At 40.8% G+C, this 144,179-nt stretch overlaps 1 protein-coding gene across 1 annotated transcript; it reads right to left on the reverse strand.

The window, feature by feature from the left end:
• Window positions 1-59,338: 59,338 nt before the first annotated feature.
• LOC132831048 (G protein-activated inward rectifier potassium channel 1-like) lies at window positions 59,339-116,898 on the reverse strand. The gene is made up of 3 exons (XM_060849100.1): window positions 116,233-116,898; window positions 95,237-95,453; window positions 59,339-59,943 (listed from the first exon to the last, which is right to left on the reverse strand). The coding sequence occupies exons 1-3, from the start codon at window positions 116,896-116,898 to the stop codon at window positions 59,339-59,341; spliced, it is 1,488 nt and encodes a 495-aa protein (XP_060705083.1).
• Between the last annotated feature and the right edge of the window lie 27,281 nt (window positions 116,899-144,179).

A 144,179-nucleotide genomic window follows, 5' to 3' on the forward strand; every position in this document is an offset into this window, starting at 1 on the left:
TGAGTGGCACAGTGGCTCAGTGGTTAGCACTGCTGCCTCACAGTAGCCTGAACCTGGGCTTGATTTCAGTCTTGGGCGACTGTCCGTGTGGAGTTTGCACACTCTCCCCATGTCTGCATGGGTTTCCTCCCACAGTCCAAAGATGTGCAGGTCAGGTGAATTAGTCATGTTAAATTACCTATAGTGTTAGGTGCATTAGTCAGGGGTAAATATAGGGTGGGGGAATGGGTTTGGGTGTGTTACTCTTCGGATGATCATTGTTGGGCTGATTCCATACTGTAGGGAATCCATTCTGTAGGCTTAGGTGAATATGTTTCAGTAACTCACTGCCACATTAAAAAGCAAACCAGAAGAAAGATAAAACGTATGATTTATCAAGCCACATTTAATTCTGGTAGCATCATTAGTTAGGATCACAACATTTAGCAGCTCACTAGGCCGTCAAATGTGTCATGCCCTATACAGGCATAAAAATTCCATAAATTTTAAAATTATGTTTTAAAATGGGCACAAATATTTTTTGAGATGCAAAGTATCGTGCGATTTTTGCAAATTCAGTTCCTAGACACCTAGCTAAATGTACTACCACTTTTGAAAATGGCAAATCTCTTATTAAGGATGGATGATCAACAAATAGGACTCTGATATACCAGCTGATGCATCTGTGTCAGCCTCCTGGCTGCTAAAACACAGATTACTAACTTGCTCAAATAGCAAGGGAGGGTGGGCGCATTGGCCAAATAAAACTCTGAAATCATAAAAACCCACAGACCAGACAGAGTGCAAATACAGCAGCCAGGTGCTAATGACGTTAACACGGTGTAAGATGCAGCAGTTATCCTGGACAGATGTGCCCCCAACAACTAATCCACCAAACAAAGGAGGATCCATACAGAAAAACAACAGATCCTGCTACACAAAGAAACAAACAGTAACATGCCATCTAAATGACTAAATCTGTTTCAACCTGTCAAATGTATCTCCCTGATTGGCCAGAACTATAGAAAGTTCCAGAAAACCATCTAAAAGGTAGAGCTAATCTACAAGAGACTCAGGAAGTACTGTAACCTTAAGGGGCCAAATAGGATTAGAGATTGTATGTTTAATATTAAAGATTATGGTAATTTTGTTCTTAATAAAGTGGGACTGTTTTGCATTTGTATCGTCTTGTGTTCATATTGATTTGATCACTTTGGTATTGTGGGACACTTGGGCCAATTCATTCATAACATTCTGGTTGGAAGTGGGTCTGGATGGGTTGATCTTCAGAGGGTCGGTGTGGACTTGTTGGGTCAAAGGGCCTGTTTCAACACTGTAGGGGATCTAGTGGATCTAATGGAGATGTTGAAATTGTTTTAAGGAGAGACAAGTCAACACATCTTTCTACTTTCTAGAAGACATTGGAACTTAGAAGTGCTGGATGAATAGGTAATTTATCTTCTTAACCTTTTAATGTATTAAAATGGCTCCTTATTCCAAACCTAATGACCTTGACTGTCTCAAACACTCAGGGTGTGAAAAGCCACAGCACATAATGTTTAATGGCTGAACACACCACCTTAGTTGGAAAAGGCCTTTGGATTTGCAGCAGGTAATATGTAGCATTGTGGAAGGTAAGGGAATCTATCTTTGTTACCTTATTGTTGTTCTGAAGAAAAAAACTCATGACAGACACCGTCTAGAACACCATCTAAAAGGCATTACCTCCTTAGCAAAGCAACTAAACATCAAAATGAACAGCTATAACTCAACAGTGAGAATAAGACTTTCATCCCCAACATGTTCAGCTTCACATTCACCTGATTTCCAAAATCCTGGCATTTCAAATACAATTTGCCTCTCAGCTGACTAAGAACACTCCATTTCTACAAGACCTTCCTCCAGTAATCCATTAATTCCTCTAAGAAATGCCAAGCCCATTCTAAAACAGAACAACATAATCCTACATTTTAACCATATTGTTTTCTTTTTTACCTGAACCTAATTTTTGTGAGTGCTAATTTGCATGAGGCATCACAATTTAAATCTCTAGAGCAAGTTCAAGATAATAAATAGTCTTTTTTCTTATTTTGAGATTGCAAAAAGCTTTCTTCTAGAATAATTTAATTTAGGCCAACTACTCTGTGTTAATACGTACATGCATCTCAAATATAAAAACTGATCTGATCAAAGACAATCATAAAAATGCAAGTGCCATACATAGCAAATGCCATGGTCATATGCCCTGGAGTTTCTTCCCTGAACTCCTTCACCTCTTTCCCTCTCTTTCATCCTTCAAGATATTCATTAAAACGACATTTTGGACAATTTTTTTTCAAAACCTCTTATGTAGCTCAAATTTAGCTTGGTAATACTTCTATGACTTATGCTGTATATTTTACACTGTCAAATTTATTATATTATGTCCATAGATGCAATTTGCTGCAATTACAGACAGATGGATAGATAGGGTGACACCTTTCTTATACTTAGCTGAACGTGTTCTGCGGTTTCTATTTAAAACGTTCCAATATTTGGACAAAAAAGATACGTTTTAACAAACAGTTCCTAGATACAAGAAAATGCTATTAAGTTTTACCTCTGTTTATCTTCAATCAACGTCAAAGTTTTTCACATAAGCCATGTCCTCCACTCGATCAATATCAATTTTTTGATTTAGTTTCAGTTAAACTAAATGTTTACTTTTTAAATCAGATTATAAAATAACATGGATATTATATCAGTTCTGGTCATTAAGCTAAATTTATGTTTTGTAACATTCGCTCGCATATTTAAAGATAACATCACGCTGATAACATGGTTGTGGCGTCAGCCAAAATAATTGAAAGAATAATCACAGCTTCACAGACAATCACCCATACTGTTTTAATCTATCTTGTAGTCTCTTTGATGCTGGCTCACCACTTGGGCCCATCTGTCAACTGGCACAAATATTGACATTGGCCTTTTACAACACGTGTAAACAACAGCTGGACAATGTTACTTGCTGTGTAAAGGAGATTATGTTCTCTCAAAGTTGAAGTCTGATGGAAAATGCTGATGATATCCTGTTACGATCATTGTGAGCAGAGTAGGAAGAATACAGGAGTGCGGAGTGGATTAGATGTGTGTGTATCACAGATCTCCATACTGGATAGAATAGACAAGACCAATTACGAGCCTATTAAATATAATTTTAGTTTAACTTGCTCAGCAGAATGTCCATGAGATCAGAGGAATGCCAGTTGAAAGCCTAATTATATAAAGTACTATTTTCAAATAAATGCATAATGGGCAGAATGTGAAGCTAACATTGCACTCGATAATAGTCATGATTTGGAGATGCCGGTGTTGGACTGGGGTGTACAAAGTTAAAAATCACACAACACCAGGTTATAGTCCAACAGGTTTAATTGGAAGCACACTCGCTTTCGCCTGATGAAGGAGCGTTGCTCCGAAAGCTAGTGTGCTTCCAATTAAACCTGTTGGACTATTAACTGGTGTTGTGTGATTTTTAACATTGCACTTGATGGTTGAGTAAGGTTAAACTGGACAATCGTTATATTAAAACACAGAGATTTAATGCTCAGTTAAAACTCCAATAGAATATTTCTCAGGGTCTTCCAATTGATATTTGGTGCGAGCAATTGAATCAGATGAAAGTCTCATTACTGTATCCAAATTGTATATAAGGTAATCACATTTTGACTGCCCACTGACCAAACACCCACCTTGAACACTACACTCAGTAAAACCTGGTTAGTCAACAGAATTGATCTCTCAGTGTAAGATACAATTACTGAAAAATGAGACATGCTGTTGCAGCTGTTCGTTTGGTTGTCTTCAGATGCAAAAATGCCAAATTTTAAAATTGAGTGACAATTTACACAGCATCAGAAAGGGGTACTAATTGGTTGCCAAGTCAGCTTTGATTGGCCAAGGCACTGCCATACAGAATTCAGCAATGAACTATTGTCTCTTCACTCACTTTTGTTTAATTATGAAAAGCACATTGCAAGCCTGACTGATAGTATCCATCAGTATGTCTGGGCTGTATCTAGTACTTTCAAGTACTCAGCAAAACCCAATTTCTGCATTATCAAGAGACTTTAAGTTAAAGTAATTAGCATTACTACAGTTATCCGTATGGCAACAGGAGGAACTGGAGTGTTTTTCTGAACCCGAGAAGAATAATGTCAGTGTCAGTCCATTTCCTCTTGAAAGAGACCAAAATAATCAAACACTGTAATCATCTCACTTTCTTCCTGACATGTACCTCGTCTTTGTGTTTAATATTTTACATGAGACATCACGTTTTAAATCTCTACAGCAAGTTCATGTTGCTTTTGCCAAAGGATAACAGGTCTCAGCGTCATAATAAATGTAATTTCTGACAAGTGTAAGTGAACTATGTTGTGAACTAATCTAGAGTTAGAGGGTTGCCATGGGGAACCCTCCAGGATGTGGTAGGAATGTTATAATCAGGTCTGGCCTTGCATTTTCAAGGTGCAAACTTTAAATTGGATGGTTTTTCAAACGACCACGATCATGGAACATTCACTCATTTCCCATTTCAATTTCTATCAGAATATAGCCAGTCCATTGCTTTTCGATGTATTTTCCTTCTCTATCATTTTGAAATGCCACAGCATATATCGTATATGTTGGTACTGAATCATATTATAAGGAATTTTTATATTCTACAATGATATCAAATAAATAGTAATTTATTGTAGATTTAATAAATTATATATAGCTACCTATCTTTAGCAGCTTTACAATACATAATTTCAGTGCAGACTGACTTAAGTGGTTTAGTATGGATCCCAACTGTGTGCTTAATTGCAAAGTTAATACAGCATACATAATACTGTTAAGGAAACATAGCCCAACTGATATATTATCACAGTGTGATTTATAGGTAAGGTTTGATTTATAATTCAACTCTGAAATTTATACATATAATCGTATTGGTGATAATGCAGTGCCAATGTGAATTGAATTTCTCAAAGGTACAAAGCTAACACTTGTGCAACAGCACAAGGTGAGGATCCTTTCCGTTGCATAATGGCAACAGTAACACCAGTGAAATGGAAAACTGCATCCACACTGAACAATAGTATATCAACATAACAGTTTATTCCACATCATTTAGTTTTCAGTATCCTCTTCCAATAATGTAGAGCTCTGGGAGGGTCAATTGGATAGCTCCTGAAAATTGGCACAAGTATCATATTGAGCTGAAAATGTGTTGCTGGAAAAGCGCAGCAGGTCAGGCAGCATCCAAGGAGCAGGAGACAAGTATCATATTGTATGATTAGTCTGCTCCTGTCTTTCTGCAATGCAGCCTGTTCATTTGGATGATGCCAGCAGCCAGTACAATTCAATGGTAGACATCATCAAGGGTCCAATTGTGGTCCAACCAGCACCACATACAGCTGATCTGCATTGCTGAAGGCCAGCCTGCACCCTCCGAAATGAAGAGTGTATTGTGACTGGACCAGGTGCTGGCAATCATGCAGGAAGTCAATCTGACTTGGGAAACATTGAAGAATGGCCCCACTGTGAGTGGACTTTGAGGTATTTGGATGCACAAATGTGAGCTTTGATAGAGACTAGAAGGATCTCCAGATACATCTTTAGCAATAAGTATTTTTTTGAAAATAAGGAATGGATCCTTAATGAAATTTTTAAACTTTCTTCAAGAAGAGTGAGAGCTTTTATCTGTAGAAGTCCATGCCAGGATTCAAGCCCTGAAGATCTGGATAAAGTGATGTAAGAACTTCAATGATGTTGTATACGTGACAAAGGTCAGTGTGTATATTATAAAGTAGTATACAGAAACATAGAAAATAGGACCATTACTAGGACAATCAGCATTGCTTCGCCATTGTCATGGCTGATGATTCAACTCAGTATTCTATTCCTGCTTTCTCCGCACACTCTGATTCCCTTAGCCCTAAAACCTATATCTAACTTCTTCTTGAAAATATTCATTGTTTTGGTCTTTATTACTTTCTGTGGCATCAAATTCCACAGGCTCAATACTTTGGTTGAAGAAATTTCTCCTCATCTCAGTCCATGCTCAGTCTGTGACCCCAGGTTGTGGACACTCTGGTCAAAGGGAACATTCTTCTTGTACTCACCCTGTCTGGTCCTGTTTGAATTTTATTAGTTTCTATGGGATATCCCCATTTTTCTAAACTTTGATTACTATAGTCTTAAATGCAATGTGCAATCTATTCTCTCTTCATACATCAATTCTGCCATTCCAGGCATCAGTCTGGTAAACCTTTGTTGCACTCCCTCCATAGCTAGAACATCCATTCTTATATAAAGAGATGAAAACTGTACACTGTAATCGAGATGTGGTTTCACTAAATCTCAGTTCAATCCAGAAAACCATCACCAGTCCTGTACTCAAATCCTCTCGCTATGAAGGGCACCATCTCCATGCCTAATTGCAATGACTGGTGCATAAGACATGAAACAAAAAAAGCAAAGAACTGCTGATGCTGGAAATCAGAAACAAAAATAGAAAGTGCTGGAGAAACTCAGCAGGTCTGGCAGTATCAGTGGAGAGGAAGCAGAGTTAACATTTCAGTTCTAGTCACCCTTCTTTCGAACAGTGGCATATAACATACCCAGGTTTTGATGCACCTCCCTTTTCCCAATTTATTGACATTCAGATAATAATCTGCCTTCTAAGTTTTACTGCCGAAGTGGATTACCTCTCATTTAATCCACGTTATATTTCATCTGCCATGCATTTGCCCACTCACTCAACTTGTCCAAATCACACCGAAGCATCTCTGTATCCTCCTCACCGTTCACCCTCCACACAGCTTTGTGTCATTTGAGCACTTGAAGGAATTAGCTTTAGCTCCCTCATCTAAATCATTAATATGTACTGTATTGTGAATTCCTGTGTATTCCTGTTGAATCCACTCTCTGGCTGCTATTCAGAAAAAGACCCATTTATTCCTATTCTTTCTTTCTTGTCTGTCAACCAGTTCACTATCCATGTCAGTATGCTACTCCCAATCCCCTACCAAAGGTGTCCTGTCACTGCAATGAGTAGTCCCAAAACTGCTCCATTTGTTGCATCCTCATCACTTGCTTATCTATAATCTCCATTAATTCCAACTCATAACTTTGTCTGCTGCACCAAACCCTCACATATTAACACTCAAGCAAGTCTCACACCTACATTTTGTATCTTGCCCACATATTTAATCATTCAGTCACATCATCCAAACAGGTACCACCATATACATCAATAGATGACACTCCTGTAGATAAAATGGTACATCACTGGCAGTCACGGAATCTACTGGAGAGGGATAAGTGCATCTGCAAGCCTTAACAAACTCAGTTGCTCATCATAGGTAGAAAACAGACCCAGGCACTAAGAACCATCACCAGGCACTATGGTCAATATCACATACAAGGTCAGGAAATCTGCATTCTATGGCCAGTCTTGTAAATTTCAGGCCCCATTCGAACATAGAACAGAAAGCATGACAGTGCAGTACAGGCCCTTCGACCCTCGATGTTGCGCTGCTCTGTGAAATCAATCTGAAGCCCATCTACCCTATACTATTCCATTCTCGTCCATCTGTCTATCCAATGACCATTTAAATGCCTGTAAAGTTGGTGAATCTACTACTGTTGCAGGAAGGACATTCCATGCCCCGACTACTTTCTGAGTAAAGAAACTACCTCTGACATCTGTCCTATATCTATCACCCCTCAATTTAAAGCTATGCCCACTCATGCTATCCATCATCATCCTCGGAAAAAGGCTCCCATTGTCCACCCTATCGAACCCTCCGATTATCTTATATGTCTCAATTACGTCACCTCTCAACTTTCTTCTCTCCAACAAATACAACCTCAAGTCCCTCAAGCTTTCCTCATAAGGCCTTCTCTCCATGCCAGGCAACATCTTAGTAAATCTCCTCTGAACCCTTTCCAAAGTTTCCACATCCCTCCTATAATGCGGTGACCAGAACTACACGCAATCCTCTCAGTGCGGCTGCACCAGAGTTTTTGAACCAGTTACAGCAGCAACATGACACCATGGTTCCAAAACTCAATCCCTCTACTAATAAAAGCTAACACACCATATGTCTTCTTAACAGTCCTATCAACCTGGCTGGCAACTTTGAGGGGTCTGTGTACATGGACACCGAAATCTCTCTGCTCATCTACACTACCAAGAATCTTAACATTCTCCCAGTACTCTGCATTCCTGTTACTCCTTCCAAAGTGAATCACCTCACACTTTTCTGCGTTAAACTCCATTTGCCACCTCTCAGCCCAGGTCTGCAGCTTATTTATATCCCTCTGTAACCTACAACATCCTTCAGCACTATTCACAAATGCATCAACCTTAGTCCACAAGTTTACTGACCCATTCTTCTATGTCCTCAACCTGTTTGTTTAAAAAAATGATAAACAGCAGTGGCCCTTTCAGTACACCACTAGTAACTGGACTCCAGGCTGAACATTTCCCATCAACCACTACCCTCTGTCTTCTTTCAGGTTGCCAATTTCTGATCCAAACCGCTAAATCACCCTCAATCCCTTGCCTCCGTATTTTGCGCAGTAACTTATTGTGGGAAACCCTAACAGACGCCTACTGAAATCCATATACATCACATCAACTGTTTTACCCTCATCCACCTGTTGGTCACTATCTCAAAGAACTCAATAAGGTTTGTGAGGCACAACTGACCCTTCACAAAAGTGGGTTGACTATCCCTAATCAATTTATTTCTATCGATATGATTATAAATCCTTTCTCTTATAACCTTTCCTAACACTTTACCCACAACTGAAGTAAGGCTCACTGGTCTATAATTACCAGGGTTGTCTCTACTCCCTTTCTTGAACAAGGGGACAATATTTGCTTTCTTCTAGCCTTTTGGTACTATTCCTGTAGACAATGACAACATAAAGATCAAAGCCAAAAACTAGACATTCTCCTCCCTGGCTTCCCAGAGAATCCTTGGATAAATTCCGTCCGGTCCAGGAATTTATCTATTTTCACACTTTCCAAAATTTCTAACACCTCCTCCTTGTGAACCTCAATCCAATCTAGTCTACTAGCCTGTTTCTCAGTATTCTCCTCGACATATTGTCCTTTTCCAGTGTGAATACTGACAAAAAAAATTCATTTGGCGCTTCCCCATCTCCTGTGACTCCACGCACAACTTCCCACTACTGTCTTTGATTAGCCCTTATTTTATTCTAGTTGTTCTTTTATTTCTGATATGCCTATAAAAAGCTTTAGGGCTTTCCCTGATCCTATCCACCAACACCTTCTCATGTCCCATCCTCACTTGTCTTAGCTCTCTCATTAGGTCTTTCCTGGCGACCTTGTAACTCACATTCACCCTAACTAAGCCTGCACATCTCATCCTAATATAAGCCTTCTTCTTCCTCTTGTCCAGAGATTCAACTTCCTTAGTAAACCACACTGTGCTTGACAACTTTCTCCCTGTCTGACAGGTACATACTTATCAAGGTCACACAGTAGCTGTTCCTTGAATAAGCTCCACATTTTAATTGTACCCATCTCCTGCAGTTTTCTTTCCCATTCTATGCATCCTAAATCTTGTCTAATCACATCATAATTACCTTTACCCCAGCTGTAGATCTTGCCCTCCAATGTATATCTATTCCTTTCCATCACAAATGTAAACATATCTGAATTATGGTCACTATCATGAAAATGCTCACCTACCTCCAAATCTAACACCTGGCCAGGTTCATTACCCAGTACCAAATCTAATGTGATCTCACCCCTCATTGGCCTGTCTACATACTGTGTCAGAAAATCCTCCTGCACACAATGGAAAAAAACTGACCCATCTAAAGTCTTGAACTATAGTGTTCCCAGTCAATATCTGGGAAGTTGAAGTCCCCCATAACAACTATCCTGTCACTCTGGCTCCTATCGAGAATCACCTTTGTTATCCTTTCCTCTGCATCGCTGGAAATAGTCAGAGGCCGATAGAAAACTCCCAGCAGGGTGACCTCTCCTTTCCACTTTCTAATCTCAGTCCATATTACCGCAGCAGATGAGTCCTCAAGCGTCCTTTCTGCAGCCGTAATACTGTCCTTGGCTAACAACACCCCCACTTCTTTTATCACCTTCTTTGTTCTTACTGAAACATCTAAATCACAGAACCTGCAACTGTCCCTGCTCTACCCATGTCTCTGAAATGGCCATATCATTGAAATCCCAGGTACCGACCCATGCTGCAAGTTCACCCACCTTATTCCGGATGCTCCTGGCATTGAAAACAAAGCACACTTTAAACTAATGTTTGCTTGCCGATGCTCTCTTGCGACACTGAAGCCTTATTTTGGACCTCCTTACTCTCAACCTCCTGTATACTCGAATTACAATTTAGGTTCCCATCCCCCTGCTGAATTAGTTTAAACCCACCCAAAGAGCATTTGCAAATTTCCTGTTACAACACAAGACAAACTCTCCTGCTTAATTTAAAACCCAGCAACACAGAAAACATTTATCCCATGCAGTAATCTGTGAAAATTCGAGAGGCCAAGAATTATTTAATGTAAAAATTAACAAACTTATTTCGTAAAATATAAGAGAGAATAATTAACTAACAACTATTTACAACTCTGTCCTCTAACCTATCATTTACCTTCCCCTTCCATAATACTTGTCCAATAAAGCTCCCATTTACGATTTCCAAAAACAAACTTCTTATCTCAAAACCAGGCAGCTTTTGATTCTTTTATTTGGATCTTCCTGTGTTGTCTTTTCTTCTGCTTAGGGATTCTACTTCACAAGTTACTGATCGATAAGGGTACCTTTCAGAGAGCTATTTTTCAGGTAGTCTTTTTACATGCTGGTAGCTGGGCAGTTCTCCTCTCAGCTATTCAATTTCCCCTGGTCTTATACCTCCAAAGCATTGGATAATATCATTGGCTTTTAAGATTGTCAATATACTAAATTCAAACTGGATTGGAGTTAGATATTTTTTAAATGTATAATTTAAACTGATTGGCCTAATTCAAATATGTTTGTCATTTCCAGGCAACCAGCTACCCAAGCTACCCTAGCAGCTGGAGCACCTGTTACATTGTATCTTACTGAGAACACTTGGTACTGTCTGGTAGCTCTATTAACTTTTAACTCACTTAGGTGCAGTACACCCACATCTTCAGAACATTCCCGCCAGGATGTTGGTAACCCTCTGGTTCAGGTGAAGACCATCCTGTTTGTAGCAGTCCCACCTACTCCAGAAAGAGCCCCAATTTTCCAGGAAGCTAAAACCCTCCGTCCTGCACTACCTCTTTAGCCACATGTTCAACTTCTCTCTCTCCCTATTCCTAACCTCACTAGCACGTGGCACAGGTAACAAACCAGAGATAACAACTCTGTTGTTTAGCACTTAGCTACCACCCCAGCTCCCTGAATTTCTGACTTAAATTCCCATCTCACTTCTTACCTATGTCATTGGTGCCTATGCGGACCACAACTTGGGGCTGCTCCTCCACCCCCTTAAGGATCCCGAAAACACAATCAGAGACATCACGAACTCTGGCACCTGGGAAGCAACACACCAACCATGCATCTGTCCCTCACAAGGACACTACTGGTGATCCTTACTGCCTGCATTCTGCAGGAGGAACATTCAACTGCCCTAAACTCCGTTCCCATTATTCTAAATTCCCAAAGAACCTACTGAAAACTAAGACAGAAAAAGAGATGATTCACTTTATCAATCTGCTGCACAGAACCATATTTTTTTTTGTTAGAGGAGGAAGATGTGTGGGAGACACTACCTGAGTAGTGTTTTGGTTAAAGGAATGGTTCAAATATAAAGCCTCAGTTACCCACCAGTCCCGTGACCACTCCTGCTCAGTGTGGGTTCTGCCTATACACGAGGTAAGTTTTGAAACTTGAGTACTACCTTCCCAATGGGTCTCTGGTCCACGCTGTGTTCTCCCTATGTTCTAAGATAGGTAGGAAATTATGTTGTGAAGAGGACATAGAAAAGTTATGAAATATATAGATAGGTTAATTCTGTGGGCAAAGATCCACCAAATGAAAATGGAGTGTAATGTGAGGAAAAGAGAAATGTCCACTTTGGTTAAATAATAAAGGATAAATAGTAAACAAAATATTTTATCTAACTGGTGAGATATTGCTGAGCTCAACTAGGTATCCTATACATGAATTTGTAAAAGGCTAGTGTGCAGGCACAGCTAGTGATTAGAAAAGTTAAAATTGTTTTATCATTTAATGGAAGGGGAATTAAATATTAATACAGAGATGTTATTCTTCAGTTGCACTGAGCGTTGGTGAGATAATCTTGAGTATTGTGCACAGCACTGTTTACCTTATTAAGAAAGGATGTGATTGCATTCAAAACAGATCAGAGAAGGTTTCCTACATTGAAATTTGCGTTGTTTTATGAGGAAGGTTGGACAGGCTCAGCTTGTGTCTGCTGGAGAGTAAGAAGTGACTTGATGAACACATATCTATTCCTGAGGGATCTTGACAGCATAAAGGTAAAAAGGATTTTCCTCTTGTGTGAGAGCCTTGTACAAGGGGGTCACTGTTTAAAATCAAGATGAGAGACTTTTTTCACACAGAGTGTCATGAGTCTTTGGAATGACCTGATAATATAATGGAAGTATAGTCTTTGAGTAGTTTGAGGTGGAGGTGAATAGATTCTAAGTACATGAAGGGTGGAAATCTCTGTAGGGATAAATGGGATTAGGAAATTGGGATTGCTATCAAATTAGCCATGGTCCTGCTGAATGGTGAAGCCAATTTAAGAGACTGAATGACCTACCCCTGCTCCTTTCTCTTATCATTGTATTTATTTTGTGGAAGTGTTTATTATTCATACAAGATCCTTTAACATGTTGCATTTCTGAATTTGATTTGAACAATATTGGGCTTGTCCATTTCTTTCTGTATTGGTATGCATTTCTGAAAATTGCAAGGAACTCTAATTAGCTTTTTAAAATTCTTCAAGAACAGATGGCTACCCAACTTAGAAATACTTTTTCTGTCAATCTGTTTAAACGTGTTACTGCACATATCTGGAGGAGCTGGTACCTAAACCCAGGTCTCCTGGTTCAAAGGTAGGCACACTGCCACTGCACTGCAAGAGCCACCAACACACATCAACATATTTAGTACTTAACACCTATCTCTTCCAAATTGTCACAGTGATGGTGTGGCCAATATCATTAACTCACACCTTGGTCCCTGCCTCAGACACTTGGTCTTCATTTGAAGGCTTCACTCATTCCAACACCTCTCACCTCCTATAAAATCCCAGATAAGCCTGACTTCAAATTTCTAACTGAGATATTCACTTTCCTTTCTTCTCTTGACCTGTGATTTTAATCTCTATCTCAATTGCTCCTCACTCTCTCTTTGAAATCAATGTCTTTTCTGCAAAAAAAACACTGATTACTGAATTAGCTGTCTGCTCATCATGATCCGACAATTTTTCAAATTCATGGTTTATTTATACTGAGCTATAACTGTCTAAACATGATTGAAAATTGTCCATATTTATTTTAGGTAGGACTGTAGATAAAGGACATATTCATTCAGTCAATCCAGGTTGGGTTTTCAACCAGCTGAGAGGAGAAAGATATTGTCTTAACCTATTGACGAGGAATCACAGGGCATAAGTCCAAGACATTCTTGTCATCACAAGCAACAGCTTAATGATCATAAAATAAGAACAAGCATTTGTAAATGTACAGCAATGTCAGATTCTTCCAAAAGAGTGATATGATGCAAAGGATAATGAGCAATAATACATCTGGAGAGAAGGAAAGAAAGAAATGTTCTAACATAAATGAGTCTGGGGACTCTAAATGGCAGAAGAAGTGGCAGTGATGATGATTATCCTAAACCCAGAGAAACCTGATCAGTTGCATTTCAATGCCTTATACTAAGATATTTCCTCTGGACTGTGAAGAGATGATGAGCTGAGTTGTACCTGAAAGAACTGCTAAACTCAATCTTCATTCTTGATGACTACCAATAACAACATCTTAGCTTATTGTGCAGAAATCATAGAACAGTTCAGTAGCAAATGCAGGAATATCTACTCCTGCTCCTTTCTCTTATCATTGTATTCATTTGTGGAAGTGTTTATTATTCATGCAAGATCCTTTAACAATTGCACAAGGTGTGAGTTAATAATATTGGCCACACCATCACTGTGACAGTTTGGAGGAGACAGGTGTTAAGTACTAAATAGTGTGACATGTTTTGCTGGCTCTTATGGTGCAGTGGTAGTGTTCCTACTTTTCAGCTAGGATTACTATCTGAATGGTGATAGATTGGGAAAAGGAGAGTTGCAAGGAGACCTAGGTATCCTTGCAGAACAGTCACTTTAAGTAAGCATGCAGGTGTAGCAGGTAATGAAGGCAGCAAATGGCATGTTGGCCTTTAGAGCAAGAGAATTCAACTATAGAATTGGGGATGGTTTTCTGCAATTGTCCTGACCCTTGGTAAAATCAGACCTCGAGTGAAAACAAATTTTCTGGCTATGGAGGGATCACAATGATAGTTCACCAGATTGAATCTTGGGATGGCATGAGTGGTGTACGAAGAGAGACTGTATTGGTTAAGATTATATCCACTGGAGTTTAGAAGAACGGGGGGGGGTGGATTTCATAGATAAAAACAATGACTGCAGATGCTAGAAACCAGATTTTGGATTAGAGGTGCTGGAAGAGCACAGCAGTTCAGGCAGCATCCGAACTTGCCTGAACTGCTGTGCTTTTCCAGCACCTCTAATCCAGAATGGGATTTCACAGATGCCTATAAAATTGTAACAGAACTAGATTGGGAAATCTCTTCAGACAAAGAACAAAGAATAAAGAACAGTACAGCACAGAAACAGGCCCTTCACCTCAGCAAGACAATACTGACACACGGCACCTTTCTAAATTAAAAACCTTTTGTCTCGATGGGGTCCGTATTGCTTTATTTCCTGCCTATTCATGCACTTGACAAGATGACTCTTAAATGTTGCTATTGTATCCACCTCCATTACCTCCTTTTACAGCACAATCCAAGCAGTTACCATGTTCTGTGTAAAAACAATTGCCTCCCACGTCGCCTTCAAACATTCTCCCTTTTCCTTTAAACCTATGTCCCCTAGGAAACAAACATTTCTGCCCTAGAAAAAGACTCCAACTCTCCATGACTCTCATAATTTTGTAAACTTCTTTTGGGTCACCTCACATCCTCTGTTATTCTAGTGAAAACAAAACAAGTTTGTTTAATCTCTCTGCGTAGCTAGTAAGGCTCCAAACCAGACAACTTCCTATTCCAAGTCTCCATATCCTTCTGGAAGTGTAGTGACCAGAACTGTACACAATATTCTGAACATGGTCTAGTTGAAGTTCTAAACACCTGCAACATGAATTGCCAATTATTATACACTATGCTCTGGCTGAACGTGCCAGATGCCTTTTTGACTACGTTATCCAATTGTGTTATGACTTTCAGGGAATTGTGGTCGAGATCCCTCTGAATGTTGATGCTTCTGAGGGATCTGCCATTTACTGTATACCTCTCTCCTGCATTAGACTTTGCAAAATGCATGACCTCGCTTTTGTCTGAATTAAACTCCATCTGTCACTTCTCTGTCCAAGTTCTATAGGCTGCTTTGTCTACTGGCAATCCTCAGTATCCACAGCTCCCCAAACTTTCTATCGTCTGCAAACCTACCAATCTAACTGCCTACAGTTTCTTCCAAATCATTTATATATATTACAAACAACAGTAGTCCCAGCACTGATCCCTGTGGAACACCAGTGGTTACAGATCTCTAGTCAGAAAAACACCATTCCACCACTACTGTCTATCTTCTATGATCAAGCCAGTTCATATCCATCTTACCAGCTCATTGTGGATCTCATGTGACTTCACCTTCTACCACGAGGGCAACCCTGTCAAAGGGCTTGCTAAAATCGAAGTTGACAACATCTACTGCCCTGTCCTCACCAATCATTTTTGTCACTTCCTCACAAAACTCAATCAAGTTCGTGAGACATGACTACCTCCCACAAAACCATGTTGCCTATCAATAATAAATCCATATTTTTTCCAAATGTGAGTAAATCATGTCCCTGTGAATCTTCTCCAATAATTTTCCTACAACTGATATAAGGCTCACTGGCCTGTAATTTCCCAGACTATCCTTTTTGCCCTTCTTAAATAAAGAAACATTACTGCCTCTTCTCCATTTATTTGGGACCTGACTAAAGAGAATACAAAGATTTTGTACAAGACCCCTGCAATTTTCTCCCTCATTTCCCTTAGTATTCTGGGACAGTTTCCATCATGAATCCTCATGTTTTCAAAACACCCAACACCTCCTCTTTATTAATATCGATATGCCCTAGAATACCAACATATCTCCCTCTCAACTCACCATTCACCATGTCCTTCTCTTTTGTGAATACTGATGCAAAGTATTTGTTAAGGACCTCACCCACGTCCTGTGGCTCCACACATAAATTCCCTCCTTTGTCTTAATGGACCTACCTTTACCTAGCTACCCTCTTGCTCCTGATTGATGTGTAAAACACCTTGCGATTTTCCTTAATCTTGTTTGTCCAGATCATTTCATTGCTCCTGTTAGCCCTCTTGGCTCCTTGTTTAAGTTCTTTCCTGCTTTCTTAAACTTTCCCAGGGCTGTGTCTGCCTTCAGTTCTCTAAACCCTACCTATACCACCTTTTTCTTTTTGACAAAGAGAGTGGTGAGCCTATGGAGTTCTCTACTGCCACAAGTGGTTGAGGGCAAATCATTAAATGTTTTCAAGAAGGAGCAGATGGAGCTTATAGTGCTAAGGGTGCTAAGAATGGGGATTGAGTTGGATGATTAGCCATAATCACATTGAATGGGTAATTGTCCTACTCTGGTTCCATTTTCTGAGTTTCTAGGTATCTAATAAGGACTGAGCTGAGCTGAAATGTTACTTGTTCTGTTGCTTTCATGATGGTACAATTGTAATATACAAGTGGACTATCAATATGCAACTTCCATCATTTGACGTTAATACCTGAGAATTTCAAAGAATATAAGTTATTTTAAACTAAAATTGGTAGTTGTGATCACTTGACAAGCCCAGTCAACCCACATGGAATGCATGAAACCAGCTGCACTGGAATTAACATTCTAATCAAGAGGTACTCAGTCAGGAATCAAGAAATTTGCATCTCTTGTTTGACTCACACTGTCATAATACATTCAGATATTGAAAAAGGAAAGGTTACCCACTTAGAATGAATCAAGCACACAGGGGTTGCATGGTGGCTCAGTGATTAGCACTGCAACCTTACAGCGCTCGGGACCTGGGTTCGATTCCAGCCTTGGGTGACTGTCTGTTTGAGCGTTCACCCTGTGTCTGCGTGGGTTCGCTCTGGTTTCCACCCACACTCTAAAGATATGCAGGTTAGGTGAACTGGACATGCTAAATTGCCCATAGTGTTCAGGAATGTATAGGTCAGGTGTAAATGTAGGGGAATGGGTCTGGGTGAGTTACTCTTTGGAGGGTCAATGTGGACTTGTTGGGCTGAAGGGCCTGTTTCCACACTGTAGGGATTCTAATTATCATTTTCAAAAGGACTATATGACAAGCAATAATTTTTGAGCAAAAAGACGAAAGAATGGGATGGACTGATCAAAACAAGGATACTGAAAGCTCTTCAATTTCTCTTTCAACTTCAGAAACTACCTCATGATAAGAAACTTAGAACAATTACAACCATTCACAACATCCACCACATTAACTGCAAGCTTTGTCATTCTGAGGAAACAAGAAGGAAAAAGTGAGGACTGCAGATTCTGGAGATCAGAGTCGAGAGTGTGGTGCTGGAAAAGCACAACAGGTCAGGCAGCATCCGAGGAGCAGGAGAATCGACATTTCTGGCATAAGCCCTTCATCAGGAATGTAGGGCTGATGAAGGGCTTGTGCCCGAAACATCGATTCTCCTGCTCTTCAGATGCTGCCTGACCTGCTGTGCATTTCCAGCCCCACACTCTCGACTCTGAGAAAACAAGAAGACAGCTGAACAATTGGGATCAGGTTTCACACTTTCACCTCATGGAATATAAAACTTCATCCTCCTCATCTGAAAATTCTCAGTTCAATCCTAATGGAAAGCAGCAAGCAAAAATAATACCAGCAACAGAAGGACCAAGTAATTTCTGATGAAAACCCATTAACACCTTTGTAGTTAGAGATGAGAATCAAACAAAATAATGTCATCAAGGTATTAAAGCCAGCTTATAGCATCACTTTTCAAGTCAGTAAGAATTTAATTTCAAAAAAGCAATTGAGTTGTTTAATGGATACAAGAAGCATTTCAAACTTTAGCAAGTGAATAATAATTGTGTTCTGTTAAATGAAACAACAGGAAGGTGCATGAGAAGTGAAGATTTCCTGTCTACTTCAAATCATTGGGAAAGATAAACAGACAGAAATTCTTCAAGCTAGACTCTTTCTGAAGGCTCTTTCAGTTATCTAGAATTACCTCTCGATTGCTCTCAATGTTATATCCTCTACATTAGGGAGAGAGGACGCCAATTTGTGGAACACTTCAGGCCACATGCACTAAACAACCCCACCACCCTGTGGCCGACCACTTCAACTCCCCCTCCCACTCCGCCAAGGATATGCAAGACTTGGGCAACCTCCACCACCAAATCCCAGCCACCCAACGACTGGAGGAAGAATGCCTGATCTTCCACCTTGGGATCGCCCCTCCCCCATCTTATCGCAGATCCAACCCTCCTACTTGACTCTGCCTTCTTGAACTGCCCTATCTGTCCATCCTCCTTCCCACTTCTCCGCTCCACCGTCAGCTATGACCTATCACCATCACAACTTACCTTCATCTACTTATCGCCTTCCCAGCTACCTTCCCTTCACCTCAACCACACCCCAACCCCATTTACGTCTCAACCCCCTTCCCCACCTCCCCCCCACCTTCCTGATGAGGAACTTATGTTCGAATCATCAAATCTCCTGCTCCTTGGATGCTGCCTGACCAGCTGTGCCTTTCCAGCACCACACTTTTTCACTGCAGTTACCTTTTACCTTCCTGTCTGTACTGGACATGCCTGCTGCCCTTCTCCTGAAGCATACAAAACTCTTAAAGCATATTAAAGCAAAGATCCTCAGACAGCACCTTCCAAAACCTTGACCACTTCCATCTGGAAGGGCAAGAGCAGCACAACCTGCAACTTCCCTGCCAAGTACTTATCATCCTGACTTGGAAATGTATCACCATTCCTTCACTCTTTTTGAGTCAAAATCTTGGAATTCCCTCCTAAGGGCATTGTGGGTCTTCCTGCATGGACTATAGTGATTTAAGAAGACAGCTCATCAAGGGCACTAGCGACAGGCAATAAATGTCGTAGAGTCATGGAGACATAGAGATGTACAGCACGGAAACAGACCCTTCGGTACAACTCATCCATGCTTGAGCATATATCCCAACACAATCTAGTTCCACTTGCCAGCACCTGGCCCTTATCCTTCCAAACCCTTCCTATTCATATACCCATCCAGATATCTTTTAAATGTTGCGATTGTATGAGCCTCCACCTCTTCCTCTGGCAGCTCATTCCATAGGTGTACCACCCTCTGAGTGAAAAAGTTGCCTCAGGTCCCTTTTATAATCTTTCTCCTCTCACCCTAAACCTATCCTTCAAGTTCTGGACTCCCCCACCCCAGGAAAAAGACTTTATCTATTTATCCTATCCATGCCCCTCATGATTTTATAAACCTCAATAAGGTCACTCCTCAGCCTCCGACGCTCCAAGGCAAACAGCTCCAGCCTGTTCAACCCCTCCCTATAGCTCAGTGTCCCAAAAGTGAATAGAAAATTATCTATGTATTTGATGCTACATTTTCTATTTTTTCTTGGGTTTAATAGGTAATAAAACCCAACTGTGTTTCACACAAGAAAATCTCGAAGTTGGCCCTCCCTCATTGTGGGAGAAAGTGAGGACTGCAAATGCTGGAGATCAGAGCTGAAAATGTGTTGCTGGAAAAGCGCAGCAGGTCAGGCAGCATCCAAGGAGCAGGAGAATCGATGTTTCTGGCATGAGCCCTTCTTCAGGAATGAGGAAAGTGTGATCAGCAGGCTTAGATAAAAGGTAGGGAGGAGGACTTGGGGGAGGGGTGTTGGAAATGCGATAGGTGGAAGGAGGTCAAGGTGAGGGTGATAAGCCGGAGTGAAGGTGGGGGCAGAGAGGTCAGGAAGAAGATTGCAGGTTAGGAAGGCGGTGCTGAGTTCGAGGGATTTGACTGAGACAAGGTGGGGGGAGGGGAAGTGAGGAAATTGGAGAAATCTAAGTTCATCCCTTGTGGTTGGAGGGTTCCTAGGCGGAAGATGAGGCGTTCTTCCTCCAGCCGTCGTGATGGAGGAGTCCTTGGACTTGTCCTTGGTGGAATGGGAGGGGGAGTAGAAGTGTTGAGCCATGGAGCGGTTGGGTTGGTTGGTTCGGGTGTCCCAGAGGTGTTCCCTGAAACGTTCCGCAAGTAGGCAGCCTGTCTCCTCAATATAAAGGAAGCCAATCGGGTGCAGCGGGTGCAGTAAATGATGTGTGTGGAGGTGCAGGTAAATTTGTGGCGGATATGGAAGGATCCCTTGGGGCCTTGGAGGGAAGTAAGGGTGAGGTGTGGGCGCAAGTGTTGCATTTCCTGCGGTTGCAGGGGAAGGTGCCGGGAGTGGAGGTTGGGTTGGTGGGGGGTGTGGACCTGACGAGGGAGTCACGGAGGGATTGTGACCCGGTGAAATGAGATTTAACTCAACTGTGAAAGCTGCATGCAGAGAAAAGAAATAAAATAAATTTGTTGTGACCAGCCATTGAGTCACACAGCACGGAAAACAGACCTTTTCGTCCAATTCATCCCTGCTGACCAAGTTTCCCAAACTAAGCTAGTTCCATCTGCCTGTGTTTGGCTCATATCCCTCAAAATCTTTCCTATTCCTGTACATGCCCAAATGCCTTTTAAATGTTGTAACTGTACCTACATCTGCCACTTCCTCTAGAAGTTCTTTCCACATGTCAACCACTCTATGTGAAAAAAGTTGCCCCTCAGATCCCTTTTAAATTTTTCTCCTCTCAACTTTAAAGTATGCCCCTAATTTTGAACTCCCCCACCCTAGGGAAATGCCCTTTGCCATTCACCTTATCTATGCCCCTCCTGATTTTTAAAATCTCTATAAGGCAATCCTCACATTCTCATGCTCCAGTGAAAAGACCATATGAGCTAGGAACAGAAATTAGGCCATTCACCCATCGAGCCTGCTCCACCATTCAATCATGGCTGATAAGTTTCTCAACCCTATTCTCCTGCTTTCTCCCCGTAACCCTTGATCCCTTTGACAATCAAGAACCTATCTATCTCAGTCTTAAACATACTCAATGATCTGGACTCCACAGCCTTCTGTGTAATGAATTCCATAGATTCGCCACTCTCTGGCTGAAGTTGTTTCTCCTTATCTCTGCTCTGAAAGGTCTTCCCTTTAATCTAAGGCTATGCCCTTGGGTCCTAGTCTCTCTGACCAATGGAAACATCTTCCCAACATCCCCTATGTCCAGACCATTCAGTATTCTGTATGTTTCAAGTAGATCTCCCTTATCCTTCTAAACTCCATCAAGTATAAACCTCAAATGTTCCTCATATGTTTAGCTTTTCATTCCTGAGACCATTCTTGTGAACCTCTTCTGAACATGCTCCAGGGCCAGTAGATTAGATTAGATTACTTACAGTGTGGAAACAGGCCCTTCGGCCCAACAAGTCCACACCGACCCGCCGAAGCGCAACCCACCCATACCCCTACATTTACCCCTTACCTAACACTACGGGCAATTTAGCATGGCCAATTCACCTGACCCGCACATCTTTGGACTGTGGGAGGAAACCGGAGCACCCGGAGGAAACCCACGCAGACACGGGGAGAACGTGCAAACTCCACACAGTCAGTCGCCTGAGTCGGGAATTGAACCCGGGTCTCAGACGCTGTGAGGCAGCAGTGCTAACCACTGTGCCACCGTGCCACCCGCCATCCTTCCTGAGACATGGGGCCCAAAATTGCACACAATACTCCAAATGTGGCCTGACCAGGGCCTTATAGAGCCCCAGAAGTACATCCCTGTTTTTACAATCAAGTCCTCTCAAATTAAATGCCATCGTCTTATTTGCCTTCCTAACTATTGACTCAATCTGCAAGTTTACTTTGAGAGAATCCTGGACTAACGATCCCAAGACTCTTTGCACTTCAGACTTCTGAATTTTTTCCTCATTTAGGAAATACCCCATGCCTTGATTCTTTCTACCAAAGTGCAGGACCTCACATTTTCCCACGTTGTACTCCATCTGCCACTTCTTTACCTACTCTCCAAAAGTGTCCCAGCCTATACAGTTTCTCCTCATAACTCCAACCCTCCAGTACAACTAACAGCCTTGTAAATATTTTCTGCACCCTCTCCAATTTAATAATATTCTTCCTATAGCAGGGCGAAATGAACTGTATACAGTGGCCTCACCAACCTCCTGTACATCCGCAACATGACGTCCCAACTCCTAACTTCAATGGTCTGAGAAAGAAGGCAATCATGGCAAACGCCTCTTTACCACCCTGTCTTCCTGTGATACAACTTTCAGAGAATTATGGACCTTAACGCCTCCATCTCTCTGTTCAACAACACTCCTCAGGGCCCTATAATTAACTGCATAAGCCCTGTTCTTATTCATTTTACCAAAATGCAGTATCACACATTTATCCAAATTAAATTCCATCTGCCATTCCTTGGTCCATTGGTTCAATTGATCAAGATCCCATTGTGATTTTAAATCATCATCCTCACTATCCACTACACCACCAATTTTGGTGTAATGCACAAATTTACTAACCCTACTTCCTAAATTCTTATCCAACTCATTTACAGAAATGACAAACAACAAGAGGAGGTTATGAAGAAAGGGAAACCAATCATTCCTCCTCCTGTGGTCATGATAACAGCACCTTTAATAAAAATGGTTGCATTTTATGCTCTGACTCAATTTAAGATTAATGGAACTGAGCATGTGGACAAAGTGACCAGAATTCCTCTGCAGGTCCTGAATGCTACTTCTGTCATTAATGAGGTTCACAACCATATTTTGATTTTCCCGCTGTCTGGCAATTAATTCATTTCAGGCAGGACATATGCTGTTCTGTGGAACTGGCAGTTTAGCCAGCTCAGTGGTGCCACTGAGAGTGGTGGGCTCTGCTGGAACTGCACCTCGAAGAAAGGCAGCTAAGGTCATCCTACCAATCAGCTAAGTAGAGTCCTGAGGCTCAAAGTCAAGATGTATCCCAAAACGTGTGGTGGTGAGGTAGGAGGGGTAATGTGTTGAGGGCAGGAGTTGATGGCCAGCCATGGAGCAGAACTGGTTGGGGTTGCTCTCTCCTTAGGCCATACCTGCTGAGTTTCATTGATAGTCCTCATGTCCTCTTTACTGCCCTTTCCCTGTAACAATTGATTCCCCTACTAACCAAGGATCTATCCATCTCAGCCCTAAATCTAGGGAGCACTCTGCCCCTGCAGCAAGGAGTTCCAAAAAAAGCTGTTAAAATCCAGCCCAGTGATTTTCCCACTAGATAAATACGTAATATCAAAATTATTGAAGGAGGATAATGCATCTGACCACCACATGGAAAGAGGATGTACAACAAGAAGAGCCACTTACAAAAATGCCAATAAAAATGTTGGATTAGATCCACGCTGACTATTATTTCTACAGATGTCAATGGAAACAGAAATGGGGTGAGGTGCAAAATAGGTTGCTGCTCTGTAGTCTATTTGATATGACCACATAAAGTCAGGTCTCCATTTAGTTTGTTCAACTAACACAGAACATTCAAATATACATGGTTTATTATGATGTTCTCACACGTTTTGCCTGAATTTTGTCATCAAGAAGTTAAAATATGGTGTTAAGTGGAATTAAGGTAGCTGGAAGTAAATCAGCTTAATGTGGCCCGCCGTTTATTTATGGAGCTGTTATTTTAAATGTACTTTTATGCATAAGTTGTGCATCAAAATTGAAATGGCTGTAAATAAAATCTGACACTTTGTGTTTGATCAGGTTTCTTGAGACTCTGTAAATGTAACCTTCAGGCAACAGAAAGTAATGAGTTTACCACCAATCTTTAATCACAGAAGTGTCAGGGTTGTTAACATTGGTCACACGTTGGAGAAAGGAGCCCATCAGAGAACCCTATTTATTTTGTTCACAGGCCCTGGGGTTTGAAATCAAACTGTGAAGCACTCAATCTAGTTCAGTTGCATGAAAATCCTTCTATTTTGCCAAACTAGTCTTCAGTGTTTCAGTGGAAATGATTTTAAAATGTTGTGCCATGGATTTCAATATGATATAAAATGTGTCAAATTAGTAGTGATAATTCATCAAAGTGATCCTTGTGATTTACTGCTAGAATGGTTGCGATAGACAGCTATAAAAAGGATGTGGTTCTTTCAGGAATTACAATTATGAGAAAAATTGAGCATGGGATACATTTAATGGAAAACCTGTGATTATAATAGACAAAAAGCTATAAAGCCCAACATTGATTCCTCTCTGACAATGACAGCAACATTTGTTTACTAGTCTGCAAAAATGGCAATCTCTTACAATCTCCTCTCCTATCGATGTAAAAGAAGCAATCAGATTTTTAAAGTTTTCCCATGGTGAGATGTTGGAACACCCTAAGAAAACAGGAACCGTTTATATAAGTTATACAAATCATACAAGTTCAATCATAAAGGGAAATACGTGAAGACTTGAATAAATTTACAGCTGTTAATGTGTTCTCAGCATCATTGATGCTTTGGATTGTGGAAATAAGAAATCTTTATTCATAACAAGGAATAGCCTGCTCGCTGTTTCTCAGTTTGGGTTCTGCTAGGGCAATTTAGCCCGACATCATTACTGCCTTGGTCCAAACATGTTTTAAACACCTGAACTCCAGAGGTGGGTGGGGGGTGACAGTCTTTCACACGAAAGCAACATTCAACTCTGTATGACTTCATGGAGCCTGAGCAAAACACGAAACTATACAAATCTGGGAAACTCGGTTGGTGTCAACATCAGCACAAATGAAAATGTTTGTGCTTACTGAAGATCAATCATCTCAGTCCCAGGACAATGCTGGAGAGATTCCTCAGAGTAGTGTCCTAGGTCCAATCATCTTTAACTGCTTCATAAGTGACTTTCCGTCCATCATAATCAGGAGTGGGGATGTGATTGCTTAATGTTCAGCATCATTCACGACACACTAAAGCAGTCCTTGTCCATATGCACCAAGACCAAGACACCATCCAGGCTTGGTCTAATAAGTGACAAATAACATTTGGGCCATACATTGCCAGGCACTGATTATCTCCAACCATCCAAAATGGAACCATCGCCTCTTGATGTTCAATTACATTATTGTCACTGAATCACCCACAATCAATATCCTGGGGATAATCATTGATCAAAAACAGAACTGGATGAGCCATGTAAATACAACAGCAGGTCAGAAGTTAGGGATTCTGTGGTGAGTAACTCACGATCTGTCACCTCAATTTCTATCTTCCACTTACAAGATACAACTTTGTTAAGATTAACTACAATTGCCTTAGAATGAAAGGATCAGATGGGGTGGAATTTTTAACATGCATCCAGGAGAGCTTTTTGTGCCAGTTTGTAGTTAGCCCTATTAGACATGGGCAAATGCAAGACTAGGGAATGAAGCTGGAGAAGTGGTTGAAGTTTTAGTAGATGAGCATATTTGGGGATCATAATTCTGGAAGTTTCAAAGTCACCATGGAAGGGATAAGGATAGTGCAGAAGTTAAGTGTCTAAATTGGGGGATGCTGATTTCAATATCATTCGACAGGATCTGACAAACATAGACTGGAGCAACTACTTGCAGGTAAGTCTACATTTGGAAAACGGCAGTGAGAATTCAGGGCCAGAATGATCCTCTTAAGGGCAAAGGCAATAAGCCAAGGGAACCCTGAATGTCAAGAAATATCAAGGAACTGATAAAGGAAAAGAAGGAAGCATGTGTCAGGTATAGCACATTAAAAAGAGGGGAGGCCTTTCAAGTGTAGGAGGTTGTTTAAAAAGGAAATTAGAAGGCCGAAGAAGCCTTCTAATAAAGGGACAAATAAATAAGGGGAACCACAAGCTTTTTACAAGTCCAGTAAGAGTAAGAGAATTACCAAGAAAAGAATGGGTCAATTAGAGACAAAAGGGGAAACTGTGCATTGAACCACTGGATGTGGTTGAGATCTTAAATAAATATTTGTTACCCAAATTCACAGAGAAATAGAGACATTGTAGCCAGGGATTTCAGTTGAGATAATGAGGTTCTAGAATAATATGAGAGGTAGTAGATGTTAAAGTGGGCATACCGATACATACATCCCAGGAAGCTATTGGAGGCCAGGGAGTAGATTATTGGGTCCCTGGCAGATGGACTTAATACTTCCCTTCTTTATTCAAGAAGTGCAGCAGGGATTGGCCAGTTAATTACAGACCAATCAGGCTGACGCTCTCTGACTGATTAAATTATGCTTTTTGGAAAGATGACTAAATGTATTGATGAGGATAGTGTAATTGATGTGTTTACAAGGACTTCAGTGAGACCTTTGACAAGGGCCCTTATGGGAGGCTGGTCCAAAATGTAAGAGCCCATGGGATCCAACCTGGATCCAAAATTGATTGCAAATAGGAGGTAAAGGTTGATGGCAGCAGATCAGTTTAGTAATTGGAAGCCTATAACTGGCGGCATAGCATGGGGATTGGTGCTTGGACCCTTGCTGTTTGTTAGTACGTTAATGACTTGAATGTGAATATAAAAGGTATAATTATTAAGTTTTCAGATGACTACGGTCTGATATTGGTCAGCTGGTAAATTAAGGGGAATGAATTTAATTCTGATAAATGCAAGGTGATGCATTTCGGGAGGTCTAACCAGGGAAGGGTATACTTAATGAATGGTAGGCTATAGGTAATACTGAGGAAAAATGAGACCTTGGAATTCTGACCCCTGAGCACAGGTAGTCAGATGGTGAAGAAAGTAGATTAGAATATAACAGCAAGGAAATCTTGTTACAACTTTGGGTAACATTGGTTAGGTCACAGATGGAATGCTTGTCAAACTCCTGATTGCCACACTATTGGAAAAATTGATTTCTTTGGAGACAGTGCAGAGGAGATTCATCAAGATGAAAAGTCTCAGTTACGAGGAGAGACTGAATAGGCTACGTTTGTTTCCCTTGGGGCAGAGGAGGCTGCGAGGGCAATCTGACAGAGGTGTAGAAAATTATGAGGGGCATTGACAGAGTACATTGTGATAATCCTTTTGCCATGGCAGATCTGTCCAAGACCACAGGGCACAAGTTTAAAGTGAAGAGTAAGTGGTTTAGATCCAAGGAAAAATATTTTCACCCAGAGGGTGGTAGAATGTTATGTTTTGCCTGAAAGTGTGGTGGAGGTAGGTACTCTCACAACATTTAAGAAGAATCCGGTGAACACTTAAAATGCCAAGGCATAGTAGGCTATGGACCAAGTGCAGATAAATAAGATTAACTTAGTTTGGTATTTGTGGTTGGCATAGGCATGATGGGCAGAAGGGCCTGTTTCCAAACTGTATGACTCTATGACTATGATCCTAGGTCAAGACTATGATGGAATACTCTCCATTTGCCTGGATGGATGGCCCGAAACGTCGATTCTCCTGCTCCTCGGATGCTGCCTGGCCTGCTGCGCTTTTCCAGCACCACACTTTTCACCGCAGATCCAACAATACTTAAGAAGCTTGACACCATCCAAGACAAAGTGTCTTGCTTGACTGACCCACCCTCTCAACCCCCACCTTCAACATTCACTCCCTTCACCATTGGCACATGGTGGCAGCTGTGTGTACCACCTAAGAGATGCAGTGCAATAACTCACCAATGTTCTTCCAGCAGGACCATCCAAACCTGTGGCCTTTACCACTGAGAAGAACACATGCAGAGGATGCACATGAATATCACCAACTGCACATTTCCCTCTAGGTTATACACAATCCTGACTTAGGACTATCTTTGTCATTCTTCAGCGTCATTGAATCAAAATCTTGGAACTCCCTTTTTAACAGCAGAATGGTTTTCCCTACACTAAGAATTGACCAATTTCAGAAGGTAGGTAAAAACAATGACTGCACATGCTGGAAACCAGAGCCTAGATTAGAGTGGTGCTGGAAAAACACAGGAGCTCAGGCAGCATCTGAGGAGCAGGAAAATTGATGTTTCGGACAAAAGCCCTTCATCATGAATAGAGGCAGAGTGCCTGCAGGGTGGAGAGATAAAAGATTTAAGAAGGTAACTCACCTACCAGTGCAATTAAGCATGGACAATATATGCTGACCAAGCCAGCAATACCATGCCTCATGAATATATTTTAAATATTTTCTGGATTCCAGCTTAAGTTCATGAACAGAGAAGGTTGAGACAGAGTGGAAGATTCTCCACCCAAAACAGCAGAAGCCAATCCTATGTAATCCATCTTTACAATGCATTGAGAGCATCAGCACAAATTTGACATACTTAGAACAAAGTCTCCAAGCATTTGAAATGATTTAGAGAGGAAATTCAACAAACGCAAGCAGTTAGCAAAAAGATTGATAAAGAGAATGATACAATGAATTTGAATTGGATCAGGCCAGTACTCAGAAAGTGTGAGCTGCATAAAATCTGGCAGCTGGAATGCCTCATCAATAGTCCATGCATGCACTGGCAGTTTTTTTTCAACAAATAATGGATAAAACTACACAGCTCCAGGATAGGCAGTATGCTTTGGCAGAGCTCAGCTTAAGCTTGTGAAGGAGTTCAAACAGATCAAAGTTTTGATGAGACTTTCAACAATCCAAAGACTTAAAGAGAATGCTGATCTAAAAGCTCTGCTTGGGTCATTCACTCAATGTAGTCAAATCCTGGAGACTAGAAAAGAACATCAGAGGTCCACAAACTCCCTGCAGAGTCTCACACAATTGACACATAAAAGGGATGCCTTGATATTAGAGGACAAATCTTTCTCAAAGGAATGTTCCATGCTCCAAGCTCAGTGCAAACTCTTGGCAGAGGGAAGTATTCATATCCAACATCTAAAAATAACTAAGTGGAGGAACTGAACAAAAATCTTCCTTTTGATTCACAGAACATTATTAAAAAGATGTGAATCTTTGCTGAGAATTGAGATAACCTGAAGGAAGAGAACGATCTTGTCAAAAAACTTTGAAACATGTGAAAAGTCAGCCGCTGGCCATCCAGACTGCAGAACACAGTATGATACAGGGCCTGTGTGTCAGAACTATATTCCCTCAGACATGGGGATACACTTGTACCTCACAGTTAAGTTCCAGCATTATCCTTTACGAGTGAAAAAAAGCTATCTCATAGCATACATTCACTGTTCTAACTTAGGACAAAGGAGTCCAGATCTTCTCTAAATCCCAGTAAACTGAGAATACAGCTGGAGACTAATGCCTCAACGACTTGTTGGAGGGTGGGGGCCAGGGGTGGGGGTTAATGGCAAAATGGGGTACCATAAAATAACTTGGAAAACAATGATCTTGGCAAGTTAATCAGGCCTACTCCAAGAATATCTGTTAAGTGTGCACAAAAGGAGCTGTGTCACAGTGATGTCAGATCATAGGGGACTGGAACTGTGTCTCTGAAGCTGTAGAAGCATGTTCTCTCTCATCATGTCTTATAAATGATTATATTAATAAGGATTATTAAAATTCACTCATGAGAGTATGGATGACATCTTTCTACACTTCTTAATTTCTATTTTCTTTAAAAATCTCCTCAAAATCCAACTTTTTCACAAGGTTTTTGGTCACCTTCTAATGTGGAACATAGAGCAAAGAACAGTACAGGACAATCCAGGCCCTTCAGCCCTTAATGTTGTGCCAATGTTTTATCTACTCTAAGATCAAAGTGGCCTAATAACTTTCAATTTGCTATCATCCATGTGCCTATCCAAGAGTCGCTTAAATGTCCCTAATGTATCTGACTCTATCATCACCACTGCTAGTGTGTTCCACGTACACACCACTCTCTGTGTGAAGAACTTACCTCTAACATCTCCCTTAAACATTCATCCAATCACCTTAAAATTATACCCCCTTGTGACAGCCATTTCTGCCCTGGGGAAAAGTCTCTGATTATTCACTCTGTCTATGCCTCTCATCATCTTGTACACCTCTATCAAGTCTCATCCTTCTTCGCTCCAAAGAGAAAAGCCCTAGCTCTCTCAACCTTTCTTCAAAAGCCATGCCCTCCAGTCCAGACAGCACCCTAGTAAATCTCCTCTGCACCCTCTCTAAAGCTTCCACATCCTTCTTATAAAGAGGAAACCAGAATTGAACACAATATTCAGATTATGGTCTAACCAGGGCTCTTTAGAGCTGCAGCATAATCTCACAGTTTTTAACCTCAATCCCCCTGCTAATGAAAGCCAAAACACCAAGTGCCAAGAATGAAGAGCTTACGTTTGAAACGTCAACTGTCCAGCTCCTCGGATGCCGCCTGACCTGCTGTATTTTTCCAGGGCCACACTTTTTGATTCTAATCTCCAGCATCTGTAGTCCTCAATTTCTCCTATCAACCTGGGTGGCAACCTTGAGGATATATGGACACAGACCCCAAGATCCCTCTGTTCCTCCACACTGCCAAGAATCCTGCCTTTAACTCTGTATTCAGCATTCAAATTTGACTTTACAAACTGAATCACTTCACACTTTTCTAGATTGAACTCCATTACCACTTATCAGCCCAGCTATGCATCCTGTCAATGTCCTGTTGCAACCTACAACAGCTCTCCACACAAACCACCACTCTACCATACTTCATTTCATCAGCAAACTTACTACCCCACCCTTCCACTTTCTCATCCAAATCATTTATAAATATCACAAAGCTCAGACATCCCAGGACTGATCCCTGCAGAACACCACTGGCCACTGAGCTCCAGGCTGAATACTGTTCATTAGATTAGATTAGATTAGATTACTTACAGTGTGGAAACAAGTCCACACTAACCTGCCGAAGAGCAACCCACCCATACCCCTACATTTACCCCTTACCTAACCCTGCGGGCCATTTAGCATGGCCAATTCACCTGACCCGCACATCTTTGGACTGTGGGAGGAAATCGGAGCACCCGGAGGAAACCCACGCAGACACGGGGAGAACGTGCAAACTCCACACAGTCAGTCGCCTGATGCGGGAATTGAACCTGGGTCTCTGGCGCTGTGAGGCAGCAGTGCTAACCACTGTTCCACCGTGCTGCCCACCATCTACTACCACCTTCTGTTTTCGCTGGGCAAGTCAATCTGTATCCAGACAGCCAAATCTCCCTATATCCCATGCCTCCTTACTTTCTGAATGCGCCTATAATGGGGAACCTTATTCAACACCTTGCTGAAATCCATATAGACCACATTCACTACTCTACTCTCACCAATGTGTTTTGTCCCATCCTCAAAGAATTCAATAAGGCTTGTGAGACATGACCTGCTCCTCACAAAGGCATGCTGACTATATCTAATCAAATTTTGATTTTCCAAGTAATCATAAATCCTGTCATAAGTTTTCTATAAAGAGTCATAGAATCATAGAATGATGCAGCTTGGAAACAGACCCTTTGGTTCAACTCAACTATGATGTTCAGTCATTGCAATTTGACCTGGTCCCATTGCCAGCACTTGGCCCATAAACCTGTAATCCCTTCCTTATCATATACCCATTCAGATGTCTTTTAAATGTTCTAATTGTACCCATCTCCACCACTTCCTCGGGCAGCTCATTCCATATATGCGTCACCCTCTTCCACGAAATCATTACCCCTCAGGTACGTTTTAATTCTTTCCCCTCTCACCTGTAGCCTCGACTTTTAGACTCCCCACTCTCGGAAAAAGACCTTGGCTATTCACCTTATCAATACCCTTTATGATTTTATAAACCTCTGCAATATCACCCTGCAATCTCTTAAGCTCCAGGGAAAAAAACATCCAGCTTGTTCATGCCTGTCCCTGCAACTCAAGCCCTCCAGTGCTGTAAACATCCTTGAAATTTTTTTTCTGCACTCTTTCACATTTAACAATGTCAGAAATCATGCAACATCAGGTTCTGATCCAAAGGGATTTATTTGAAATCACAAGCTTTTGGAGCACTGCTCTTTCATCAGGTGAAGTTGTGTGGTGTCATGTGACTTCTGACCTTGTCCTCTCCAGTCCAACACCAGCACCTCCACATCACATTTAACAACATCATTCTTATAGAAGAGAGACCAGAATTGTATACAGTATTCTAAACTGAAAATGTGTTGCTGGAAAAGCGCAGCAGGTCAGGCAGCATCCAAGGAACAGGAAATTCATCGTTTCGGGCTTATGCCCGAAACGTCGAATTTCCTGTTCCTTGGATGCTGCCTGACCTGCTGCGCTTTTCCAGCAACACATTTTCAGCTCTGATCTCCAGCACCTGCAGACCTCACTTTCTCCTCTACAGTATTCTAAAGGTGGCCTCAACAATGCCCTGTACAGCTGCAACAGGAGATGTAATAAAAGAATTATAATAGTTTATTTACTGAATGCGGTCATTTTGCATACATTTGTTTGTCAATGTCTTGAAAAGAATTGGGATTACTACACTTCACAAGTTGGAACAGAGATGGTAATTCATTGTAGTTCACTTGATCACCGAGAGGTCTTTGTAACTTTCAAAAATAAAAATGAGAGTTTTAACTAAAACAACACATGAGTCACAAAATGTACAGTTATTTCAGAAGTGATCTCAAAAACATGTGTGTGACTAAATGACATTATATACCAGATCATAAAAAGTAAACATGCACTTTTTCCATTAAGGTCCTGCCACAAATCAATAATGATGACTTTACCTTTCTTTGTGATAAGTGGCAACAATGCAGTTAGTAGGTCTGTTGGGCATAATTCAAAACAACAAAGCTCAATTTTCCAGTATGTACATGTTTTTTCATTATTGTTTGTTTTCCCCATTACAACAAATTGCTATCTAGCTTTGAGATGCTAGAGAGCAACAGTTCTAATAAATGTGTTTAATGTGAGCTTATAATTAATTCAAGTAACATTACATCGAAACAAATTTGGGCATGAGTCCTTACTGATATCACAACCATACAATGCTTTATAAATAAGAAACTGCTCTTTTAAACTTTCTAGTTTATTCGTTATTATTAGTTTTGGTGAAACATGAGGGAAAATCAAGTCATTGAGATAGTGATCATTACTTGTTGGAGGGATGGAAATATCTTTTTCTAAATGTTTGAATGACTGGCTTTCTACAAAGTCCTGTCATCAGTTCTTGTAAAATTGCAGGTCATTTTTTACTTGTCCAGTCTATTTGTTGCATTACAACATGAAAGATCCTTGCTGTGAGCATCAATACCATTGAAGATCATGCTTTTCTGAGGAGCAAAGCTAATTCTGCCAATTCTTCTCCCCCATTGAGACAGAAACAATCTTGGGTGATTTGTTTGAAACACAAGATGGAAGTCAATTGAATGCCACAAAAAGAGATGAAACACCAATGTAATGTTATTGGTAAGGATAGTAGATTGTTTAAAACATAAAGTATGACACACCTAAATCCATTGGTTACATGATTCACACAATTAAACTGTTTAGAAATGTTTAAGCTTTCACATTTTTTATATTAATTATTTAATTTCCGGCAGAGTCCAACAAAGCATCCTAATGAAGGCTATTCTGTTCCAGAGGCCCCAGACCATATGTTGCTGTTTCGTCTGTAAAATCAATTTAATTGAGATAGAATCTCTTTTATGTTATGTGGTTCTAAATTTCACAAATCCTCAAGCGTGTCATATGGTCCTTTCTGAAAATTTCTTTTGAGAAGTATTTCTAAATGAATTTACAAATAACAAGTTTTTAAGTGCATATAAAGCACTGGTCTGTTCATAAGATAGGCTATCTTTGTTGTATTTCTGTTAAAATGTGTCAAATGAGAATGCTTTGTCTCTCGACTTAGTTTCTAGTATTCTCTCTACGCATCATTTTCACAAATATTGAATTATATTTTGTATATGAGTTACATTTTCCCAATAAATTCCAAAGTATAAAGTCAATTATATTTTATTGTTTGACTCAAACATTAACTGTGTTTCCTCCTCCAGAGATGCTGCTTGACCTGCTAAATTTCTCTAGCACTTTCGATTTTTATTCCATAAATCTAACTCAATGTATCAGGGTAGTGATTAAACCTTTCACCCTCAAGATTGAAATATTGGAAAATGACCATTCAGCTTGAATATACCAATTACTAGAGTTACAGCAAACCTCATTGAGCAAGTATTTTATAATTCTACTTCAATACTGCACTTAACATATACATAAATGAAGTAAAACTGTAATAAGTTACAAGTAAACTCATTGGAGTATATTCACTTATCTTCCTTAAAACATATCTTGCACTGAGTCTATTAGGTTTCTTGTGAATTATTTGCCATCTGTACATGTATTCAATGCAAACTCAGGCATCTCTTGATATATGTCATCAGCCTCCAATAATTTTCCAGCCCTAATTTCTCACTCAAATCCAGTCAAGCACATGGTTTTGGTAAAATTATTCAAATATCTATTCATTTTGATAAAAAGACCATCTGTTTTCCATTCCAAGCATTATAAAAACATGGCATAGCTTGGTATTTGATATACTGCCAAATTCCCCTTTAACTTGGAACCAGGGCTTCAAAAGTGAGCTCTACAACTAGAATTATCTTGTACTATTTTCCTATTCTTCAAATTGTACTAGTAAAGAAACCTGGCTAACCATCAATATGTCCCTCATATCCCTCCTCTTCCCAGACAAGTAGAGATGCAGAATCCACTATAGCTCATTTCTCTTCTCCTTGGCATTGCTGAAAATACTCCAGGCATTAAACAAAGCAAAAATGAAATTAGTCTGGATTTCAAAGAAAAAAACACAAATATGATGGGTCAAAAAACATCCTTCTGAGCATTCAGCAACTTGTTGATTGTCATTTACTCATTATTAAGGTGCGAGAAATTACAAATAACCCTATTACAACTGATTACACACATTATATCCTTTGTTAAATTAGATTAGATTAGATTCCCTACAGTATGAAAACAGGGCATTTGGCCCAACAAATCCACATCAACCCTCCGAAGAGTAACCCACCCAGACCTACCCCACATGTACCCCTGACTAATACACCTAACATTATGGCAATTTAGCATGGCCAATTCATCTAACCCACACATCTTTGGACTTTGGGAGGAAACCGGAGAATGCAAACACGGGGAGAATGTGCAAACTCTACACAGACAGTTGCCCTAGGTGGGAATCGAACCCGAGAGTGCCTGGCGCTGTAAGGCAGTTATGCAGTTTGCAGTACAAAATCCATTAAAATTAAGAGATAGAAAGAGGTGCCCATTTGTGGATGGGTGAAGGAAAACTTTGAACCAACCAAGTAAAACATACTTGGAACTGTTGCTTCTCCAATGAATCAACGGGATCAGACAAGAAAGAGTCACTGAGGTAAAGAGACAAACTAAACTGAGAACATCTTAAAACCTCCATCAATTCTAAAACAGGGCATCAGCAAAATAGCTCAGATTACAATAAAAAGGTTAACTTCCTGGGAGTAGTCATAGAGTCATAGAGATGTACAGTCTCCTACGAGGAAAAATAAGCAAATTGGAGGAAATTATTCTGCAGCTGTCCTAGAAATATGTATTGGAGGCTGCAGTATACTGGTATTTTTAAGGATCAAGCCACTTGGGAATGAAATCTGTCCCTTTCATTGGTTAACAACCTGCAATCAGGATGGAAGCAGTTGGTGGGACTTGAATAAGTAATTCCTTGGCAATTTGAAGGCAAATAATCAGGAACACTGATAAAATAATTGAGCCTAGACACACCAACATTTCTTCTTTTTGTTGTTCTAGATGTGTGGAACACCTTAGCCACTATCCCAGCCATACAAGTCGAGTTGTCACATTCATTGTGTTGCTTTCCTTAACACAGAAATATCAAGTTCACACTGGATCAGCAAATCCTGCCAGTTCAATTTGCTTAGAAACCTCAAACAGTTTTCCTTTTGAACAGACAAACTGATAATTTGCAGTTACAGAGTACAGTACACATTCTGAGCCTAAGGCACTGCTGATTAGACTCCTCTTGCCTGCTGTTAGTTTGGTATCATCCTGCTGCTTGGCTCATTATCATACCCAACTCTTACAGCAGTAACTAATGTTTTCAAGATAAAATTTGATGCATCAGAAATGAAAATAAAAAGGTAAAATCAGCATTGTCCTATCAGGCTACTTTCTTATTACAGAGAGACAACTGGGGGCAGTTTAACCTGAAAGTCACCATGGCTCAGATGAGAGGAAAGGTTAAGTCCTTCATCATGATCTCAGTTGGTAACCAGAACTGAATCCATGCTGTTGGTCCCATTCTATTTCACAAACCAGCCAACTGAGCTAATTGATATCTTTGTCACATCAATGCAATCACACACATGGACTAGAGCTGATGTCAGTTTTTAACCACATTTTTGTATATTCCTGAAAGTGTAAGACAAAAATGTACCTTTTAACTCAGGTCCACAGTCTGGAATAGAACTGACAAAATGATTTTCTGCTGAGAGGGTGAGAATCAGTTACCTTTGGCTTCTGTAGTTCCTCTCTCTTTGAAGCTTCCCTTGTACCCAACAAGTTGCAATATTCTAGGGGTTCTGTTGTGAAATGGGTAAACCCTCCTGCTTAATTTAAACCAGCAACACAGATTTATCCCATGCAGTAATCTGTGAAAATCCGAGAGGCCAAGAATTATTTAAAGTAAAAATTAACAATTGGTCAGAGTATTGAGTACAGGAGTTGGGAGGTCATAGTGCTGCTGTACAGGACATTCGTTCGGCCACTGTTGGAATATTGCATGCAATTCTGATCTCCTTCTTACCAGAAGGATGTTGTGAAACTTGAAAGGGTTCAGAAAAGGTTTACAAGGATGTTGCCGGGGTTGGAGGATTGGAGCTATAGGAAGAGGCTGAATAGGCTGGACCTGTTTTCCCTGAAGCATCAAAGGCTGAGGGGTGACCTCATAGAGGTTTATAAAATCATGAGGGGCATGGATAGGTTGAATAGACAGTCTTTTCCCTGTGAGGGGGAAGTCCAGAACTAAAGGGCATAGGTTTGAGGGGAAAGATTTAAAAGGGACCTAAGTGGCAACACTTCCATGCAGAGGGCGGTGCCTGTATGGAATGAACTGCCAGAGGAAGTGGTGGAGGCTGGTACAGTTACAACATTTAAAAGCCATCTGAATGTGTATATGAATATGAAGGGTTTAGAGAGATATGGGCTGGGTGTGGCAGGTAGCACAGTGGTTAGCACTGCTGCCCCACAGCACCAGGGACCCATGTTTGATTCCAGCCTTGGGCGACTGTCTGTGTGGAGTTTGCACATTCTCCCTGTATCTGTGTAGGTTTCCTCCCACAGTCCAAAGATGTGCAGGTCAGGTGAATTGGCCATGTTAAATTGCCCATAGTGTTAGGTGCATTAGCCAGAGGGAAATGAGTCTGGGTGGGTTACTCTTCGGAGGGTCGGTGTGAAATTAATGGGCAGAACTGCCTGTTTCCACATTGTAGGGAATCTAATCTAATCTAAATGGGACTACATTAGGTTGGGATATCTGGTCGGCATGGACTAGTTAAACCGAAGGGTCTGTTTCTATGCTGTACATTTCTATAACTTTATTTCTTAAAGTATAATAGAGAATAATTAACTATTTCCTTTCGTGATGTTGATCTTCGAAAAATAACCAACTGGCAGTTCATTCCCATTCTCATCTTCCTGTAGGAGTGCAGCTTCAATTCCTATGTTACTAACATCAATGGAAAATTTAAAAGATTTTGAAAAGTTTGGTGTAGCTCAAACTATTAACTCAAAGTGAACTGAGTAGCTTCATTTGGGGCATCTCTAATGGCAAACAATACGAATGGGATACCTTTATCCCAGTCATTCCGGTAATCCTGACAGTGTGCTCTCAACATGGTCTTCAAGGTCTGATGCCACCTTTCTAAAACTTCCTTGGATTCAGGATGGAACACACTGGTATTAAAGTGCTGTATACCTAAACTATCCATAACCTCCTTAAACAGCCTAGCAGTAAAATTTGACCCTTGGTCAGACTGAATCTCTCTGGGTAGCTCATATCATGTGAAGAATGCTACTAACTCCTCTACCACCTTTTTTGCCTTGATACTCCATAATGGAATTGCCTCCAGAAATCTGGTAGACACATACATTATGACTAACAAGTACTGTTTCCCACATTTAGTTCTTGGGGACCTGTACAATTAATTATAACCCACCTGAAAGGTTCTTCAAATGCAGGAATTGGCAACAAAGGGGCTGGTTTTATTACCGCCTGTTCCTGTGACTTACCTACCATTTGGCATGTATGACATGTACCGCAAAAGTTAACCACATCCTTGTGCATTCCAGGCCAATAAAAATGTTTTTGTACCTTAGCTTGAGTCTTCATAATCCTAGGTGACCTCCTACAGGTAGTTCATTGGTTACCCATAAAACCTCCTATCAGCAACATAATCTGGCACACTTTGGCCCATTTCTCCTCTGCACTAACCTGCTGTGGTCTCTATTTCAGTCTTAGGATTCTGTCTTTCAGATAATAGCCATTCCAGAATATTTTCTGCCTCATTTTCGGAGTATGCTTCCACATATATATCTTTTAACATGTCTTGCTGTTGCAAGTCTCTTAGTCTTTCAGGACTAAACACTTCTGTCTGACCATCTGCCTGTTCAGGTTTTTCCTGTATCATTACATCAAACAGGGTATCTACTAACTGAACCTCAACTCCTTCATCTTGTTCTTTACTTTTTGCATAGTGCTGTGACTTATGATAGTGGGATCTAGTTACCACACAGTCTGGGAAAATACCAGGATATTTCTGTTTTAACTCCTCAGTTAAAACTTAGGCTTCTCCACAACAAGGGGTGTCACTCTCACCTTGAATTTTGCCAAATCATTCCCAAGAACAAACTGAATTTCTGGAACTGACACTCTATCAATCACTCCCACTGTAACTTCCCCAGGCTTGAGTTGGCACTCTAACCTGTTCTTACATAGGGAAATTTTACATTTTTGTCCATCTATCCCACAAATTACTACACTTTCAGGTAACAGATCAGAAAGAGTACATATTCGCTCAATCCTTATTGTTGTTGTGGTTCTGTTCGCCGAGCTGGGAGTTTTTGTTGCAACAAAAACTCCCAGCTCGGAGAACAGAACCACAACAACGAGCACCCGAGCTACAAATCTTCTCACAAATTTTGAACAATCCTTACTATCAGCGACTGGTTAGATCCTGTATCTCTCAAAATTATAACTTCTTGTCCTTCTCCCTCTGTTCTTTCTGAGTAAACTTTACCCACAGAGGCAAATTCTTTGTAGAGATCAGGTACTAACTCCATACCCAACCCCTGCCTAGGCTGTGCACTCTCCTGCAGCTCCTTGGGTTCTTTTTGGGGTTTCCTTTACTACCTCCGCTAATGTCACTGGCTTAGCTTCTTTTACCACATCTTTTCCCACAATGCCTTTCTTTAACGATCAGCACTGAGCCGTTACGTGTCCCACCTTCTGGCCGTGAAAACACCTTTTCCCAGTGCCTTTCTGAAACCACTGGCACCGCAATTTTCTGTGTCCCACTCCATTACAGTGAAAACACCTGAGGCTTTTCACCTCCTGTCCACCCTCTTGGGCTTCTTTTTTTATCCCATGGTAAATTCTTACCAGTGCTCTCTACTCTTGGTTTAATAGTGTAGGATCTCCATTTCTCCCAACTTCTATCTCTCACAGGACAAAATTCAGGCTGGAAGCTTGCCTTATTCACCAACATGTACTCATCTGCTAATTCTGCTGCCCTTCTCATTACCTGATCTTTCTGTTCCTCCATGTGAATTCTTGCCATCTCTGGAAGTGAGTTTTTAAACACCTCCAGCAGAATGCTCTCTTGTGGAGCCTCAAAGCTCCTATCTATTTTCAAAGCACACACCCATCGATCAAAATGACTACATTTAATTCTTTTGAACTCAACGTAAGTCTGACCTGGTTCCTTCTTTGTGTTTCTGAACCACAATCTATAGCTTCCGATACCAATTCAGAAGCACTTAAAAATTGCCTATTTAACCTTTCATAATCTTTTGACACCTCATCTGACAGCGCGGCAAATATCTCACTAGCTTTGCCTACTACCCATAAATCCTCGGACAACTCCATCTGCCTAGCCAATTTTTCAAATGAAATAAAGAAGGCTTTAACCTCTTTTTCATCAAAATGTGGCAGGGTTTTGACATATTTGTATATGTCACTACCTTCTTTTTTAATCTCCATCCTGTTAACTTGGCTTTGCTGACAAAGTCACAACTTCTCATATTCAAATTCTCTCTCTTTTTGTCTCTCCCTTTTATTCTCTCTCTTTACTCAGCTAAGAACCCCCCCTCTCTTTTTTCCTCTCTCTCTTTCTCTTTCTCTCTCCCTCTCTCTTTCCTCTCTCTTTTTGTTTATCTCCTAACTCCATTTTCCTCAATTGTAATTTAATTTTAAAAACACCACAGTAGAAAGAAAGGACAACGGAGAACTACAAACCTGCGTATACAGAAAACCGACAAACACTGACCAAATACTTAACTACACCCGCAACCATCCCAACACACACAAATGAAGCTGTATCAGAACACTATTCCAATGAGCCACCATACACTGCAGCACAGATGAACTTCGAAAAACAGAGGAGAACCACCTATACGATGTATTCAAGAGGAATGGATACTCAAAAAATACAGTGCACAGATTCCTCAAGAACAAACCACAACAAGCAGACCAAACATAGCCAGAAACCCTAACCACCTTACCATACATCAAAGAAGTTTCAGAAATGACAGCCAGACTACTGAGATCCCTCGGAATCCTAGTAGCACACAAACCCACCAACACTCTCAAACAGAAACTAACAAACTTAAAAGACCCAGTACAACCCATAAACAAAACCAACGTCATCTACAAAATTCCATGCAAGGACTGCCACAAACACTACGTAGGACAAGCAGGAAGAAATTTAGCCACCAGGATACACAAACACCAGCTAGCCACAAAAAGACATGACCCTCTCTCCCTCGTAGCCCTACACATGGATGAAAAAACCACCATTTCAACTGGGACAACACATCTATCCTGGGACAGGCTAAGCAAAGACATGCCAGAGAATTCCTAGAGGCCTGGCACTCCAACCACAATGCCATAAACAAACACATAGATCTAGATGCCATCTATCAACCCCTTAGAAAATGATATCACCACAAACCCCAGGAACCTCATCCAGGAAAAAGATATAAATAGAAAGCAGGAGAGAACAGCTTCGCTTCACTTGGAGGTCGCCACTGATGATGTTACCTAGCCAGGTAATGAAACGTCTGGATATCAAACCTACAGCTTAGCGAGCAAACCTACCTCTTCCACCCCCCCTTAATTTAATTGTAATATTTCTACCTCTATTGCACTTGTCTGTTTCTCTGACATACCTAAATGTTTTAGTAATTCCCTTACAATTTCAGGTCTACTTTTGTCCTTGATTAAAACCAAACTTAACTTTTTTGGTAATTCTAAAAGTATGGCCTTTTTTTTCCTTCTAAACCTTCTTGGCAAGTTTGAGAATGATCTTCAAATCCCAGAACCTCTTTAGCTATTTTAAGAGCCATTTCTCTCACTTATAATTTAATAAACCACAAGTAACCAAAATTAAACAAATTGTCTCACCTACATTTTATTTAAAGATCTAAGACACTAACCCGCGAGTGCTTAAATCTGCTGAGATTTTTCATACCTTCAAATCTATTAAAATCTTTCTAAGCCAGTTCAAATCCCAAATTCAAGACCCAAACTGTTCAAATGGTAGACAGAAGCCCACCCAAACCATTCGAATCCCAGATGAGCCCCAAAACTGTTAAGACACGGGTAAAATCTCCTGCTTAATTTAAAACCAGCAACACAGGAAAGATTTTCCTCGTGCAGTAATCTGTGAAAATCTGAGAGGCCAAGAACTATTTAAAGTATAAAATTAACAACTTTATTTCTTAAAATATAACAGCGAATAATGAACTAACAACTGTTTACAACTCCTTCCTCTGACCTATCTTTTACTCACCCTTCTATAATTCAAGTCCAATAAAACCCCATGATTAGGATTTACTGAAAGATTCAAATTTCGATACCAGGCAGCTGTTGAATCTTCTCTTTGCAGATTTTCACTCCAGGTTAGTGTCAATGTTTTTCTCTGTGCAAAGTCCTTCCCTAGACAGGTATCTCTCAGACATTTCTGACTAGCAGTCTACCTCTGTTGGTCTTGAGGCAGTTCTCCACCCAACTGTTCAATTTTTCCTGGTCTTACACCCCTCCAAAGCATTGGATTATGTCATTGGCTTTTAAGATTGTCAATATACTAAATTCAAACCTGATTGGAGTTTGGTATTTTTTGAGAGTATAATTTAAACTGATTAGCCTGATTCAACTCTGTTTTTGTCTCCAGCAACCAGCTATACCAACTGCTGGACCACATGTTACAAAGCAGGTTGCTGAGAACACTTGGTGTTGTCAGGTATTTGTGCTAGCTTTTAAGTTTCTTTAAAGTGCAGTACACCCCCATCTTCACAACAGTTCACTCCAGGGAATCTTTAAATAGTCAATGAATCCCATTCTTAGTTACAATGTCAGTTAGGCTTGGCTTGTAGACTTTACTTTAATAAAATACATGTCTTTCCCAAAAGATCAATATGTCTATAATTAATTCAAGTTTCTGCTGTGTTGTCATGAGGCCGCATTTCATCATCAATGCCCCTAAAGGCTGTCCCATTGTAAGCAATCAATGTTGCTGTTGTAAGTTCTATTGACCTCCAACAATCCAGGTAGATATATTTCAGAATTCTGATACACTTGTTTGCGTGTCAGTTGTGGATTTAAGCATGTCATAGCTAATTGTCTTTGAGTGCATAACATTTAGTGAAAAAAGCCTCCATCTGTCTGATTTGGGCCACACATTGGACATGATTCTCCTCGGCCTGGAGGTGACCAGTAAGATAATAAGACGTGCAAATAATTTGCATGATGAGTCTTTGGATACTCATCCCCTTCTTGCCACCTCAGCAATTAAATATTGAGCAAGAAACTTCACTGGTGACTTTCTTGACTTATTCATCAACAGCCATTTACAGAGTTCAACTCACCGCTAGCCTAATTAGTTGCTTTTTCAGCAGGTGAGAGAAGTGATTGGCATTCCGACCCGGAGACCCAAGGTACTTTGCCTGCTACCCCGAGGGCTGCCTCCATCTGTACCAGTTTGGAGGTAAGGAGGCAACACTGGTTGTATTGATAGAACCAGATTCTTTGCATAGGTAAGCTTGTTTTCTTTTGTATCATGACTTGCAAAAGTCTTGGAATGCAGGATAGCTTCACAATGTGCTCAACAAACTGCACTTTTCATACAGCTTGCTTGCGTTCTGTATTCTGTCGCCTGTGTCAATACTGGTAAATGCCGTGCAGATGATGTCTGGCTACAACAGTTGCATATTTAGAGCCAGCTGTTAGCAATGTGTCAATGTCATAATCTTGTTTTTTTCTCCAACAGCTCTACTTAGAAAGTTTTAAAGCTATAACCAGCTCCAATGTCTGCTCGGACAACTCACAACTCCTATTGATCAACTGATCATTTGATTCTATAGCTGTTGCCTCAAAAGCATTACTTGAGGATGGTGAATTTGAAAGTTCATTTTTATACGAAGCTGATCCTTCAGCATTTCGTATAGCTTTGTGGGATCTCTCTGGTTTTCTTAAGATAGAGCTGCAAATCTGTGTAGCCTCTTATTTTCAAGGTGTAGTGTTATTTTTACCACTTGCATTTTCAATCTGCAATGATTAAATCTAAAAAGTCCATAGCTCCCACCTTTTGTTTAAAAAGCCTGATTCCGATCGGAGATTTGTGGATTTCCCATTCATGTTCAGGAATTTAATATTCACTTTCTTGATGTTTTCTCTCCTTTGTGAATGCTATCAATGTGTAGAGGATATATAATAGCAAACCTATTAGGTTACTCCATGTGAGAGTTTAACAGTTCAGCTGCTGTGATTTTTACTTGTTTAAATTATTCCACATGCTGCTATTGGCTATAGGTCAAGTTTTATCGTTTCACATGTTTTTTCTTGTTGTAAGATTGGCACAGCAGGTTACCTGTGACCCTGCAGCCACAGTTCACTTCTGAACTGAATGAATTACTGAGCTGGCCTCCTTACCAATCAAGTATTCACAGTCCAGCCAGCACATTTATATGGTGTCTTGGTGTAAGTGTAACTTTTGCACTGCTTCAAATCTTGCCTAAGGCTTTTTCCTGTGATTTTCAAGGTTGTATTGATGCATAGTTTTTTAAAGAAAAATCATCACATCATTGTTTTGTATTCTTGCGTTGTTTTCCTTAACATCGAATTGCTATTCAAATACAGGATTGGCAGCTAGAATTTGTTCAATTTCCTTAAAAATCACAAATAGGTTTGCTTAGCCAGCAGTTTGCAAACACAAGTAACTGTTCATTGTTAGGCTATCAAGCTACTGCTTAAACTTTTCATGGCTGCTGGTCATGTGGTGATTGTCTCATTAGCTTTGTATGCTTTTCAAACAGGAACACAGCAGAATAGTCAGAGGATTTTTTTTTAAGTATCATAAGTGATTTTACATTGTTTTGGGTCATAAATACTCCAAAAATGCAAAATCTGATTTGGTCAGTTCGACAGATGATGAGTTCAGCAAACATAATTTCAAATATTTACACATCTATGCACAAACTTGGATAATCACAGCAATATTTTGCATCCAGAGCCAACATTATATCCATACCTCAAAATCCTGGATTAGGTATGAACATTCCTTATACGTGGGTCAGAGTAGAATTTAATCTTGATGCATCACATTTAATACTGGCAGTTGGTCTCTGGATGAAAAGCTGGTTAGTCTCTTGTACTTCCTAATACTGGAGGCCATTAAGATGTTGAAAACCTTTTATCTTTAGCAGACTAAAAACTACATTGCTTTCTGCACTTGGATCTGAATGACAAAGCATTGAACTTATTATAAGAGCGTGTTGTATGTTCAAATGTCTCAGGCATGCTAGTTACAGAGAGGAGAAAACAACATAATCTAAACTGTGGTACTTCTACCACTACGCCTACCCTTCCTCCAGCAACAGCAAAAGAGGAGCTCTTGCTCAAAGCCACAGCTCTAAATGCTTATTTATGGTGGAGTTCAGCTACTGAGGTATTTTGGAAAACTGTAAAACTTTGACAAGTCAGTTTGCGTAAACAGGTGACAAGCAACAGGCAGAGAAAGAGAGAAAGAAGACATGATGGGATAACTAAACTAAAAGAAGTTAGAAATAGTCCATTTGAAGGAGAATTATTTGACTCAAAGTATCAAACCTGTTTCTCTTTCAATAGATGTGGCCAGACCTACTATATAATAGGCTATGTAATTTGATTAAAATTAGTGCTGGAGACTTGAGGTAGGCTAAACGACAGTGTAAGAGCAGGAAAGGTACTAGGACTGAACTTAGTGATATTCAGTCTTCCACATCAATGTTTGGCCAGTTGTTACAGTGTGGCTAGGATACCTGAAGAGTGAAGATTTTTAAATTCTTCAAGAAAGCTCACAGAGGATTCATTTGTTCTTATTCATGACCACAGGCACATCCCAATACTTTTCAGTCCAAGCAATGTTATAACTTTTGGAGTCAGTGATTTTAGCTTGAATTTTTTTAAATGACAAACGAAATAAAGTTACAACTTTAAAGTAAACAAATTAAAGCGACTAAAGAAAATGATGGCCTGGTGGCTCAGTGGTTAACACTTCTGCCTCATAATGCTAGGAACCCGGGTTTGATTCCAGACTCTGGTGACTGTCGGTGTGAGTTTCCTCCCATAGTCGAAGGATGTGGAAGTTAGGTGAATTAGCCATGCTAAATTGACCATAGTGGTCAGGGTTGTGTAGATAGGGTGCATTAGTCAGGAGTAAATATAGGGGAATGGGTCTGGGTGGGTTATTCTTTGGATAGTTGGTGTGGATTTGTTGGGCCGAAGGACCGGTTTCCAAACTGAAGAGATTCTATGAAATTAAACTTACAGTCGCGACTTTGTGTATGTCATATTAGAATCTCTTTGAAAGAGTAGTTTCACCATGGTGGAACCCAGAAGTTAGACTGTAAATTTACTTTGGGCATATTCGACATTTATCTGTTCTTCCAGACTATGTGGGTGTTACTGGCTAGGCCAGCAGTTTGTGTTCATTTCTAATTGCTGTTGCGAAGGTGGTGTTGAGTCACCACTAACTGCTGCAGTATAAGCAAGCCCAAAGCGCTGTTAAGAAAGGAGTTTCAGCATTTTTGTCCCACGATAGTGAAGGTACTGCAACAAAACAGGATGGTATGCATGTTGGAGGGATACTTGTGCGTGGTGGTGTTCCCATGAATCATAGAATCATAGAGTCATAGAGATGTACAGTACAGAAACAGACCCTTCGGTCCAATTCATTCATGCCAACCAGATATTCCAACCCATTCTAGTCCTCCCTGCCTGCACTGGTCCATATCCCTCCAAACCCTTCCTATACATATGCCTATCCACATATCTTTTAAATGTTGCAATTGTACTAGCCTCCACCACTTCCTCTGGCAGCCCATTCCACATACGCATCATGCTCTGCGTGAAAAAGTTGCCCCTTAGGTCTCTTTTATATCGTTCCCCTCTCACCCTAAACATATGCCCTTTAGTTCTGGACAACCCCATCCCCAGGAAAGGACCTTGAGTATTTACCCTATCCATGCCCCTCATGATTTTATAAACCTCTATCAGGTCACCCCTCAGCCTCCAACAGTCCAGGGAAAACAGCCCTCGCCTATTCAACCTCTCCCTATATCTCAAATCCTCTAATCCTGGCAACATCCTTGTAAATCCTTTCTGAACCCTTTCAATTTTCACAACACACTTCCGATAGGAAGGAGACTAGAATTGCACACAATATTCCAAGAGTGGCTTAACCAATGTCCTGTACAGCCACAACATGACCTCCAAACTCTTGTACTCAATACTCTGACCAATAAAGGAAAGCATACCAAACATCTTCTTCACTATCCTATCTACCTGCAACTCTACTTTCAAGGAGTTATAAACCTGCACTCCAAGGTCTCTTTGTTCAGCAACATTCCCTAGGACCTTACCATTAAGTGTATAAGTCCTGCTGAGATTTGTTTTCCCAAAATGCAGCACTTCACATTTATCTAAATTAAACTCCATCTGTCACTCCTCAGCCCATTGGCCCATCTGATCAAAATCCCGTTGTAATCCAAGGAAACTTTCCTTGCTGTCCTCTACTTTTTGGTGTAATCTGCAAACTTACTAACTATACCCCTTATGCTCACATCTAAATCATTTAAATAAATGACAAAAAGTAGTGGACCCAGCACCGATCCTTGTGGCACTCCACTGGTCACAGGCCTTCAGTCTGAAAAACAACACTCCACCACCACCCTCTGTCTTCTACCTTCAAGCCAGTTCGTCCTGTATTCTATGACATCTAACCTTACTGACCAGTCTCCGATGGGGAACTTTGTCGAATGCCTTACTGAAGTCCATATAGATCACATCTACCACTCTGCCCTCAATAATCCTCTTTGTTACTTCTTCAAAGAACTCATCAAGTTTGTGAGACATGATTTCTTATGCGCAAGCCATGTTGGCTATCCCTAATCAGTCCTTGCCTTTCCGAATTCATGTACATTCTGTTCCTCAGGATTCCCTCCAACAACTTGCCCACCACTAAGGTCGGGATCACTGGTTTATAGTTCCCTTGTTTATCTTTACCACCTCCCTTAAATGGTGACACCACGCTAACCAACCTCCAGTCTTCTGGCACCTCACCTGTGACTATCGATGATACAAATATTTCAGCAAGCGGTCCAATAATCACTTCTCTAGCTTCCCACAGAGTTCTAGGGTACGCCTGATCAGGTCCTGTGGATTTATCCACTTTTACGTGTTTCAAGACATCCTCCTCTGTCATATGGACATTTTTGTAGCTGTCACCATCTATTTCACGACATTCTATATCTTCCATGTCCTTTTCCACAGTAAACAGAGATACAAAATACTTGTTTAGTATCTCCCTCATCTCCTGCAGCTCCACACAAAGGCCGCCTTGTTAACCTTTAAGGGGCCTTAATCTCTCTAGTTACCCTTTTGTCCTTAATGTATTTGTAAAATTGCTTTGAATTCTCCTTAACTCTATTTGCCAAAGCTATCTCATGTCCCGTTTTTGCCCTCCTGATTTCCTGCAGTGTACTGCTACTGCTTTTATACTCTTCTAAGGATTCACTCGATCTATCCGATCTATACCTGCCATATGCTTCCTTATTTTTCTTAACCAAATCCTCAATTTCTCTAGTCATCCAGCATTCCCTTTACCTATCAGCCTTTCCTTTCACCCTAACAAGAAAATACTTTCTCTGGACTCTCGTTATCTCATTTCTGAAGGCTTCCCATTTTCCAGCCGTCCCTTTACCTATGAACATCTGCTTCCAATCAGCTTTCAAAAGTTCTTGCCTAATGCAGTCAAAATTGGCCTTTCTCCAATTTAGAACTTCAACTTTTAGAACTGGTCTGTCCTTTTCCATCACTATTTTTAAGCTAATAGAATTATGGTCACTAGCCCCAAAATGTTCTTCCACTGAGACCTCAGTCACTTACCCTGCCTTATTTCCCAAGAGTAAGGACATCCACATAGTGAATCAAAAAATGTTCTTGTACATGCTTAACAAAATCTTCTCCATCTAAACTCTTAATACTATGGCAGTCCCAGTTTATGTTTGGAAAGTTAAAATCCCTGACCATAGCCACTCTATTATTCTTACAAATGACTGAGATCTCCTTACAAATTTGTTTCTCAATTTCCCGCTGACTATTTGGGGGTCTATAATACAATCCCAATCCCTTTCTTATTTCTCAATTCCACCGAAATAATTTCCCTGGATGTATTTCTGGGAAATTCGTCCCTCAGTACAGCTGTAATGCTATCCCTTATCAAAAATGCCACTCCCCCTCCTCTCTTGCCTCCTTTTCTGACCTTCCTGTAGCATTTGTATTCTGGAACATGAAGCTGCCAGTCCTGCCCATCCCTGAGCCACGTTTCTGTAATTGCTATGGTATCCCAGTCTCATGTCCCTAACCATGCCCTAAGTTCATCTGCCTTCCCTGTTTGGCCTCCTGCATTGAAATAATTGCAGTTTAATTTATCAGTCCTATCTTGTTCTCTGCTTTGTTCCTGCCTGCTCTGTCTGTTTGACTCACTTCTGTTCTCAACTGTACCCGTCTCAGATTGATCTCTTTCTTCACTATCTCCCTGTGTCCTACTCCCCCACCTTACTAGTTTAAATCCTCCCGCGCATCTCCAGCAAATCTCCCTGCCAGTATATTAGTCCCCTTCTAATTCATGTGCAATTCACCCTTCTTATACAGGTCACTTCTACCCCAGAACAGATTCCAGTGATCCAAAAATGTGAATCCTTCTCCCATACACCAGCTCCTCAGCCATGCATTCATCTGCTCTATCCTCCTATTCCTACCCTCACTAGTTCGTAGCACTGGGAGTAATCCAGGTATTACTGCCCTCGAGGACCTCCTTTTTAAAATTCCTGCCTAACTTTCTATATTCTCTTTTCAGAATCTCATCCTTTTCCCTTCCTATCATTGGTTTCAATGTGTACAATGACCTCCTGTTGGGCCCTCTCCCACTTGAGAACATTCTGCACCCTCTCTGAGACAGTCTTGATCCTGGCACCAGGGAGGCAATACAACATTCTGAATTTTTGCTGCTGGCCACTGAAACGTGTGTCTATGGCTTGGACTAGAGCGCCCCCTAACACAATCGATCTCTTAGAACCTGATGCCCCCTTTATTGCATTATAGCCAGTCTTGATACCAAAAACTTGGCTGTTCATGCTACATTCCCTTACATTTTCCAAAACAGCATACTTGTTGGAAATGGGGATAGCCACAGAAGACTCCTGCACTACCTACCTACCTCTATTACCTTTCCTGAAGTTAACCCATCTATGTGACAGTATCTGCAACTTTTTTCTCTTCCTATAGCTGCCATCTATCATATTCCCTTGCTCTTGTAAATTATTCATTGTCTTTAACTGTCACTCCAATCAATCCATTCGATCTGATAGAATTCGCAACCAATGGCATTTATTGCATATATAATCCTCAGTAACATGTAAACTCTCCCTATACTCCCACATCAAACATGAAGAGCATATCACTCTACTAAGGGCCATTTTTGCTTCTTCCAATCTGCAGACTCAGAAAATAACACCATCCTATTCCTCTACAAAACACTGCTCCAGGCTAATGTAATACTTGTGGCTTATATTTTTAAGTTTAATCAAGAGACGTTTCTCAATAAAACATATAATCAAGAAAGAACCCACTCTACTCACTACTGCAAACTTACAGTAAGGCCACACTTAAAACTATTCACTTATCTGTTTCTGTGCTTTGACCTCTCCCAAACAGGTTCCTCCAAGATCAGTTGTGAATTTCACTGTTAATTTTCCTAGATGCACTCCAATGTCCAGTGATACATTAATTCAACAGCAAAGGCAGTAACTGTGCAGGTTCACTGCTGTGTCAATTAGCAGTGTGGGTTTCTTTCTCTCTCCCGCTCTCTCCCACACAGACCATGTGCTGTCTTTGTCTGTTACTCTCCCTTTTAAAAGTGCCATTGTTTTGACTCTTTTTTTCTCTAAATCCCAAAACAATATAATAGCATATAAAACAGTAATTACTGTTTCTGGAATTCAAGGAAATCACTTCCAGCACCTAAAATACCTCAAAAAAGAAGTAGCCTGTTACAGCCAGCGATTATTCCCAACCTCCATCTTGGATTACCCAGAATCCTCAGCCTTCTACTATTATTCTTCTAACACATATACAAACACACAAGTTAGGAGCAGAAATAGGCCTTTCAACCCTTTAAGCTTACTCTACCATTTAGTAAGATCATGACTGATCTAATTTTAAACTCAAAAACATGTTTTACCTGGCCCTCAGTGATACTTCACCCCTTTGCTTACCAAGAATCCATCTAGCTGTGCCTTAAAAATATCAGAAGAATCTACTTGCCCATTTTTTCAGAAAGACAGTTCCACAGGCTCGTGGTCCTTTGAAAAAAGGGAATTCTTCTCACCTTTGTCTTCAAGAGGTGAATCCTTATTTCCATCCACCCTAGTCAAGACTTCACAAGATCTTTTTTGTTCTAATTGAGTCGTCTCTTACTCTTGTAAACTCCACCAGATACAAATATAGCCTGTCCACCTTTCATCATAAGACAACCTACCCATTCCAGGTATTAGTCTTGTAAACCTTCTCTGAACTGCATTTACATCCTTCTTTAAGTAAAGAGACCAGGTGTACCAGGTACTGCAAATACTCTGTATACTGAAATATAACCTACCTACTTTTGTAAGGAAAACAAAAAAGTGCTGGGGAGATTCACGAGATGTAGAAAAACAGATTTAACACTTTGATCCCAATATAATTCCTCCTTAGGTCTAACAGAGTTGGAAAATGATGTTTACTCATGCTGTTGTCAAAAGGGGGAGGAGGAATAAGTGAAACAGATGATGAAAGTGCCCAGAGCAAAAGACAAAGGGACATTGTAAAGTAAAAGAGATACTGAGATGTAAAATAGGTCTAAATATTAGTTATAAAAAGGAGAACATGAATCTACTCTGGGTCTCCTTAATTCTGTATTCAACTTATTCATAATAAACAATAACATTCCATTCACTCTCCTAATTATTTACTGTATCCTGCATTTTGTTATTCAAGTGCAAAGATACCCAGTTCCCTCTGCAACTCAGAGCTCTGCAATCTCTCACTATTTGGGTAATATGCTTCTGTTTTATTCTTCTTCCCAATTAGACAATTTCACATTTCTCACATTATACTCTATTTAGAACATCCAATCTATATATCTTTGTAGCCTTCTTGTATCATCTTCACAACTTACCTCCCCACTTACCTTTGTGTCATCAGAAAATCTGTCAAACATACCTTTGGTCTTTTCATCCAACCAATTTACATAAATTTAAAAAGTTAACTCCCCAGTAGTGTTGTATCCATTAGACCACCAGACCATAACATATGGGAGCAGAATTAAGAAATTTGGCCAACGGAATCTGCTCCACCATTCAAACATGGCTGATGTGTTTCTCAGGAGAAAGTGAGGACTGCAGAAGCTGGAGATCAGAGCTGAAAAATGTGTTGCTGGAAAAGCGCAGCAGATCAGGCAGCATCCAAGGAGCAGGAGAATTGACGTTTTGAGCATAAGCCTTTCTTCAGGAATGAGGAGGGTGTGCCAAGCAGGCTAAGTGCCTTCTTGACCTGCAATCTTCTTCCCGACCTCTCCGCCCCCAACCCCTCTCTGGCCTATTACCCTCACCTTGCCCCTCCCCCAAGTCCCTCCTCCCTACCTTTTATCTTAGCCTGCTAGGCACACTTTCCTCATTCCTGAAGAAGGGCTTATGCCCGAAACGCGATTCTCCTGCTCCTTGGATGCTGCCTGGTCTGCGCTGCTTTTCTGACATGTTTCTCAACCACATTCTCTTGCCTTCTTCCCATAACTCTTGATCCCCTTACCAATGAAGAACCTGTCTATCTCTGTCTATCATCCCAATATGCTACCACTTGTAGTGTAAGCCTATATTTTTTACAATAATCTTTGGTGTGACATCTTATCAACTACCTTCAGAAAATCAAAGTACAGTATATTCACCAGTTCCCTGTCCTGCACATCACATACTATAACTTCAAAGAACACCAATAAATTCATTAAACATGATTCCCCTTTCACAGAATCATGTTGACTCTGCCCGATTGCGTTAAACGTTTTGAAATGGCCTGTATTAACAATCTCTTCCAACATTTTCATACTAAAGATGGGGGATTAAGCTACTTGAACTTAAGTTTCCTGTTTTCATTTTGAATAAAGAAATTACATTTGCTACTTGATGATCTAATTGAATCTTTCCCAAATGTAGGCAACTTGGAAAATTAGATCCAAGACATAAAGTATGCCATGAGACACTTCTTAAAGACCATAGCATGAAGTCTATCAGGGTGTGGGCACTTATCAGTACACAGCTCTGTCAGTTGGCTTAGTACCACTTTCCGGTGATTGTAAATTACAAATTTATTTGGATTCTTCTTGCTTCCATTTGCTGAAAATTACGGCTATTTCTAGGATGTTCTTTGTATGCTCTATAGTGTAGACTGAAATGGCTGGTCAGTTTATTCACCACCTCCTTATTTTTCATTCCACAGACTCACTTTCCATAGGATCAATGCTCCCCAGTGTTAACTCTTTACTTTTAAAATGCCTATAGAAACCTTTCATATTTCAAGCTAGCTTTCTCTCATACTCTAAATATTTTCCTTCTTCAATAATCCTTTATGCTTTAATTTTTTTTCAATTTTCTTGCCTCCCTTTTATTTTTTCTCAGCTTTCTCTTCAAGTTTGATATTTTAACCTTTTTAATTAACTGCAGATAGTGGGTCCTCCCTTTGAATTCTTCTTTCTCATTGGAATGTTTCTATTATGTTATTCTGAAATAACCCCAAGTGGCCTTTTCAATTTAATTTACTCTGCCTTCATACTCTCATAACTGCCCACATTTAAGTGTAAAATACTAGCCTTGGACCGATTCCATTGTCACAAAAACTGAACATTATAATCACTGGATCCAAGGATGCCTTCACTATAAAATCAGTAAATAACTGCTGCACAATTCTGGACAGAAGAACCTGGCCTCTAGTTCCTCTCCAGAACGTGCTGTTCTAAGAAACTATCCTGAAAATATTCTATGAGTGCCTCTTCAAGGCTACCTTTACCTATCTGACTTTTCCAGTCTATATGTGGATTAAACACCCACCAGAATTATTGCTGTACCTTTCTGATAAGCTTTCTCGTTATCAGAACCACTGTCCTATCAAGTGGTTACTTTCAGGGGGTTTACACATAACTCCAATAAGGGAATTTTACTTTCATAATTTCTCTTCTCAATAAAAACCACATCGACTTTCTGGTTTCCTGAACTTAGCTCAACTCTGTCTGTTGTGCTAATACCATGATCAAGTAACAGAGTCATGGCCGTGCCTTCACCTAGCTCCCTGTCGTATTTTTTTTGGATATTCCCCTATTGACATCCTCATTGTTATCCCTTGTAGCAGAAACCATGTTGCATTATGACTCAGGGTTAATATGTCAGTATGATTTTAAGAGTCAAGCTTGTGATACTATCATTGCATCATACCATATGACCTGGAAGCTCAAAGATCTTATATTCCATCTTACCTTAGATCACTTGAAGCATCACACTCTACTGGTAGCATACTTTTCAGTTGTAAACTAAAAGCGTAGTATTAGCTCAGATACTTTCTTGCCAAAAGAACAGAACGCTTGTAAATAATAGTTTGTTGCAATAAAATTCTGTTGAATTCTTGAATGATACACTATCCAAGGCCAGTTTCTAATATTATGGAAATTATGTAAGCATTGCTATATCAAGTCAAGCACACTGTTGGAGGCAAACTCACTTCTCCCTCGTCCTTAACAAAGCTGGCACCCACAATACTTTTCTTGGCTACCCTAGCTACAAATCACTTTTCGATCCCATCTCAGCACTGGCATCTTAGATTGGAGTTATCAGAAGGTATGGTGTGAGGAGGGGCTGTGTAGAATATGAGGAAGAGGACTAGTCGAAACATTCCATCACTTCTGTGGTTTCAGCCCTGCCAATGACCATGGCCTCAGTTGTGGCTTCATTAATGATAACTAGCATCATCTCCATCATGGGAGTGTCAGCATAGTACCATGCGCATTCCCTAGTTGGTTTGTTGCTGTTGACTATGATTGTGTTACACGTTGTTCTGGAAGGGATAAAAGAATGTACATATAGAAGTGTGCAATGTGTTTGGGTAATGTTCTGGCCTCATTGAATGTTTGGCATTGTGCATTACCAAAGTGATCTGGATGCCAGGCAGCTTTGGTGAGGAAGTGGCTCTGAATATTAAACTTTAGTCAGACGTAATAGAGAATGTGAAGGGAGGATTTGTAAGTATTATATATTAACTGATTTTGATCAATCATGCGACACCATTAAGTATCTTTTTGCATCTCGTCTATCTACTTTGGAACTGCATTTCATTCATTGATAATGGTGTTTATGATTTTCAATGCTATCTAATGTTTGATTGGAGTAGTTCCTGAACCCCTTTCAAAGGTGAGCATTTGTTTTCTGAATCTCCTAACACTCACCACAAATGAGTGCATGTTAATTAGGAATCATACTCCCTGCACCTCTCAGCTACCTTATCACTAAGGAACTGAATATACAGAGCGGTGAAACCGAGAGGAGAGAGAGAGAGAGAGAGAGAGAGAGGGGCTGTAATAAGAGACACATCAGTAAGTGTAGAGAAAGAGACAAAAGAAGCAGACAGTGGAGAAATCATAAATTATGCAATGCAAGCAATTTCAGAGTAGAACTTTGTGATTATCTTGTTTCTACTCATCTTGGAAACAATTTGTTATTTACTAGTCATGATTTGAAGATGCCGGTATTAGACTGGGGTGAGCAAAGTTAAAAATCATACAACATCAGGTTATAGTTCAACAGGTTTAATTGGAAGCACACTAGCTTTCAGAGCGCCGCTCCTTCATCAGGTGGTTGTGGAGGACACAATTGTAAGACACAGAATTTATAGCAAATGTTTACAGTGTGCTGTAACTGAAATTATACATTGAAATATGCCTTGATTGTTTGTTGAGTTTTTCATCTGTTCGAATACCATGATAGTTTCACTTCTTTCATGTGTAAATCACAATTTTTTTAAAAAAATTACACAAAGACCCACAAGCACACATATACATATACATTTGTGGGGTGAATTTGGACTTGCAGAGTTACATTGTACTTTGCTCAAAAACTGCATCAATTCATGTAAGACTCTGTTAACTCACTTTTTGATTAGAATCAGTCTAAACATTATGGTACAGACAGAGAACACAGGGGGCTAACACCTTCAACATATTGTCTAGCTATCACCAATTGTTACAGTTAACCTGAGAATGCAACTTTTAAAAAAATGTTCTGTGATTTACACATGAAAGAAGCGAAACTATCATGTTATTCGAACAGATGAAAGACTCAACAAGCAATCAAGATATTTTTCAATGTATAATTTCGGTTACATCACACTGTAAACATTTACTATAAATTCTGTGTCTTACAATTGTGTCTTCCACAACCACCTGATGAAGGAGCGGTGCTCCGAAAGCTAGCGCTTCCAATTAAACCTGTTGGACTAAAACCTGGTGTCTGATTTTTAACTTTGTTATTTACTAGTTGTGTCAAAAAATTCAGTGGTCTACCCTGAAGGAGACTGTCTTCTCCCCACAGTCTAAAGTACACCTCAAATTGAAGTTGACTCAGGAATGGGCAGAATCTTCCAGTTGGAATCTAACCAGGGTTTTGCAAAATTCAGAGTAATCTTGATGTCAATATTTATCGATGCTCATTTACATCAAGAACTCCATGTAACATGTCAATAGGACAGTTAGATGGTTGGAGTTGCTGGACACCAGATGAGACTTAAGTATTGTGCTTTTCAGAGATCAAAATGCAAGAGTTACAATCATCTGCACTGAAAAAATAGAAGCAATATACATTCAATCTCAAATGAATAGATTCCTTATCTTGTAGCCTAAATAAACAGCTGGATTCCTAGCATAGAATGTACTGTTTCACTAAAATTAGATTTTTAATGTCAGGAAAAAAATACAAACTTATTTTCTTCCAATTTTCTTTCCCTCCTTTGCTGCAGCATTGGTTTACCGTTTTAGGTGCTGACTTGCATTACAACTTGTAGGCAGCCATCCTGTATGACAAGATAAATACTGGTCAGCTCTTTGTTTACTAGGTGCAAGCTGACACCATCATCGACCATTCACATCTGTAGAATGGGACAACACAAAAGGAGGGCAATTCTTTCCATTGCATTAGTAGCAGCTCTTTGAAAAACCTACCCAATGATGCCTGCTCTTTCCACATGGACCACAAATTCCCTTCCATCTCCCTTTCAACAGGCATTACTGAATCTCCTTCTGGGCACTGCTAACCTGATCAGAAGAACTTATTCCTTAAAAAAATATTTTCCTGCATTGCCTGCCACTAGTTTCACTTCAAATCTGAATCCTCAAGTTACTCTTCATTTAGCCACTGGGAACTATTCATCCCCATTCACACAAAACCCTTTCTGATTTTAAAATTGTTCCTCAACTTTGTCTGCTCTGCTATTTTTTAGTGTTCTTATGAAATTTCAAGGCCTTCACACTTGGTTCCCTCTGAATAATTCTCCTGATCTTGACATCCATCCAGAAGCTGTGAACACAGAAATGGCCATGATCGTCATGGCTTACACTGATAGTTAGGGCCTAACCAGCACTTTGTAGAAGTTCGGAATAACATTCAAGGATGTTCGTTTAGTTCAGCATTTGCCAAGGTTTTATTAGACTATAGAATAGAACTGAGTTGCTTCTTTACCAATTCACTTCTGATAATAAATAGTTAGGATCAGAAGATGGAGTTTGTTATTGGAGGCTGAATGCCACTGTGACATTGATTTTAAACCATAACATTGGGCACTTCTTTTCATTCTATTTTGGACTAGAACAAGCACATTACTGTAAAAATGTGGCCTACATACTACAAGGGATGAAGTTCAGGTGGAAAATCCATAAGGTCAGGCTCCACAACTTATGCCTTTTCGGTTTCTGACCAAGAAGACAGCCTGGCTTTCAAGTTGAACTAGGATGACCCGGAAACATGCCACAGGAACAGATATGTCAAGTTGGAAGAGTGGAGTGTAAATCTCATCCATGACCTGAGCATGAGAGTGTTCAATCCCAAAGAAGAGAGTCAGACCTCTTAACCTACACATCTTTGTATGGGAGACATCTGATTGGATGGGGCATTTTGCAGAGCAGGGAATAAGGGTGGGATACTGTGTTTCTCCTGCCTCATGATCAGTCCTGTAAAGAAAAGTCATATCAGACTGGAAGAGTTCATCCGTTTCTCTCCGCAGATTGCCAGACCTGCTGAGTTTCTCTAGCAATTTACATTTGCATTTCTGTAAAGGCAAATTAGATTCTTGCCAAAATTGTTCCCATGTCCCTGTGGCTATCCAGCTTCCTGAGACCTCAGCAACTTGGCCAATCATTTCTAATCCCCCAAAGCAGTTTACATCAGAAGCTGCAAACCTCACTAAAGTAGTTAACTAACCAACCTGTCTCCCAGGAGTGGATAGGCTGCAAACACAAACATACTTTGCCCTGCCTATGTTAAACCCACAACTGTGCATGTTATAGCACATTCAGTAAGGTTTCATTTTTAATTTTTAATGCCTGACAAGACTCCAACCTATCTATTTTGGTGGTTAAAATTTACTAGTTGGAGTCAATGCATAGAACTGGTTGATTTCTCTCTTCTTTATCCCAGGAATGCTAAAATAAATGTTAAGTTTAGATTAGAACCCTGCTAATGGACTAATTCAAGAAAGATCACAGGTTGACTGTAGCTGGTAGATCTCAAGTCAATCATAACTGACTGATAGTAGAAAGTTAATTTATCAATTGAACTACACCATGGGATCCAGGAAATTATCTTTACTCAGGCCTTTTAAAAGTTGATTTGCTGTTAAATTATTTCAGTTGAGTTTGTCTGGGCTTTTCTAGAAATACAAGAGATGCCTTTTTGGTGTTGGCTTTGACTTAATTGAGCCATCTTATCTCTCAAATTAGTAACTAAGCAACTAAAATATTGTAGTCACCCAGTCATGCAAACCATAGCCAACATCAACAGAAAATGTATACCTAAATAGCCCAATACACTCAAAGCGATGGCCTTAAGTCTCAGGTTTTTACAGATATTTGAAAAGTAACATGCTGTATTTGATATTGTCTCTTTCTAAGTGAAGCGACCAGAATTCATTTTCCTCAGTTTGGCAGGTAAATTGTCCTCCATTCGTATTCCTGTGAGTTGCAGGCCATGTTCCCTCTGTGGAAGGTCTCCTGTTGATTGAGTGATGGATTCTGAATTGACTTTGAAACTCTTCAGCGGGAGTCTTTCTTCGGCAGTGAAATTGCTGGGGTTAGAGCTTAACCTCTGCAGTTTTAGAGGCAGATCACCAGTACTGCAAGTTTTCTCTCCTATGTCAGCAGTCATCCTCATAACTTTCCTCTGCACTTCCTCTTTGCCGGTGCTCATTTTCTGAAGTTTGGCCGGTAATTTGTTGCCCTTCTCCTCTAGGGTATCGATGCAGTCCAAGGAGAAAATTCTCTCCCTTCTGTTCTTGCTGTTGCTGATACAAGGTGTGGGACAAAGTGATGTCAGCGACAGCTTCTCATCTTGTTCCTTTACACTATAGGGAGATGTGGGAACCTCAAATGTGGAGTGGAATTGGGAATAATCCACACGGAAAAATCCTTCTTCTAGTGACATGACTGGAAGAAATCTATGACCCCAAAGAACTTCATCTTCTGTGTATGAGGTCCTCGCTTGACATGTCATTCCTGCAAAGCAGAATAAAAAAAAGCTTTCTAAATAGGTGGAGTTTATGAAATTATCTCATTATTTCAATTAGAATGATTAGATAGAAGTGCTAGTACAAAACATGCTTGCATATTATTAACGTCAGGATAATTGATATAGTTAGAACATAGAACATAGAATATTACAGCGCAGGACAGGCCCTTCAGCCCTCGATGTTGCGCTGCCCTGTCATACTAATCTAAAGCCAATCTCACCTACACTTTTCCATGTGCATCTATTTGCCTGTCCAATGACAACTTAAATGCATTTAAACTTGGCGAATCTACTACCGTTGCAGGCAAAGCATTCCATACCCTTACTACTCTCTGAGTTGAACATAAATGAGTGGAAGTGCCTAATTATTGCTTCCTTTAAAAGAGCAAGTTTTCTGATAAACATAAAAGATTTAATATATGGTGAGGAACAGTCAAATGATCAGGTGAGGAGCAACCAAATAACTCTCCTCTTTCCACACTTCCTGTTTCTTGCAATAGGTTTTCCTGTTTGAAAATTATACACTTGTCAATTCAAAGGGTCTTTAACTGCAGAACTGAACCAAGAAAGAGGTTTGTTTTATTAATTCTTAAACCAATCTAAGAAAAATAGTAAAATATGTACCAACTTTGTAGAGTCATAGAATCATTACAATTCAGGAGGTGGCCATTCAGTCCATCACATCTGCACTGGGTCTCTGAATGAGCAATTCATTTAATTGAATCATGGCAATGTTACAGTGCAGGAGGTAGTCATTCAGTCCATCATGTCTGTACCTGCTCATTAAACTGCGCATCATTGCCTCATGCCAACCTCCTGCTTTCTCTCCCTGTATCCTTGCACATTATCTTTATCCAAATATCATCCAGTGGCCTCTTAAATGCCTCATTCATTCACTCTGAGAGTCATTTTCTCACTTTCTTCCCATAATCCTGTATATCTAATTGTATATCTCAATTGAACCTGCCTCGACCCCATATCCAAGCAATACAGACCTTAACTACTCGCTTTGTGAAAATGTTTTTCTCATATGTATTCATTTGCACATTATTTGAAGTTTGTTACATCTCATTTTCAATGCTATTATAAGTGAGAACAGTTGCTTCCTATCTACCCGGCCCAAATTTCTTATGATTTAGAAATCTTCTCATAGCTTTCTCTCTCAGGAAAAGAGTCCCATCTTTTCCAATCTATGCAAGTAGCTGATTTTTAAATCACTGGAATCATTCTTATAAACCTCTTCTGCACCTTCTTCATATGTTTTCATATCTTTCCTGAAAGGGTGACACCTAAAAATGTACAGAGTACTCCAGCTCAGGTCTAACGATTGTTTTACACGATTTCAGCATAAACTCTTTGGTGTTGGAACTTATGTTGCCATGAATAAAACTTAGAATATTGTATTCAATAATAACTGATATTTCCACCTGTCCTACCACCTTCAATGACATGTACATATGCATCATGTTCTCTCTGCTCCTACGTAACCTTTATTATGAACTTTCTCTCCATGCTGTTTCTATACAACATGTATCTCTTCACACTTCTTTGCAGTTAACTTCATTTACCACTTATCTTCCCACTCCACAAGCTTGCCAATGTCCTAATTACATTCTACAAAGTTCTCTTCACAGTCAAGATCATTTCCAAGCTTTATGTACAAACTTTGAAATAGCCCCCAGTAAGCTAATGTCTAGGTCATTTACAGATATCTGGAAAAGTAAGGTTCCCAATTGTGACGATGCTGCTCCTTTAACAAGGTTATGCTGTCATAAAGTCATAGAGTCAAAGAGACGTACAGCACAGAAACAGACTTTTCTGTCCTACTCATCCTTGCCGACCAGATATCCCAACTTAATCTAGTTGCACTTGCCACACCCAGTCCAAATACCTTCATCCCTCTGCATGAAAAAGTTGCCCCTTACGTCTGTTTTATATCCTTCCCCTCTCACCCTAAACCTATGCCCTGTTGTTCTGGAGTACCCCACCCCAGGGAAATGACATTGTCTATTTATCCTATTCATGTCCCTCATGATTTTATAAACCTCTATAAAGTCTCCCCTCAGACTCCGATGCTCCAGGGAAAACAGGCCCTATTTAACCTCTCCCTATAGCTCAAATCCTCTAACCGTTTCAAGTTTCACAACATCTTTCTGATAGGGAGGAAACTACACACAATATTCCAAACGTGGCCTAAACAATGTCCTGTACAGACACAATATGACCACCCAACTCCTGTACTCAATACTCTGACCAATAAAGGAAAGCATACCAAACGCCTTCTTCACTATCCTATCTACCCATGACTCTACTTTCAAGAAGCTATGAACCAACACTCCAAGGTCTCTTTGTTCAGCATCAGTCCCTAGGACCTTACCATTAAGTGTATAAGTCCTGCTAAGATTTGCTTTCCCAAAATGCAGCACCTCGCATTTATCTAAATTAAACTCCAACTGCCACTCCTCAGCCCATTGGCATCTTGGTTTATTTTCCAGAGAGGTTGTAAAAGACACAGACTCCGAAAAGTCTAACTTGAAGGGTTTTAAGGCCAGTTGATTATAACTAACAGATACTGCCTCTGGCAATAGAGGCTTTCACGTTTTTGAAAATAAACACTTGTACAATGAGAGGGGAGTGGCCAGTTCTCGCAGCTCAGCACTTCCTTGGTTTGGTTTGGACTTTAGCAGTAGCGTTGAAAAAGCTGCTGGTCCGAAGTCTGGTAGTCTCTCTCTCTGACTTCTCTCCTGTAAGACCCTGTGTTTGATTTTACCTTTAGTGCCAAGAGTGTTATGGGGATTGTTGCAGATATTTGGAACAGCATCATTAAGCTAGGATGATCTGTTGAGTTTGTGTTTCATTCATTAACTTATAAATACATTTTGTCTTGTTTAAAACTAGTGGTTTGACCAGTTGCATCTCTCCTGGAATATCCATGTTACATCTGCTTAAAGCAACTAGCAAAGTTAGGGTCCAGGCCACTTTCTTCAAATGTTTTGTGGGGTCTGGCCTAATCCATAACGCGATATAGACCCCAAGGGAACTCCACTACAAACCTTTCTTCAGTCTCAAAAATACATTTTAATCTTTACCCTCTTTTCTATCACTCAACCCTTTTTTATATCCATGTTACCACTGTCCCTTTGATTCCAGGAGTTCTAACTTTGCTTACAAATCTGCTGTGTGGAACTGTGTCAAAAATGTTTTGGATGCATGTACACAGTGCAGCACTAACCTCATCAAAACTCTTTGTATCCTTCTCATAAACTCCAGAAAGTTAGTTAAACACAAATTAAGTTAGTTTTCTTGAAACACAGCTATTGAGTTGAGCTGTTTATAAATCTTGGTCTACTGCACATGGAGAGAGAAAGAGTCATACAATAGAAGACCAGGCCCCAAAGGTTTGAACCATTGAGCGGAGATAGCCAGGGAGTAAGACTCTCTCTTTCTCTCAGGTTTTAAGCTGCTTGTTCAGTGCTGCTTGGGGAAATGTGTTTTCAACATAAAGAAGGATCTACTTGTTATATGACCATTGTCTCTTTGGCTGACTAGTAATTCAGATGTGATCAGTTATTCTAATTGCACTGTGATTAGCTCATGACCCTCTTTTTTGCCAGGGTCCACTGTTTAAGTGATTAGGTTTGAAGTTTGGTCTCCAAGCAACTGAACACCTGGACATTGTGTTCACATGGTTCATCTATTTGTCTCTGGGTTTGTCATTTTTGATGCTTTTCTGCAGACATCTCCACCTCAATAGGGATATAATGTTAAAATTTCAGTAATGCAAATCAGGTAATCATTTTAGCTGTGAGGTCATGTCATATTAGTCTGTATTTAAAAATTCTGTTTTCAAAAGTTCAATTTATGTTCCCAGATAATGGATCAAAAATCATCATTAGGGTGTAAAGTGCATCTTTAGTACAACAGCTAATTCTTCAGACATATAAAATGCTTGGATTTGGCTGTTGCCCTCTAAGTACGTATCCTAATTTGATGCAAAAGACCAAAATCAATTCAAATATCTAATAAATTATGGTTAATCTGACTGACGAGAGATTTGAAAAAGTATTGACTATATTCACTGGAGCACAAAGGTTTAAAATAAACAAGAGAAACAGTCAAAACTATGGAGACGTTTGATAATTGGTAAACAGATCATTTCTGCCTCAAGATGAATCTGAAATAGTGGATCATAAACTCCATTATTAGAACATGAAATATTTAACAAAATTCCCTCATTAAAGAATTCAATCACAATATTTTAAGAGGAAATAGATAAATGCTTGAAGGGGAAAAATATTGCGAGATTTGAGTGAAGAGGAAAAATCTGCCTACCATAGGCTTCCTTGTTCATAATTAACTCTGAGGAAAGTGTGCTTAACAATATCACTTCTTAATTTATGACGCAAACATGGGATAGAACTATTTCCCATGTGGCCAGATCCCCATCTGGGTGAAATTATTAAAGGGAAGTCTGAGGAAAATTATAAGAAATTCATTTAACCCAACCACAACTTATTTAATGACACAATTGAACACAGTAATAACTCATCATAGATTTAGAGATATACCTGCCAAACTGAAATTCTCCTATTTATGAAGCAATTTCTGGATTGGCTAACATGTGTGGGAGTTTAATCAGAAAATTATTCACATGGAAGGTATCAGCCAGCGCACAATATTTACACTCTTGAATCTGTCAGAATATTGTGAAATCAACATGTATCATGGCATGTCACTCAACATTGACAAGCTACTGTTGTAATGAAGCTGTGTAGCACTGATGGAGGACTATCTTTTGGATGAGACAACAACAATTTGCATTTCTATAATGACTTTAACTTAGTAAAATACCACAAAGCATTGCATAGTAAAATTATATACTATAAATGGGTGTGTGCGTGTGTATGTGTGTGTGTGTATGTATGCATGTGCCTGTGTGTGTTTTTGTGTCCTGCCTTTCTGCAGCTTTTTGATGTGGCGTGTGATATATCAAAAGGATCATCAGGGCCTCCTAGGCTAACTAAAATTCAGCTGCTATCCCCTTCCAAGAAAAGGGACAGCAAAAACTATTTTAGTACAGGAATACAGGGCTTTCCAAAGGGTAATGTGATACACCAAACTGACTACCATGAGATTCTGAGTTATTGGATCAATGAAAAATTAGATAGCATAATCCCCCCAATTAAAAATGTTCGTTGCATTAGTTTTTTTAGCAGTGTATTTGTTATTATTGCACTGCACTTGAACAGTGCAGGTGCAGAATTAGTTTGGGGGAGGTAAAAAAAACAAACAATTTTGAAATTATTGAAGTGCCGAAACCTGGAAAAGGGAATGCCTCATTTTCTTCTCCCAATTCAAACGTCTTTTCAATTAAAATTTGAAGAAAGTATAGCATACATGGAGCCTTCTTCCAGAAGGCCATGGAGAAATATGAAGTAGTTAGAGGAAAATCTGTAACAACAACATAGAATTATGGAATACTATAGTATAAGAGAATCCCTGTGCCATCAAGTCCGTACAACCAACAGTATACTACTATCAATGCTACTCCCACTTTTCCACACTAGCCCCATAACTTTAAGTGCCCATCCAAGTACTTTTTAAAGGTTATGAGGTATCCAACTACTCTTCCAGGCAGTGCACTCCAGAACCCCACCATTGTCTGGGTGGAAAAGATATTCCCTCTAAGGTTCCTGCCTTTCACTTTTAAATAATGTCCCCTTGTTGTTGACCCTTCAATTAAGTGGATCAGCAGTTTACAATTCACTCTGTCTCTGCCTCACATAATCTTAAACAGTTCAGGTGCCTACCTGAACCTTCTCTGCTCCAAAGAAAACAACCCGAGCTTATCCAGCCTCCATTCATCGCTGAAATGCTCCATTCCAGGTAACATCCTGAGGAATTTCCTTTGCCCTCCCTCCCAGTGTAAACCCTTCTGCTTCTGCTGTAACAGCCTGATCTTCATGTTACAGATGTGGATCATTAGCTGAGTAGGTAAGGTTTAGCTGCTGAGTTAAAAACAGTACATGGAAAGTTACAATTTGGCCATATGTATGCAATAAGTACAGACACAGGTAGATAGGATAGTGAAGAAGGTGTTTGGTATGCTTTCCTTTATTGGTCAGAGTATTCAGTACAGGAGTTAGGAGGACATGTTGTGGCTGGACAGCTCATTGGTTAGTCCACTGTTGGAATATTGCGTGCAATTCTGGTCTCCTTCCTATCGGAAGGATGTTGTGAAACTTGAAAGGGTTCAGAAAAGATTTACAAGGAAGTTGCCTGGGTTGGAGAATTTGAGCTATAGGTAGAAGCTGAATGAGTTAGGGATGTTTTCCCTGGAACGTCGGAGACTAAGGGGTGATCTTATAGAGGTTTATAAAATCATGAGGGGCATGGCTAGGATAAATAGACAAGGTCTTTCCCTGGGATGGTGGTGTCCAGAACTAGAGGGCATAGGTTTAGGATGAGAGGGGAAAGATATAAAAGAGACCTACAGGGCAACTTTTTCACACAGAGGGTGGTATGTGTATGGAATGAGCTGCCGGAGGAAGTAATGGAGGCTGGTACAATTACAACACTTAAAAGGCATCTGGATGGGTATAAGAATACAAAGGGTTTAGAGGGATATGGGCCAATTGCTGGCAAGTGGGATGAGATTAAGTTGGGATATCTGGTCGGCATGGACGAGTTGGATGAAAGGACCTGTTTCTGTCCTGTACGTCTTTATGACTCTAAGTGCAGTCCAACTCAAGTGTGAATATCTTTTGCATTGCTTTAGTGCAATGTAAAAATCAACAGACAGGTTTGGTCCAATGATTCAACAGGCCAGACTAGTCAAACAAAACTGAACAAAGTGACATCTGTCCTCTTGGGTGGATGACACAGCATCGAACAGGAACAGGAATGTTCTCCTTACCACTGGTTTATAGTTACCAATTGACCAACATCATCAAAAAACAAACCCAGTCGATCTTTTATTATCACATTGCTATTTGTGGAACTTTGCCTCTTGAGTTGGCTGTTGAATTTTCAACACACAACAGTGATTACAATTCAAAGGTATTTAATCAGTTGTGTGGCACTCTCAAGTATCTTCAGGATGTGAAGGATATTAATTGCAGTTCCTTCTTTCTTACCTTCTTTCTCATGGGAATTTGGAAGAAGGAAAAAGAAATAAACTGAGGAAGGAGGAATGTTTATAGTGCTGAGAACAGATTAAAATTTCATCCTGTGTACAACTGCACAAAGCATAGTTAAGTCTTATTTCAAGAAAGTAATAAGATTACTATATTCCATTCTGTTGATGGGTTAACTTTTCATTTGCCTTTTCAGATGTATTTATTTTCTGTTTTTATTGCAGGTTATCATGCCAGTGTGATTACAGTTGATTCAAGCCTCTTTTAAAATGCACAATGAAGCAGATATTTGCAGAGTCTTTTCATAACGTGTTTGACCCATCAATCAGTACCAGGAGCTACTTATAAGTGTTCCAATTGTGCTTGAAGAAGCCATAACCAACAGCAGAAGAATGAATAATGCCAAAACGAAAGCCTATGAAATTTACAATGAACACAGAAAAAGTGGAAATAATGCATAGATTTATAAAGGGAGAAAAAAGGGCAAAACAATTCATAGCATTTTGAGATATGTCTTTTTTTCAGACTACCCTCCAGTCTTAGATTACATTAAATTCCCTACAGTGTGGAAATAGGCCATTTGGCCCAACAAGCCCACACCGACCCTTCGAAGAGCAACCCACCCAGACCCATTACCCTACCCAACATTTACTCCTGACTAATACACCTAACCTACACATCCCTGAACACTATGGGACACTTAAGCATGGCCAAATCCCCTGACATGCACATCTTTGGATTGTGGCAGGAAACCAGAACACCCAGAGGAAACCCACACAGACACGGGGAGAATGTGCAAACTCCACACAAATAGTTGCCCAAGGTGGGAATCAAACCCGGTCTCTGGTGATGTGAGGCAGCAGCGGTAACCACTGAGCCACTGATAACGATTCCTTCAACTGTGCTTGTTCAAACATGAAATACATTGGACTTTTATTTAAAATGCACCTGTTCAGCTGTGTTGTGATACAGCTCTGGACGAGATGGAATTTGAATCCAGGCCTTCTGGCTTAAGGGCAGGGACATTGCTACTGTACCACAAGAAGTCTTACAAGTGAACTTTGTTTTTAAATTGAATTCAAATTTCACTATCTACTGTGCGATATTTGATTGCAGGTCTGCTGAACATTACCTGGGTTTTTAGATTAATACTCTGATGATAATACTACTATTCTATCACCTCCCCACAAAACACATTGAAAACACTTTAAATGAAACATGAGCAGCTGGGAAAATCACTTCCCTGACTAAAATTGACACCTACAATAAAATCGGACAGTTAAATTGATCTCCATCCTTGTCTAATTTTAACTAGCTCTGTTCTACATTCAAAATATTTAATCAATGTCTTACAGAAATTGCTTGAGAAAAGATATCCTTTGTAAATAGCGTTACAATGCAGCGTTTTCTCTGCGGGCTTCTGAATCCTACTGTTAGGTTCAAGTGTGGGTCAGAAGGCTGCACTGGAATGGGAACAGTCATTCATTACGGTTCCCCTGGAGTACCTAAATAATGACCAGAGGTGGGATCACAGTCCAATTAAGGATGGTGGGTGGCTTGTCCAAGCTGCAGGGTCAATCAGAGACCCTGCAGTTTGAAAGGAACAACACGTTGCAATGATTGGTGAGGGAGAGGGATGATTTGAAATGGAGTTCCCCTCTCATCAGCTTTGCTAACTGTTACATTAAAAACAAAATGGCTTCCATAGCCACACCATCACTGTGTCTCTGTGTGATTGCAGAGGGGAGCAAGAGGAAGGCTGTGAGAGTGAGGCAAAGCTACCTCCTCACAGGGTGTCATGAAGCTGCTGCTGCTCCCAGCCAGGCAGGCAGAGTGGCAAGAGTGTTTGTATCACAGAATCCCCACAGTGTGGAAACAGGCCCTTCGGCCCAACAATTCCATACTGACCTCCCAAAGAGTAACCCACCCAGATACATTTCCCTACCCTATTGCTCTACATTTACTCTAGACAAATACACCTAACCTACACATCCCTGAACACTACGGGCAATTTGCCATTGCCAATTCACCTAACCTGCACATCTTTGCGATTGTGGGAAGAAACCAGAGCACCTGGAGGAAACCCACACAGACACAGGGAGAGCACATGCAGTCACCCGAGGCTGGAATTGAACACAAATCCCTGGCACTGTGAGGTAGCAGTGCTACCCACTGAGCCACCATGCCACCCACAAGCCACCATGCTGACCTTAAATCATTTGGTGAGCTAAATGCTGAGTCTGCCTCTGAAAAGCCACCCCCTGGCCATTGAACTAGTGACTGCCCCCAGTGGGAACTAGGAGAACAACACAGTAATCCTAGCTGGCAGCTTTTATTTGGTCTCACATGACTTTTAATAATGAGTGGATGTCCCTGCTGTTTGAGGTGCAAAAATGACCTAGAGCAGGATGGAACTGGAGGTTTGGCATACCAAAAAGTAGGAGAAAGTGAGGACTGCAGATGCTGAAGATTAGTCAAAAAGTGCGGTGCTGGAAAAGTACAGCTGGTCAGGCAGCATCTGAGGAGCCGGAGAGTTGATGTTTCGAGCATAAACTCTTCATCAGGAATGAGGGTGTGGCCCAAGGGGATTGAGAGATAAAGGGGTCAGGGAGGGTGGTGGGGCTGGGGGGGAAGGTAGTTGGGAAGCAATAGGTAGATGAAGGTGGGGGGGGGGGGGGAGTATGATGGTGATAGGTTGGAGAGGAGGATGGAGCAGATAGGTGGGAAGGAAGAGGAACAGGTAGGACAGTTCAAGAGGGCGGTCCTGAGTTGGAGTGTTGGACCTGGGATAAGGTGGGGGGGAGGGGAAATGAGGAAACTAGTGAAATCGACATTGATCCTATGTGGTTGGAGTGTCTCGAGGCATTCTTCCTCCAGGTGTCAGGTGGCTAGAATTTGGCGGTGGAGGAGGCCCAGGACTTGTATGTCCTTGTCAGAGTGATATTAAGTAGCGATATTAAGATGCAAAGTTCAGTGATAATGTCAATGGATGAGTAATCTAGAACTCCAGAGTAATATTCAATGAGTTTTAAATATTGGAATTTTAATTCAATAAAATTCAATAATTAAAAGCTAGCCTAATGGCAACCATGCAATCATTGCCAATTGTCATAAAATCCCTTCTGGTTCACTAATGGCCTCTAGGGAAAAACTTTGCTATCATTACGTTGTCTGGCTGACATGTGATGCCATATCCACAGCAATAGGATTGACTCTAGCGCCGAGCAGGCTATTCAACTGTACCAATGCCAAACTGCTATGATATCTAAACAAAGAATGAAACTTGATGGACAACATGGCATCAATCAAGCTCCAGAAATAACGAAGGCAAACACAGACTGTTGACACTGCTAAGTGCTACTGGTCAACCAGATGTGGCGGACCAGTAGATACAGGCAAGGAGGAATTGCCCTGGGTATCCTCAGTATTGGTTCTGGATCCCATTAAATCTTATGGCATCAGGCTAAACCTGGACAAGAAAACGTCCTGCCAATTATCACCAACCATCCTCCCATAGCTGATGAATTTGTTCTTCCCTGTGTTGAACACCACTTGGAGGCAGCACTGTTGGTGGCAAAGAGACAAAATGTTCTCTGGATGGGCAGCAAAAGGGTAAAATGTGCTTGATCTTATCCTCAGCAATCTATCTGTCTTACGTGCATCTGTCCATGTCAATATCAGCAGGAATGACCACTGCGCAGATAGTGTGGATATCAATTTGTATCTTCATATTGAGGATAGCTACCATTGTATTGTGTGGCACTACTACTGTACTGAATGGAGTAAATTTCAAACAGATCTGGCACTGCTACATGTAATATTTATGAGTCACAGTGGGCCATCAGCAACAGCAGAATTTTGTATTCAACTACACTGTTTAACCTCATGGCCCATCTTATCGTTCACTCTCCCATTAGTATGAAGCTGGGGATCAACTATAGTTCAATAAAGAAGTTCAGATTGGTAAGCTAGGAGCAGCAGCAGGAATGATTAGATTAGATTCCCTACAGTGTGGAAACAGGCCATTTGGCCCAACCAGTCCACACCGACCCTCTGAAGAGTAACCCACACAGACCCCTTTCCCTCTGACTAATAACCTAACACTATGGGAAATTTAGTGTGGCCAATTCACCTGACCTGCACATCTTTGGACTGTGGGAGGAAACCGGAGCACCCGCAAGAAACCCACGCAGATACTGGGAGGATGTGCAAACTCCACACAGACAGTCGCCTCAGGCTGGAATTGAACCTGGGACCCTGGTGCTGTGAGGCGCTAGCAGTGCTAACCATGGAGCCACTGTGCCACCCCAGAAAGGGACCAGGCCCTTCAGCCAAACAAGTCCATACGGACCCTTCAAAGAGTATCTCACCCAAACCCATTCTCCACTACTGTAGATTTATTCCTCCCTAACCTACACATCCCTGGGCACTATAGCATGGCCAATCCACCCTAAACTGCCCACCTTTGGACTGTGGGAGGAAACCGGAGCACACGGAGGAAACCCATGCAGACACAGGGAGAACATGCAAACTCCACACAGACAGTCACCTGAGGCTGGGAATCAAACCCAGGTCCCTGGTGCTGTGAGGCAGGATAGCTAACCACTGAGCCACCCTGCTGCCCTTTGCAGCTAACACTGTGGGCTCTTTAACATGGCCAATTCGCCTGACCTGCACATCTTTGTGACTGTGGGAGGAAACCGGAGCACCCGGAGGAAACCCACGTAGACACAGGGGGAATGTGCAAACTCCACACAGACAGTCACCCGAGGCTGGAATTGAACCTGGGAACCTGGTGCTGTGAGGCAGCAGTGCTAACCACTGAGCCACAATGCCACCCCCTAATATTTAAAGTTAAAGTGTCAACATGATGATGCTACAGCACAGGACTATTTGCATGGCAAGCAGTCGTAAGCTCCATACTATAGGTAGTGCTAAGCAATCCCACAACCAATGGATAAAATCTAAGCTCTGCCGTTCTGTCACATCTAGTATTGAATGGCGGTGAAAAATTAAACAACAAACAGGAACCAGAGGCTCCACAAATACCCCCATCTGGAAGCCTAGCACAAATAGAAAATACTAGACTCATTTGTTTTCTTCCACCTTCAATCTTGCAAGATGATCAATCTTAGTCTCCTCCAGCAGTCCCAGCCTCACGGGTGCTAGTCTTCAAACAATTCAATTCAATCCATGTGACATCGAGAAATGGCTGAATGCACTGCATGTTGCTATCGGCTACAGTACTAAAGATAACTATATCAGTCTATTTGTGATCATCAGAAAAGTGAGGGAAGAAGTTATTGACAGTGCTTTCAAGCTGCATTTGCAAAGGGAAAAGCTGCTCATTGATTTTCAGTTTGGGTTTCCCCAGAGCGACTGACATCTGACCTCCTTACAATCTTGGTCCAAACATGGACAAAACAGCGACATTCCAGAGATGAGTTGGTAGTAACTGACCTTATCATCAAGGCAACATTCAGTGGAATCAATGCAAACAAGATGGACACTCTCCACTGATTGGAGCCAGACATGGCACAAAGAACATGGTTATGATTGTGGGAGCTCAATTTTCTCAGTACCAGGACATCACTGCAGGGCTTCCTCAGGGTAATGTCCTCGTCCGAAACATTTTCAGCTGCTTTATCAATGACCTTGTGTCTTTCATAATGTCTAAAATGTGCATGTTCACTAATGCTTGCGTAAAGCTTAACATTTGTGACTCCTCTGTACCAGAACAGTCCAGGTCCATACACAGGCAGATCTGGACAACAGCCAGATTTAGGTTGATAAGTAACATTTGCATACACAAACATCAGGCAGTGATGATCTCCAACAAGAGAAGTCTATAATCACCCTTGACATGTTATTAACATCACTGAATTCCCACTATTAACATCCTCAGAGTTACCAGTGACCAGAAACTGGCTGAACAATAGCTACTGCGGCAGGTCAAAGGCTAGAAATTCTGTAGTGAATAACTCAACTTTGACTCCCCAGTGCCTGTCAATAATGTACAGGATACAAGCAAGAGATAAAATACTCCCACTTGCTTCAACAACATTCATGAAGCTTGACACCATCCAGAACAGAGATGATCACATGATTGCCACCCCCTCCAGCATCTCCAGCATTCTCTCCCTTTATTTTAGTGTGCTAGTGGCATAAGTGTATGCCATCTACAATTTGAGCTGCAGTCACTCACCAAAGGCTTCTTCTTAACCCACTACCTCTGTCATTTCGAAGGACTAAAACAGCAGATATATTGAAACACCATGCAAGTTCCTATCCAAGTCATACACCACCTGACCTGGGTCTACGGAACGGGGACCAAATCCTCGAATGTCCTTACAGCATTGTGGGAGAGCCATAGACACCAAGGACCATAGTAGTTCAAGATAGCAGCTCATTACCATCTTCTCCAGGGTAATTAGAGATGGACGTAAATGTTCATGTAGCCATTAATGCCCATATCCCATGGAAGAATAAAAAAGAAAACAATTTAGTTCCTGATTACTTACATTCTTTGCTCCTGCAGGGGCTAGAAAATCAAGCACACAGAGAAAAAAACACAAAGTTTTTTGATTTGTGCTGTGTCTTTGAAGGAAGCTATTTAGTCAGTCCCACTGCCTCAGTCCTGTTTCCAGCTATTTCCAAAGGACATAACAAACATTTCTTTGAAAATTACAATTAAATCTGCTTCTGCATCTTTTCAACCAGAACACAATAGCTCATTCTGCAAAGAAAAACTTCTCATTTCCTTCTCATTCTTTTGCCAGCTCTCTTAAATCTGTCTCTTCCAGTTACGACCCCTTCTGCCAGGATCAGTTTCTCACCACCCATACTCTCAAAACCACTCAGGATTTTGAACGCCTCTAAAATCTCCCTTAAACCTTCCCGCTTCAAGGTAAACAATGCTGGCTTTTTTAGATTCACCACAAAACTGAAGTCTCACAGCTCTCTTATTCCAGAAAATTTTCTATGTTGTCTCTCTAAGGCCTTGATAACTGCTGAACGTGTAAAGCTTGGAACTGGATATGTTACTCAAACTGAGGTTTAATCTGTGGTTTATAAAGTTTTAATATAACTTCCTTCCCTTCTCCAAGAGTCGCCAAAGAGAATATCCTTTGGGTGGACTTAAAGAAACGGATGCAAAAACATAAAGCACTTGGAGGTTATATTGGAAATTTGCTGTTGGTAACATTAAAACAAACTGTAGAAGAAAATGCACCTGCATATTTTAACATGTTAATGTATTTCCTATTTATATTAACATTTTATTCATTTTTTTTGGTACAGAACTTGAGCATGGTTGTAAAAAGACATTTTCTCAAAGCTTTTCATTTGACACTCATCAGAACATTTTGCAAGAATACCAATTCAAGGGAAAAATCATTAGACAAGAATATTGATTGGTTGCTAAGTGGATAATGACTGATGCTCTCTTCCTATGTTGCATATTGATATTTGCCTTGAACTGGTACTCTTATACAATGTCCTGATGAGTGCAAGATGAAAATCATCAAATTCCTTTACTTACTTCAACAATGTCAAAGATCTATAGTTAAAGAACCAAAACTAGAACTAGCTTTGAAGTGTAATAAAATTACACAAGCATGGGAACCAGCCAAATTTTGCAGGTCTGTAATAAAAATTGGTGCAGTGCTCACACTGCAATCAAAATTACTGATAACAAGGACATCCAAAATCAAATTAAAATTCTAGTGATTAGAACAACTTCAGCCTGCCTGATTCCATTGTACAGTTTCCTTTCTATAATATTGTAATATAAATTTTCAGATCGAAACTCTTGACTGAGAAGCAATTTCCCCACTTTTCTTTCAATTCCGAACACATTTAATTCCTCTATTGTCCATGTCCTTCTTAAGGATTTCACTTTCTGGATAAAAGTGCCTTCTTTGATGCCACCTTCACTGCTTCCTACCTTCTGCTGAACCAGGGAATGCTCCATTTCTGCATTTTCTTCCATAAATTATATCAATGCCAATTTACTATCTGAAACTGCCTCACTGACTGTTTGAGATTTTTAACATCTACTGGGAAATGAAATACTTCATTGTAATCAGTGAAATGTCAAATAACTCATGAAACAAGTCCAGTGTGATTAGGGAAGTGCAAATGATAAAACAGTTGACCATAACTATCTTCTACAATGACCACTAAAAGAAGTATATTTGTTATTCAACTGCATTAACATCGACGCTGTGAACGTCCAAGGATTTGATTCCACATATTACAACTGAAATACAAGTCAAGTTTTTTAAAATCTTAATTCATTCAGGACATGTGGGCTTTGCCACAGAGCCAGGATTAATTGCCCATCCCTAACTGCCTGGAAAAGTTGCTGGTGAGCCATCTGCTTCAACACCGCAATCTGTAGGTGCACCCATAAACTTCTTAGAGACAATTCCAGATAAAAGATACCGTAGGCACAGTGACATGTTTCCAAGTCAGGATGATGAGTGATTTGGAGAGAAATCTGCTGGTGGTTGTGTTGTAATTTTTTTTATTATTCACTGTAGGACAGAAACATCACTGGCTTGCCAGCAGTTTTATTGCATGTCCATGGTTGCCCTTGAGAAAGTGGTGGTAACCTGTCTTCTTGAACTGCTGCAGTCCACATGCTGCCCTTCTAAATAGGTTTCAAAGATATCCTACAAAGAGTCTTGGCATGTTACTGCAGTGCAGGTAATAGGTGGTACACACTGTTGCTATTGTGCATCAGTGGTGGAGGAATTGGATGTTTATGAATGTGGTTCCAATCAGTGGGCTGCTTTGGCTGAGATGGGGAGCATTCCATCATGCTCCTGATTTATGCCCAGAAATGGTGGATAGGATTTGGGGAGTCAGGAGGTGAATTACTTGGTGCAGGATACCCCACGTTTGACATGTGCTTTTAGCCACAGTGTTTATATGGCTAGTCCATGACTGGTTTGTGATATATATTAATACCAACAGCGTAAGTTCAGTTCAGACACTGGCTGAGGTAACCATGAAGGTTTCTCCTTCTCAACTTCTCCCCTCACTGCAACCTATTGTCTCTCTCGTGAGAGAGCAGCCCTCCTGTGAGGACCATACCAACTTTACCTTTACCTTTTAGTCCAGTTCGGTTTATGGTCAATGGTGACCTCCAGGATGTTGATATGGGATGTTTCAGCAATGGTAATGTCATTGAAAGTCAAAGGGCAATGGTAAAATGTTCTTTTGCTGGAGATGGTCATTGCCTAGTACTTGTATGGCCCAAGCTTAGATATTGTTGAGATGTTGTTGCATTTGCACATGATGTATAGTTGCCAATGTAGGACTGCGGTAGACAAGGTCAGAAGTCACACAACACCAGGCTACAGGTCAACAGGTTTGTTTGAAATCCCCAGGCTGCAGAGAAGGATGCCTCAAGGCATGGTATATTGGCGAGATCATTCGGGTGTCGTGACAACAGATGAATGGACACCATGTAATATTTGCCAGACAGGGATGTTCCCTCCCATTCGGGGAACACTGCAGTGGTCAAAGACATTCAGCCCTTGATCTTCAGATAAGAGTCCTCCAACGCGGCCTCGAAGATGCACAACAACACAGAATCAATGAACGGAAACTGATAGCCAACTTCCATATCCATGAAGATGACCTCAACCATGATCTTGGGTTCATGTCACACTACATATGACCCTAACACACTGTTGTGTGTCTGTAAAGTCTTTCTCACTGCAAGCCAGTTGAATTAGAGAGCAGTACAAATCTCAGGATTAAGTCTAATGACAATCCAGAACTACCAGGCACAAAAGTGCCTCTGACTTAATGAAGATGTAAAGATATTTGGTTTAGGAAATGAAAGTGAATGCTTCATGCTGAGACAGTATATGCTTGATTTTGATGTGAACATCCAGCTAATTTGTCGAGACCCTTTGTTTCTCTTAGCCTGACACGTTCAAATTGGACTCGAAATACGATTGAAAGATGTTCTGTTTTCTAGTGACACAAATATTTCCATGAGCATTGTTCATGCAAAATAAATTATTTCCCAACATTCCATTTGTATCTTGATTTGATCAATGTTATTGCTTATGCTGGATGCAGATAATAATATATTACCAGTTCAAAAGAACATTTGTCAGGGATAAGAGACCACCCAAGCTAATCCCTCGAGGACATTACATTTGCAATCACAGTATCTAATGGTATCATGAATTACTCAATCATTTAGTCTTTATTAAATTACTTGGTAGATTATTCCAACATTTATTAGTCTTGGAGTAGAAGAATCATTCCGGATATCTGTTCTAAATATACACATAATTAATTTCTGTTTGTTCACTGGCCCTAATTTTTTGGCGTACTTTGAAATACTGGGTTTATTGTATGTATGCCATTTTATATTTTGTATTTTCTTTTGAGTACTATAAAGCTTAAACATCTTTATATTAACTTAGGTTTTGTTGTTGCTCCTCCATTACATTATAGTATAATATAGACTAGACATCAACATTGTGCGACATTAGTAAATGACAGCTTAATGCATTCCTTTGAGCCAGTTATTTCTGCTTTTTAAACAGAATCATAATTGCAAGGGTGGCTTCTGGTGAAATGTAAGATTTTAGCATAGTATTCGATAAATCATTGAAAATTCAAATTGTTATTGATGTCTAAAAATAATGCAATGGTTATGTGTCATATGAATTTACTCAAAACCCCATTTGACTTGAGAACTTAATGTTCAATTCCATTAGAATCCTACAGCTAAAGTTTGTTAAGTGTTGGAGTACTGGCAGCACTATTTACCTGAAGTATATCTCAGAATATAAGGTTCCCATCAGAACTTTATGGAGCTTTCCTGGTTCAGACTGACAACAATCTGGTGGAATTGAGAAAGAAGCAAAGTCTTAGAGATGTACAGCACGGAAGCAACCTTTCGGTCCAATTCACCCGTACCTACCGGTCATCTTAAATTAGTCTAGTCCCATTTGCCAGCATTTGGCCCATATCCCTCTAACCCCTTCTTATTCATATACCCATTCTTTAGCGAAGAAATCTGATCTTGGGAGCCTTCAGGACATAACTGCATGCAGATTAAATCCTTCTGATTCTTACCAGGAATGAGCAAAAGTAATGGAGTGAATTTCAATGCTTGATTCTATTTGAAGCAGGATGAAGCTGACATTGTTTCCATCACCTGAATGTTTGAGTTCCCAGCTTGTTAATGAAGCAAACACATTAGCATTCTGCTGCTGGCTTTGCTGACTGAGTAAAATGTACAGACATTGGGTCTACTGTCTCCAATCTTTCCCTAATGCAACAATGCTTATGATATCTCTTGGAATGTAAGAAACTAGACACGGGTAATGTGGTATTGAAGAATCAAACAGAGCTTTTGTTACTGCTCAGCATTATATACAAATATCAGATTTCACAGACTTTTCAGTGTCTGGATTAGTATTAGGTCATTTGGTTACAAACAGCAGAATGCTTTTGTCAGTTTTCAGACTTCAAGAGATCTCAGTTAAACTCGAGTCGGAGACCTTTATATCATCAGGGCTCATGCTATAATACATTGGTGATATCATGAGCATATTCCATAAAGATATACTGATCATGAGACATAATAGTAGAGGAGTGAGTGACATTGAAGATTCAATAATTTACTGAACCTCTGTGAAGGTCAAAACTTGGCCATTGCAAATAGAGAGACAGCTAGTTTAGTGATAGAGTCTCAACAAGGGAAGTACTGTTCCAAGCCTCTCAGGTACAGCACTGGACATTGTATAACAGGGCTCACTTGGTAATTCTGTTCCCAATGAATGGGACGCAGCCATCTCAATCAGTGGGTAAGAAGAGGCAGAGGAGGCATGCAGCAAGAGCATGCAGATCGAATCCTCCTGATACTTTCCATGACTGTTCAAAAGTAATGGGGTGAGTGTTAATGTTTTGATCTTTATAAAGCAGATTCTTGTATGTTGTCACAAGTGGTTCAGTTACCACAACAGGGTATGGGAATGCCAATGCATGTCACATTCAAGTGCCAATTCTCTCACTTTGACTTTGAGAGGTTTTCCTTGCACAGCTTTCTTCAGATCAACTTAACAGGTCACCCAGCCTCTTTCAAAACATCTCATATCTCATCAGAGCAGTCACTGGACCCAGCCCACACAGACACTCTTCACGTCTGTGTTTTTTCACCCTGTTAACACATTCCATTTATCAAACTCATAAATCTTTCCTTACAGGAGAAGAGAACATGGAAGACCATGGTGAAGCAGGGAAATATGGATAGCTCTTCAGTCATTGTGATCATGGCTGCTGCAGGGTGGAGGTGAGACAGTTTTTGGCAGGGACCTCATTGTATTCCAAGACCCAAAGGACATCAGCCACAAACAGACCAGCTGTTCTAGGCTGATAAAGCATGGATGCAACACATAGGAGTGTAAAGAAAAGGAATTGAAGTTCCACACGGTAAAATCAATGTGTTAAATTGTTAATCTTATGTTCAATGTTTATGCTCTTAAGTTTTTTATTAAAGCTATATTTTCCAGATATGCCCATTGTTGTAGTTTTCCCAGTGGCCTCCAGCCTTGAAGAAAGTAATATAACAAAAGCAAAAGATGTCAGTGAGAAGGCTAGATTGTTGACTGTGGGAATGCTTTGTGTTTTCAGCAATGGCATGTCTGACAGCTGTACTGTCTAAGTCTAGCTGAAGCATATCTAAATGTGTCTGTAAGCTGACAGCTAAGTGAACAGAACTCTGATCAAATCAGTCTCCTCTTCCTCCTCCTTTCCCAAACAGGCAGGGGAAACCATGACCTTCTTCATCCTGGGGCTCAAATCCTCTCTGTTGTGCCACGATGTGTAAGGCACAGCAACCATTGTTGTGGATGCTGTTGCTAGTGCATACTGAAATATTTCCCCAGATCTGTTCAGCTGCATGAATTACAATTTTAGTATCCCAATGGTTTGTTAATTGATGGCTCTGTGGCTTTGAATGGATCTTTCCTGAGTGACAATGTTAAGGATCCTCATATACTCCATCACTTACATCCTTAGAAGGCATTATTTGTCTTTACGGGGCCAGCCACTGTCTTTGCTTCGAAATATAAATGTGAGAACCTTGACTGGTCCAGAATCAAGGCATCGCAGATTCTCCTTTGGTATCTTGCACAGATATGCACGGTGAATTTTTAGTGGTTGCATTCCAGATGAACAATTGTGGAGTAATAACTTTTTTATCAATGAATATTGCCGGTCTAAGGGTGCCTTGACTGTGAAATAATGGTTTCTCTGGACCTTCAGGAATCTGAAGGTATGGCGATTCTGAAGGCCCTCTCATTCTAAATGACCTTATCAGTAGATGCAAACTGTGAGCCCATCACTTAGGAGATGGTGCATAGCAGATTCTGAAATTTTACAAATGTCACCAGCAGATCCCCAGGAGCTGGAAGTTAACAAGTTCAGACTCTGTGGTAACCTTGGCTATCATTGACAATGGATGTCTGCTGGATAAACTGGCAAAAGAACTTCTTCTGGAGATCTGCACATTTCTGAAGAGAACTGATGTGAAAGGCTGAGCCTCTAAGACACTGATGGTCAGTCATGTCCAGAAAGCTAGTCCACTACCTGGATGTCCTGGCTTGGAGGTATTGCCTGTTATGAACTGGAGAACATATTGCTTGACTAGAAAAAGGCTGCTATTATGTTGAATCTAAGTACAATTTAGTCATTGAAACATTACATCCAAATTTCCCATAAATCATATTTTTACTGGTTACCACAAACTTTTCATAATATCAGTGTACCCAAAAAATCTTGAAAGATGGAAAAAAGAAGAAAAGAAGGAAAGAAAGAAAAAGCTTTTAAAAATGTTGTCTCTGTGGAATATAGGAAATATAGCAGCCAATTTGTACAAAGCAAACTCTTCTAAACAGCAATCTATTAGTGACCAGATTATCTGCTTTTCTCACGTTGATTGAAGGATAAATACGGATCAGGACACTGGGAATAACCTCTTCCTCGAGATGGTACCATGGAATTTTTCACATCCTATTGACAAAAGAAGCCTATGGTTTGGTATCCCATTTCAAAGATAGCACTGAAGAGTTAGCCTTGAGTTGGGAACCTTGTCCCTCAGAGGCAACATTGCTACCTTCGGAGCCACAGCTCATTATGTCATACCCATGTAATTGAGTTGACATATGCGTGCCTCAATGATCACTATCGATTATACACAACAGATGAAATCATATTTAGGGTCATTGTTTGAACGAGTTATAACTGTAGGTAATCAGAGGTTTAGAAGTCAAGTATATAATTATCCAGACTGTTGTAGTTTGTGCTTCAATTGCTTGTAATTCAATCACTGTGTGCAAGCTTGGAGAAAACATATTCCAGGGGTAGGATGTCTGTTCAGTATTTAATTATCAGACTTTTAACAGATCTGCAGCCAACATGAACTCTTATACCTACATGTAAACTTTCAAAGGCAACGTATAGCATCATAGAGCTATACAGCATGGAAACAGACTCTTTGGCCCAACTCATCTATGCCATTAGATATCCTAACCTAATCTAGTCCCATTTGCTAGCACTTGGCCAGTATCCCTCTAATCCCTTCATATTCATGTGCCCATCCAGATGTCTTTTAAATGCTGCATTTATACCAGCCTCCACCACTTCATCTACCAGCTCATTCCATGCACGGACCTCCCTCTTTCTGAAAAAGTTGGTCCTTAGGTCCCTTTTAAATCTTTTCTCTCTCACCTTAAACCTATGTCCTCTAGTTTTGGACTCCCCCACCTGGGGAAAAGATTTTGTCTATTCACCCTATCCATGACCCTCATGAGGTTATAAGGGGTGACTCTATAAGTCCCCCCTCAGCTTCCAATGTTCCAGGGAAATAGCCCCAGCCTATTCAACCTGCCATTTGCCAGCACTTTTTATGAACAGTTGAAAAAAATCTTTCTTTATTCCATTCAAGGAGAAGATAAATTTGTTTCTCTAGCCTTTAAACCATCTCTGGTAATACATTGAAGGATCACATACTTCCTTTATTTCAAAGGCTTTTTTGTTAACAACAGATGTCTATACCCTACTTTTACCAGAGAAAGTATATCACACCAGAATGAAATATTCATGCTTCACAATAAAGATTATTCAGCCCAGTACAATGGGTCTAATCTAGTGTAACAGCTTGCTGTAAATTTCAATAAATACTGGTCACAATGCAGAATACATAAAGGATCTTCTGGGTGTTACTTATAGGGAGTCAGAGTTTGGAAGTGCATAAGTTATTCAAGGTTGACAGTATGGAGTTTCAAATGTAATTTATGTTTGGCAAGGTTAAGATTTTATTTTAATGACAAATGGATGTTATACAGAAAGTTATGTAGATCAATAGAAAAAATAGTCAAAATCGTTATTGACAAGACATACATTAGGTGTGTTAGAATATACTCTTGCTGACTGGTTGAGGACCACTTCATCAATACTCGAGAAGCTCGACAGAGAAGCTTCCTTCCTTTATGACACCCTTCCGCCATCTTACATATTCAGCTGCTCTACCATGAGAGCAGACATGGTCCACTGTGTGTTAACTACAAAATGCACCATAGCCACCTTGTCCATAAGACATAGGAGTGGCAGTAAGGCCATTTGGCCCATGGAGTCCACTTTGCCATTCAATCATAGCTGACGGGCATTTCAACTCCACTTACCCGCACTCTCCCTGTAGTCCTGAATTCCTTGCGAATTACTTATGCAAACCTTTGGCATGACAGCCGTTCTTTGAGTTCAAACATGGATCAGACTGTTTCAACAGCATCTTTGTAACCAATGACCTTAACGCTTCGATGGCTGGGACAAAAAGCTGGATAGAAAACACCAGCACCTGCAAATCCTTCCCAGGACACTCAACCTGATTTTGAAAATATAGTATATCACTGTTCCTTTATCATCATTTGACCAAACATCCTGGGACTCTGTAATATCAACAGGCAAACACCTACACCACAGATTGTAGAAGTTCAAGAAGAACCATCTTTTCAAAGACAATTCAAAAAGGCAATAAATGCTGGTCTCTGCCTGTGACAACCACATCCCTTGGACAACTAAAAATAAATTTCTGTCAAAAGATGAATGAAGGAAAGAGGTTTTGAAAGGATAGGGGAATAGGGTGGGTAAATGTGATTAAAATCAGTTGCTCATGGACTGTTGCAGCCAGTTGGCCATTTCTTGTGTTGTAATTGCTACAGATTGTTTTAACCTGCCCAGAGCATTATGCCATGAAAATAAAATATATTCCTTTCCAATACAGTGGTGCTATGTTTAACTTGGCTAGTCACTTTAGTACCACAAAGTCAAATTGCTATGCACGGGCATATACTTAAGTTAATTATTAACTAACTGTTGTTGCTGAGAAAGTTTTAGTGATTGGCAATTGTTTGTAAATCCTGGTTCCAGATCAGAAGAAAATATTATTTCCCTTTCCTCTTTTTTAGAATTAAGATTCTACTTTCTAATTAGTAGGCTGGGTTGCTGTTTAGTATGTTTCCATCCCTGACAAGACAGGCAAATTATGTTGCAATCTGAATAGGAACACTTTAAAGTAGATGACATTTGAATCGCAATTAGTCACTAAGAGAATAAAGCCATAACATTCTGTGCTTTATTTGGACAACCACACAAAACTTTACTAGGGTAAGAAAAGTGAAAGAATCTACTAAACACACAACTTATACTCTAATATTCAGAATGAACATGTGGTAAATATGTATTAGCAGACAAACTGATGCCACGGATTTCTCTGTAATCCCCACCAAAACACCTTCACAGATTTTGGGCCCCCAAGTATCTCTAAAACTTTGCCTGCTTTATGAAGGATTCTAATAGGTTATTTTTGATGATCCAGCCTTAGGACCCCCTCAGATGCAACTGTATCACAGACTTCCTCAAAGACTGTTCAACCCCTTCCTCTGTTACTGTAATTCCACTGAAATCACAAGACTGGATTCCAGCACCTGGATCATGGGCCCAATTTCCAGCTCTTTCACAGACAGCTAGCTTCACTAAGCTTGCACTGCCCTGACTTTCTCTTCATCACAATATTTCTCAACTACATCAAGCAAACAACCACTGTCAGCCGCACTAAATTAGCAATCATTCCTGGAGTTTCTTATGTGCCCTTTATATCTCATCACAGAGCCAACGATCTTCAATCACCTTCTCAGTTCTTTCCTCGCCCTGACTGCATGGATTCTGCTAACATATATACCTCTGCTATTTGGAGACTCTTCTAAATAAAAGAGTAACCAGCATCCTGAAGGCAGCAACCTTCCACTTTGATTGTTTCTGTCCAATGGTGAGTTACTATCTGATACTCTCTCACTGACTAAAACTGACTCTTACCCTTGAGCCGCTGTGCATTGACCATTTGGATGACCTATCAACATTCTCTGAGCTTTGCCCTTGTTACAAAGCAGGAATGAATGTTTCTGTTTCTGAAACACATTGTGCTTAAACGTTACAATCTTGATAGAGTGCCAACCCGTTAAAAACAAAGGGATACAAAAATAATGGATTTTGTAACAGCTTTTTTTTTTCAAATATCTGGTGAAAATCTAACAGATTTTGCAGGTCTCATTTACAAAATAACTTTCACATATGGCAGAAGTAGTAGCCATGACTATTATATGTACCAGCTGAAGTTCTGTCATGCCATGGATATAAAGCATGGTTGCAATGTTCAACTGCTAACCTGACTTTTTAAAGCCTCCACCCAAGCATTGCCAGTGAAAAATACTTTAAATTGGTCTTGATCTCAGTCAGAGGTTAATTAATGTTGTTACTGGAACTTTCTCTATGTGAGCAACTGTTTGATTTGTATTTAACTTTCTTAATGACCATTCAATGTTACCTCAGAAGTGAATACTAGAAGGTAACTTTATTCTTTTCTCCTTGCCTTTTTTTCCACACATTTATGGATTGATTGGTTATGATTTGTTGCAATTTATTGCTGGAGATGAATTCCTGTGCAAACTTTTACTTACATGTAATATGGCTGCATGCTGTTCTCCTTGACTCCTTTGTCCACCACAATGTCCACCACAGGTACATCAAGGAGGTGTGTCAGAATACATCCTAATCGGACAGGGATTGAAACCTTTGCACTTGCTACCAATTTAGTCCATGCTGGATGTGCAGCCAACTGAGCCAATCAGCCTACCAATGAATTTGAATTGCTATGGCAACATACATTTTTGCACGCATGTTGTAGCCTGGAGGCTGGAATTGTAGCGAGTGATGGTAGATCTCCAAATTCTTTCCATCACAAGGCTGATCAAGAATTTCCCCACCGACCATTGCCAAAAATTTGTGATTGATATCCAAAATATGTGACCATGAAATGAATACGCATTGCTTAGTCAAGTCCTTGAGAAGCACTTGAAGCTGGACCTTCTGGCTCAGAAGCAGAGACTGAACTATGAGTCCTCCTCTACGTTACAACTTACAATGTAATAATTCAATCATACTGTCTGGCCTTGTAGATGGTCAGAGCTAGTCTCAAGTCATTCACCAACATCACTGGATCCTTGGCTCTAAGCAACCTTGTTCACTTTAACAGTCGTCTGTTATTCTTTGTGGCATGAAAGGAGTAATTTTCTCTGTATTATAGTCTTTAGGTTGCAGTTGATAAAGTTTCATTGAGGCCCCAGGTTAGCAAATATACAAAATGTAGTTCAACAGCAATTTAGTACACATAAAAGGTAATAGCATTTTGCACTGGGCACTGTTAGATCTCTTTCTGCATTATTCAGACAACAATAGAACTTTCAGCAGATAACAAACTGATTATAATTTATTACACTGATCAGTAGGTTATATTGTAGGCATGCTGTAACCAGCAGTATAATGATGCAACATTTTGTTGGAAAAGCAGATTGTGAATGGCAAGAGCACTGGACTCTCAGGGTTAACTATTATTTGAGAGTGAGTATTTCCTCTGAGTATAGTTTCAACCCAACAAAGGTAGAATGGGCATCGAATGGTACATGTCATTAGTTAGAATTGCATCTGCATCTTACAGCTTGAAGATTTTTCTTGCAATGTAATTTGTTGAAGGTGTGAAATGATTACGATGCAGCAAAGGCAATTTGGCATCTGGGATCATCTCAGGGAACACGTGGATCAACAGTTTATGTCTTCACCAATAAGGTACAAAGATTGAGGAAGATACAGAGGAACAAAGGATAAGCAGGGTGGAGGAGAGCCAAATCAAACCCAGAATGAGAAATAGGAAGGGAAGGAATGATTAGGTGAAGAGAGAATAAAAGCCCAAAAGGAAAAAAAAAGCAAAGTATTTTAAATTTGATAATTTTAACACTTCTAACAATTTATTGCATTCAAGAATACAATTTATCATTTTAATTTGGTTATTTTCTGAGCCTGATTGGCAAGAAATGAATAACCTGTTTTTCTAATTAGCCTGTCCAGAGTTGTTATAACACATCTTTGGAGCAAGTGAGACTTGAACCCAAGTCTCTTGGCTCAGGGACAGCAACATACCACTGTGCCACAAGAGGGTCAAAGGAATTAATAATTATCATGTTGTTAATAGGGAGCTTACACTCTTAATCAACAGACAGCAATGACCATGCTAATGTAGTTAATTCTTAAAGTTATAAGGTTGGTGACAGATTATTAATGAAAAGCCACGATGTAGTGTAATAAATTTACCATCAAATCCTAATAATTAATAAAGGCCTATCTTTTAACTGCTTGAACTGTTGGCTAATTTGCACATGCAGTAAATTATTAACATGCCCTTTTTCTCAATCAGGATTAGATCCATTCGCAAACATGAAAAGAAAATGCGCGAGAGGAATTCGACCCTAGATTGTAGAAATGATCTTCAACGCTTAGTCATAGAGTGGTAGAGATGTACAGTATGGTAACAGACCCTTCGGTCCAACTCTTCCATGCCAAACAGATATCCTAACCTAATTTAGTCCCACTTACTTTCACTTTTTATGTTTCATTCTATATTATGCGACCCTGCAGATTAAGTTAGGCTGATTTATTTCTGTTTAAGTTAAAGCATAAAACATTTTGACATACCTCTCTTTTCCGTTGTTTCTCTGAGTTTTCTGCAGAACCTCCATTGATTTTTTTAATGGATAGTGAGGATTCGTCAGCCCAAGGTGTAACTTGCTGTTATTATTTCTCACTCTTTTTGATTCTGGAGTTACATGCCAGTTTGAGCAGTCTCAGTCATAGCTTTACCTCAGAAGATAGTGGATTAATTCATAAGCCCATGGATGTTCTTCCTTTGTTTCCATTGCGCCTGTCTGCACAGGCCTTAATATTATGGCTTGAGTCTTCTGATCTGAGTCAGAATTACTATTTCCCATCCTGATCAGACTAAACATTGCCCACTCACCACAGGAGGAATTTTTTCAGGCAAACGTCCAAATGCATGAGTCTTCCCAGTAGAAGTAGCATGTTAAAACCAGAAGACCCCAAAGAGGATTGACGCTGAAATCATGCCTTTCTTTTTCAGCAATTGCTGAAGCATAATTTCATAGGTCCTGAAGTCACTTTGACTTCAGCTACTGAATGAAGGTAGGAATGAAAGACAAGTGAAGGTTGGGATAGGATTTCGGGTGGGTGAGGAGGTAGGTGAAGGAGGGGGAGGTGGATGGGGAAACAAATTTCCGGGGTGGATAGACTTATTAGATTGGTGGGTGGTAAGATGCATGGGATGTGAATGGTACTAATGCCACGGGGCTGAAGGGATGTTTAGCTGTTGGGTGGAAGAGGTAAGGTGAAACATAATTAGGTGAGATCTTAGGATGGACAAGGGATAAGGTCAGAAGGATTATTGGGGATGTCGGTGCAAGTCCAGTTGAAGAAAGAGGGAATTGGATCTGGTCAGGGGGCCTATCTCAAGGGTGTGGAAGTTGGGTCAATTTAGATCTGGTGGGAGGGATTATGGGGGGGTTAAGTATGATCTACTGGGAGGAACATGTGATGGGTTAGATGTTGGGAGGGTGGGTGGCTGATGGGTGCCAGGAAGGAATCCAGAGAAGGTAGGGTCTGAGATTGGATGGAAGGGAGAACAGGAGATATTGAAATTGTGGACAGCAGGGGTCAGGTTGAGGTAGGAATTGGAGGGTAGTCAGGAGTCGGATCAGGAATGCAACAGGATTAAGTTTGAGGTTTAGTGCTGTTTGTATATGGGAGTCAGAAGAGTTGTTGTGGAGTAATCAGTGATGACCCAAGCTGGGAGGTTTAGTCTAATAGATAGCCAGGAGTTACAACAGGTATTTATTTCTCTAACATTTCCTAGCTGACTATTCAAGTCAGAATCATCCAAAGTTTCTGACTCAATGGAGTTGAGGATTTTTTGGAGGTTCCCAGACCAGATCTTTGCTCAGTAGGATTTCTGACTTCCCTGAAAAGCACCCAGCATTGCAATGGGAGTTTCAGTGTACATATTGTGCACATTTCCAGGAATCAAGTTGGAACCTAAGACCTTCTTAGAGGAGAAAATACATCCAAATGACAGTATATGCCTTTATTTTGAGAAGATTTTTCTGTCAAATCAACATCAGCAGGTCTGTAGTGCTCGTAATTAAAGTTGAGAAACAAACTAGCCCCAACCTGTATTGTCAACACCTGTCGGGTTTGGTAAAGATAAGATCATCCATACAGAATTTGCAAGGGCATTTATATCAGAGGAGCAAGATCCAGTGCACTAACCCACTTTGTTCCCCTCACAGATCTGGAGTAACATCAGAGGCCAATGTCAAGAAGCAAGAGATGTACAGTTTTAGGGATGGCACTGATTGGGACCACCTCAGAGGTCAAAGCCAAAGTACCAGCTAAACTCCCACAGACAATGAACAATATCCCTCACTTTCAATTTAAATACCTGCTCCAGGACACCCGCATCCTCAACCTTCAGTAGAGGATGTGGGAGCTCCACTTTTCTTTGGGCCAGAGAGGGACCCAAGATATCTTTTGGTCTGGCATTCTATCAGATTAAATCTTGTGACATTCTGCATTGGTAATTGTTAATCAATTGCTCATTCCTATATCCGCAAACCCAAATGAAGTCAATGGCAAAGGCAAACTTAACACTAGTGTACGTGCTTGGACATAGCCCTGTATAGCTTTGGGACAATCATTTCTTCAAAGGGTAATGGCTTTGCAGATAATGGGGCCTTAACTACTTGCTGGTGGAACTACAAACATCAATGAGGTGAAACACTCATTTTGATACTCTTTCCATAGGACGGTGTATTATCTGGGATTGCTCTTCTTGTAGTGACGTTGGATCTTTTAACATTGACTTGACAGACTCGCATTTCTTCCAAAAGCAGTTTGTCTCCAACAATACAGCACAACATTGGAGGGTCACATCACATTACGTGACCAATCCATACCTCTTAAAATCCATACCTTTCTAACTTAGAACTAAGAGGCTTACCTATGGATTCTGTTACCCAGGGGTTAGTAGTGGGACCTTTGCTTTTTCTGTCAATAAAACAATGATCTATATTTTGCTGTGTAGGGGACAATTTCAAATTTTGAAGTAACACAAAACTTGGAAGTATTGTAAACCATGAAGAGGATGTAAACTAGCAAAGATGTTGGTGGAGTGGGAAGATAGGTGGCAAATTAATTTCAGTTAGAGAACTGTGAGTGCTTACACTTTGCTACATAGAATAGGGAAAAATGGAACAAAATAAAGGATACTGTTCTAAAGAACACATAGAGACACTCAGAGAGACCTGAACATTTAAGCACATAAATCATTAAAGGTTGTAGAACATATAGAGAACTGTTAGAAAATTATGTAGCATTCTAGTTGTTATGAATGGGGCATAGAGTCAAAGAGCAGGCACAATTAGTGTTTCACATTGCAAAATTCACCAAAGATCCTTAGATAGCACCTTCCAAATCCATGACCACTTCCACCTAGAAGGACAAGGGCAGCAGGTATTTGGGAACACCACCACATTGAGGTTTCCCTCCTAGCCACTCACCACCCTGATTTAGAAATATATTGTCATTCCTTCACAGTCGTTGGGTCAAAATCCTGGAATTCTCTCCCTACCAACATTGTGGGTCAACCGACAGCAAGTGGACTGCAGTGTTTCAAGAAGGCAGCTCACCACCACCTTCTCAAGGGCAAATAGGGATGGGCCTTCAATGCCGGCCAGCAATCTCAAGTCCCACAAATGAATAAAAAAATTGTAGTGACACTCTCTAGCTGTCCAGTTTCCTAAGTTTTGTGAGAACTTGACTTCTACAATTAAATTCAAAATGGTGAATGCAAGTGAAGCATGTATTTAAAGTTCCAAAGTTAATTAGTAGTGTGTCCTTTGTCCTCCAACAATTAAGGTCAAATGTGGGTGAGCTAAAGGCAAGTCGAGATCAGATTTTTGAAGATTCTACACCCAAATATAAGGTTTCTGGAGGAGCTGGCAGGGATAGATGCAGAAAGGTTGTTTCCCTTGGGGGAAAGTCTAGCATCAGAGGGGACAATCTCAAAGTAAAGGATCATCCATTTAAGAAAGAGATGATGAGGAATTTCTTTTCTCAGGGGATCATGAATTTGTAGAATTCTTTATCGTAGAGGTCAGATGGTTAAATACATTCAAGGCTGAGATTTTTAATCAGTATGGGAAGCAAGGGTCCTGGAGAAAAGGCAGAAAAGTGGAGTTGAGGGTTATCAGTTCAGTCATGAGGAGGATTATTAGATCAGTCATGAGGAGGATTAACACTCACAGAGAGAATATAAAACAGATCATAAAAATGTTTTCTTTATGGCCTGATCATAAGAATTAGAAAACACAGTTGACACAATAAAGCAGGCAATTATTCTTTAAAACTACAAGCTAAATAAAATGTAAAAAATGGATTTTGTGCCTTTTATTGGGAGAAAGACAGAAGGAGAATTTATAGATAATGGTGGTAGGTAATGGGCAGAGCAGACTAATCAGCTTCTTCCAGCTGAAGGTCAGTTGTTTGACTTTGAGATCCTCAAAGACTCGAACCCTAAATTTAACCGCTCTGTATACATCTCAATTATGAATAAAAATTAATTCTTAAAAGAAAATCCCTTTGGAAATTAGAACACTATCACTGCTGGGATTTACAATGGCAGTATTTTCAGAGACCAGTGGAGTCAGTGAAAATAACAGTACTTCTGATTAGTTTGTCACCAAGCTCCTGTTCTGGAACCACTTTCAGAAAGGCCAGGTCAGGGATAAATCCAATATTTTCTAATCAACCTGCTTAGAGGTGATATGACTTCTTCACCAGGTGAGATCTGAAGACAGACCTCCTGGTCCAGAAGTAGGGACAATATTACTGCATCAGAGGAGCCCCTATCAGGGATAAAGCAAGCTGTGGACAGCTTGCTAAGTTTCTTACAAACCAATGATCAAAGGCGAATTGGGATCAATCGCAGATTTTGTGTGATGTTACAAGCAAAGTAGCTGTCTGAATGGGTCCTCTTGACATCAGAATAGGAAAGCAGGCTTGAAGGTGACTTTGAGGCCCATCTCTCTACCCCCATCCTATGTGATCATAGCTGCAGCCACAGACTGTCCTGTGAAAGAGGTCTCCCTCTACAACAATGATCCATCATGTGTGCCTAGTATTTTTCAAATATTTAAGAAGTTCCAAGTTAGTTTGTTAGTGCAGCATGTTGGGGTCAGGCAACTCCTTCTCCCTTAGCTGCAATGGCTGGCTCCAGTTCCTGCAGTTCCAGGGGACCTCAAATTGACCCTTCAGCAAGATTCCCACGTGCCTCTGATTGGTTGGCAGCTTACCCTACGATACCCTTTGTCAAAAGTCAGCAGGGATCAATGTGAGGTTGTTTACTCCCAATACAGGCAAGATTGGGTCCTGTTGGTAAATGTTGGTACCCTAATTCAAATTGAAAAGCTGTACCTCAAATTAGATGCACAAGATGCCACTGGACTGAAACAAAACTTTCTGGGAGCCTTAAGGAGATTGCTGTTTTATAATAATTCCCAGATGAATGAGACCTTGCACCCATTCTTTACCTGCGTACCTGACCTGCTCCATTCACCAGGCTCTACTACATAGTGAACTCATAGTAGTTGCATTTACAGTGCTGCTTTGTGCCTACCTCAGGTTCAAAAAAGTAATTGCAACAGAGTTTTGATGAGTATAACTTTTCCCAATTCGTTCTCTGCAAGTTTGCATGACCATTGGTATTATATTATAATTAGCAAATAAAGAAGCTTGAACATGAACTCATGTCATTGCTTTAAATTGCACTGTTTTCCAAAACGTTTGAGTAAGGAAAGTGCAATTGGTGAGTTCTATTTTTCAGAACTCCACTTGTACAGTATTTTACACTGCTCTCATTTTACATTTTCACATTAATTCTCAATAAGAAGTAACACAGTCCCTAATATATTCCAAACATGTAGGTGGGTTTAGCTCCTTAAATGACCTGAGATGCAACAGGCCGGAGTCTGATTTTACAACCCATTTAAAAACCACCCACTTTGAGAATTAAAATTAGACCTGGGCTAAGATGACAAACAATCGATTGCAGACTGAGGGTTGCCCGTTCTCATACAAATCTAGGCAGCAATTATTTCTTAGAAAATAAATAGTTACAGTGAATGTGTACAGTATTAACAGCCAACACTGTACTGGTAAAATGGAGGAGAGCAATCTCATCCTTCAAATTGACATTGATTATGGTGAATTACTGTATTTGAAGTTTTTTTTATCTACGCCCATTCATGTGACTAGATAGGCAGGAGCAAAATGGAAAAGCTGCTGTTGTCCAGCAGAAAAACCTAATTTCTTCATAAGACAAGGCTTGGCTCTCGGCAACACCTCACTGGAATACTTCCTGTGAGATGCACACAGTCATTTTGTGGATAGAGGATTTGGTAACACTTATATCAGCAGCAGAGTTCAAATTGGCTGCTGGACAAATCACTTTGGTAGAAAACAGCAGAAAACAGCTTGTAAAATTAAATTGCTTGTAAATTACAAAATACAACATGATACAATTCTACACATACCAGTACATTATACTGGTTATAACCAAATAAGATTCAGCTCCCCTCTTTTAACACTTCTCTTTCAGTCGCATCAAATATTTTTGTTTCTTTTTAATGATCAGCTACCACACTTCAATTAAAACATGTAGTTAACTAGTTCAAATTGAATGAATCAATTACGAGTGAAAGAAAGAGGAATTTTATTACCCATTAGCCAGGAGAAAAAAAATGATAAGATACAAAATCAAATGCAGACAAAAGTCAGTTAATACGTTTAAAAAAAGTGTGTTGTTCAGCTGGAAAGAATACTGGCTATGCAGTTTAAATGTCCTTTAGAGGTTTAAGAAACCATAGATACTTAATTATTGATTTATATCCCTAGCAGTTGCAGAATCTATGGTTACCTTTGAGTTCTCAGTGAATCATTGTTTCCCCAATTTGCTTTTTAATGAGGTGTTGTATTCTAAGAGCTTGAAAGAAACACAGAGACAGACATGTAGCTCATCTTGTCACAAATTTATTTGCCTTCTCTCTGCTGTATTGCTCAAAAAAACAACTCCTGAAATATGTAAAATTTGTTTATTTACTTCCAAGTCTGGCTCCATTGTCTTCCCAAGCTAGCCAACTGGCAAGGGAGCTATTTATTTTCTATTTCTTAAAATACCATAGAAGTGTGAACTAAAATAGATATAAATTTCTTGATGCTGACTCAGTGGCTTGGTTTTGATGTTTTTAGATTAGATTCCCCACAGTGCAGAAACAGGCCCTTCGGCCCCACAAATCCACACTGGCTCTCCGAAAAGTAACCCATTTCCCTCTGACTAACGCACCTTACACTATGTGCAATTTAGCATGGCTAATTCACTTGGCCCGCACATCTTTGGATTGTATGAGGAAACCAATACAGACACAAGGAGAATGTGCAAACTCTACACAGACAGTCATCCGAGGCTGGAATCGAAGCTGGGACCCTGGTGCTATGAGGCAGCAGTGCTGACCACTGGGCCACCATGCCATTGTTACATAAATCTGTAATTTCAGTGCAGACAGGTTAATTTATTACACATTAGTCCCCTGCATTTGCTTCATCTGTAATCAGGTGACCACAGCACTATTTTTGGACAGATTTTGTGCTTTTCCTGAGATTATTTAAGTCCATTAAAAGGTCTTGGTTATAACAATCAAATGATGGAAGTTAACATTTCATTGTCCATATTGCCCACTATCAAAACATACTTTAAATCTTTGACTGTAAATTTATTTGAGACATCCTGAGATAGGCATTATATAAATGTAAGTATTCATTTCTTCTCCCTGTCTGAAGCAATAATTCTGCAGATATTTTTGATGAAACTTGTGAAAATATCTAGGGGCATTCAGTTTGTAAGTTTGATATTATTGTAGACATTTACACTGAGGAATTACAGAGGTCAATACATTTTTTCAGAAAATTGTCATGATATAAACAATGGTGGGATGTGTCCTTGAGTCATTAGATTCCCTTGTGGTGATGCTTTGCCATCGCACAACAGGTTGAGGTCTGGAATTCCTGGACATTGATAATTACTCTATGAGCACTTACTAAAATGCTATCAGAAGTTTCCAGTCCAAAACACAGAGTAAAAATATTTGATACAAACATACTAGGCATTCAATTACTTATCATCATCTCCAAACTTTAGATATCCCAAACTGATGGAGTCTTTGCTGATACAATGTTATGCTACATTGCTGTATTGCATCAGAGCAGTAGAAAGTTCCTGTTTGTCTTAACAGTATTGTAAACTTAATTAAGTACTTTCAAAAGGGTAGGAGTGGCAAAGAACAAGAACATTAATGTGCTCCTTTCAAATTATGCAGTAGCAAAGGCACTAGAAAATCTTCTCCAGCCATCAGCACAAAAAAGCAGAGTTAATTAGCTTCCAAAATGAAAGGGAACAAGGGAGAAACAGCCTGTAATGGGATAGACATTGTCATGTAAAAGTTCAGGGAGTTTGTTAAAACGTAACTTTCTGGGTTATTTGAAAGGTAAGGAAGGAATGAAACAGCTCAATGCTGCCTAGAAATACACGTAGACTTACCAGTGGTCTCAACAATTCCCTCCAGAATCACCACAATTTCAAACTGGTCACTTCTCAATGATCGCTGAGACAGGTCAAAGAAGGGACTTTTCGGATTGATTTCATGACAGATAGTCAGAGGGGAAACCAGAAACAGTTGGTCTGCTCCAGTCCCAAATCCCACATCCAACTCACATTGATCCAAGGGCAGGAACTCTCCTTCTGGGGTCTGCCTGGACTGAAGAAGAGAGAGAGAAGGTAAAATTAAATCTGGAGTTCGTTCTTTGTATTGTTCCAGTTTGCTCATTAAGCATTTTCCTAAGTTTTCACATACACTACATTAAGAATACATAATTTCACGTATACTCAGATCTGTGGACTATTAAGAACCTCTAAAACACAAATATCCAAATTTGCTCATGTTCCAACAATCAATAACTACAACAAATCAATTTATCGTAACACAAGAACAGCTGCCAGCCTCAAGAATTCTATAATTTTCATCTATCTTTCATGCAATGTATTTAATAGCTGCCTCAAACAGAAGTCGAAGCAACAGTGCAGAGATGACGGTCACATCACTATGGAGAGCCATTCAGCACATTATGCACAAATGAATTTTTCCAAAGTCATTTGTAGTTATAGGTTACACCATGTTGCTACATGTCTCATAGAAAACAAAGCAATTGGCATTCAGTCAACCCCACTTTCATCAGTATCTGCACAAGTAATCATTCATTGTTTCCAAAGTGTTCAGTTATTTCTCTAATACACATATAAGTTCTTATTATCAATTTGTACAGGAGTTACTCATTCCAAAAGTAATGTTCATTCCCTTGGGAGCATTGTTCCCAAGGTGTGAGTAAACAGAGCAAATTACTTTGTTCTGGATATAAGTTTACCCGCTGAACTGGAAGGTTCATTTTCAGGTGCTTCATCACCACACTAGGCAATATCATTAGTGAGCCTCCGGTGAAGCACTATTGTTATGACCCACTTTCTAATTATGTGTTTAGGTTTCCTTGGATTGGTGGTTTTCATAAAATTGATTTTCAGGAAATGACATCATCACAGGAAATGACACCACCAACCCAATGAAACCTAAACATATAAACAAAAAGTGTGTCATAACACTGGATGCTCACTGATGATGTTATTTCATATGGTGATGAAACATCTGAAAATGAACCTTCCAGCTCAGTGAGCAAATTTATATCCAGAACCTTAACCTGAGCTACCAATTTTCTCAAACTCACTAAATTACTTGAGTGTAATTTACTTCAATATTCCTGCTGGTTGGCATTTCCACAACATGTTGAGCTGTTGTTGCTAGTTACTTTTTATTTGAGTGTGTAGTGTTGGGCTTAAAAATATCTTCAAACCAGATCATGAAGGGTTAATCAGTAAGGGTTTCATTGTTTATGGCAATGAGCAATTGAAGCAAAGTGGAAAAATACGTGAAAACAGGCCTGGTGTAAAAAAAAACGCCTACTTTGGCTCAGAGGAAAATACATAACCTTGATTGTTTATAGGAATCATGCTTTAAGGGAGTCACCTGGAAATCTTTCAACTTGTTTCTGCACAATGGAATATCTGGAAAGGTACTGAAAGTAGTCTGAAATGGTGATTCAGCATGTAACCTTAGATTCAGGGACTTTGCCTCGTTTATTGGACTTTTCACCATCAGATTGGGGTTCGTGAGATCCTTGCTATGGAATCGGAGATAGGGTTCCGAGTGCCACTCATTAAAATCTCTGATGGATAGAAGGCAGTGTGAGACTCACTTGTTTATATTATGTAGTTTAAACTATAGATTTACTCATTGGTTTGCATAGAGCCATAGAGTCATGCAACGTGGAAACAGACCTATCAGTCCAACTAGTCCATGCAGAATATAATCCCAAACTAAACTAGCTTGGAATCCTGGCCTATATCCCTCTAAACCTTTCCTATTTATGTATCTATCCAAATGTCTTTTAAATGTTATAACTGTACCTCCATCCATCACTTCCTCAGGAAGTTCGTTCCATATGCGAACCACCTTCTCTATAAACAACATGCCACTTTGGCCTTTTATAAATTTCTCTCCTCCCAGCTTAAAATGTACCCCCTAGTCTTGAAATCTCCAATTACCATTAACACTAGCTATATCTCTCATTAATTTAATTTATAGACTTCTTTCAGGTTGCCTCAGAACACAGGGAGAAAATGAGCACCGCAGATGCTGGAGAACAGAGTCAAAAAGTGTGGTGCTGGAAAAACACAGCAGGTCAGCCAGAATCCGAGGAGCAGGGAAGTCAATGTTTCAAGCATAAGCTCTTCATCAGCAATGACATTCCTGATAAAGAGCTTATGCTTGAAATGTCGACTCTCCTGCTCCGCAAATGCTGCCTGACCAGCTGTGCCTTTCCAGCACCACACCTTCTGCCTCCCCCTCTCAACACAGGACATTGGTTAAGCCACTTTTGGAATATTGCCACTTTTGGCAATTCTGGTTTCCTTCCTATCAGAAGGGTGTTATGAAACTTGAAACAGTTCAGAAAAGATTGACCAGAATGTTGCCAGGGTTAAGGATTTGAGCTATAGGGAGAGTTATAGGGAGAGGCTGAACAAGCTGGGGCTGTTTTTCCTGGAGTGTCGGAGAATGAGGGGTGACCTTATAGAGGTTTACAAAATCATGAGGGGCATGGATAGGATAAATATACAAGGTCTTTTCCCAGGGGTGGGAGAGTCTAGAACTAGAGGGCATAGGTTTTGGGTGAGAGGGGAAAGATTTACAAGGAACTTAAGGGGTAACTTTTTCACACAGAGGGTGGTGCATGTATGGAGTGAGCTGCCAGAGGCAGTGGTGGAGACTGGTACAATTACAACATTTAAAAGGCTTCTGGATAGATATGTAAGTAGGGAGTGATTAGAGTGATATGGGCCAAGAACTGGCAAATGGGACTCGATATAGGTTGGGATATCTGGTCAGCATGGAGGGTTGGACCAAAGTGCCTGCTGTGCATCTCTATGACACAATGGCTCCTAAGTTCCAGTGAAGAATATCCCGGCCTATGCAGCCTTTCCTTATAACTCAAACCTTCCGTACCCTGCAACATCCTCCTAAACTTGTCTGAACCCTCTCTAGCTTGACATTATCCTTCCTATAACTGGGTGACCTGAACTGGACACAGTATTCCAGAAAAGGACTCCATGTCCTGTACACCCTCAACATAACTTCCCAACTCCCATATTAAGTAGTTTAGGTTAATAAATTTGCTTTGAACAAATGTACCTTCTTGTCTTCATTTTGATTATACCATAAAGAACCTGCAAGGTACTTTCAGTCTAACAATACACTTGGCACAGTCTGAGCAAAGTGTTCAAGAAGGAGGATATTGTGGCTGGGGAAACATTCCAAGTCCCAGAGTTGTCCTCTAAATGATGGGTTTGATGAGCTAGCAAGGTGGTTGGCTGGATTGGGGTTCCCATAGTTTTGGGGGATTTGGAGCAAACTCCCAAGTGTCTACTCCATACCCGGAAGGACTGTCTGGGGGAGTAGGTTTTCCAAAACAAAGTAAAGGTGCTGCCCAAAGGTGGATTCTGCTGACCAGCCTCTGTACATTACCTCATGAGGTGTGAGAATCAAAGGAAGTGGACAGTACACTGACTGACAGCGATGACTGCAGTAGAACAGCAGAAGATTGTGCTGGCAGAGGGTGCTCAAGTTGGCCATTGCCCAATATAACAAAAGGGGGAAACTTTGAAAGTGAATCCAATCACTGTAGACTCTTTATTATCTTCAGCTGATTGAGAAAGAGAGAGATATCTATAATGAACTACCTTGATGCTGCAAGTGAGTGAATTAATTTATTCATTCCACTGGCTCACACTATAACAAAGGGTAGACAGCGATTTAGCTGTGTGAAGTTATATGGCATAGTTACGACCTTTTGGACCATTGAAAGTTAGCTTGGCAAGGCAGCTACAGGTCCTGAGTGATGGACTCCTGAGAGTGGCCACCCACAGGCAGAATTTGACAAGATAAAACTGAGCTAACATGACCAAGAGTTGAATAATAGGTAATCATGTAGGAAACCAGACAACCAACATCATGCTACGATGATGGACTCAATCTGCTGGTTCTGGAATGTAAATCATTGAATGTAAAGTTATTTAGACATCTCACTCTCATTATGAGTAAAGGAAGGTTGTAGGAGAGACCAGCTTTTGTGTTTGATTGAGGTAATAAATTGTTTCCGTCTGAATGTGAATTCCTCCGGTGTCCATAGTCTCTGAACTGTTAATTCTTTGTGATGTGGTTTATGTAGGTTTTTATTCCTTGACTGCCAAAATGCTGTCTTATGTCATTTCTTTATTCTCCTCTCTGGAGTTTGAGATCTGGGCAGGCATTAAGCTGATTTTCCTTTAAGGAACTATCAGTGATTATGTAAAAGAAAACCATGTTATGGGGGTGTTTATGTGGAATTATAGTTTTTTAAGGACTTGGTAAAAAACAGATACCCATTGGAATTGATTGCAGTCATATGATAGCAATTAAAGAAAGGAAATTAACTTAGATGGCATAACTTATTTCCTTTTTCCTTAAAATGCTATATTTTGTGTGTTGCATTTTGTTTAAGGGGAGAGTTCAAATACTTTATGGTTGAATTATTAGGCTTGGAATTTTATTTTCTCTCCAGAATGTACTTCCAAATATTGTTGTAACATATGAATGAATCTTTAGTTCTGAGTAAGATTTGCTTATCTTGATGGCGTGAATTGGTGGTCTGAAAAATTAGGGGAAATTGGAATTTTGGATAGTTAATTTAAAAAAAATAATTTGGAGGATGCAGGCATCATTGGCTGGCCAGCATTTATTCCCCTTCCCAGCTGTCTTTGAGAAGGTGGTGGTGAGCTGCCTTTGTCAACTGCTGCAGTCCATCTGCTGTGGGTTGACCCACAATGCCATTAAGGATGAATTCCAGGATTTTGACATAGCGACAGCAGAGTAACAGCAATATACAGGATGGTAAGTGGTTTAGAGTGGAACTTGAAGGCGGTGGTGCTCCCATATATCTGCTGCCCTTTTCCTGCTAGATGGAAGTAGTTGTGGATTTAAAACATGCTGTCTGAGGATCTTTGCTGCATTTCTGCAGTGCTTTTTGTAGATAGTACACACTGCTGTTACTGAGCTATGGTGGTGTAGGGAGTTGCTGCTTGTGCCAGGGTCTTCCAGAAGGAACAACATCTGCGGTAGGTGGGCCAGGGGAGGACAGGGGAACATATGTCTGGTGGTAGGATCTCGCTGGAGGCAGCAGAAATGGTGCTGATGATCTTCTGGATGTGGATGCTGTTGGGATGATAGGTAAGGACAAGGGGCACCCTATAGCTGTTGCAGGAGGGAAAAGACGGGGGTGAGGGTGGAAATGCAGGAGATAGATTGGAGTCGGTTGAGGGCCCTGTTAATGTCGATGCTGGGGGAATCCTTGGTTAAGGAAGAAGGTAGACATTTCAGATGCTCCCTTGTCGAAATCAGCCTCAGCAGAACATTTGCGATGGAGACAAAGAAACTGGCAGAATGGATTGGAATCCATACAGAAAGCAGGGTGTGAGGACATACAGCCCAGTTAGCTGTGGGAGTCCGTGAGTTTATAGTGGATATTAGTAATCATTCTATCCCCAGAAATGGAAACAGAGATGTCGTGGAAAGCAAGGGAGGAGTTAGAGATCGACCAGGTGAAAGTGTGGATGGGGTAGAAATTGGAAGCGAAAGCAATGAATCTTCCAGTTCTGGATGAGAGAGGAAAGTAGCACTGATGATATCATTGATATATCAGAGACAGAATTGTGGGACAGTTCCAGAATAGAACTGAAACATGGAATGTTCCACATACCCCTCAAAGAGACGAGCATAGCTGGGGCCCATGCGGGTACCCATGGCAACCCCTCTGACCTGAAAAAATCGAGAAGAGTTAAAAGGGAAGCTGTTGAGGGTGAGAACGAGCTGGACCAGGTGGAGGAGGACGGTGGGTGGAGATGGTTCAGGCCTTTGCTCCAGGAAGAAGTGGAGAGCCCTGAGACCATCCTGGTGCGCAGTTTTGGACTTAAAGATATGTTCAAACATAATCTTTAAATGTTAATTATTAAGGATTATTAAGGTCTTAGCAATGAGCAAATGAAGCAAATTGGAAAAATAAATGAAAATAGGCCTGGCGTTAAAAAAATAACCTACCTGTTTTGGCTAGGAGGTAACTGCATAACCTTGGCTGTCTGTGGGAACCATATTTTTATATAACTAACACGGAGTTGAAATCTTTCAACTTGATTCTGCATAATGGAATGTCTGGAAAAGTACTGAAAGCCTTTTGAAATGGGGATTCAGCACATAATCTTGGATTCAGAACTGTATTATTGAGATGGACTTTGCCCTATTCATTGGACTTTTCACCATCGGGTTGGGGTTTATGAGATCTTTGCCGTGGAATCTGAGATAGGGCTCCAAGTGCCACTGTCATTAAAATCTCTGATGGGTAGAAGACATTGTGAGATCCATTTGTTTTTATATATTTGTACATTATGTAGTTTAAGCTAATAGATTCACTCATTAATTTGCATATGTCTCAAATATAATGTATTGTATTGTATATTAAGTAGATTAAGCAATTGAATTTGCTAAATATTAAAGTGCAATGTGACTTTTTTATTCATTTTGATCAGACTTTAAAGAACCCATTAGGTACATTCAGCCTAATAATATCGAAGGGTAATTACTTTTAGTTCTTCCTTTGCAAGAAGGAAATTTTCATAGTCTAATGAAAATCTAACAAAGAAATTTGTTAGATGTTCATGAATCCAGAAAATTGTTGCATTCTTTTCAGACTTGTTGGTTGTTGAATCTCTGCTACAGTTCTTACCTTGTCAGAATCTGAATAAATTCCTATTGCTGACAGTGTGTGACCCTATATACTTAACTTCAAGCATATTCAATTGCAATTTTTCCCCTTCTTTTATGTTTTTTTTTCGATCACGACTATATCTTTCATCATTCTGTAATGATTTCCTCTTTTAATCTTACTTCTGTGTCACCAGTTGCCAGCTGCTGAAGTGGTGATTTCTTTGCTTTCTGATCTTTCTTCTCCTCAGTTGGTGGCTCCATCAGTTCCTTAATTATTTCTTTCAGGCTGTCCCCAAAGGCAACTGAAACTCTTCCCATGAGACACTGAACTGCTCCCACAGTCTCATCTATTTTGAGATGATATGCGCCAGGAAAACATTCAAGACCCATAAGAACAAACTAATGATCTTCCCTAATCTGTTCAGCAGTCAATAGTTTCACCTCTTGTGAAATACTGCAAGTATCTTCATGGTAAATATAGGGTTACCTATCTGCACATTAGACTTGGTTCAGCTGAATTAAGTCGATTTTGAATAAGGTCTTCCATCTGGATCTACAGATCTTTATTTTTCCTATCACACTAGGCTGTCAGCTTTATTTTCCCTGAGCTGTGAACTTGATCATATACAATATATTAGCAATGTTAAGGTGAAATTATGTCTTCAAAATTTCTTCTCTCTGGATTCTCAGTGAGATTTAGGCTGCAATCAAACTTGCTATAATCTTCCCACAGTACTGATAATACAGTAGCTATTCTAAGTTGCTGAGCTCCTTGTTCAAATATTATCGCTCTTTCACAGTTTTTCCATTGAGAGTGGAGAAAATTCCAATTCTGTCTCATGTCTGCTTTCATAGCACCTGAAGAAGGAATAAGGCTCTGAAGGCTTGTGTTTTCAAATAAACTTATTGGACTATAACCTGGTGTCGTGTGATTTTTAACTTAATTGGACTATAACCTGGTGTCGTGTGATTTTTGACCATTTCCAAAACAACAGGGAGTGGAAAATTCAATACTATTTCATCTCACCCATGCTACAAAATTACAGACTGCAGTTTTAACCTTTCCTTAATGTATCTTTATAGCAGCTGGTGCTCTTAAAGTTCTGAATATTGACCGTATGTCAGCTTCATACATCTGATAGAATATTTCATGCAATGGCTGCCACAAACAAAAGTAACATCATTAAAGCCGAGGTAACGGTCACATGGGTCTGGCAGGCCAGCCAATCCATCATGTACAAATCCATTTTCCCAGACATTTCCTATCTATTGCTGGTAATCTGTGGATGGGAAGAGAGAGGAATTTAACCATTAGACAATGAAAGGAAGCAGGACAGGAAAAGACATCACACATGTAGCAGGCAGTAAGACAGAGGAAAAAGACTTCTAATCCCTTATGGTCCAGTAGAAAGTTATGCAACATCCATTATTGATTTCACAGAATTTGCTCATGAATCCCACCCTAGGTTCTGAAAATAAATAACTGCTGGTCAGTACATATATATTAGAGATTGCAGCTACAAGTGAGAACATTGTATCATCTCCTATTTCTGTGTATTTTCTGGTCGCTTCTTCACTACTGTCATTTTTTTTCACTTTCTTAATGCATTTTGTTACTGTTCTTTTTATTTTTTCCCCTTTTTAAAGTTTATTTCTTATTTTACTTTTCATTTTGCCTCTTTATTTACTTGTGCTATCTTTCTGCCTCGCACTCTCTCATTTTTCCCTGTATTTATCTCTGCCTCAGATCTTACACAATGTTCTAGCACTGCAGTATTGATCACATCTAATATTAATATATTAGTAGGATTCAAGTCAACAATATAACCACATTAAAATGAAAAGGTAACAATGCTCAACTTCCAGTCAGTATTTCATCCCTTGCTGCATATAATTAAAACCCAGAACAGCCATTTAATTCTGGATGTACTGTCTACTCTAAATAAAAACATTAAATTAGTGCCATGTTTGAAGACTGTTTTATGCTCTATCACATTATCTGTCAACAATTAAGGATTTATTTCCCTCTAAATGTTAATTTCATTTTTTAAAAAAATGCATGGCAAGTAAACAGATTAGCAAATCTGATGGAAAACAGTAGCGACCATTTTGTCCATTGTTATCAGTATTCTGAAACTCACGCATACATTAAAATTGGATTTAAAATGAAACAAAACAAATTCAATTTTAAGATTTGGAGATACCGGTGTTGGACTGGGGTGTACAAATCACACAACACCAGGTTATAGTCCAGCAGCTTTAATTGGAAGCACACTAGCTTTCGGAGCGACGTTCTTTCATCAGGAGATCACCTGATGAAGGGGCGTCGCTCAGAAAGCTACTGTGCTTCCAATTAAACCTGTTGGACTATAACCTGGTGTTGTGTGATTTTCAATTTTAAGAGGTTTTTAAAAGTCATTCATGACAGAATTATATAGCTTGCATATGGGTTAGATTGGGTGTTAGACTGAGAAAGGCCGTTAAAAGATACGGAAATGGAGAATACTCAGGGATGAGATAGCTCAAACCCAAACTAGAGATTGAATCATAGTTCTTTTTGATTATGTGCCAGTTGTGTAAGGTTTTTTGGATGGATTTTCTCCACAAAGCTTAGCAGTTTTCTCACCATATTTTACCAAAAACTTGCCTCATCAACTACCTCGCCATATGCCATCTCTCACATCTAATTCTGGCCCCATCTTACTATGCACCATTCCAAGAACAAGTTACTCATGCTGGGATATACCGGAATTTACTGGTATCCCTGACACTGATAACATCTTTAAAAGCCCATTGTGCAGCTGGAAAAATGCAATCACTTCAAAATAGGCAGCTCCTTTAAGGACAGGATCCTGGAGGATGTGCTCAATGGAGCAATGAAATGCAGACCTTCCTCTTCTCCTGGGATCACTGTAACACACATGACACCAGGCCACTCCAGTCTGCGATTGCCATCTGGGCTGAAGCAGTCTCAGCTTTCTCAAGGAATGCCCAACACTGTAAAATTGTTAATGACCATCTCCACTTCACCAGGGTAAGTGCCAACATCATCTCGCCAATACCTCACATGCACGCTATCTCTGCTTATGTACTACCTCCCACTAAGGCTCATGCTTTGCCATTCTCAGAGTTGCTGCAGTATTCCCCATTCACCCTCACCAACTCCAGCCCAAGCACCAACACTACGAACCCTGCGTGCCTTCTGTGCTGCCTACTCACCCATTAGGAACACCTCCCCATTTGCACCAACAGTAACAGCTGTGCTAAATACTTTAATCTTCTGTTAATACCTGCCTCTCTTTTGCTCCAGGAGGACAACAAGCCACAACAGGGCAGAAAGACTCAAGATAGGTGGTGGGTAGCCTGACATTGGTGTTTACCCCTTATGTGGAAGCCATCCTGAGTCTGGCTGTCCATGTGGCTGGTTGACCATGTCTAAGGTCCTGCACTGGTATCGGAGGCTGCTCTTGATTTAATTTCAGAACACCACAGGGAAAATGTTTTGTCCAGAGGTTACCTGTCAATCTCTCTGTCAGTTTTGGGTACACTACTCATTGCAATTTTTCTGAATGACTGAGATCTGGATGCAGGGAGCAGCATCACAGAAGTTGAAGATGATACAAAACTTAGCAACTAGCAATGAAGATATTTATAGTTTTCAGGATAACACTGATAGAATCATAAAACTGTGACAGCATGGAGGAAAGCCTTTAGACGTATCATTTCCATGCTGGTCCTCCAAAGGAACAATTCATGTACTGCCTCTCCCCATCCTATCTTCACATCCAGGCAAGCTTCCCCTTTGCAGCTACTTTGAATATTTAGAAAACGTAGAGAAATTTACCGCACAGTAGGAGGCCACTTTGATCATCCTGAAAAACAAACCACCCAACATATTTCCATTTACCAGCACTCGATCTGTCTATCTGGAGATTACAATACTTGAGCTGTGTATCCAGAAACCTTTTAAATGAGCTGAGCGTTTCTACTTCTGCTACCCATTCAATTGCTGCATTCCAGACCCCACCACCTACTGGGTGAAAATAAATTTCTTCGTCTCCCACTAATCCTTCTACTCTGCCAGTTTTGAAACAGAGCTTAGAAAACTTACAATATTTCAATTCTGTTGAGCTGGCCCAATTAAAATTCTTGAATAAACCCATAAACTTGCGTAGTTCAAATCCAACAGGTTGAACAGGAATATATCATCAGGCAAGATGAGAGTATGGATTATTGTGTAACATCAGATTTTGTTAGGTATAGTCAAGCCACTCTTCTAACAACCAAGAACTATTTAAGTAATAACCAAAAAACACAAAAGTTAGACTTATCAGGAATAAAAGACAGGCTTCAAACTGGATCCAAAATCTGGCTCTCGGACAAAAACCCCATGTGTTACGCTGGCAGACGCCCCTGACTAACTATCTTTAATAGCAATCAAAACCCAGGCAGGCGTCCCTGGTTAACCATCCCCGATAACAGTCAAAAGCTGGACAACAGTCCTGACTAACCTTGCGGACTTCAATTTTCAACAACCCTTGACTAACTCTAATGAAACATGACATCTTCAGATTGATATAATACCGACTTGGGTGAGACAGCACTTCATCTGCTCTCAGGATTGGAGTACTCAAAAATACATGATGCTCAGAACTCTTACTTTACAGTTCATTTAGGATTGATCAATAGTCATTTAATTTAAAAATCCTACATCTAATTTGCCAATAATGTGGCAATGGTTATATTTCTATGCATAAAAGATCTTATTCACTTGAAGATAATAGAGTGTCTTTTTTTTATTTTAAAAAGAACAAGCTGTTATACATAAACTTTTAATTGGCTAAACTTTAGCTGAGGACAACGTTGCTGGTAAGACTCTTGTGGATGTTTTACTCAATACATTACCATAGTCCTTTCTTACTAAAATACTGACAGAAATTAATAAAAAATAAAAAAATTCATGACTTTATGAATTACTTACTTTTCAATTGCAGTATAGATTAGATTATTACAGTGTGGAAACAGGCCCTTTGGCCCAACAAGTCCACACCGATCCTCCAAAGAGCAACCCACCCAGACCCATTCCCCTATACCTAATGCTATAGGCAATTTAGCACAGCCAATTCACCTAACCTGCACATCTTTGGACTGTGGGAGGAAACGCACGCAGACAATGTGCAAGCTCCACACAGACAGTTGCCCAAGGCAGGAATTGAACCCGGATCTCTAGCGGTGTGAGGCAGCAGCGCTGACCGCTGACCACTGAGCCACCCTGCTGCCCTAATTGAAGAGCTTCTAATTAATCATACATTGCGCACTGCTACTCAAAGTTCAGTTTGTCAGTGTTCTAGGATTATAAGTGTGTCTGCACAATATGTCTTCCTTTAAAGATACTGCATTAATACAAAAATGACCCATTTCCCTTGTCAGACAAAAACTACCAGATTAACTACATCTCAAACTAAAATATGAAATCCAGAAAAAATCACAACCAAATGACTTTAAATCTATGCCCCCTAATCACTGTCTTCTCAAGTAATGATTGAGGTCTTTCCCATCTATTATGTCCAAGTGCCTCACAACCTTGTACAACTCAATAAAATCTCCCCTCAGCCTCCTCAGTTTTAAGGAAAACAGAGATGGTCTATCCTGTCTTTCTTCATAGCTGCCATTTTTCAATACTGGTAATATCCTTATGAATCTCCACTGCAACTTTTCCAGTGCAATTACAAGCTTTCTGTTCTGAAGGAGGTCACCAGAGTTGAACTGTTAATTGTGTTTTCTCTCCCCACAAATGGATTCCAGGGCAGTGACTTCAAACAAGGATAAGGCATCTTGGTCATGTTAAACACGGCGCTAATGCTCGTTTCAGGTTTCTCAGTTAAGCCAGACCTGCCTACTTGGTCTGCTCCAGTCAGGCTTTTGTAGAGCAGCAGCCATCTAAACTACAAGGCTAAATTCTTCTTCATGCTCCACACAAAACCAAAAGCAGCAGGTGAGTATGTTCCACAGAGCTCCTGGCAGCTGTGATGATCCACCTCCCTGTATCCCTGCCTGCCTGCTCGCTCCCCAGACACTGAAGCACTTGCGTGACAGTTGCTGCCTGCATGACAAGTGGATGGAAATTGCTGAGCTATCTGCATGCGGAGGCATGGCAAGAGCTACAGATACGTGAACAGCATTTTATTGTACAATTTATGACGTAACAAATTAACAGCTTCAAGAGGGTAAGCTCTCAGTGACAAAATGAATGGGTCTTCCAGGTTCATTAGCTGCTGTTTTAATATTGGGTTTGTGGGCTACCATGATGCCAAGAGGTCTGAGTAGTCTGGCAGTCATTTCTGAGATGCCTTTGATGTAGGGGAGAGTGGCAAGGGTTTCTGGACCTGTGTTGTCTACTTGGTTGGATTTGTTGCTGAGAAATCGGCAGACTGCGTTCACTGGATACCCATTCTTTTTGATAACACTGTATAGGTGATTTTCCCCTGCTCTGCACAGTTTCTACAGAGCTTCGGAACCAGGATACGTGAACAGCAACTAACCACAAATATACATGAACCACTTTCACTAGTATGCTTACATACAGATGAGGAAGGACACCACTTTGACTGGGACAACACATCCATCCTAGGAAAAGCCAAACAGACACATGCATGAGAATTCCTAGAAGCATGGCATTCCAACAGAACTCTATCAACAAACACATTGGCTTGGATCCCATTTATCACCCCTGAGAAAAAGGACTGGAAATGACACCACCACAGGAAATGACATCACCACAGGAAATAACATCACTAACCCAAAGATGTCAAAACACATAAATAAAAAGCGAATTATACCACCAGTGCTTCATCCAGAGGGTCACTGATGATGTTACCTAGTATGGTGATGAAATGTCTGAAAATGAACCATCCAGCTCAGCAAGGAAACCTACATTCAGAATCTTAACCTGAGCTACAAATCTTCTCAAAACTTACTAACCTCATAATGTAAACCAATGCACCATTCCCTCAAAATGACAACGCATTGCTGCTCTCTCTGTTCACAAAGTGTAGATCCAAAGACTTGGCATGGCTTATAGTATCATCCTGAAGTCAAATTTGAAGAACAACCTCAGCCACGATCAAACCTGCTCTACAGTCTTTATTCCACATCACACTCTGGCCCTCTTTCCAACTGAGCTAATGAGTCCTACTCCACATATACATCTAGTTGCTGTGTTTATTCAGAAACTCAGAATTTGAAGTTGATCTATATTGCCATTATGCACATCTTGATTGTGACAGAATTCTATTGTGACAAACATATCAAAAATACACCATGCAATTTACACCAGCTGTATTATAAGGCTATTGACAACAGTGTCAATAATTGAACTCTTTCCTTTCAAGGTTCCTCTATTCTCACTCCACATTCGACATACACAAATGTAGATGTAAACATTTTATTGATTGTAATAGTTTTAAAACATATTGATCACATAATATATTACTAGGGCAACTAAAAATCAGACTTGGCAGAAAGACAAGTAGTTCTGGGTGGCACGGTGGCACAGCGGTTAGCACTGCTGCCTCATAGCACCAGAAGACCCAGGTTCAATTCCCACCTCAGGTGACTGACTGTGTGGAGTTTGCACATTCTCCCTTTGTCTGCGTGGGTTTGCTCCGGTTTCCTCCCACAGTCCAAAAATATGCAGGTTAGGTGAATTGGCCATGCCAAATTGCCTGTTGTGTTAGGTGAAGGGGTAAATGTCAGGGTGTCGGCTTGTTGGGCTGAAGGGCCTGTTTCTACACTGTAAGTAATCTAAGGTCATAGTTAAGAACGTAACTGTTTGACTTGAAGCCATTACATATGGATGACATTTTTCACATAGGTATCATGATTTTTATCACTGTTTCTTACCAAACTCAGCTCATTAACTACCTGACCAGCCCTTGTAGTAATCCTCATACCTGATTTCAGACCCATTTTCCCAACAACTTGCCACTCTGCATAAAATCTGAATCCACCAACATTCTTTGTGTCCATGACATCTTTAAAAGGCCTTTGTGCATCCAGCTAATCACTGGCTGCCTGAAGCTGCCCTGTACAGTTGCTGACATTTGCGCAGATGGGTCAAAGAGGGGTACCATGCCGTGCGGGCATGGACCTGGGGATGCTGCTGGAAAAAGTGATTCAAGGCAGCAATTCCTCTTCCCTCGGAACCAGCAGGGGAACAAGCCACCAGACCATGTCAGCTTGGTCTGAAGTTGCCCCTACACTCAATACGTTCTCAATTGCCTGGAGGAAAGCTCAGCATAAGTGCCAGTATCTTCTCTACAACACAAAACATTCACTCTATCTCTGCAACTATACCCACCTCCCATCAAGGCTTATGCTCTGCCACTCTCAATATTGACAGGAAACACCATCTCTCATTTGCTGCTACTGAGACAACCGCTCAACAGCATTATCCTTGCAATCCCTCTGTACTGCCTAACCACTCAGCTGTCAGACTCAGTATTCTCAACACCTGCACCAGAAGTAATATCTGTCTCATCCACACTCACCTTCCATAAGGGTGGCCTTTACCACGATCTGAGTCTGTGTTAGTTCATGTCTAGAACAAGCGTTTTGATTAGTTGTTTTCTACACAGTCACTGAATCTTATTACAAAAAGCTTTTACAAACAAGCTCTTTTACAATGCTTGATATGAAAGAGAATAACAAAATATCCTCATTACATTTCTGAATATGCAGGAAAGATGACAATCAGTTCTATTAAATCATTGAACTAGTGATGGTCACCAATTAAAAAAGGAACACATTCCTTTATTTTACTCAATGTTTTTGTTTGAAAAGCAGGAATTGTATTTGTTTGACATCTTTATCTTCTTGAAGCTCCTTTATTTCTTTAGAGACTAAAGACCTTAAAGTCTAAGAAGTATCATGCTTCTTTTCAATACAATGGACGTCAGTATGGATACATGATAATCCAAAGATATGGCATGGTTTATAGTATAATCCTGAAGCAAGGAAAGGAGTCAAGCCTAAGAACAACCTCGGTCAGGATCAAACTTGCTTTATTGTCATTATTCTGCATCACATTCCAGCCCTCTTTCATGTCACAGTCAATAATAATAGGAAATGCCATATTTGACTGATAGACAAAAACGTTGTTGTAGACTTGAAAAGGATTAAAGATGCTAAATTGACCAATAGAAATGACAGTATGTGATACTTCAAATATAGGGTCACCTCTGAGGAAACTGTTATGATGGTGGACCACGAATTGTACTGATTTTTGTAACCAACTAAGTTTTGAACTTGACCTGAACTCTCACTAATTGTATCAAAATGGCTATTATAAAAGTGGCTGTGATTTAATGTCAACATTAAGTTCATGTCTTTTGTCACTGTGCAATCAATTCATTTCATGGCAGCAATTTAAATTTAAATCCATCTTGATCACAGAATTCAACTCAATTCAAGATGTTTTATATTAACCCAGACTCTACAACTCATGTTGTGCAAATTCAAAAACAAAGACCTGCAACTGAAATTACAATATGTTACAATATGCCAACATATCTGCACAACAAGGAGATCTATAATTTTGTGTTCAATAAAATAACAGATTATACGCATGAGAAAGTATAGATCTAAAAGATGTTTTACTTGCATTTTGCAAAGATTTAAAAGAGAGTATATTGGTTACATACTGCAAGAATGTAATGAGATTGTATTAATAACATACAGTTTTAGGCAAATTCGTTTAAATTATTTACTTATTTTAAATGTGACCATCAGTTCTCTAGTTTTTCATTAATGCATTTACAAAATCCATTAGAAATTTGGAACTGTTACACCCCCAGAACATTTTGATACGTGACTAGCATAACAAAGAAGTAAAACATCATAAGAATTATTTTATTATCGGAAAGGTTCCAGAAAAATTATGGTGAATGTTTTTAACATACCCTTCTTTGAAATGATTTCTCATTAATTTGTTTGTTTTTATTAATTCTATTTTCCATGATAACTGTTTACCATGTTAATAATCCTAAACATATGATATTGATATTGAGTGCAAAAATTAACACTATAATATGAGCTATTTGCGTTGCCATATGAGTAGTGGGTTATAATGTATTTCTGCCATCGATAATATTTATATACTTCTGGACTTATCTCAGTTCTCAAGTTGTACTCTGGACAGTTCTAATTTTAACATTTTTATGAAAGTTATCATTTGAAACTCGATTAACTTGTTGATATTGTTACTTGCCTCCATGCATGCATGCCTCCAAATTGGCTTCAGGAGTCTAACAAATGTCTGTACTATTCCAGTAAATAACCTTTCATCCTAAAACAGTGACTCACATAAGCGGAAATTTCACGAAATGTTCCAGGGGAGATAAATCAGCCAAAAATGCAGAAGAATTTAGTGACCCAGAATATCCCCAAGATTGCACCAGCTTCCTACTGGAATTTACCAGGAGAATGTCAGCTCCAAGCTGATTATGAGAGTTTTTTCACTGCCTTTTAAAACAGAGTCTCCACCTGCTCCTGTCAAGGTGAACAAGAGGCAATTGTTGGCTTGGGAGAGCATGAACCTCTCTAGGACAGTGGTTCTGCTACTAATGCTCAATTGTGGATCCAGCACTGTAATGCTAGATGACATGCCAAGTAACTGCAGAAATCCTGGTTCAAGCGTTAACTTTTCCTAATTTTAGCCTGTTGAGTTAAAAGGTTATGCAATGGGTTCAGATGTCATTTCAAACAATTTTGGGTGGCATTTTAACAGTGGCATACCATTCCTAATGGTGGAACTAGATGCATGTGTCACTTCTATTTTTTTTGCTGGTTCACGCATGACTCTAGTTGAAAGTTAAAATGCTGCCAATGTACAGGGGAGACAAGTGTGACCACACATCAGGTTGGCTTTCCAGTGGTGAAACCCATCCGTAGTTGACAACAAAGCAGGTCCAGGCAGGCTAGAAAAGGACCTTATTGCCAAACATGAAGACTCTTCAGCACGTTCACAACTGTCCTGTCCCGTTCTATTGCCTTTAATATTGGGCATATTGAGGACAAAAAGGAGGCATGGTATTTTTTAAGTTAAACTTCACTTTTTAAATAACTCACATTACATTGATTTCATTTTATTCATGTGTGCATCACTGTTATTTTTAAAATTAGCTTAGTCAGAAATCTAAATGCGTTGCATGGAAACTATTTGGCATGACATTGATGGTTACAGGGGAGAGAGGGTCATTTCCATTATGGTTTTCTTCAAATATAGTGTTTCTTTGTTCACTCTTTACTGAATGTTCATGTTAAAGTGCAATGTTAATTTTGATACTTTGTGGGAACTGGTTAAAAGTGCAGTGGCAGCCGGCCTTCTCTTCAATGCATTGTGAAGGACATCATCAGAGATCACCCTTAGCAGAGGTAATTTGAATGTTGCAAGTGAACTCAAAGCCCTAGAAACTTTGCCAATGAACACCTTGAATTGGATTATTATCAGTACAGCATTGACACTGCCCTTTACATCCCATTTTTTAAATGTTGATCAAGCTCCCTTGTTTCTACCAATTCCCACCACCTCAAGAATACTGGGCCCTTCCTACTTCATTCCACCATTCCCCGAATACAAGCCATACCTCGCCACCACCACTGACTCATGTATGTCAAAGCTGAGTCCCTATGCAAGCTGCAATTCTGTTGTTCCTCTCACTTGTGTTGTAGAGCTCAACAAGGATATGTATGGGTTAAGCATGACCTCATGTGCCCAGTCATGGAAAGCATGCATGTAGGTGCAGCAGGCAGTAAACAAGGCAAACGGTGTGTTGACCTTCATTGTGAGAGGACTCAAATATAGGAACAGGGGTGTCTTGTGGCAATTATACAGGACAGTGGTGAGGCCATACTTGGAATGTTGTGTGCAATTTTCTTCTCCTTATCGAAAGAAGCATGTTCTTGCCATAGAAGGAATGCATTGAAGGTTTAACAAGTGGATTCCTGTGATGGCAGGACTCACATGCGAGAGGAGATTGGGTCAATTCGGATTGAATCACTGGAGTTTTGAAGAATGAGAAGGGATTTAATAAAAACCTGTAAAATTTTAACAGGACCAGACAGGCTAGATGCAGTAAAGATGTTCCCAATGGTGGGGCAGTCCAGAACCAGGGGTCATAGTTTAAGGATAAAAAGTAAAATGTTTTAGAACTGAGATAAGGAGAAATATCTTCACCCAAAGAGTGGTGAGCCTATAGAATTCACTACCACAGAAAATGTTTTGAGGCCAAAACATTAAATGTTCTCAAGAAGGAGGTAGATATAGCTCTTGTGGCTCATTGGGTGATAGGACAAGATTAGACTATTGAGCCTAATGATCAGAACTCATATTGAATAGTGTTTCTATGATAACAATTGACCTGAGACAATTTCATGTCACATTTAAACTGATGTGAAACAGGTGACACAGATTCTCTTGCGAGCTGACTTTATCTCGAAGACATGACTTTATTTTAAAGTGTTTTATGGTAATAGGCATTCATGGCATGTATTACATGTGTTAACCTACCACATAACAAATGCCGTTGACTGAATGTAGACTTCTCAATGTGCCATGAGGAAATCAAACTTTCGTATTCAGCCCAAGTCTGTTACCTCATTCTCCATATGCTTGAGGGCCGCATAACTATTCCTTCCACCCCTGCCCTTTGGCACATTATCTTAATCAACACTTCGAAGAGGGGGAGGTGCTCTACTATTTTCACGGGTAGTATCTTTCTCCAAGGTTCAGTTCTGCACGATCAAGTGTATGAATCCTATGGCACTACTGGAAAAACAGTGAAGTTTTGCCACAGCCAGCATTTATTTTTCAACAATAACACTTGCAAAAATACTTCAACCAGCAATTGATCTAACTGTTGTACACAAATTGCCTATCATTGTCTCTACAACCTTGGCTGCTCTTCAAAAGCGTTCTATTGGCTGTGAAGTACTGGGGCACGAACCAATGAAAGCTGCTATATAAACGCAACTACCTCTTTTATGGGGTCCTCTTGCAAAAGAAGGGACAGCGGGAGGGGATGGGAAGAAATTGCTGGATAGTCACTTCCAAATTCCAGCACTCCCATGACAGTGGTCGTTACCCACCATTTTCATCAAAAGTGGCCAAATGGGTGGCCTGAGGTGTATCCCTAAAGGTATTTGCATCCAATTGATACATGTAACGGAGGTGGCTCCCACTCATTCCCACTCAAGCTTATGATATATTATGATATTTTGAGCTATTGACTTTGTTGAACTCATTATTCAAATTAGGAATCAACTTAGGGTGGTATGGTGGCTCAGTGGTTAGCACTGCTGTCTCACAATGCCAGGGAATTTGTCTGTGTGGAATTTGCACATTCTCCCCATGGCTGTATGGGTTTCCGCTGGGTGCTCCAGCTTCCCTCCACAGTCCAAAGCTGTGCAGATTAGATGGATTGGCCATGTTAGAATGTGGGGGAATAGGGTTGGCCTGGGTGAGACGCTGTTTGGAGGATTGATGCAGACTCAATGGGCCAAATGGCCTCTTTCTGCACTGTAGGGATTCTACATGGGCACAAGCAACATATTGAAATTCTATTATTTAACATACTGAATAGGACCTCTAGCAACATAGAGGAACAACAAATGTCTCACTGTCCAGCTAACCAGTGGCTGTTAATATCAGTGATTACAATTCCAGGCCACTGACCACTATCATTTATGTAACTAGACATCTAGACAGCAGAGATTATTTGGATTATTTGAACATATGCAGATAAACTCTGTTTAATTGCTTACATTTCAAGGCTGCACAAATACCGAATGTATTTGAAATCTCCGTAATGACACTTTAACTCTTTCACAGCTGTATTTGCCTAGAACACTGTTTTCTGCTTAAGTGTTTCAGTCAGCAAATGCTAAATGCTTTGAAATTCAATTTACAACAATTTCCATCTCCTGATTACAACAAAATCGGGTAATAAAACATTTGTTTAGGAAACATGTCAGTTTAGCTGAACAAATTATCCAAACAGCAAAATTGAATTAAGAGTGCCTGGTTTGTTTGAACATATTGCGTTGACTTTTACCAGCAAATTAGTTTCTTTGTGCTTACCTTTATCACTTTGCATCTCATCTGAGCAGAAACCATATGGCTGTTTCTAAGGTTCCCTACTCGAAACATCAGGCACATTTTGCCATCACGTTGGGAGATGACTGCATTGTGACTAAACATCAAAGTCTCTGCCCTTTTCTTTGGCTGGGACATTTTGATGAACATACACCCGATCAAAAAGGCATCCACAATGGAACCAAGCAAGGATTGGAACAAGAAGAGAATGATGCCCTCTGGGCATTTCTCAGTAATGTATCTGAAGCCATAACCAATGGTGGCCTCTGTCTCTATGAAGAAGAGAAAAGCAGACGGAAAATTGTAGACATTGGCCACACACGGGGTATAGTTCTCGCCATGGGTCTGGTTTATATCTCCTCGGATGTAGGCTATGATCCACCACATTGAAGCCATCACCAGCCAGGCAATTGTATAAGTCAGAATGAAGATTAGGAGGTTCCATCTCCACTTCAGATCCACTAAAGTAGTGAACAAATCAGAAATATACCTACTTGTCTCTCCACCTAAGTTCCCATGCTGCACATTACAACGACCGTTCTTGTCAACAAACCTTTGCCTTTTCTTTTTTACGGGAGCACTGTAAGTGGAAACCCGGGAAGTGTTCACAACTTGATAGTCTTCACCGAATTTTCTACGGAGTGCAGACATCCTTTCAGCAGCACACTGAAAACATCAATCGCTGTCCGGTGTAGTTTTATTCTTGAGGCAGCTTTAGTCTTTGTGTTATGAGGCAGGTCCCCTTTCGAATCTGGGAGTTGGATAGGCAATAAATGACATTGTTTAGTTGCTAGGTAGCCCAGGATTTTCACTTCAAATGATGTTTCCCCGTTGCTAGGTAGCTTAATGCTTCCAGACAGTGTAGGAAACTGGGAGCTGTCCTCGCTTCAGCTGCTCTTGTGGAGATCTGTGAAGGTAGAACGCTCAGGAACATGTGCAGCATTGTTGCAGGAAGGCTGCTGTGGTCTTGGAGACTCCCTGGGAACTGTATCCAGCATCACAGTGATTCTGGAGATAGGAGCTGTACACGGAGCAGACTGACCAATTGGAGCAGACTACTGCCTTGCAATGGTCCCTCAGGGAAGTGATAAACGGAATGAGTGAACAGCAGAGAGAAAAACAGAGGCAGACTCATAAAAAAAACAGATAAAGTAAAATGAAAATGAGATTGGGAAACAGAGCCATGAAGCAGCAGAACAAAAAAGGAGTTCAAGAAGAAGGGAATGTAAGTGATGACTGTAGATCATCTTAGTGATGCAAAGTTCAAGCATCCACAATACTATCACTACATTTATTGTTCCATATTAAATAATGGATTTGTTGTTCATTAACTACATGTCTTTAAAATCATTGCAAGTCAAACATTACTAATAATAGGTCCTTATTCCAAACTGCAACTTGAATAAATTTAATTGAAATACATTGGTTTAAAAAAAAGAAAAATCTTAGCAACATTGTAAAAACTAAGATCTTTCAGAAAACAATATCAATTTATAAAGGATTTAAATGAAAATGAGAATACGATTTCAACAAAACCTAATGCTGCCCCCTACAGACAGAAGTTACTTTTAAAATTTAAAGAAGTCGGAACCCTGAAAGGATGTTGAGGGACTTTGATTGAAATCCTGTCTCATGGTTTATCAGAGGTTTTAAATGAGTTAATACCAACAAAATAGCAGAGAAAAGAATTTCACAAGGATGTGAAACCATTTGATCTTAAGAGACCTAACTTTTTTTTCTGTATGTGAAACTTTATGAAATAAACATATATTATATACATATATATAATACATATGTGATAGTAATGGTGGAAGGGTATTTTTCAGGCTGGAGGTCCATGTCTAGAGGTGTTCCACAGGGATCCACACTGGTGCCTCATATATATACACACATAAATGACTTGGATGAAAATGTAGGTGGGTGAGTTAGTAAGTTTGTAGACAATACAAAGATCGATGGATTTGTGGGTAATGTAGAAGGGTCTCAAAGAATGTAGTGAGATATAGATTAGTTGCAGATATGGGTGGAGAAATGGCAAATGGATGAGTGTGAGGTGCTGCATTTTGACAAATTAAATGTTAAGGAAAAGTATACAGTTAATGACAGGACCCTGAACAGCATTGATGTACAGTGGGATCTTGGGTTCAAATCCATAGTTCCCTGAAAGTGGCCACATGTGTAGATAAGGTGGTAAAGAAGGTCCATGACATGCTTGCTTTTACTGATCGGGGAAAAGAGTACAACAGTCAGGATGCCATGTTGCTGGTTTATAAGACCTTGGTTAGCCAACAGTATTTCATTCAGTTCTGGTTGCCACATTACAGGAAGGATGTGGATGTTTGGAGAGGGTGCAGAAGAGGTTTACCAGGATGTTGCCTGGATTAGAGGATATGAGCTATAAGGAGAGACTAGAAAAAATTGGGTTGCTTTCTCAGGAGGGCGGAAGCTGAGGGGGGATGTCTATAAAATTATGAGTTGCATAGATAGGGTTGACGGTCAGAATCTTTTTCCCAGAGTTGCGATGTCTAATACTAGGGGGCATGCATTTAAGGTTAGGGGGGAAAGTTCAAAGGAGATGCGAGGTTTTGACACAGAGAGTGGTAGGAGTCTGGAACATGCTGCTGGGTTGGTGGCAGAGACAGATGTGAAAGGGATGTTTAAGGGACTTTTAGATATGCACATGAATATGCAAAAAATGCAGCAACATGGACCAAGGGCAGGCAAAAGGAATTAGTTTAATTTGGGGTCATGTTTGGCACATTGGAGGCCGAAGAGCCCATTCATGTGCTTTACAGCTCTATGTCCAATATTAAATATATTAAGAGTTAAATAGATCAAAGCAATAGCAAGCTAAACTTTCATGCTATGACCATGTAAAGTCCTAAGAAAAGGGAATTAGAAAGGCTTGTGAAAATTTGAAAATGGATTTCAGGTAATCACGTGCAAATATTGCATTCTGCTATGGCACTTCAAACAGTTGATAGTTAAAAAAGTTCCAAACTGAAATAAAGAATATTTGATGAGTCAGGAGCATTTCTAGTAGCTTGTAGTATTCATCATTTACCGAGAGCATGCTGTGATGAAGGGTTTCATAGAGTAGATTTGCTCATAATCATAATCATTGTTTGATTGTCATGAAGTCAGCTAGGTGGACCTCATAGAATATGAATTCCCTAGTTGGGGCTGTTAACCTGGTGTAATTAGGGAGCCCTGGCTGACAGATATAATCAGCAGTGTCAGAAGTTCACTCTGTGAGCTGACTCTGAGGAAGCCAAACCAATGTCAAATACTGCGTCCGTGTAAATAAAGTGTGGCTTGGTGATGGGATTCTGACCTCTGTGGAACTATTTGAATAGCTGCAATCCCAATCAACAGGGAAACTACAGTCAAATCAGTAATAGCTGACATAGCAAGGAACAGAGCCCAGGTTCACTAATGGCATTAGTATGGTAGGTTACTTAGTTCAATCTGAAATGACAGCTAAATACCTGCCACATACGTGACTCTGATTACCTTGATTTTCGTCAATATTCATATACCAGAAGCATTGCTGTTTCTGCCATTAGGAACCAGCTACAACTCTAGCTCACTATACATCCAACAACAATTAGCTGCACAGCAACTATTGATGATAGGGAAACAGATGAAGCAGGGCTTTGTTGCTTCTTACTTATTGTGAATACTGTGGGAAATAAACAACAACCAAACTACTTGTGTTTTAACTCCCTCAGTCCGTCTGGCTTATACCAGGCAGAGGGAGTTCAAACGTTCCCCTTTTTAATTCCCCAAGATTCATCATTATAACTTCGCTGTTTTGCATTGCTGTTAACTATGTGTCACATTTATTACTGCTTGGTCTCTGGACAACTGGTGCTGTGTTTAATACATGATGAAAAGAATGACAGGCTGGAAGATATAATAGCAGAGACTTAATTTTTCTAATTAGTACAATTTCTTTGCCAATGGGTTTAATTAATTTTTGTCATGTTTTCTGTTGGTGTGTCATGAATTCCCCATGATAATTTTCAGGCACGTTCAAAACCAAGTGTTCTTTCATTTGTAGCGTAGCTACATTGATAATTGAGGTACTTGAAGGATCTGACGACTGACTTCAACCATCTCTGAAATCAGGGCAAGGGGCTTGAGTTGTCATTAGTTCTCACTGTGTGATGAGGCATCACCCCCAAGTACAAGTTCTCTGACAAAGCAAATCTCTTGAAAGGAAGTCCGAGCAAAATGTACCTGTCAGGTTTCCAGGATCTTACAGCCCATGAGCATGAGAATGTCACATCCATTCTGAGAATGATTTGAAGGTTGGAGTTTTGCCTGTATCCAGATGGAAGGATAGAATGGACATTGCAATCTAAAGAATTCCTAGCAAGGAAAAGCCCTTCACTGTTCATTGACTGCCAATCTGGAGCCAAGGTTCAGTTGAATAAAAAGTACCATCCGAACTTGGTCCTGTCAAAACTGCTCTTACAGATGGGTCCATTATTTCCTGGTCTCATCCAATTTTGTTTCTTTTATGATGCATGATCAAGATCTAGACTTCTTAAAGCACCGATTAAAAAATTCCTTGTAACAAGTTCTCTGATGATGACTTAGTTGAAATGATTCTGCGTATGTCTCATAATTGCTAAATATGCATGATAGAGCATGAGCAGGTTTCTGGAGTTTATGGATTCCTTGGTGTAAAAACTCAACTGAGAGGAACAATATGACCTAGTCACTTTAAATGAACTTGCAATCAAAGCTCCAGTCACAGCTCGATTGAAGTGATCACAGGTTAGCAATTCAAAACTTGTAACATGTCTTTGGAAATGGTACGTGTGGATAAGTGTAATACTAGAAAAGAAGCATTCACAGGTTTTTGAAATTTCCCATTAATTTCCAATGTTATAATAGTGACTATGTACTTCATTCATAGTCAAAGGGCTTTAAGAAGGCCAATGATCATGACAAGTGCTACACCAATAAATGTTTTTGTTCCTTCAATCTGCCTTTCAACACAAATGCCTTGCCCATTCTCCAAGTGAATTGAAGCTATCACTAAATTGTTGTGGTTCTGTTCGTCGAGCCAGGAATTTGTGTTCGGCTCGGCGAACAGAACCACAACAACGAGCTCCTGAGCTACAAATCTTCTCACAAACTTTGCTATCACTAAGTATTTCAAACATGTTTTACACTACAGCTTACCCTCATAAAATACATCCATTTCACTTTGCTCCTACCTCAGAGTAATTTTATGTTCTTGCCTTGCCTTTGTGCTCTTTTTCTCACATGGTCATCCATGTCTACAAAATTGGGAGAAAAAATTGCCTGCAGATGGCATGTTGCCATTCAAATGCCATCTTCATGCATTAGGGAGCTGACTTCCCATTTCCATCTTTACTCAGGCCTCCTCATTTTAGTATTTCCGTTTTGTACTCACTCACTGATACAATCAAAATCAATTAGGAATTTAACGATGATGAAAAGCATACAGTTCCTACAAAAGTCACGAAGAAATAGTCAGAGATGCCAGCCTGCCAAATGTAATCAGCATCTGAGAGCATCATTCCTCCATCGTTGGTCTTTCATCCTCAATCTCCGATAAACATCAATTGGTTCCAACTCCATCTCATGTATTCTGCCTTCCAACATGTACCACACACTCTTACCCTTGTTATCAGCAGCTCCACACATACATAAAGATTGTGCAAAGATAATTTATTGGCATTGTTGAAGATACTGCTAACTGTGGAAACAATTTGTACAATATTGCAAAACGACTGAAGCTATTAGTGCAGCCTAAGGAATCTCTGATTTAACCTGAAGCTAAAATATCCGGAAGACGTGGTGACCTTGATAACAGAGGCAGAGGCAGTCATTTTCCTTTCGATTAAGTTAAAAATCACACAACGGCAGGTTATATTCCAACAGTTTTGTTTGGGAGCACAGGCTTTCGGAGCGCTGCTCCTTCATCAGGTAGCTTTTCCACAGTTTCCTGATAAAGGAGCAGTGCTCTGAAAGCCGGTGCTTTGAAATAAACCTGTTGAACTACAACTTGGTGTTGTGTGATTTTTAACTTTGTCCACCCCAGTCCAACACTGGCAGATAGCATAAGCCCAACATTACATAATGCAGATGGAGACATTGTCCTTTAGGCATTCCCTAGATCTAGTGGTGACACACAAACAAACAACAAGAGCAGGCCACTCAGCTGATCTGATTTTAATCTCAACTCTACATTCCTGCATATCCTCAATGATCGTTCATCCCCTTCATAATCAGAATCTATCAACCTCTGCCTTTAAGGATTCTGCATCCACTGCCTTTAGAGAAAGGGAATTCTAAAGACTCTCAAACCTCTGAGGGAAAATAAATCCTCATTTCTGTATTAAATGCAAACTCTTTATTTTTAAACTAGAACTCCCCAAGAAGAAACATCCTTTTGACATCCATCTGGTCGAGTCCCCTCAGGTCTTACATGTTTCAATTAAGTTAAAAATTACGCAACACCAGGTTCTAGTCCAACAGGTTTACTTGTAGCTACTAGCTTTCAGAGTGCTGCACATTCTCCCCGTGTCTGTGTGGATTTCCTCTGGGTGCTCCAGTTTCCTCCCACAATCAAAGATGTACAGGCCAGGTGGATTGGCCATGCTAAATGGCCCATAGTGTTGGATGCATTAGTCAGGGGTAAATATAGGGTATGATAGGGGCATGGGTCTGCGTGGGTTACTTTTCAGCGGGTCGGTGTGGACTTGATGGGCTGAAGGGCCTGTTTCCATATTATAGGGAACCTAATCATTGGGCAATCTGCTCAATTATTAGCCTAGTAAAACTTCTCTGACCAGCTTCCAATGCACTAACGTACTTCCAAAACTGTGGTAACCAGTCCTGTACAAAGTAATCTAGATACAGTTTCACCAATGCCCTTAATAAATGAAGCATAATCTCTCTGCTCTTGCCTTTAACTCCCCTCACAATAAAACAAAATATTTTGTTAGCTTTTCTGTACCTGATTAGATTACATTACATTACTTACAGTGTAGAAACAGGTCCTTCGGCCCAACAAGTCCACACTGACCCGGCACCCATCCAGACCCATTCCCCTACATTTACCCCTTCACCTAACACTATGGGCAATTTAGCATGGCCAATGCACATTTTTAGATTATGGGAGGAAACCGGAGCACCCAGAGGAAACCCACGCAGTCACAGGGAGAATGTGCAAACTCCACACAGAGAGTCACCTGAGGCGGGAATTGAACCCAGGTCTCTAGCGCTGTGAGGCAGCAGTGCTAGCCATTGTGCCACCATGCCGCCCACAACTGCAGACTCACCTTCTGATCTTCATGCTATAGGACACCCAGATCTTTCTGCATCTCAGAGTTCTGCAACCTCTCACCATTTACTGGCACTCTCAGATAATGAGTTGGGCATTTAGAACTGAAATGAGGGGAAATTTCTTCATTTAGAGGGTTGTGAATCTTTGGAATTCTCTAAGGCAGAAAGCTGTGGATGCTCAGTTGCCCAATATATTTAAGGGCTATGAATGGAATTAAGAGACATTGACAAATGTGGGAAAGTAAAGTTGAGTTAGGAAATTAAGCATGATCAGGGCAGTCTCAAAGTTCCAAATTATTCTGCCTCTTATTTTCTACTATAGGTCAAAATGTTTGATTATATGGTCAAAGGCTGCAGTTATAAAGATAGTTAAAAGTTGTCTGTCCCTATTACAACACAATCTCTGCTAAATCTCTCCTCTCCTGTCCAAGAAGCATAGATAGAGAATGGCACTTGATCCATGATAAATTCTCAGTGTTTGGAAATATACTGCAGCACCAGCATAAATATTCATCTCCTGAAAGCTTTCCCTACAAAGACCTTTCACGTGGGAAGTTGAGCATCTGATACATCCCCCCACAGGAACACATGGCCACTGTGGCAGCCACTTTTTAAATGCTGTGATTGCGGAATATAATATCTAAATGAAAGATCTGTGTTATGATTTATGCAGGATTCCAATCATGTGTCTCTCCAACTATCATCTGCCTTATCCAAAAGTCATTCTACTGGTCACTTGAATTCATGGTACTCGGTAGGTTTAAAAGTAATAATTGGTCACTGCATATGCTGTTTTATGGTTTACGCTTAGTTCAATATTGTGGTTATAGTAGACCTATCGTAAATGTGTAACACTAAAGTACAACAAAATCATTATTATCACAAGAACATTTCTTGCAACATCTTCATGGACTCAGCAGTGAAGCAATAAATCCTCTTATATCATTCATTTGTTCAACTCCCACTGTGTATAATGTATCAATTATCATTTATAATTTATGTATATGTACAATTTACATACTTATCAGCAGCTTCTTACCAAATAACTGTAATTAGCATTGTGTATAATAATTCCTACCAAATCTCAGGACCCATATTCAGCTTGATAAGCATATAGTACAACACTGGCCTCAACCAGAAACTCAGCACTACATTGTTAGTAACAAACCTGACCACTGAAACTGAAGAAAAACATTTGTGCAGGAGCCATGCGATTTTATTGCAATCTAAATTATATATATGTCCCCCTAAGGGCACAGACAATCCAGAGTAAGAAACCAATTTGCTGTTTACTGCACAGAACACAAGTTAAATATATGCATATATTTAAATTGCTTTAACAAACTTGGTCAATCAAGAATTAATTCCCTAATCCATGAAAACCCAACTCCTCCCATTCTTTCTGTGGACTAAGTTAGAGTGAATTTATGCCATTGTCCTGTGCCCTATCATGACCTGTAGGCTAGCATAAGTTAACTGCTCAGCCACTTGCAAGGGAAGTGATGACATTGCAAGGTAGCAGATGCGATACTTCAATTGAAAGTAATTTTAAAATTAGTGGACCTGCCATGGTGTTACTCAGATTGCTATTGTGGAAGTATAAATATCAGAATATGCAGCTGCAAAATACATATAAATACTAATTATCAGTGCCAGTTGCCTGATCATGAACTGATTACTGAAAAAAAAATGATTTTCAGTTTTAATTGCTAGTAATTTACAACAGTGGTATTTTTAAAGTATCATTGATTAATGAGATAAGGGGGTAATTTTCCATCTTTATGTTCTGGCATGGAGCATTCCACATCACAGTGTTGTTGGAATATCTGGCCAAGTATGGATAGTGCAGCTGCTCTGCATTCTTTCCATTCAATTCCACTTTACATCAGTCATAATTCACAGAACATCGGGTAGTTTTTGTTGCAGTCTTTCCACTCTGTCATGTCTAATATCCTATTATATGTTCTGGCTAAGAAATGGACTGAAATGGAAGAACATTAAGTGGATTCTGGAAAGGGAGAAGGTATTCTGAGGACAAATTAAGAGATGCCATTGTCCCAAAGTACCAAGAATCCAATTATAAAACATAACTTGCAAAGAAACTTGTGCTTAATGTGCTTTACAGTAAATTTGTTATATCATTTTAAGAATTTTCTGGGATCATTGCTTTCTGTCCACCTTTCAATCAGTTTACTTATTTTGCTTAAACATCTAATAACATAAAAAAATTGTTGTTTATATGTAGACAGCAGGAAAGAACTTAAACATGAGAACATGAGAATACTGCAGTATCCATGTATATACTATCTCACATACTCACAGAAAACACAACTGTCTAATTTGATTGAAGAATAACATGCAGAAAGGATTGACATAAATAAATAGGAGAGTCTTTTTAACCAACGGTGCCTTTTGTCTCATTTCTTGTTTGAAGAGTAGATTTGTGCATGAAGATGATCCCTTAATAAAGGACAGTTCTCTGACCGCTGTACCAAAGTTTCTCATTGCTGACCTTAATTACATCAGGTCATTCAGGCAATTATCTGCTTATTAGGGCTTTCCCCACTGATGTGAATTTAAATGTGAACATTATAAGTAATACTCCTACTAGTATGCTGGGCACAATTGGTGAGTGTTCAAAGCCCATGATATTTGGAATTATGGATGAAATTTTCTATTCACTGGAGCAGCATGAGCAATATCTTAGAATGTGAGAAAATACAGCAAGAATGAAAAGTAATCAGGATTTCGTGTCAAGCAAGTTTTTTTTTTCAATTTTCCCCTTAAACTTTAAATACCAACTTCAGAATCTCGCCTTGAAGCAGTTTTTAAATAGTACCGCCAATTAGCCACTTCTTCCCTGAGAAATGTAATAGTGCGGTATCCTGATAAGCAAATTAGAGCAGACACCTACAGCTGCAGCTCATATTTGGTTGCCCTGGCCACCACTGAACTCCATCTTCAGCACAATGCCACTGCATGCTCCCTGGTCACCACTCTCCTTTATCCACACAAGTTGGCAATACCTAACCACCAGTCTCACTATAGCCTCGTGCCTGCTCTAGGACCAACCTACATACCACTTCAGCCCTTCAGGACTTTCCATTGGAGCTTAGGGACAAGTATGGTTGCATGTGTTCTGTCAGCATCCTGTGCTCAGGGACACAGAAGCATCGGCACATATCAGATCAGATGACTCAGCTTACTTTTCCAGCACTCACTCAATTGGAGGCTTCCAGGTTCTGTGGCTGACAAGGCATTTTACTGCAGGCAGAGAGAGACAGAGAGAGAGGGAGGGAGGTAGGCAGCTCGTCACAGGGGTGGACATGGCACTGTGCGGCACCAGGATTTGTCAACGTCACACCTGCAGCTTGTGCCAACGATTCATGTGGCAAAAACACCAGACATGATCAAGCAAATGGTCACGTCTGAAAGGCAAACAGGAGCAGTCCTAAACAAGAGGTAGCTACAATCTGGGTGTACACCATGGTCAGCCAAGGGGCTTGTTCGATCCCTGTTTAAGGGTTTGGCCATGGTCAGTCAGGCATTTTGTCCTGATAGAGTCTTTGAATCTGTGACCTAGCGGACTGGGGGTTGGGGTTCAATCATTCAAATGAAATTAATCTAGGGATCACAGGAAGATTGGTCAGGGAGACTTGGCGAGATCAGTCCAGATGCTGAGCCTGTATTTCTTGCAATGAGAGCAAGGGAGGGAACTGCCCATGATGAAAGTGGGTGGAAGAGCAGTTAGTGGTGATTCAAAGGGCAAATGGGTTAAGAAATGCAGGAAGTTGGAAAGGTTAGCAGTTTGGGAAAAAGAGATGAGTGAGAGCTGTTGAGTTGACATAATGTACGCAGCAGTGAGAGTTGCAGTTCAAAATATTTAGTGGGAGGTATGTGCTCTGGTAGAGTTAGGAGTGGGATGCAGCTGAGCTTTAAATATGGGGAGTTCTGTGCATGAGGAAAGATGTTGCAGGCAACAGTGAGAGTGGCAGAAGATGAGCCTCACTAGGAGGTGAGTGCCATAGTAGTGATAAAATGAACATGAGGCAGAGGAGAGAAGACTGCGACAATTACTCTAGAGAAAGGGGGAAGGTCATTGACCTTGGGGCATAGTAGTTGTTCCACAGGATTTACCCAGATAGTGACTGCCAGGACCTGTTGTCAAGCTTGTCCTCCAGGGAACGTCTGCCCCCCCTGCCCAAGAGTCATTACCTCTTCCGTAAGGCCCCTCCGCAGTGCCATCTTCCTCTTCTCCAACATCTTCTGAATGAATACCAGCCTGGGAAGCTTGGGAATGCCAGTGCATGTGGCACAGGAACCAGATGTCGTTGAGCAGACATCTGCTGAGTGGCGAGTTATTCTGGGAATGGCTTGTGGTAAGATGGGGCTGGAATGTAACAAGACAGATACCATCGGGGGTAGGTCGGTAATTTTCAAGGTGAGTTTGGTAAGATGCTGTGAGAAATATCATGAGGTCACATGACAAAAACCCTCAAAAACTTAAACACAACTGGCACTCCAAAAAAAAGATTCATCCCGGCCCTTAAAGAATAATGGAGCTGGTTTGAGTGGCTAATTGATGAATTCTGTTTCATTGATCAATATCTGCATTTGTGATTTGTAATAAGGACATGAAATATGTGTGAACTTTGGCATCACACAGTGTATAAAACAACTCTCATCAATTTGAAGCTTTCCAATGTATCAACAATTAAATACTAAAAAGCTGAGAACAGCAATTACTGCTGTAATGGCTCACAGTAAAGCTCATATGTCCCCTCCTGTGGTATTAAAATAATCATAAAGCAGAGAACGGAAGAATAATTTGAATCCTTCTTGTGCTTGTGAGATTTCAAAGCACTGAAGGTTTAAGTTTTGGTCTTAGTTCATCCAAACAATGTCTTCTCTTTAGAAATTGCAGCACAGTGGCTCAGTGGTTAGCACTGCTGTCTCACAGCACCAGGGTCCTGGACTCGATCGCATCCTCAGGCAACTGTCTGTGTGAAGTTTGTATGTTCTCCCCATGTCTGCATTGGTTTTTTTTTTCTCCTGCAGTCCAAAGATGTGTAGGTTAGTTGAATAAGCCATGGGAAATTACCCATAGAGTCTTGGGATATGCAGGCAATGGGTATTAGCAATGGGAAATGCAGGGATATGGTAGGGAGGTTCGGTCTTTGGAGGGTCTGTGTGGACTCGATGGGCCCAAAAGTCTCCTTCTGCACTGTAGGGATTCTATGTCTATATTAAGCATAGAGAGGATGTGTTGATGCATTGATGGTACAGAAGATTTAGAACAGAAATTGAGGAACCTTAGTGAAGGTCAAGTTGCAGGATCAGGATTGCAAAAGTGTAACATAGAGAATGAGGGATGAATTGAGAGAGAAATAGTGGTGAAGGCAAACATAACAGACTAATTTCTTAAAGAACGTCTGTGAATAGTAGGTCAGTTGTGGTATTGGGAGGATGAAGTTCCACAGTTTTATGACCTGGAGGAAGAAGGAGCTTGAGTAGGAAACAATGCAGTGAATTCCCTTCTTGCATTGAGAGGAAAAAATGAGGAATAGCTAAAAGAAAAACTCAAGTGAGGCCTTGGGAGGAACTATTAGGATAAATTCAGGTGAGAAAGATTGCTAAATTACAGAAATGCATGAAAAAGGGCATGGAATGATAGATTTAAACATGATTCTTTTTTAATTATTTTTACAGAGTCTTTAATATGCTTCAGGGAGTCAGTGATGTAGTGATCACATCACTAAGGCCCACTAATCCATGGTCTCAGGATAATATCCTAGGGACATCGTGTAAATCTCACTACAGCAAGCTGATTGAATTTGAATTTGATTAATAAATTGGACTGGCAATGGTAGTCTCAGTAATGGTTACCATGAAACTACCAATTAATCTAAAACCCATCTGATTCACTAATCCCTTTTAAGGTAGATCATCTATCATCCTTACCCAGATCTGGCCTACACATGACTCCAGATCCAAATTGAATTTAAATGTTCACTATCTGTTATGGTGAATTTGAATTTGTGGCCCAAGAGCATTAGCCTGGATATCTGGATTTTTTGCCTAGTGATGGTACCACTAGGCAGCACGGTGGCACGGTGGTTAGCACTGCTGCCTCACAGCGCCTGAGACCTGGGTTCAATTCCCGACTCAGGTGACAGACTGTGTGGAGTTTGCACGTTCTCCCCGTGTCTGCGTGGGTTTCCTCCGGGTGCTCCGGTTTCCTCCCACAGTCCAAAGATGTGCGGGTCAGGTGAATTGACCATGCTAAATTGCCAGTAGTGTTAGGTAAGGGGTAAATGTAGGGGTATGGGTGGGTTGCGCTTCGGCGGGTCGGTGTGGACTTGTTGGGCCAAAGGGCCTGTTTCCACATTGTAAGTAATCTACTCCACTGCCTGCCGCTCTAGCTTCAGATCCATGGTAATGTAATTCTTAACAGCATTCTGATATGGTCAGTAAGCCAATTAGTTTAGATTAGATTAGATTCCTTACAGTGTGGAAACAGGCCCTTCGGCCTAACAAATCCATACCGACCCTCCAAAGAGTAACCCACCCAGACCCATTTCCCTCTGTCTAATACACCTAACACTATGGGCAATTTAGTATGACCAATCCACTTGACTTGCACATCTTTGGATTGTGGCAGGAAATCAGAGCACCCGGAGGAAACTCATGCAGACACGGGGAGAATGTGCAAGCTCCACACAGACAGTGACCTGAGGCTGGAATCAAACCCGGATCCCCGGCGCTGTGAGGCTGCAATGCTCACCATTGAGCCACTGTGCTGCCCTTTAGAGGGATTTAGGGACAGGCAACAAATACCTTATTAACAACACCCAAGTTCCATAAAAGAATAAACGTTAGTATAAATTATTTCTGCCTTTGATAATTTGAATGCAAAAGAAGGAGATGAGAATAGCTAAGGTAGGGTCCCTGTGTTGGGGGTGGGTAGGTTGTTTTGACTTCACAAACATATATTCATGTGGATGTATGGGGAAATAAAATGTACAAATCTTCAATCAGATTTTAAATAAAATGTAAGTCGATTTCAGGGAGTAAGATTAAATATTCCATCACAGAGTACATTTTTCAATTACTGCTAGAATTCATATTGTGTTTTTTAAAAAAAATTGCTCTCTTTGTTAGTCCAAGAGTGGCCCCTTGTGGAAATATTTTAAAATGCACCATATGAAATAAAATTCCCTACAACATGGTTGGTTTTAAATTGAAATAAAAGTTTATGGTTGACAATATATATACAGTTAAAAACTATTTCTAGCAGGAATGACATGTGTTTTACAGAAGTATTAACCAATTTCTTTGAAGGAACCTAAGGCTCTTTTAGTAATTATGATTGAACAGACTGATTTTTATTCAATTAGAACATATATCGTTATGAGATTTTCAGTTGTGTTTCCATCCTTGTAGTACTTATTTATTCCATTGTAGCTGATTAATTTCATTATCATTGATGTGACCTTTGAAAAACAAAGTAAAAGTAAGCCAGAATTTAAACAGCTTTACTCCTTAAAGGTCACAAAAATAGATTTTTGATATTTAGCAACCCTGTAACATACATAACATTATTAAAAATCACACAACACCAGGTTATAGTCCAGTAAGTTTATCTAGAAGCACTAGCTTTTGGAGGGCTGCTCCTTCATCAGGGAGCTGTAGAACAGGATCATAATTCACAGAATTTACACAAACTATTACAGTGTTATGCAGCTGAAATGATATATTAAACAAAGTTAAGGTATCTCGAGAATGTGACTTAAAAGAAGTTCTAGGATTTACATATTAATGAAAACCAGCAACCCATTCTAAATGATGAAAGACTTAACAGCAACCTAGGTTTGTTCCATATATTGTTTCAGTTGCATGACACTGTAATCTTTTGCTATAAATTCTGCTCCACAGCCACCTGGTGGAGGAGCAGGAAAAAAGTACTGAGTTGGATGATCAGCCATGATCATATTGAATGGCCTCCTCCTATTTTGTATGCTTCAAGGTGTGAGATTGACACAGTACGTTGCCTTACAGTAAAATGCAAGCCTGTTTTGATTGAAGATGGCTGAAAAGGAGGGTAAGCTGCCTGATTGTGTCACTGCACTAATTGGGACAGCAAGGCAAGATTTGGATGGCACCAAGGAAGGAAGTGACCTACTCTGAGAAACTGCTTCCTGCAGGTGGATTGGGGCGGTGCCATGATGATTATGAAGATGAATATTGGATGCCAATGTCTGCGGATAAGGGGTAGGCGCATCTGCTGCCTGTGAATCACGTCCGGAGATGCTGCTTGTTGCTGAGCAACATGGAGGTTGGTCACAGACAGCGGTGACCTGAAGTCGCCAGGCACTCGCACTGACTTCCATGTTGCGATTTCTCAATACCTCGCTTGTTTGGTGTAAGATAGGAAGCTGAATATTAATCAGATGAGTTGTGGCATTAATAAAGTTTTTAACAAACAGTTATCCCCCTTGACAACTCTCCTCTGCCTCATGAGAAACTCACCATACCAGAAACATGGCAGACATGGAACGCGGTGCTCATGCTGTAGAGAGAGACCTCGCTGGATGTCTCATCCCATTTTACCACAAATCTTCCATCATCCACATCGTTCAGATCCCTATAAGATTGGCCCTTATACCTATCCTATTTTTTAGTCACAGGCTAGTGTACATTGCATGGTTTGATTCATTCTCTGCTCTTCTGATCCAGCACTGGAAACTTTGGTCAAAAGAAGGAACCGAAGGGGTAACTTTTTCACACAGAGGGTAGTGCATGTATGAGCTATCAGAGGAAATGGTGGAAGCTGGTATAATTTAGAAGGCGTCTGTATGGGTATATGAATAGGAAAGGTTTAGAGGGATATGGGCGAAGTGCTGGTAAATGTGACTAGATTAGTTTAGGATATCTGGTCGACATGGATGAGTTGGACCGAAGGGTCTGTTTCTGTGCTGTACATCTCTATATCTCTAAATAACCAATTAAAGTTAGAAATGAGAAAAAATACATAGCACTGTGCAGTGTAAGCATGTACTTTGTAATAAAGTTGATGCATCTGCACTCGATCAGCAAAGAGTGATACAAAAACAGAAGTTGCTGGAAAAGCCACAGCAGGTCTGGCAGCATCTGTGGAGAGAAAGCAGAGTTAATGTTTCAGGCCTAGTGACCCCTCCTTAGAACCGTGTGATACTGACCCTGGTGGACAAATCTAGGAAAGGCCGACCTCCTGATTAGCAACCTACCTCGAGTTTCACAACTGAAAAGAGCAAATCCAGAACCTCAGATCGTGTAGAACAATGTGTCAATCCAGGACAAGTTCAAGCTTATAGAAAAGGTTCCACATGATGCTTTTTCATGTTCAATTCATACTTTGTTTTTATATTGTTGAGTTGCTGTAGCTTTGGCATCAATGATTATTGGTTCTGTGTTTTTCAGCTGTGAGTATATTGGCCCATATTGATTACCAAGTATCCATTTGAGTTCAATAATTCATCTCCGTTCAGAGAATTTTAAAAAAAATCAATTAAACCACTCATCATGATAACTTTTCATTAATTTGTTGTATAAGTTAGATCACTACACTATTCCTCTGGGCAATTCAAAAAGTAATAACAACACTGGGGCATCAAGAAGTCTACCAGCCTACCTGCTCAATATGTAGAAGATGTATGACGTCAGCTGTTATAAAAGGATGAAGCTATTGTTGTTGTATGCTTTGTACTGTTTCAGCAGTATAGTAAATCCAGCAATCCAGGGCAGTTGCAAAATGCGGCTCATTTTAAAAGGAATATTATACTTCTGTGAGGAAGATTTAAATGTTAAGCCATCCTCCACTCTAAGGAACAATTCCATGTGTCACTTGTTATCAGAGCTGAAAAATGTGTTGCTGGAAAAACGCAGCAGGTCAGGCAACATCCGAGGAGCAGGAGAATCAATGTTTCGGGCATAAGCCCTTCTTCAGGAATGAGGAGGGTGTGCCAAGCAGGCTAAGATAAAAAGTAGGGAGGAGGAGCTTGGGGGAGGGGCGTTGGGAATGCGATAGGTGGAAGGAGGTTAAGGTGAGGGTGATAGGCCGGCGAGGGAGTGGGCACGGAGAGGTCGGGAAGAAGGTTGCAGGTCAAGAAGGCAGTGCTGAATCCGAGGGTTGGGACTGAGATAAGGTGGGGGGAGGGGAAGTGAGGAAGTTGGAGAAATCTGCATTCACCGCTTGGGGTTAGAGGGTTCCTAGGCAGAAGATGAGGCACTCTTCCTCCAGGCATCGTGTTGCCATGGTCTGGCGATGGAAGAGGCCAAGGACCTGCATGTACTTGGCAGAATAGGAGGGGGAGTTAAAGTGTTCAGCCACAGGGCGGTTGGGTTGGTTGGTGCAGGTGTCCCAGAGGTGTTCTCTGAAACGTTCCGCAAGTAGATGGCTTGTCTCCCCAATGTAGAGGAGGCCACATCGGGTGCAGCGGATGCAGTAAATGATGTGTGTGGAGGTGCAGGTGAATTTGTGACAGATATGGAAGGATCCCTTGGAGCCTTGGAGGAAAGTGAGGGGGGAGGTGTGGGCGCAAGTTTTGCATTTCTTGCAGCTCCTTGGCCTCCTCCATCGCCAGACCATGGCAACACGACGCCTGGAGGAAGAGCGTCTCATCTTCCACCTAGGAAACATCCAACCACAAGGGATGAATGCAGATTTCTCCAGCTTCCTCATTTCCCCTCCCCCCACCTTATCTCAGTCCCAACCCTTGGACTCAGCACCGCCTTCTTGACCTGCAATCTTCTTCCCGACCTCTCCGGCCCCACCCCCTCTCTGGCCTAGCACCCTCACCTTAACCTCCTTCTACCTATTGCATTCCCAATGCTCCTCCCCCAAAGCCCTCCTCCCTACCTTTTATCTCCCTGCTTGGCACACCTCTTCATTCCTGATGAAGAGCTTATGCCCGAAACGCCGATTCTCCTGCTCCTTAGATGCTGCCTGACCTGCTGCGCTTTTCCAGCAGCACATCTTTCAGCTCTGATCTCCAGTATCTGCAGTCCTTACTTTCTCCTAGTCACTTGTTATCACCATAGAACATAATTTTGCATCATTTATGTACCTTTTGAACTTCAATTCCAACATGCCTTCATTGGTCAGAACATCGAACATGGGAGCTGGGAATGACATGTTGCAACTGTACAGGAATGGACAAGTCCACTTTTGGAACACCACATACAATTCTTGTCACCCTTCCAAAGGAAAGATGCCATTAAACTTGAGAGGGTGCAGAAAAGATTTACAAGGATGTTGTTGGGGTTGGAGGATTTGAATTCCAATGAGAGGCTGAATGGGCTGGAGATTTTTTTCTCTGGAGTGTTGGGTGCTTAGGGGTGACTTTATAGAGGTTTATAATATCATGAGGAGCATGGATAGTGTGAATATCCAAGGTGTTTTTCCTAGAGTAGGAGAGAAACTAGAGGGCATAGGTTTTAAGATGAGAGGGGAACAATTTTAAAAGGACCTGAGGGGTAACTGGTCATGCATGTATGGAATGAGTTGTCAGAGAAGGTAGTACCAGTGGGTACAATTACAACGTTTAAAAGGCATTTGGATGAGTATATAAATAGAAAAGGTTTAGAGCGACGTAGGCCAAATGGTGGCAAAATGGAACTAGAGTTGAAAAGTGTGGTGCTGGAAAAGCGCAGCAGGCCAGGCAGCATCCGAGGAGCAGGAGCATAAGCCCTTCTTCAGGAATGACAATGGAACTAGACCAGACTGGGATGTCTGATTGACTGTGACAAGTTGGACCGAAGGGTTTGTTTCCATGCTGTATGACTGCATGATTATTAAAAAACTACTAATATGTTAGTAGTTTTGACTGTATTTAAATCAATAGTTGTGTATCAATTATGGGTGCCATGGTGCCTCAGTGGTTTGCACTGCTACCTCACAGTGCCAGGGACCTGGGTTCAATTGCCTGCTTGGCCAACTGTCTGGAGTTGGAGTTTGCACATTCTCCCCGCGTCTGCATGGGTTTCCTCCGCGTGCTCCAGTTTCCTCCCACACTCCAAAGGTGTGCAAGTTAGGTGAATTGGCCATGCTAAATTGCCCATACTCTGAGGTGCATTAGTCAGGGGTAAATATAAAGGAATGAGTCTGGGTGGGTTATTCTTCGGAGGGTCAGTGTGGACTTGTTGGGCCGAAGGGCCTGTTTCCACACTGCAGGGAGTCTAACCTACAAAATCAAGGAAGCTTCAAAGGGATGAACTTAAAAGATGCGAACATACATTACAAACTGAACTCTCAGATTGTGAACGTGATGGGAGAAAAGACAGCAGTCCACGCACGAGACATATTATGTATCTCTCCTTTTCAAAAATACACAAGAACCAGGAAAAAAGCCAGTTCAACCAGTATGTGTGCTTGTGAGCTGAGGTACTCATGTTTCCTAGTCTAATTTCAAGCACTACTGTGTTATGAAAATCAAAGTCAAAGAGCCACCAATTACTTACCCCTGTGTTGCAAGTATGGGGTATTTTAAGCCAGCGAATCAGTGAGCCAGGCCAAAGGAAATAGGACAAAAATATTAATCAGCCTGAAAGCCAAGAATCTCCAAATTAACTGGTCAACCACTAACATTTCACTCCCCACACTTCACTAATAATCCACAGACAGAACATACAGGTCTTAATTTTTATCTGCTTTTGGAGTTACTTCTTATTTCAATTCTCTGTCCATTAAATTTTCTTGAATTTATTAACTAATCAACTCACTCGTTAACCTCTGAAAGCCTGGCTAAAGGAACTTCTTTTAAAATCTGTCCCAATTATGCGATAATGCCACATAAAATGATGGAGGTTATTCTCAGTATGAAGTGACTTGGTCTCCTCAAAGACTGATTGTTCTTACTCACTGTCCCCATGAATTGTCCTACTGGCCGATCTTCCTTTCCACCTATCCACTCCACCCTCCTCCCCGACCTATCACCTTCATCCCCACCCCCACTCACCTATTGTGCTCTATGCTACTTTTTCCCCACCCTCCCCACCCCCACTCTCCTCTCATTTATCTCCACCTTTCAGGCACTCTGCCTGTATTCCTGATGAAGGGCTTTTGCCCGAAATGTCGATTTTCCTGCTTCTTGGATGCTGCCTGAACTGCTGTGCTCTTCCAGCACCTCCAATCAAGAATCTGGTTTCCAGCATCTGCAGTCATTGTTTTTACCTCGTTGATTTTAACCCTATTGCGAATCCTCTTGCAAGGATGCCTGCCTTGAAGAAGTTTTCCTCCTCTCTCTACAAGAGTCTCAGGGAGTCCCTCTCCCACTGAAACTCCAAGGTCATTTCCTCTGCCCTGAAACTCTTCAACCATGTCCTGAAACAGACTCATTACCACAGCAACATTTGCTTTCTCAGTGCCTGCCTCCGTAACCAACTCATCCCACACGGACTCCGGACCACCTTAAACCAGCAGAGTTCGGACCTGAACAGGACAAACAGTACAGACTACAGATTCAAAAACATCAGCAACAGTTCTCCTTCAAGATCCTCTGCTCCACACTCGCAGCAATGCACCTGCACCTAACCTCTCTACAGTCAGCCCTGCCTCAGCTGAGGGCCACACTCTCTCAGAATTGCAAAGGACCCACTCTGTACTACATCCTCAGGAGAATTCATACTCTCAACAAACAGTATTTCAACTCCATCTCAAATATCAAAAACTATAAGTACAACAAACTTTTATATGCCCACCTCCATAACCAGCACTCCTCAAACATTCCAGAAGATTACCCCTGGCCTCTGGAACTGCTCAGATGCCATTAGCCATGCGGCTGATGCAGCTACCATCCCCACGGTGATGGATGACGTCACTTCCGCCCCTCAGAATTCCTCATGCACCACATGTGATATCACTGCCATCCCTCACATCGTCGCTGATGTCACAGGCTCTGTGACTTCCGCCACTTCCACTGCCATGTTTGCCACCACTTCCGTCCCCACCAACGCCTCTCACCTGCATTCTGCTGACATGCCCCCCACAGATCCCACAGTCACTATCCCCACCCCCCCCAGAACCCTGAGGGAAACACTACCCCTGCTCATTACTCCACCCCCATTTCCCCCACCACCACACCCACTCCAGTTACAGGCTCCGCCCCTACTCCCAGCTCCACACCCACACCAGATCCCAGCTCCCAGTCCTGCTGTGTTTTCACCATCCCCCCAGACCTCCCCCTCACTGAGGACGAATGATCAGTCCTCAGAAAAGGACTCACCTTAGCCACCTCCGCCTACACATCAATGAATTTAATACACACCGTGACGTCGAACACTTCTTCCGCCGCCTCCAAGATTACTTTTACAATCAGGACTCCCACCCACCTTCTGAGGACCCCTTTGCCCACCTCCAACACACTCCATCCACCTGGATACCCCACGCTGGCCTATTACCTGGCCTCGACCTCTTCATTTCCAACTGCCGCCAAGTTATTAACCGCCCCAACCTGTCTACCCCCCCCCCACTCCAACCTCTCACCCTCACAACGCGCTGCCCTCCACTCCCTCTGCTCCAATCCTGACCTCACCATCAAGCCAGCAGATAAAGGGGGTGCATTGGTAGTCTGGCGCATTGACCTCTACACTGATGAAGCCAGGCGCCAACTCGAGGGCACCTCTTCCTACAGCCTCCTCAACCATGACCCCACCACCCATCACCAAACCATCATCTCCCAGACCACACAGAACCTCATCACCTCAGGAGATCTCCCACCCACAGCTTCCAACCTCATAGTCCGGGAACTCCACACTGCCCTGTTCTACCACCTTCCCAAGATCCACAAGCCTGACCACCCTGGCCGACCCATTGTCTCAGCATGCTCCTACCTCACTGAACTCATCTCTACCTACCTTGACACTGTCCTATCCCCCCAGTCCAGGAACTCCCCACATATGTTCGAGACACCACCCACGCCTCATCTTCACCATGGATATCCAATCCCTCTACACCTCTATCCGCCATGACCAGGGCCTCCAAGCCCTCCATTTCCTCCTCTCCTGATGTCCCCAACAATACCCTTCCACCGACACTCTCATTCATTTGGCTGAACTGGTCCTCACCCTTTACAATTTCTCCTTCGAATCCTCCCACTTCCTCCAGACCAAAGGGGTACCCATGGGCACATGTATGGGCCCCAGCTATGCCTGTCTCTTTGTTGGCTACGTAAAACAGTCCATCTTCGGTAGTTACACTGGCACCACTCCCCATCTCTTCCTCCGCTACATTGATGACTGCATTTGCGCCACCTCGTGCTCCCGCGAGGAGGTTGAGCAATTCATCAACTTCACCAACACATTCCACCCTGACCTTAAATTTACCTGGACCATCTCTGACACCTCCCTCCCCTTCCTGGACCTCTCCATCTCCATTAATGATGACGGACTTGACACCAACATTTTTTACAAACCCACCGACTCCCACAACTACCTGGATTACACCTCTTCCCAACCTACCTCCTGCAAAAATGCCATCCCATATTCCCAATTCCTCCGCCTCCGCCATATCTGCTCCCAGGAGGACCAGTTCCTCCACAGAACACACCAGATGGCCTCCTTCTTTAGAGACCACAATTTCCCTTCCCATGCGGTCAAAGATGCCCTCCAACGCATCTCGTCCACATCCCGCACCCCTCCCCTCCAACTGTAACAAGGACTTCCACCCTACCAACCTTCGCATAACCAAATCATCTGCCGACATTTCTGCCACCTCCAAACGGACCCCACCACCAGGGATATATTTCCCTCCCCACCCCTTTCCACCTTCCGCAAAGACCGTTCCTTCCATGACTACCTGGTCAGGTCCACACCCCCCAACAATCCACCCTCCTGTCCTGGCACCTTCCCCTGCCACTGCAGGAATTGCAAAACCTGCACCCACACCTCCTCCCTCACCTCCATCCAAGGTCCTAAAGGAGCCTTCCACATCCATCAAGGTTTTACCTGCACATCCGTCAATATCATTTATTTTATCCTTTGCTCCCGATGCGATTTCCTCTACATCGGGGAGACTGGACACCTTCCAGCAGAGCACTTTAGGGAACATCTCTGGGACACCCGCACCAATCAACCACACCGCCTTGTGGCCCAACCTTTCAACTCCTCCCCCACTCAGCTGAGGACATGGAGATCCTGGGCCTCCTTCACCGCCGCTTCCTCACCACCCGACGCTTGGAGGAAGAACGCCTCATCTTCCACCTCGGAACACTTCAACCGCAGGACATCAATGTGGACTTCACCAGTTTCCTCATTTCCCCTTCCCCCACCTCACCCCAGTTCCAAACTTCCAGCTCAGCACTGTCCCCATGACTTGTCCTACCTGCCTATCTTCCTTTCCACATATTCACTCCACCCTTCTCTCTGACCTATCACCTTCATACCCACCTCCATCCACCCATTGTACTCTTTGCTACCTTCCCCCGCCCTCCTCCCTGACCTATCACCTTCATCCACACCCCCACTCACCTATTGTACTCAATGTCATTTTCTCCCCACCCCCACCCTCCTCTCATTTATCTCTCCACCCTTCAGGCACTCTGCCTGTACTCCTGATGAAGGGCTTTTGCCCGCAATGTCGATTTTCCTGCTCCTTGGATGCTTCTGAACTGCTGTGCTTTTCCAGCACCACTCTAATCCTGATCCTGTAATGGCCAGATGCATCTGCAGCTGACAGATTGGTAAGGATGAGATTGTGTATGTTTTTCCCTCTTGTTAGTTCCCTCACCGCACACTGCAGACCCAGTCTAGCATCAATGTCCTTTAGGACCCAATCAGCTTGATTATTGGTGGACATCGAAATCCCTCACCCTGACTACATTTTGCACTCTTGCCACCCTCAAAGCTTCCGGAGAAAATGAAGATGCTGGAAAATCTGAGTTGAAAAGTGTGGCACTGGGAAGAGCATAGCAAGTCAGGCAGCATCCCTGGAGCAGGAGAGTTGACGTTCCAGTCATAAGCCCTTCATCAGGAGGGTTATGGCTGAAACATTGACTCTCCTGCTACTTGAATACTGCCCTACCTGCTGTGCCTTTTCCAGCACCACACCTTTTGATACTGACCCTCAGTGCTTCTCCAAGTGTTGTTCAATATGAAGGAGTACTGATTCATCGGCTGAGGGAGAGTGGAACATGGTAATCAGCAGGAGGCTTCCTTGCTCATGTTTAATTTGAAATCATGGGAGTTCATGGGGTCCAGAGGCAACGTTGAGGACTCCCAGAGCAACTCCTTCCTGAATGTACACCACCCTGCCAGTAGGATAGGACATATCCAGAAATGTTGATGGCGGTGTCCGGGACATTGTCTGTAATGGATTAGTCTGTTGCTTGACTAATCTGTGAGATCACTCTCCCAGTGTTGGTCCTGGGCCCCCGATGTTGGAAAGGAGGACTTTGCAGGACTGGCAATGCTATTTCTTTTCCAGTGCCTAGGTCAATGCCAGGTGATCTGTCCGGTTTCACTTCTTGGAGATTTTGTAGCAATTGATACAACTGAATGGCTTGCTAGGCCATTTCAGAGGCAGTCAAGAATCAACTACATTGCTGTGGGTCTGGAGTCACATGTAGGCCATAACAGAATAAGGAGACAGATTTCCTTCCGTGAATAACATTAGTGAGCCAAATGGGTTTTTATGAACAAACATTTCATGGTCATCATTAGATTCTTAATTCCAGGCTTTTTTTATTGAATTCAAATTCCACCAAGTGACTCCCCAGAAGATCAGCTAACTTTCTATGTTAATAATCCAGTGATAATACCACTTGGTCATTATCCTGACAGATTTTAATTAGTAATGGGTCAAAGAGTGATGGAGAGCAAGAAGGAAAGTAGAGTTTATGCCAAGATGACATCAGCCATGAATGTACCAAATGATGGAGCCGGCTGGAGGGGCTAAATTGTCTCAGCCTGTACCTAGCTCTTACATTCTTATGTTCTAAAGGCTCTGTGTCTGAACGTGTACAGCATTTAAAATAAAACAAATGAACTGATAGCACAAACAGAAGTAAATAGATATGTTAGATAGTGATTACAGAGACATTGCTGCAAGTTGACGTAGATTGGGGGCTGAATATTGAAGGGTACATGACATTTAGGAAGAACAAACAGCCAGATAAGAATGGAGGAGTTGTCTGTTAATTAGTATTATGAAAAGCCATGTCCTAAATTCAGAAGTGCATGATATAGAAACAGTTTGAATGGAGGTGAAAATGAAAAAGGCAAAGCCACTTAGAGTCATAGAATCATAGAGATGTACAGCAGGGAAAAAGACCCTTCGATCCAACCCGTCCATGCCAATCAGATATCTCAACCTAATCTAGTCCCACCTGCCAGCATCCAGCCCATATCCCTCTAAACCCTTCCTATTCATGTACCCATCCAAATGCCTTTTAAATGTTGCAATTGTACCAGCCTCCACCACTTCCTCTGGCAGCTCATTCCATACACGTAATACCCTCTGTGTGAAAACATTGCCTCTTAGGTATCTTTTATATCTTTCCCCTCTCACCTTAAACCTATGCCCTCTAGCTCTGGACTCCCCGACTCCAGAGAAAAGACTTTGTCTATCTATCCTATCCTATTCTGCCCCTCATAATTTTGTAAACCTCAATAAGGTCACCCCTCAGCCTCCAACCTCCAGGGAAAACAGCCCCAGCCTGTTCAGCCTCTCCCTATAGTTAAATCCTCCAATCCTGGCAATATCCTTGTAAGTCTTTTCTGAACCCTTTCAAGTTTCACAAAATCTTTCCGATAGGAGGGAGACCAGAATTGCATGCAATATTCCAACAGTGGCCTAACCAATGTCCTGATCACCCGCAACATGATCTCCCAACTCCTGTACTCAAAACTCTGACCAATAAAGAAAGCATCCCAAACGCCTTCTTCACTATCCTATCTAGTTGCGACTCCACTTTCAAGGAGCTATGAACCTGCACTTCAAGGTCTCTTTGTTCAGCAACACACCCTAGGACCTTACTATTAAGTGTATAAGTTGTCTAAGATTTGCTTTCCCAAAATGCAGCACCTCGCATTTATCTAAATTAAACTCCATCTGCCACTTCTCAGCCCATTGGCCCATCTGGTCCAGATCCTGTTGTAATCTAAGGTAACCCTGTTCACTCTTCACTACACCTCAAATTTTGGTGTCATCTGCAAACTTACTTACTGTATTTCTTATGCTCTCATCCAAATAATTTATGTAACTGACAAAAGTTGTACAACTGTGCCCTCTCAGTAACCCTAGGGTAGAATGGTATATAAATGGAGAAATAATGGGAGTTTGTCAGAAAGATGCAGTGATAAAGATGGAGGATTTTACTCCACATCTTGACTGGAGAATCAGATTTGCTAAGGTAGCCTAGCTGCAGCGTTCACAGAATGTTTTTGAGATCAGTTTTTAAGAACGCATGTGCTGGACCTGACCAGAGGCCAGGCTATACCAGACCTAGGATTGTTTCAATCCAGCGGGGAGCTTCATGGAGACAGGCTTGAGTGTTGCAGCGAGGAACAGCACAGTGGCTCTCTTGGGGGGATTGTGGAGGGGGTAGGTGGGCAACGTGGCACAGTGGTTTGCACTGTTGCCTCACAGCGCAAGGGACTCGGATTCGAACCAGCCTCTGGCAACTGTCTGTGTAGAGTTTGCACATTCTCCCGTGTCTGCGTGAGTTTCCTCTTGGTGCTCCGGTTTCCTCACACAATGTAAAAGATGTGCGGGTTGGGTGAATTGGCCATGCTAAATTGCCCATAGTGTTCAGGGATGTGTAAGTTAGGTGCATTAGTCAAGGGTAAATATAGATTAATAGGGTAGGGGAATGGGTCTGGGTGGGTTATTCTTGGGAGAGTCAGTGTGGACCTGTTGGGCTGAGGGCCTGTTTCCAAACTGTAGGGATTCTATGATTCTGTGAAAGTGGACATAAGCTTTGTGGCAAAGCTTGACCCCAATTTGAACTTGTATTGGGTCTGTGGTGGCTCCCTCGGTGAAGATCGCAGTTTGCATGTTGGTGTGAAGCAGCCAGGGAATGGTGATAAACTTGAGGAGGGTATTCCACTATCCCTCATGTTTGGCAGAGTCAAAGGGCTTTGTGAGCTTGAAGGTGACCATGTCCAGAGGCCAGTATCTGGAGTATTATCCCCCCAACTATCTCAACAAACACCACTTGTGGTAGAGTCTCCGCCTCCAGGATTGGACTACTCAGGCACCACGAAGGGACTGCCACAGTAGAAGAGAAAGATTGTGCAATGCAATAGAATTAATTCATGCCTTTGCAGTGAAGGGACTTTGAGGTGGCAGAACCATAATATGATTAGATTTTACAATCAGTTTGAAGGAGAGAGAAGTGGATCCAAGCATGCCTATTTTAAAATTAAATAATGACAATTATGACAGCATGGAAGCAGAGATAACTAAAGTGAATTGGTAAATTAGGTTCAGGGATAGGTCACTGGAGATGCAATGTAAGATATTTAAAGGGCTATTCAGAATATACAGAACAAGTACATTTCGAAGAGAAAACAACATTCAATGAGTTGGATCCTCAATCTGTGGTTAACTAAAAAGGGTAAAAAATAGT

Source organism: Hemiscyllium ocellatum, chromosome 32, assembly GCF_020745735.1.
Source record: "Hemiscyllium ocellatum isolate sHemOce1 chromosome 32, sHemOce1.pat.X.cur, whole genome shotgun sequence".
Lineage (NCBI taxonomy): Eukaryota > Metazoa > Chordata > Chondrichthyes > Orectolobiformes > Hemiscylliidae > Hemiscyllium > Hemiscyllium ocellatum.

Bases quoted from the DNA above. Each gene is read 5' to 3' on its own strand.
- LOC132831048 (XM_060849100.1), bottom strand. From the start codon at position 116,898: ATGTCTGCACTCCGTAGAAAATTCGGTGAAGACTATCAAGTTGTGAAC. The intron at 95,454-116,232 runs GTAAGCACAAAG...TCTCTTCTTCAG, and splicing joins TGAGATGCAAAGTGATAAAG to TCCAGGCAGACCCCAGAAGG. The intron at 59,944-95,236 runs GTAAGTCTACGT...TCTGCTTTGCAG, and splicing joins GGGAATTGTTGAGACCACTG to GAATGACATGTCAAGCGAGG.